The 143,794-nt window shown below is 46.9% G+C and overlaps 1 protein-coding gene and 1 long non-coding RNA gene across 3 annotated transcripts; both read left to right on the forward strand.

Moving 5' to 3' along the window:
- The first annotated feature begins 8,115 nt into the window (after window positions 1–8,115).
- LOC125127216 (uncharacterized) lies at window positions 8,116–73,623 on the forward strand. Its single transcript, XR_007134893.1, has 3 exons — window positions 8,116–8,423; window positions 12,053–12,104; window positions 73,368–73,623. It is a non-coding gene; the product is annotated as an uncharacterized LOC125127216 (long non-coding RNA).
- An 80-nt stretch (window positions 73,624–73,703) lies between these two features.
- On the forward strand, window positions 73,704–101,890 carry AUTS2 (activator of transcription and developmental regulator AUTS2). 2 transcript variants are annotated; one of them, XM_047779916.1, is made up of 13 exons: window positions 73,704–73,818; window positions 75,086–75,339; window positions 76,745–76,986; window positions 78,780–78,824; window positions 82,265–82,360; window positions 84,854–84,925; window positions 86,367–86,396; window positions 88,008–88,079; window positions 91,446–91,587; window positions 94,657–94,734; window positions 95,881–95,964; window positions 97,099–97,321; window positions 99,631–101,890. In XM_047779916.1, exons 2-13 carry the CDS (start codon window positions 75,246–75,248, stop codon window positions 100,889–100,891), a joined length of 2,439 nt encoding a protein of 812 aa, XP_047635872.1. In that variant the 5' UTR covers window positions 73,704–73,818; window positions 75,086–75,245; the 3' UTR covers window positions 100,892–101,890. The 2 variants fall into 2 exon arrangements, with proteins under 2 accessions (XP_047635872.1, XP_047635873.1); XM_047779917.1 differs by having other exon boundaries at window positions 76,745–76,965.
- Window positions 101,891–143,794: the final 41,904 nt, after the last annotated feature.

The following is a 143,794-nucleotide window of genomic DNA, read 5'->3' on the forward strand; positions in this document are numbered from 1 at the left end:
GCCAGGGACTGGAGATGCGAGCAGCTACCTAGGGCAGCGTGAGTACCTGTCCTCAGGTAGCATGGGCTCCATGGCGAATGCAGGGCTCTAGACCCCAAATCACAAACCCCCGTCTGTGCTGAATGGTCTGATGGAGGAGGGAAGAGAGCAAGGTGAACACCAGGAAAGCACAGCCCCATCGTCCTGCTCCTGTGTGCATCTGTGACAAAGAAGATGCCACTGGGCGCCACAGGCAGAGATTGAATGCGTGTTTCTTTCATTGCCTTTCTTTGTGGGATTGTCACCTTCTGAATATTAATACTTTAATGTAGATTTGGTGGTTAAGTAAGAGATGTTTTATGAAGGGTTTTTTTTTTTTATACTTCTTTTCCTCTTTGTAGTTTATAGTACACTGTGAAGTTTGAAAGTAAAATACTTTTTCTTGACTTCCACACTTGGAAAATATTTATTCCCCCCTGCGTCTCAATCGTATGCATCATAAACTAACCCAGTTCGGTTTATTTACTTCTCTCTTGTTGCAGCCCCGTGATCAATGGTAGCAACACAGGCATATAATGGTAGAGGCTTTTGCTTTACAGCAGTGAGAGCGTGAGCTATTGCAGTCTCCTTTCAGAGTCATAAGTAACAAGGCTGCCATTTAAAGATGGCCTGTTGAGGAGTTCCCGTTGTGGCTCAGCAGTAACGAACCCGACTAGTATCCATGAGGACACAGGTTCAGTCCCGGGCCTCGCTCGGTGAGTTAAGGATCCGGCGTTGCCATGAGCTGTGGTGTAGGTCACAGATGCAGCTTGGATCCCACGTTGCTGGGGCTGTGGCGTAGGCAGGCAGCTGCAGCTCCGATTAGACCCCTAGCCTGGGAACTGCCATATGCCGCAGGTGTGCTAAGAAAAAAAAAAAAAAAAGACAGACAAAATAGATGGCCTGTTGAGAAGGGTGCGGGGCGTGGAGCAGAGGGGTCAGAGGCCACCTGGAGTTGAGTAGCCCAGCGTCACTAGAGGAGATGACACTGCTAACTCAGAATGATCAGGCCTGCATGGGAGCAATCCCTGGGACCGCCAAAGAGTTTTCAGCTCCTGGGCTGGGCAGCATAGACGGTAGAAGCTCTGGAATTCACCGAAGGGGGAAGCAGGACAAGCTGGGTCGTGGGGGACTTTCCTGTTTGCTGGTGGCAAGCAGCATGTTGACTCCTTCTTCCCTGTGTAGCTCTTGGTCACCTGTCACAGGGAGAAAGCTGCAGGCAAAACAAACTGCAGGTCCTTTTGGGCTTCTCAAGAGCTGGCTTCTGCCCTGAGTCTCCCTGCACTTCGCCAGGTGCCCTCAGCCAGCCAGCCAGCCTCTCTCGTCATGCATCTTCTGGTAGGTCTCCTGGTGCTGTGCAGGGAACACAGAAACACGCTGCATGGTGTGTGAATTCTATCTGCAAGAAACCTGGTGGGGAGTTCCCGTTGTGGCTCAGCAGTAATGAACTCAACTGGTCTCCATGAGGATGCCGGTTCGATCCCTGGCCTCACTCAGTGGGTTAAGGACGTGGTGTTGCCATGAGCTGTGGTGTAGATCACAAATGTGGCTCGGATCCCGCATTGCTGTGGCTGCGGTGTAGGCCAGCAGCTGCAGCTCCGATTCGACCCCTAGCCTGGGAACCTCCATGTGCCTTGGGTCCTTCAAAAAGCAAATAAATAAATAAATAAATAAAAGAAGCCAGGTGGGTTCAGAAAAAAGGCCCAGCCCAGGGAACAGGCATTGCATTCTCACACAGAGATGAAAAGTGGGGGCCTCGTCTCCTTATATCATTGTTTCGACTGTCGCATGAATAGAGACTCAGGAGACAGTCCCTATACAGATGAATTAAAAATCAAATGGAGGCAGTGGGTATCCTCCAAGAAAAGGAACCAAAAAAAACCCAAACAGGCCCTGCACCCCTAAGAAGCCGTGTGTATGGTCACAGACAAAACTACAGGCCCATTTAAACCAGATATCGCAGTTGCACATGTCATAATGGCATAATCGGGTGCCTGCTACGTTATGTTTTAAGACATTCAAGGCTTCAACCATTGGGGGTGTGGATCAGGTCTTCAAAGCCCTGGGAACTCTGATCACATTTGCTTGTTTCACGATTGAACCATACGATCCACACCCTCCGACCCCTCCCACCTTCTTCGGTGGCCCAGGCTGTGCAGTATTCAGTGTCCAGGCTGGGACCTCGTCCAGAGGAGCTGCTGGCAGGGGACGCCTGTGTGAAGGCGGGGCTCGCTACGCTCTAGTGCAGATGGTGCAAACCACTGTCACCACTTCTGGGGATCCGTGTTGCTTTTGATGTTCCTGTGGTTATTCTCATCGTCCCCGCAGTGGGCTGCAGTGGAGCGAATTCTGTAGAAAGCCTGGCCATGGACATGGCAGCCCTTCCACAAGACACGCTTATTTTGTTGGGCTCCACAGGAATCAAAAATAAGAGTGTTGTCTTTAATCATTGTCCCCCTTACCAAGGGCTGGGAGCTGTGACTGACCACGGCCCTGTAACATACAGGCACTGTGGTCACCTCATTTTACAGACAGGGAGGCTGAGGCGGAAGAGAGAAGAGATTTCCCAAGGTCTCCTGGCTTGGAAGTGACAGGGCCGTGACGGCAACCAGATGCTGGCTCGTAACATCTCCCCAGAGAACAGATAGAAACTGGTATTTTCAAAGCTTGAAAAGCTTTAGCATGTGAGGGAGCTCCTGTCATGGCTCAGTGGTTAACGAACCCGACTAGTATCCATAAGGATGTGGGTTCGATCGCTGCCCCTGCTCAGTGGGTTAAGGATCCGGCGTTGCGGTGAGCTGTGGTGTAGGCCAGAGGCTACACTTTCAATTCGACCCCTAGCCTGGGAACCTCCATATGCTATGGGTGCGGACCTAAAAAGACAAAAGACAAAAAGAAAAAAAGTGAAGCTTTAGAATTTGAGAAGCTCAAGTCTCTGGGAGACACAGAAAAAAGTCAGGGCCAGGGGTGGGGGGATGGCAGTGATTTCTTTCCCAAAGCTAAACACACAGAACTCATGTGTTACTGCTCCCTTTTCCTGGTCTTTTCAAACTACATAACTTGACATAGGAAAACCGAAGTGGAGTTCCCGTCGTGGCACAGTGGTTAACGAATCTGACTAGGAACCATGAGGTTGCGGGTTCGGTCCCTGCCCTTGCTCAGTGGGTTAAGGATCCGGCGTTGCGGTGAGCTGTGGTGTAGGTTGCAGACGCGGCTCAGACCCTGCGTTGCTGTGGCTCTGGCGTAGGCCGGTGGCTACAGCTCCAATTCAACCCCTAGCCTGGGAACCTCCATTTGCCGAGGGAGCGGCCCAAGAAATAGCAAAAAAAAAAAAAACAAACCGCAGAATAGTTTTGTAAAAAAGCCTTCCTCTTCCTTTAAGCCACCCCAAGCATCACTCAGCACGTGTTGTTCTGTTAGGGAGTACCTGAAGTTGTACTCATGAGAGAGAACACCATGAAACCAAGGACCTTTTTTCTATCTAAGCTACTTGACAGAAGGCCAGAGATTTCAAGAGTATTTTACCAAAAAATATTTAGTCTCAGTCTGGTAATTTGTGGTATAAATTGAATTGCTCTCACGTTTTAAGCCTTAAAACTCTGCCGGTTAAGATTGATTTAGAAGAACTTCCATTAGTTTGTAAACCTAGGTTATGTTTATGTTTAGATGTTTTGAGAATTGAGAATTAAACATTTTAATTTAGCTTTTTTTTTTTTTTTGTCTTTTTAGGGCTGCTCCCGCAGCATATGGAGACTCCCAGGCTAGGGGTCCAATCGGAGTTACAGCTGCTGGCCTACGCCACAGCCACAGCAACACGGGATCCGAGCCGCGTCTGCAACCTACACCATAGCTCACGGCAACGCCGGATCCCCAATCCACTGAGCAAGGCCAGGGATCGAACCCAAAACCTCATGGTTCCTAGTTGGATTCATTAACCACTGAGCCACAGCAGGAGTTCCTAATTTAGCTTTTTAAAAAAATTTGGCTAATCGTTAACTTGCCTAAAGCCTTTGGTCATATATTAAAACTTGGTTTGGGGGAGTTCCTGTCGTGGCTCAGTGGTAAACAATCTAACTAGTATTCGTGAAGGTGAGGGTTCCATCCCTGGCCTTGTTCAGTGGGTTAAGGATCTGGCACTGCCATGAGCTGTGGTGTAGGTCGCAGACACGGCTCGGAACCTGCGTTGCTGTGGCTGTGGTGTGGGCCAGCGGCTACAGCTCTGATTAGACCCCTAGCCTGGGAGCCTCCGTATGCTGAGGGCGTGGCCTTAAGAAAAAAAAAAAACAAACTTGGTTTTGTTCCTGCAGTCATTGATCGAACACTGTAAGGACCATTGAATCCATAAGTTTACTACCTGCCTCCTATAAGGGCCTCCCTTTTCTAAGACTTGCCCTTCTTAGATCTGATTCAGACCATAGGTGACAATAGGAAGCCACTGGTTCCTAGTATGTCCACTCTTCTAAATATAACAGACATGACGGCTTCCAGCCTTTGACCTTGTAATCTTTAGAGTAAAATTCCAATACGTGGAAGCTAAGTTTCTCAAGGTGGGGGCGGGGGGAGGAGTTCCCTGGTGGTGTAGCAGTTAAGGATCTGCCGTTGTCCCTGCTGTGGCTGGGGTTCAGTCCTAGGCCTGGAAAGTTCTGATTGCCATAGGCACAGCCATAAAGAAAAAATAATAATTCTTGATTCCTGCAAGTCAGATCTCTGACCAGGATCCAGTTACCCAGTGTGTGGATGTTCCTTTTGTCTTGTCTTCCTTCTTTCAACTTCTGGTACTGGCTGTAGCTACTCCCTTCCAGTTTTGACATTGGTTCCCTCCCTTCCAGAAAGGAGAGGGAAGAGAGCAGCTTGGAACCCAATCAGAATGGACTCATTGGTGTGTCTGGTGAGAGGCTGAGGAATGAAGTGGCGATGCGACTGTGCCAGGGCAAGGGGCGCCGGTGGGGTGCAGGGGGCCTGCACATGGATGCTGGGGTGCAGAGGCCCCGTCTGTGGCTTCTCCAGAAGCTAAGCTCTTGGCGGTTCTGCATTCCTCTTGATTACAGATAATCAAGATACAGAGACGCATGCAGATCTGTCCCAGGCTTTCATCTGAGGTCTAATCCCTGATAATCAGAGATGACAATCAAATGTGCTGCATGGCAGGTGTCAGCAGTGCTGCCTGATGAAAGCCCTTGGAGGGCTAAGTGGTTGTTTGAGCTGGTCACCTAAGTTGATCACGCTTTTGTGCGTCTCAGTTTATCCTGTGGGGGACCTGGCAGGAGCTCTGGCAATTTCTTCCCTGTAATATTGATTTTATTAGCAAACAAGACAAGAAAACTGTCCCATTTTGATTGCTCGGAAACATTTTAATGTCTTTTCTTGAAAAGGTAATGTTTGCCTTTGAGCTATGTTGTTATTGTAGAAACAGCTACAGAATGAATGCCCCCTGGCTTCTTGAGGGCTTTGGCAGGTTTTTTGTGTGTGTTTGTTTTTGCTTTTTTAGGGTGGCACCTGTGGCATATGGAAGTGCCTAGGCTAGGGGTCAAATTGGAGCTGTAGCTGCCAGCCTATGCCACAGCCACAGCCACACAGGATCTGAGTCGCGTCTGTGACCTACACCACAGCTCACAGCCACGCTAGAGTCTTAATCCACTGAGCGAGGCCAGGGACTGAACCCGTGTCCTCATGGAAACTAGTTGGGTTCGTTACGGCTGAGCCATGACAAGAACTCTTTTTGGCTGGTTTTTGAGACAGCTCTTAAGCAACTGGAAAATCCAGTTCCAAATTCACACTTTCCAAGGCACCTTTTCTTTGGATTTCTTTGGGAGTCAGGGTAGAGAAAAATCTGTTACCTATCTTTAAAAAAAAAAAAAATTGGTAGAAACACCCCACAGTGCTACCATTTGGGTTGGGGGAGGTGTTGTGAAACTAGAGAGAGAGTGCCTCTTACTTCTGAAATTAATTGTATTTGGAAGTTGGAGAAGAATTATGCCATACGGCAGGCACCCACTTTTTTTTTTCCCTGGAGAGGTTTTCTCGAGAGGGCCGTGAAATCAAGCAGAGATGGATGTTCAACTTCAAAGCGGTGAGGAATGGACATTGCTGCTTGAAACCAGTCTCCATGTCATTTGTATGTGATGTACATCTCTCCCAGCCCTGTCCCTTTTTCCTCTTTCCCAGTAGCACTCCAGGTGACAGTGGCACTGAAGGGAAATCAGGAGCTCTCACCCACTGGCTCTACCCTAGAACCCTCCCAGTTACAACCTAGGTCTCTGCTGGCCTGTTTGGCCTGTGCTGAGAAAACCTCAGCAACCTTTCCTATGCACCAAGGAGAGACCCTGCCAAGCTGCAGGTGTGGAATGAAAACTCCAGATGTTTGCGGGGCGGGGGCGGGGGGGGGGGGGGGAGGTCTCCTTGGCCTGGTGCTCTTGCAGGGCCTCTGTGGTTGGGATAGTAGCGTAAGGAGGCCAGAATTCTGGCCAGGGGCCCACCAGACTGGACAGAAGGGAGCTTTGGCGCTCTGGTTGCCCGTGTGTTGCTCAGGGGCATCCACTAGGGGCCAAGTTTGTGGTCATTGAGCACCTCCGCCCTCCCCGCCACCCCTTTCGGGGCAGGCGCTACACAGGGCGCTAGAGAACACATGACGGTAAATGTTAGGATGATAGTAATTGTGCATTCAGTGAGGCTGTGGCTTTGCTTTAATCCTTTCCCTGCATCTGGCGGTCACAACCAGCTCCACATTTGTGGATGGAAGGTGTATAAATGACAGTGGATTTGAGGACTAAGGGGACGGGCACTTGTAACGGCCACTTCATGCGCTGGTATCCTTGAGACGCTGCGTTCAGCCTTTGACCAGGCGGGGGATAAGGTTGGATTAAGTACTTTCTTCGAATACTAGACTCTGGCTGCGCCACCCCACCCCCGCCTCCATTTTCAACAATGTACTTATTGAACACCTACTATGTGCCAGGTGGTTTCCATAACTTACTTTCTCATTACAACTACCCTGAGAGCTGGCTCTCTGCAGATGTGACTGGCCTAGTGGCAATACAGCCCCAGCCTGTGGGCCTAGTGGCCTTTCCCTGCCGCGGCGCAGTCGTGGAAGCCGCAGCTGCGGGGAGGACACGGCAGTGCCCGCCGCGCCCGCCCGCCGGGAAGGCGGCCGTGGGGACCTCGGGCCCGAGCCGCGGGGGCGGGGGGGGGGGGGAAGCGACAGCTGTCGAGGCCGAGCCCGGGGACTGCGCCCCCGCGGGGCCGACCCGGCGCCGGGGCCGAGAGGAGGGGCGGCGAGGGGCGGGGCGCGCGGGGCGGGACGGAGGAGGGGCGGCGGCACCGGCGGCTCGGGCTCGGCGCGCCGAGGAAGTCCCGCTCCGAGAGCTGCGAGCGTCTGGAGGAGGCGCGCTCGGCGCAGTCGGGGAGCGAAGTCCGGAGCGAGGGGCCCCTGTGCCGCCGCCGCCCCCTCCCGCCACCCGTCCAGCCAGGGAGCCCGCGGCGCCGGCGGCGGCCGCCGATGGAGTTTACTTGAGCGGCGAGCCGGCGGGAGAGGCAGGCGCCCGCGAGCGGAGCGCGGGCCGGAGCCGAGCCAGCCCTAGGCGCTGCCCGCCCGCCCGCGAGCTCCGGCCGGGAGGCGCCGCCGGCCCCGCGTAGCCCGCCCGGCGCCCCGGCCGCTGCAGCGCCGCCCGCGCCGCGCGCCAGTGAGATCGGCTCCGAATAAAGACTCCCAGAGCGTCTCCTCCAGCGCCGCGGCGGTGGCGGCGGGACCGGGACCGGGACTGGTCGGCCCGCGGTGCTGCTGGAGAGGCGGGAGCGGCAGTCGGGGAGCCCGAGGCGGCCGCCGGGGAGAAGCCGCCGCCGCCGCCGCCGCCGCCGCCGCGCGCCCTCCTCCTCCTCCTCCCTCTCCCTCCTCCCCTCCGCACATGGTCTCCTTTGTCCTGTCGCCGCCGCCGCCTCGCTCTTAGCTCCGCGCGCCGCGGCCGCGGCTCGGGCCGCTCCTCTCCGCCTCGCCCGCTCGCCGGCCCGCCCGGGACGCCCCTCCGGTCCCCGCCGTGCCCCGCGGCCCCGCGCGCCGCCGGAGCCGCCCGGAGGCAGCGGGCGAGCGCCGGCTGGGCGCTCCCTCCCGGCCGCCCGCCCGTCGCCCGCCGCCCGCTTGGCCTCGGCCGCGCTGGATGTGTGCAGGCGCTGGCGCTCGGCCGCCCCGGAGCTGCCGCCCGTACGGATTTGGTTGGCGTGCCTCCGCTTTCAGACTTTCACCTGGAAAGGAGAGACTCGCGCAGACGGAGCCCGGTCGGAGTTGGGCGTTTTCTCTTCGTGTGTTTGGCTGGCTTTCCCCCTGGTCTCTGACGATCCCCCATCGTGAGCCTTGCTCTGGAACCAAACCATGAACTTGGGGCTGACAGGACTGCTTAACCCTTTACGACCAGGTAATGCAGCCCCGGGGGCGCGGCTCCCTCGCTTGCCGCCGGTGGTCGGGAGGGAGCGGCGGGCCGGGGGTCTTTTGTTGCGGCGGCCGGGCCGGCGGGCAGGGGTGGCAGGGGCGAGCTCCTCGCGTCTGGCGCGCCCGAACCCCCCGCCGCCACCCCTCCTCCCTCCCGCCCGCCCTCCCTCCGCGGCCCGGTCGCCCGCCTTTGTACTTTCCTCCCCTGGCCCGCCGGGCTCCGGCGGGGAGCGGCGGCGCGGGCTGCCGGAGCTACGCGGTCGTGCCCGGGGACCGGAGCCGCCCCGAGGGGCTGCGCCTGCCTCCGGCCGGGGCCTGGCACCCGCTCGGGCTAGAGCTCTGGGCGCTGCGCTCGCTACCGGTGCCGGGGGTAGCGCTTCCCCGCGCCGAGGTCGGGATCCTGGCCCGCACGCGCGGTGCCCAGGGAAGCGAAAGGAGAGCTGGGCTGGGATCGCGGCCGCTGGGCAAAGAACTCGCACCCAAGTTTCGGGGAGGTTTCTCTTTTCTGGTTGCAAAGCCCCTCCTGGTGCGGGTGCGGGTGCGGAGGGCCGTCCACGGGGTCCGCGAGCGAAGGGAATGAAGGTGGACCTTGAACAGGAGAGGCTGCGTCCCACCCCTGTCTGCTCCTCCGAAGGCTTTTATTCGTTTTCCTCATTCTCCGTGTTCCTTCCTTCAATCTCTTTGACTTATTTAACTTTTCTTTAAACACCAACTACGGCGTCTAGCAATTTTTCAGTATTACCCCCCCCCCAATAAAAAACAGCGAAGAGGGAGCTTTTTGTTTTTCTATCTTTTCTAGATGCAGCCACTTCACGCCCTCACTCTCCGAAACCGAGCGAGGGGGATGAAACGAAATGGCGAGCAAAACCTGAAGTCGTTAGTATGTAGAGGTGCCCCCGTGGTAAAAAAATAAAGGAGAGGAGAGGGTCTGCTCGCCAGCTAAGTCTCGGCTGGGCACGTTTCCATTAGCCGTTGCTGATTATAAAAGAGGGGGGGGGGGCAGGAGAATGTTCCAGGTAATGTAAGGAATTGCAGACTTTTTCCTAAAAACAGTGAAAAAGAAAACATCCCAAAGATTAAGATCCAGAGAACCACAAAATTTGTTCAAATGCTTTCAAGCACAAGTAGAATCTGAAAGTTCAGGGAGAAAAAGCTGAGAATGTTCTCGTAGTTCCTGCTTCAGACTTGGGCTGAGAAGCTCTTTTCTGACTTTTCAGGACAGTGGTCCGCCATGGTTGGAACCACCTGGGCGGCAGAAAAGAAATGCTGCAGCTCATTTTATGATTAGCCTGAGCCCGCTGTCCTCGTTTGTTCTGGGTGTTTTTGCATGGAGGCCTTTTTGAGACCCCCTGCCTCCTTCCCAGTTGCAAGGCATGTATCAGAAAATTAAAGGGCTGGAAGAGCTTTTATTAGCATACTCCCAGGTCGCCGAAAATATTCTGTCAGATTTATTTCCTTAAAAATTTACTGGCTGGCATCATAATAATCATCTCTAGGTTTGCTTCAGACATAAGGATCACTTGACTGGCTACTTGAGAATATGGTGTGGAGGCCAAAGGAACTGACAAGGGTGGCAGCCCCAACCAAGGAGGTTGTGTAGGGGTGTGCAAGACAGCCAAAGGGCCTCTTCCTAGCCAGCTTCTGTCCTATTTCATCTGTCTCTCTTTCTCACACACATACCCCAAGTGCAAATAAAAGCTGAATGGGGAACCTTTTCCTCTGCTTCCCCGTGCTTTCTGTATTGTGGGTACAGTGCTTTGTTTCCACATTTCTTTGGGCCAGTTAGACTCATTTTAATAGGTAGTTCCCAAATCTGCAAGGGTTATTTCAGTTTGGTGTAGAATGATTTAACTAACAGCCTTTTTCCTTAAAAAAATAATCCACTGCCATTTAAGCTATGAATGTAACGTCGCCATTCCAATGTGAACAATTTGAAAAAGGACACTTTTTCACTGAAGAACAGTGAACTGCTCTTATCCCCAAGTTTTCAGCTGGGAAACTCGTGTTCCTAGAAATCTCACTATAACATTACAATATAGCAACACTATTCCTATAATTTTTGCTTTCACACCTACATATTCTCTATGTCTTTAAGGCATGTCTTGTTTCCCCCTTCCATGCAACAGTTTTTTTGGCCATTTGTTTTTATGAAAACATACTACCATATACAATTTATATCATCAGGTTTAAAATGTCATGAAGGCCCTCAGCGTATTTTATATTCATGCAAAATAAAAGGAAACATCTATCTAGGATTTCTTTTCTTTTATTTTAAACTGCTAATGTGTAAATGTATACAGTTCTACACTTGTTTTGCACATACATTCATTTTTTCTTGATCTATGTATTAGTCATTGGAACCACCCTTACAGTAGGAAGATGAGACTTGAAATAAAGGGGGACATAGTGGTAGTGACAGTATTGTATGTCGTTCTGTGTCACTTGCAGTGAGAACTGGAACTTGTTCCCTGGATAACACACAGGAACATCTCCTCTTTGTCACCATAACACGAAAAGACTAAATTGAATATCTTCTTTGTCCCCAAAAGCCAGCTCCAGGGTCAGAATATGTTGTAGTGCAGACTCCTCCCCTCCCCCTATTTCTTACATTTCTCCTGGATTTATTCAACACTCTGTGCTCTGCTTTGTCAAAACATGCATCTCTGTATAAAGTGTTAAAAATCAGTGATTTCTTAAAAAGGGTTGGATAGCAAAAATAGTGTAAATGTAACTTCCGTTATAACTATAAATGCGGATACATCATCAAATGACTATGTCATGGAGATGCTGAATTTTTAAGTAAATTTTTTTAATTCCTCAAGTTCTAGAAGTATTTAGTGCCTCTCAAATATTTTCCTCCCAACCGATGTCATGTTGGTTTTCCAGAACATGAGTGTGTAATTTAAACTGGCTTTACTCCTGATGCTTAAACAGGCTGATTTCACTTTCTTCAAGCCACTGTAATAATTAGCAGACGAGATTTCTGGAAAATGGAAAGGAAATAATGCTGATGGCGCGTATAGTGTGGGGCTGTTGGGCAGGTCGGCTTGTTTCCATTTCAACATCAACACCAAGGTCGTCGTCCTGGTTGCTACAGGGAACAGGGATCCCGGGGTCATCAGAGGAATCTTTAAAAGTGAATTTCAGGACATACTGGTTGACACTTTTTAATGAGGAAAAGCTTAGCATTAAATAATAGGCATTTCTGGCTTGTGAAAGAAGATTGAAAATAGGCATGTCTGCAAATATCGTGAAAAAAGTACCATTTCCAAAATAATGATACGTCAATGAAATTGACAAATCATTATGTGAATAAGCTGAATTGCTCTGCGTATCATCTCATAGAAATATGTTTTGCACAGATAATACGTCTAATAAGGACACTTTTTTTTTTTTTTTTTACAATCAGCTTTTTTTCCTCTCAGCAGATAACTGCACTGCAGGTCTGGCTCCTGCAGTCAACTAGCACCACCTTATGGAAGATGGGGGGAAATTGCTGCTTTCTTTTTCAGGCTTTTCTAAAATGTAGTACATTGACCTAAAATCATAGACATGATGGTGGTGACGATAATATTAAGGCCAATAATAATGCTTCCTCCCCTTCTTGTGTTTCAGGCCTCAGATGCCAGCTCTGAAAAACTCTTCAATACTGTTATTGTAAACAAAGGTAAGACTCCTTAAATCGGAGCCATAGCTTCTATGTAAAATGTGTGTCCTCATCCTGGCCTACGACAAACCCATAAAAGCCAGTGGTCATTCCATTTTCCTTCTGGAGCTACTGCTTATAAGTCGTATGTTTGCTTGAGACAGAATCTGTGTGCTTTTGTGATGGGTCAAAAAAACAAAACAAAAAAAGGTTATTTTAAAAGAATACCTTGAATCCTTTTTAGAATGGTTTTGACTAAGAAATTACTGCTGTCTGTGTGACTTTCATTTAACGGAAGAAGCTGTAATGGAGAAGAAGAGTTGGCAACATGTCTTAACTTTATTGTTACGTATCCACAACTCAGCAGTTGGAGAACTATAAATAGCTGATTTGGCCCGCAGAGGCTAATAACCAGAGCATGTGTAGCATTCACCGTATTATGGTCATAAACCAAGCCTCACTCTGCTGTGGGCTTTCTGTAAAGTTAATACTCGAGCAAGGGCAAAATTTAAGTACGTGCTATCCCATTAATTTCTTCCAAACTGCAATATAGAGTAAGAGAGGCTAATGATATAGCAGTACATTAAACGAAAACGTCTTAAATCACTGCCAATAGGTTTCTGGGCAGTTTGCATTTGTAGCAGTATTGTTGGAAATAAGGAAATTTGAGGGAGCTTCTAATCAGGGGCTTGCAAAGGAGTATAATTTGAAAGGTATAAATTGTACCAACCGTTTGCTCTCTTCCTCTCTGCTGTGGGCCCTGATGTAGGTGCTTGCATGATAACTGCTAAATACAGAAACGTGTGCTGTCTGTCGTGGTCTCTGTCCCTGTCACATGAAAGATGCTTGGGAGCTGGAACGGGGTTGGGCCTTCACGAAGGGAAACTTGAAACCACCTCGGCCTTCCCTAGCTGCCTTGGCTAGCATTTTTGCGAACTGGTTAGTGGGACACAGTTCCAAGTGCAGTTATTTTGAGCTCCCAGATTATTTTAGAATTTGAACCAACTGCAATTTCAAAGAGTACATTATGTTTAGCGTTCCCTTGAGGTGTACATGCTTATGTGATCGCTGTTACTCCCAGAATTATTGTCATATTGAATTTTATCTTTTTTATTGCATAATGGAGTATTCCGGTTTTATACTTCATCATATATTTTGATGGACTGAAAGTTTATGTAAATTGGTTGTCCATAACGCTAAAAGCCCAATAAAAGGAGATATGTGGCAGTTCATAGCGTACAGGGCTCCTATGGCAAAATGAGTGATTGTTGATTGCTCCTTTTGACAAAGGGGGAGGGTGGGTAGACAGTCGTGCCCCCCTGCAAGACTGGAGGAGGAGGAGCCTGGGGGCAGGACAGGTCCCCCAAGGGAGGTCCCAGGCGTTTCCGTGACACCCCGCCCCCTGCCCAGGACCCCCAGCCCCCGCATGGCTCTGCCTTTCCTTTGCCAGCCTGCAGTGTAAAGCTTCGGAATGCATTTCCCCACACTAGGCCCAGCCCCGACTGGAGAGCTGGCTCTGGGACCTGCGTCCAGGCCCGGCTGCCCTCCGGGGCGAAAGGCTCCCTTGGGGCGGAGGAGGAGAGATTGATGACGAGCCTCCTCCTCCTCCTCCTGCTTCTTCCTCCGGCTCCCCCCCTCCCCTCTCCCTTTTCCAATCAAACGTCTCCCACATTCTTATTTTTGTTTACTTACCGCGTGTGATTTGTGGCATCTATTTGGTTGTGAATAGTCATCCTTCTGACAGGGTGCCTTTCTTCTGAGCTGCTTTTCTGGGGGTGATTTAGTTGCCTTGAAAGGATTAAGGTTTCTTTGTGTACACTAAAATCAACACAGGCTTTTTCTAAGCTTTGCTTGGGAAACCATACACAAATAAGCATTTTAGTTGATGGCAGATTATTCCTTTGCCCCTTATTTCCATCAAAATGGCCTTTCTTTTCTTCTCCAGAGTTTCCCCTTAATGCCTTATGCTAATTCCTGTTGGTAACATGAATGACAAGAGCCGGAATCAATGCAAATCCAGGTGCTGCAAAGTAGACGAGACTGGTATCCAGCACCAGCCCTCCTGCCTGGAGAGAAGAGATTAGCGGGAGGGGGGCAGCCTGGGGACAGTTTTGTTAAGGGGATTAGTATTCGGGCTGCTAAATATCAGGAAAACAAGTTCAAAAAGAGAGTCATTGTCTGGTGGTAATGTCAATAATTGCTTCAGGACAGGTGCAGAGGGTCTGGCTAGGTGCTCGTGGGTTTGGGTCTCTTTGGACGCAGGGTAGTGGCCGTGTTTACTGGATGGATGGCTGACAAGGCCTTCAAGGAACTGTCAGCTTCGTGCACATCAAGTTCAAGGTCTCCTGCAAAGTGGCCTGCCTGCCTGCAAGTCAGGTCTCCCGACTCCGGGCCGGTATTCGTAGCCAAGAGCAATAAAAAGCAATGTTAAGAAAGGGCAAATTGACACCAGGTAACAAACACCACGGGGAAAATCTTCAAAGCCTCAACTTATTGAACCGTCTGACAAGAGTGCAGGGAAACTGGACGCAGCTATTCCTCCACCTCCAGATGTTTAGAGCCACAGACCACCTCTCCCTCTCCGGAGCCCCGCTGTGCTCTGGCCTTCCAGAAGCGTGGCTTTAAGCTGCTCGCGAGATTATGCCGTGGAGCAGGCAGATTTGGTCCATAAAATTTCACTGTGGGAGGGCAGTGCTAATCTCACAAGCTGATTGGTGGGTGAGGCCGCCCCCCCCCCCCCCCCCCCCCGCCCCCGCAGCTTTGATGGTGGGCCGGGTGGTCTGGGCTCTGGCTGAAGCCGCAGGGGCCGTGGCTCAAGTCCCATCAGTCTGTTTGGGAGCTGGAGGCAGTCATCTTGCCACTTTAGGTCCTGGGTGGAAGTGTCTCTCTGGGGGGGGGGATAAAACAATTAGGTGGGGGGGAGCAGAAGAGTAGGTACAGTAAGTATGTTTTAGATTCCTTCAGCCTACTTGATTTTATTTTGACCCTCTCTGTTGGGGAGTCTGTCTATTTAACAGGGACCAGGGAGTTTGGTGTTTAGGTGTTTTGAATCGTTGCTTCCTTCTGATGCCTTTTATTTCTCATTTTGGAACAAATGAATCAAGTGGTGTGTGCCCGCGTGTTCTGTGTCCGCACTGTGCCCGTTGAGCATTGAGCTTGTCAAAAGAGGTGGGGTGATGAACCTCTAAATTACGGGGCTTAGGGTTGGAGACATAAAAAAGTAGTTTAACTTTAATCAAGGTCATGGTTGCCTTATTTAATCTTTATGTGTTTAAATGTTTACAGGATGTTCATGTGAATTTTATGAATCCTTCTGTCTTTGTGACTCAACCATCTGCCAAAGAAAAAATTAATTTTCCCAGGGAGACAGAGACACAGAGAGAGAGAGAGACTGACAAATTTCTTGCCCGTATTTAGTTGGTTGAACCACCCTAGGGGCAGTAGGATGTGTACCCCCATTGTGGACTGTTTATCCTTAAAAGGAACTAACTTGTCGAATCACTCTGTCCAGCCATTATTTATGACGCTTTTTTATCTACTCTTGGTCCTGCTTTTCTGGGGCGGGCCCTGGGGCCGGGCCCTTTAATAGATGGGCAGAAATGCAGAAAATGAGTATTTGGTGCCTATGACCATCCTGCCATGACAGTTGGTCTTTCTTTAACTCTTAAGGTGCCCCAGGGCAGAGCTAGCTGAGGAGGAAGGGAAGGAAGGAAGGAAGGAGAACAGTACTCAGGGGTCTCTGGGGCCCTCTGTTGAGCTGGTGCTCACCCTGGTCCATGGCCTAGGTGAGAGGTAGAGAAAAGGCCCTGAATTGCCTCTTCGCCAGGGTCTGTCCTGCAGCCAAGGCACATGCCAGGTGAGGGGTGGCCAGGAGGTGTATTTCATCCCATTGCTTTCCTCACCTTTGTCTCATGGTAGCGTCGGGCCTTCCTGGGCAGAGTGGGCATCAATCACTCAGATGCTGGGATGGGGAATGATCTCAGTAGGATGAGGCGCCTGACTTGTGCTTCCCTCCTGCTCTGGGTACCCACTGTCTCCTGAGACGGAGACATCATGGGGGCAGCCACCCACCTTCTGGCAGGTCCTCACCCCACCTCCCCAGGTCCACCGCGGGGTTCTGATGGACACGCTGCACCATGCTGAGCACCAGACAGAGCAGTGGGGCCACCTTGAGCTCTCTCTGCCCAGGGCTGTTTGCTTTTCTCAAGCCCTACCAGACCTACACGTGGCCCACACTTGGCCTCTTCTTGGGGTCAGTTTTGTACTAAGGGTTTCCATGGGACAGAGATGAGGGTGGCGCCTTTAGAGGAGCAGGGCCTTTGGGTATTTTTGACAGTATGGTTTTATCAGCAGTGTAGACAGAAACCCTGGCTTAAAAAAAAAAATCGATGGAGATTTGAGATGAGGTGAAGAAAAAGTTCCAAGAGATTCTACTTGGTATGATTAGGTTTATTAACTGAGTACCTAATAAACTCTTTCATGGTGATGACCCACCTCATTCATCAGGTCTGGGCATGAAGGGAGAATTCCTTGCTTTGGTGACAAAGGTAAGAGTTAGGTAACCACTAAGCCTCCTCCCCTAAAATAATCCTGTGCTTTCTCTGTAAGCGTTCTTCTTTTTTTTTTTAAAGAATAGATTTGGAGTTTAAAATGCAATTAGAATCATCACATAGAGACCGTTTTCCCCTTCTCTGTAGTGTCTGGGGTTTAGTTGTAAGGAGAACAGGACGCAAAACTCTTCCTCCACGTGTAAGAGAGTAAACTGAGCCTGTTTCAGCCTCTGAATTGGTTGCGTTTTTATACTGTCTTAGATCTGATCTAAGGGAAAGTTGGACTGTCACTCATTCTTTAATTTTTCTTTTTCTGGACTTTTTTTTTGTAGTTTCAGAGCATTTTCTTGGGTCTTTAGATGACAGGGATGTCTGGGACGTGGCAAATTAAATACTATTGAAGGGTAATTGGTGCTTGATTGGAGACAAAGGCATTTTGAGTGGTTGGGTTTTCCCTCCTACCCCACCACGCGGAGAACGTGCAATCAGCCCCTCTTGTTATGGAAATTGACCTTCCTATAGGAGCCAGGCCCTTACGTACAGAATTTGTTGTATGGGCTTATTCCTTGAGACTTGTTGGCACCAGATGCCTCCTACTGTTAGTGTGAAACCATCAGTAAGGGGCTGCGAATATGCTGTGTTGGGAGAAAGGGTTTCCCTCCAGGTATTTTTCCATTAACCGCTCCCTCGTCTCTCCCTGACCTCGTGGGTGAGGAAGGTGGGAATCCTGGGTAGATGTCGAATCCCATTACTGTGATTGGAGGCAAGGGCTGGAAGAGGAGCCCTGGAATTGTTCTCGACGGTGTCTTTGGAGGAGAACTTTGACAGGGATGCCGCTTTTCCAGATGGAAGTGGGCCAGCGCCCCCGCCCCCTGGTGAGCTGGAGCGGATTACAGGGGACCATTCCTCTCTTTTAGGCAGATGAGCACACGCCACTGTGTTTACCTTTGAGCCCACTAAAAAGCGCTTCCCGTTATTGATTGATCTCGGCTGTTCTTGGAAAGACTTTTCTCCGTACTCCGGCCGTATGAGCAACGGAGCTTGACTGTTGACCAGCATCACTCTTCATCTCGTTCGGAGTCAGTGTTTTGCTTCGGGGCGGCGGCGGGGATGGCAGGGATGTCGCGTGTGCTAGTCTCAGAAAGTAATCCACACTCCTCCTAGACACTTGGCCTAAAAAACATCCCATCAGTTCTGGGGCATCTTTAATGAGCGCAGTTACATGACAAAGGGCCTCCTGGCTGGTAACCCTTTCAAGTGCGTGGGGGTCAGCCCCAGGCCTGCAGAGTTTCCTGCGTGGAGGAAGCCTGCGGCTATCCAGTGGCCTCTGGATTATTTCTGGTTTCTGACAACTGCAGAAAAAATGTTGTTTTCTCTGAAAATGTATGTTTATTTAACTAGGTTTCTTTTTGCTTCACAATCTGGATTCCATTCAGTCAGTTACCACTCCAATTAACTAACAATTATTTAACATTAACAGTAATTACAGACGCCAGTTAAGCGCCTACAGATGTCAACTGTTAGCTTTGTACCTAATCACTCAATGAAATGGAGAAAGTTCAACAAACATCAATTAGCCAAGCAATTAGTATGAGTTAGGAAAGAGCATGTTATCATGTGTGAGCTGATTCAATTTATTTTATTTTGGCAGTAAAACACACACAGGCGAGCGGCAATAAGTTCCTCAGATAAGATAAAATTCTATTGTTTTGCAGCTTACATAAGAATTCTTTCCTTTCCTGTGCTTAAGTCAAATATACGCTTGCCTTGAATGTATTCAGCAAACAAAATTTGTCTCCATTACTCAGAAAGCGCAGCAATATTCAGTCTCAGGAAGCAACTTCGGTGAATTGTGAATCCAGTGAATACGTCCTACAAGGAAATGTCAGAATTTCTAGTGGAGAAGTGATTGATTCCCACTCGAGTAATCTCTTCTGTGCCTTTTGGGTCTTTTCCCGGTTTATTCCTGAACCTACGGTGGAGCAGGCGCCACAGGGATTTTATTAATTTCATGGTGCCTGAACTTTTTGCTCTGTTGTCTTTGATTCAGCCTGGGGCAACCATCAACAGCTTTCACCTGCTTGCCCAGTCTGTGCTTTCAAAAATGTAGAAATGGCTCTCAAATCGAAGACCCACTTCGTGAATTCACCAATCTGATTCTGGGCCCAAATTCACTCCCCCGCCCCCTCACTCCCCACCGCATCCCTACCCTGTAGACAGTTCCCGGGTGCCTGCACTGGGAGAATGCATCTTCAGGCCTGCTTATTTATGTTAAGGTGGCTCAGACTTGGGTTTGGAGGGTTTGTTTTACCTCCAAGTGGGACGCTGACCCTAAGTTGGCTGTGCCTCTGGTTTCCCTCCTAGAAATGATCTCTCACCAGTTCCTGAAGCCTGTGGTTAGGAGGGAAAGGGGCCAGTCCTTAGTGGGGTGCATTGTCGGGTCACTGTGGGTGTTCTGTGCAGAATTCTCCCGATGAGCAAACCCCCTGAGTGTTAACTGAATCCAGGAGTTGATGAAATGATATTGTGTCACTGGAATAGCTGAGGGAGAAGAGCCACCCTTTTCCATGTGCTGGTGCCTTAAAAACCTTCTACCAGTGTCCGGCTGTGCAGCACCCAGTGCACTGACGTTGGCTCTTCCTGAGAGGTGTCCACCACTTAGGAGGCTCTCTGTGCGTCCCCTTTCACAGAGCTTCCAGCAGCAGAGGTCTCATATCAGGTGTTGGCTGCAGACCAGCTGCGGTCCCCCTGGTCTTTATTCTGGGACCCAGGCCGGAGGAGCAGCCCCCATCATGGCAGTTATCTTGAAAAGAGCAGAGACAGAATCTTAGAGAGCCTCTTCACGTTTCAGCATGGATGTGTTGTGTGGCATTTCCAGCCATCTCTCTGGCCAGAACGAGTCCCGAGGACCCTTTTGAGCGGGCCGTCCCAAGGTAGTCCTTGTTCCCTGGAGGGTGGTAGGAACTTGCCCTTGATAGCAGAGGGTCAGACCCAGGTCTTCCTGGCATCCAGGATGCCCACTGCTACCCGAGCCGGTGCGGCTGAAAGCCGCATTGCCACAGAGCCCAGCATCTCTAAGATAGAACGTTTCTCCATCTTTCTTCTCTCCATGCCCATTCCTGTGCCTTTAAGGAGACCCATCATTACTTTTCAGCCAGCTTTTATCAGAAGTGATTTAAGATTTTCCAGTAGGGGCATTTCCCTAGCAACGGATGACGTAAGCAGGAGGCCCAAATCTTTGCCGCGGCGGGAGGGGCGCCTGTTAATAAGGAGCCAAGTTCTGTGGGCGCGCGCGTAAATCTTCTCCGACCCTCGTAAACCTTGTCTCAGGGAGGAGGAGGCTGAGAGCACATCATTGCTTTTTCTAAGAGTCCTTTTGAAGAGGGAGAAGTCTCAAGTGTGGGTGTTAATAGACTGATGTGGGAGGCGGTTATATTTGGATGCCTTTAAAAGCCACTTGGAAAACATTTTCCCCCTCTTATCTATCACCTTTCACATCTCTCAGAAGAGTAACACTAAAACCTAATTTTAGTCAAGATGACATCATTTTCTCATTATCTGTTTACAGCCGGGAAAGGCTTTTCCCTAGGAGGGCGCCTCTCCCCGAAAGCCCAACCATGTCATTCCTTTGATTTGATAGCAGTTTTTTTGAGTTTTTTTCCCACGTGTGGCCTGTCCTTTGCTGCGTGTCTTGGGCTGATCTTTGAAGGCTTGTTTTTCCCTAGACGTGGGTTTTGCAGGGCGTCATCTCTGAAGCACATGACCTCTGTGTTCCTTCCGTCTCTTCCTGCGGTTGGCTGAACGGGGCCGCCAGATTGAAAGGAACCCTCTTTCTCTTTCGTTCAACAAGTGTTACTGAGCGCTGACTACACAACAGCCACAGGAGAAATAGCAGGGAGCAGATCACATTAAACCTAACGAACAGGAAGACGAAGAGTCTATTTTAAAACTCGAAGAGAGGTTTCCTAAATGGTGGAATGGGAAAGATGCCTTCGGACTTCCTTCAGAGGAAAAGCGGATCCAAAGTGAGCCCCAGTGAGCCCCACAGGGTCAGCAAACCAGGGACAGGCCAGCCCTCTGTAGACTGCAGACCATGTGGCCCTTGCAGAGAGGGCATTCGTGGGCAGTGCTGGGCCAGCTTAGGCTGTTAGAGGAAAAACTGGCCCTGAGAGTTTTCCATTTTCAAAACTGACACTCAGGGTTCTCTTGTGGTGCAGTGGGTTGAGGATCCGGTGTTGTCACTGCAGCGGCTCGTGTCCCTGCTGCGGCGCAGGTGTGATCCCTGACCTGGCAACTTCTGCGTGCAGCCAAAAGTTAATAAATAAAAGCTGATGCTCTTGTTAAATTGGTTAACGCAGCTGTTGAAAAGATTTGGGGGAGTCTTCATTGTAAAGTCTGCGTTATCATTTATCAACAGGGCCTCCTTTTTTTTTTTTTTTTTTTGTCATTTCTTTGGGCCGCTCCTGTGGCATATGGAGGTTCCCAGGCTAGGGGTCGAATCGGAGCTGTAGCCACCGGCCTACACCACAGCCACAGCAACGCCAGATCGTTAACCCACTGAGCAAGGGCAGGGACCGAACCCGCAACTTCATGGTTCCTAGTCGGATTCGTTAACCACTGCGCCATGACGGGAACTCCCCTCCTTTTTTTTAAAAATGTTTTTTATTTTTCATGTTTCTTCATTAGATTTTGTTGCTTAAATCTTTGCCCTGTCGGCAGACTCCTCAGAGGTTGTCACATGCACCGCAGCCAGCGCTGCTTTTCGTTATGGAAGGTCCAGGCTCAGGTCTGAGCTGGGCTGCTTGTAACCACGAGCAGATCGCTCTATCGAAGTAGATTTTCCTGTGGTTAACCTGAGTACGATGGGTGGGCTTCAAAGTCCCATCCTGGTCTAAAGGCCAGAGTTGGCTTTGGTGTGTTCTAGTCGTTCTAGAGCCTGAGGCGTGCGCAGAGGGCATACTTGCCCCCCGCAAGCTGTGTCTGAGGCTGTGGACACTTGCGTTTGGAAGGAGTGCTTGGGCCTCAGTCTTGAACCTGTGAGCAAGCATAGGGCTGCAGAAAGCTCTCTTCTCTCCTGGAGATTTCTCCTGCAAGGAGCAGCTGAGAGGCAGGAGGGGGGCAGGGCCTCTGGGGTGAAGGGGGAGGGGAGAGAGTGAGGCTCCACTGTTGAATTACCAGCTGTTTAGGTATGAACCTCCCTCCAGCATTAGAATAACAAGGCAGAGTCCCCCTCTGCCTGACTGCCACTGGAGTGGTGTTAACAGAGGTGTTTTATCTGCTTAGTAAATGTTTATAAAACCCTCTGGTAGAGAGAACCCAGATGCACTTGACTTCTCAAGTAGGATGACGAACCGGTTCCTGGGCAGGGACTGCTACGGGGTTAGAGGCACGGCCCTGCCTTGGAGGGCCCAGAGGCAAGCTGGCAGGAGGCATCTGGTTCTGTGGCATGACTCATTTTACCAACTGTGAACTGAAAGGAGGCTTGGGTGGACCATTCTGGATCATCAAGGGAATGTCGCCACCTCGCCATCTGCTCTTAGCTGTCTCCTGCATCAAGCAATTCATCAGAGCTCGGCTTCTTCAAAAGTTCATCTAGGCCTCCTTGGCTGAAGCAATCTGACTTCCTGCTCTTCCTTTGCTACGAGGTGGCGATAATAGTTCTCCCGGACGGCGCTTGCAGCGTGCAGGATTTGAGCTTTATTCACCGCTCCCTCTCAGCGGTTGGGGAAAGGTGAGTTTCGGGGTAAAGACACAGTACTCTTCAGTATCTTGGCCGTGGCCAAGAGGTGGCCCAGACTAAGATCGTGAGTGGCCTCCAGGAGGAGCGGGGTTCGTTTGGGGGGTACCAAATCCATCGCGCGTCGCTTGGGAGAGTTAGGATCGGCTGGACCGGCAGCCTTGCGGAGGCTGATGATGTAGAAGGGGAGGCAGGGCTGGGATGCTGAGAATCTGAGAAACTCCCGGATTAGAAGCAGGGGCACTGCCGCCGTGCGCTTTGGTCGGATGTCTAATCACAAACTCAGTGCGTGGGTTTGGGTTTTGCACGCGGCTGTAGGGCCCTCGTTGCCCTTTTGGTGGCCTTTCGCCGGGAGGTCAGACATGGCGTCGTGGTGGTTTCTTCGACTCCCCGGGGGAAGCGCAAAGCCCTGACTTGAGTAGGCAGCCTGAGGCTGACGGGTGAGAAGAGGGCTCTCCATTTCCACTCTGGCCTCACCTCCCAGGGTAACGGATACGTGCCCGAATGACCTATGGCCCCTGGTTGCCTGCGGCCTCACGCCGCCACCCCCACTCCCTCCCCCAAAGTGCACTTTGGGGTCAGGCTGGTGCCTGGTTTCAGCCTTTCCTTCCCGGGGCCTCCGGGTGGAAGAGACACCTCAGCGCTCCTGCCTCTTGCTTCTGTATTAGCTCCAGGACAAACTTGCAAACTGCCTACTCGGAGGGTTTTCTAGCATTTTTACAAGTGAAGGCTGACGTTCTGAGCCGGCTCAGCATCCTGCCAGGTGTCTTATCTTATTCAAATATCCTAATTGCTACTCAGGCTTCTCGGCCCGCACATCATCCTCCCATCTCACTGACAAAACAGCCCTTCACCTGAGGGCCTCATTATGCTCGCTGCCTGTGCATCGGGCCAAAAATACCTTCCCCATACCTGCGCGACATCCCGGGCTTCCAAGTGACAAACAAATAATTGGGTGAAACAAACCCTGGGCGCCGAGCAGCTGCCATCGGTGTCGGAGCAGAGAGGAGTCCTCGGCAATAACAGTCAGCGGCACTGCCTGGTTCGTGTCAGAGCAAATCTTTGAACAGTGGGCTGTGCTGACACCAGAGAATGACAGCTTGGGAAACGGCGTGCTAGTTACCGCTGCAAGTGAGGCTTCTCATGTAGACCGTGACAAGCAGCTGTCATTTCCATACAGGTGAACAGCTGACATCCTAGCGCGGGAAAGGCGGCAGGTACGGCAGGGAGAGAGGCGTCTCCAGGGCTGGGGCCCATCTGCACGTGTGGCAAAAGCTGCTGGCCTCGGAAAACGTGGGTGCACGCGGGCCTCCTCTGTTATTCTCTGTTACTCCTGTAGATCTCATTGGAGAGAGGGCTGCAGGAGGAGTGTCAGCCCTGTGAGGACAGGATCAAGGCCCTGCTGCCAGCCCAGAGCCCAGTCTAGCATCCTTAAAGAATGTTTGCAGTTCCGCTGCAGTGGTTCCAGTGGCTTCTGTGGCGAGGGTTTGATCCCTGGCCCAGAAACTTCCCTGGCCAAAAAAAAAAAAGGAATGTTTGCAGTTCAACTTTGCACCCTCCTCATCTTCTCAGTGTGTTGTGGGTTGGGTTTCTGAGCCCAATACTTAGTTTTCTGTGAGGGAGGCAAAGTCTCAGCTGATGAGTAACTAAGGCGCCATGACAAGGAATGGGTCAGATAAAATTCAGCTGCAGGATGGGGCCTCGGCGGCGGTTCTCAAAGGGTGGTCCCTGGACCAGCAGTATCAGCATTCCCCCAAGTAGTTGTTAGATGTGCCACACTGCCCTCCAGCCTCGGAAGCTCCCGGGCATGGCCCAGCCGTTTGGATCAAGCCTTCCAGGGGCCTCTGATGGGGATGACCATGGGGCTGAATCAAGGAAACACACTTGGCAGTGAGATTTCGCTAGATGCTCAGATGACCCACAGATCACTGAGCGAAATCCATCCTCCTGGTGACCAGGGAATAAGTCTGTTCAGTTGAGGGCAGGCTTTGTATTTATTTACTTTCAATATCGGATGCACTGGGTCTGTTGACAGGAACGCTCTGGCCCTGCTCTTGGACCCAGCTGTCCGCCTTGCCCCCGATTTCCACTCTCCCACTCCCTCTTCCCTGGGGGACAGGCCTCCTCTTGCACAGGGTGCTGTAGAGATGCTCGGCCTGTAGTTAGGGCTGTTAGGAAGGGAAGCTGTCTGATGCAAGTGGGCTTTGGAACCATGACCTTAGGCCAGTGTTGTGCCATAGCCAGCTGAGCTAACTTGCTCAACCACTTCTCAAAGACAGACTGTTCCAGCTAGTTCCTGGTTGGCAGATACTGCATTGCAAACACCCGCTGGCCACCTGTATGCAGGGTTATCACAACATCAAACACCCATGTCCTGAGCACATGTGCCATGATGACCAGTAACAATTTTGTAAACTAAACGCCCTGCAAATTCTTTTTTCGAATTTCAATAGCCAGGAATGTGAAATAATGGATAGCAGTGCTTTGAAATATTCTTTCCCTCGCGTGTAAAATATAATAATGTTTTAACGCCATAAGTTGGGTTTTCTCCAAAAATACACAACCTAAATATGAAAGCTTTCAAGAAGTTCCCGTTGTGGCTCCATGGGTTAAGAACCCAACTAGTATCCATGAGGATGTGGGTTCAATCCCTGGCCTCACTCAGTGGGTGAAGGATCTGGCATAGTCCCAAGCTGTGCTGTGTAGGTTGCAGAAGAGGCTCAGATCCCAAGTTGCTGTGGCTGTAGTGTAGGCTGGCAGCTGCAGGTCTAATTGGACTCCTGGCTTGGGAACTTCCATAGGTTGCAGGTGTGGCCCTAAAAAAAGAACAGAATAAGTAAATTAATAAAGCTTTCAAGAATAGGCATCTCCCAAGACTAGGTGTCTTGAAGTTGTGGTTCTCACACTGGAGCCTGCCTCAGAATTGCCTGGAGGGCTTTAGACACACCTCACTGGGGCCCCATACAGCTTCTGATTCAGTGGGTCTTGGATGAGGCTCAAGAACTCACTAAGAGTTCTTGCCTTTCTAATAACTAAACAGGCGATACCAAAGCTTCTGGTCCTGAGAGCCCAGTTAGGGATTCTTCTTTCCCATAGGAAAGGTTTTTTTTTTTTTTTTTTTAAAGGGCCACACCCATGACATATGGAGGTTTCCAGGCTAGGGCTTCAATCAGAGCTGTAGCTTCCAGCCTACACCATAGCCACAGCCACAGCAACACCAGATCTGAGCCGAGTCTGTGACCTACACCACAGCTCACGGCAGTGCTGGATCCTGAAGCCGCTGAGTGAGGCCAGGGATCAAACCTGCAACCTTGGATTCGTTTCTGCTGAGCCACGATGGGAACTCCTTCATAGAAAAGCTTTTTTAAAATGCCTCTTCCAGTAGTGAACATCTGACCAAGTATCAGTTCAAGGTCACATGTTCAAGGTCATCTGAAAGGTACATATGAAAGTGAATTCATGGATCCACATCATCAGCTTTTCAAAAAGTGAATATTGCCAAACTTATTTCAATGTAGAAAACATTAGAATGAAACCTGGTATGTACCCATGATCCAGATTCATATTTACCAGGAAATCACACATTCTCATTGTGGCTCAGTGTGTTAAGAACACAACTAGTATCCATGAGGATGCAGGCTTGATTCCTGGCCTAGTCGGGAGGTTAAGGATCCGGTGTCATGGTGATCTGTGGCATGGGTCACAGATGTGCCTTGGATCCCTGCATGGCTGTGGCTGTGGCTGTGCCCAGCAGCTGCAGCTCTGCTTTGACCTGCTAGCCCAGAAACTTCCATATGCGCAGGTGCAGCCCTAAAAACAAAGAAGAAGAAAAAAAAAAAAAAGAATTCACCATGATTGTTTTTAGGTGATCAGATAGATGGAGCAGTGTCTGTCCTTTTTTCTTTATTGCTGGAGTATTTTGAAACACATGTCAGGTGTCATGGTGAAATGTCACCCCTTCATACTTCAGTGCACATCTGTTTTTAAAAACCTTTTTTTTACAGAAACACTTCCTGTTATCACAATAGCAAAATAAACAATAATACCTCTATGTCATCCAGTGTCCGTCCATAATCCCATCTTCCTGGTTGTCTCACAAGCGTTGTCTTCCATGCTCTGTTCCATCCGGGTACAGACCAGGGTGTCGAGTGTCACTTGTCTGATTGAGAGCCCTCCATCCCCTCCCCAGCCTCCCATTCGCTTCAAGTCAGTGACTTGTTGCAGAAACCAGGTCAGCTCTTGGTTAACCATCCCACATGTTAGAAGCCCTTGTGGTGTCATTTAGTTTATCCCTCTGTCCCTCATCTTTTCTGTAAATGGAACTTGACCCTAGAGTGTGGAATCGATTCAGGTTAGACGTTTTGGCAAGAAAACTCCATAGGCACCTCAGGGAGCTCACCCCCAGGTACTCACGGTGTCTGGATGGTCGAGTGTTCATGATGCCAGGATCATTCAGGAAGCTGAGGTTGTGGCAGCCTGATGCCTGCCCAGTCACGTTCCCCAGGAGCCTCTCAAGTCATGATTGCATGCATGGCTAATCCTTGCCTGATGCAGCATTTCCCTAGAAGTCGTAAAAAGGGTGACTATTCTACCGTCCGCCACATTTATTGGTTAAAATTCTTCCGTGCAGTGAGCTTTCCCCTCCTCATTTAGACTTTTTTATCGTTATCTGCAAATATAATCAAGGGAAAAGCAATTCCTTCATTCTTCCCTTTTAGTTGCAAATTATCAGAGCAGGAAGTTGGTGTCCTACCAGGAGTTTCAGGAACAGGCCTGTAACCCTTCTCTGTTTGCGTTTTTCTTCCGAGATGGCTCTAACCTATGTTTTTAGTTCATTAAATTAAACTCTTATATGGTTTGTGCTTATCGGTGGAAGGGACAAAAATTAGAGTGCTACCTAAAAGTACATGTGTGTGAAAATTAAAGCCATCACCCATCCGTCACAGCTCTGCTCAAATGCCACATCCTCCAGGAAGCCCTCCACCTTCCCAGGGTTTGCACACTTGGCTCACCTTCCCTTTCTTTCTTTTTCTTTCTTTCTTTTTTTTTTTTTTTGGATTTTGTCTTTTTAGGGCCGCACCTGCAGCATATGGAGGTTCCCAGGCTAGGGGTCTAATCAGAGCTTCAGCTGCTGACCTACGCCACAGCAATGCCAGATCCGAGCCGTGTCTGTGATCTACACCATAGCTCACGGCAACGCTGGATCCTTAACCCGCTGAGCGAGGCCAGGGATTGAACCTGTGTCCTCATGGATCCTAGCCAGATTCATTTCCACTGTGCCACGATGGGAACTCCTTTTTTTTTTTTGTATTCACTTCGTCTTTCTTACAAGGATCCCAAATGCAGCTCCCTTCTCTTCTTTAGTGAACTCCCACCCCCTCCACGGTGATGGGCAGGGTGCTTTGTGTACAGTAGGGGCTGGATTTCTCATGGTTGTAGCAGAGCAAATTAAAATGCAACCTCCTAAAAATTACCTCCAGTCTTGGGATTTGGGATGTAAGCAGAGAGTCTGAGTTGATGAAAGAACATAAGGAAAAGTTTGATTCTTAACTTGATCCACTCCGCTTCCTTGGCTGTGTTCGGTGATGGACGAACCCAAGCAGGTAGTTTCCAGGAGAGGAGCAGGAGTGGCCCACTCACTGAGTGCAAGGGATTCCCATGTGCCGCTGTGTTTAGTTCATCCAGTCGCCCAGCCACAGGGGTCTTCTACCCATACGTAAACTGTCCTGTGACTGCTGGGTGACAGAGCCGGTTCTTGTGTCCCCCTCCTTCCCAATCTCCGGCTCTTCCCACGGTGCCAGCCTGGCCTCTGGTTTGGTAAATGCCTCTTGTTGACAACACAGTTTCTCAGCCTGAACTGATGGAGTATGTGTGGGAAAAATTACTGGTCCTGTGGTCCTAGCCTGGGAAAACCGGATCCGGGAGTTGTTGGACACAGCAGAGCAGGGAGCAGCCTTCCTTGCAGCTTGGGTCAAATCTGCTCGCCGCTTTATGTGGTGGAAGATTGGTTGGCATTGAACTTGGCCTCCCACAAAGCTCGACTGTATGTATTTATAGACGTGGGATTCAATCACAAATAGAAAAGGCCGTCGAGGAATTTCAAGTGATGGGACAGCACTTAGGACTGGAAATGTAGTAAAATAGTGGGACTGGTCTCTCTCTCTCTCTCTTTTTTTTTTGTCTTTTTGGGGCCACACCCTCAGCATATGGAGGTTCCCAGGCTAGAGGTCGAATTGGAGCTAAGCTGCTGGCCTACAGCACAGCCACAGCAACTTGGGATCCCAGCCACGTCTGCACCTTCCACCACAGCTCACAGCAATGCTGGATCCTTACACCACTGAGCAAGGCCAGGGGTCAAACCTGTGTCCTCGTGGATGCTAGTCAGATTTGTTTCTACTGAGCCACAACAGGAACTACCTCTTTTTTTTTTTTTTTTTTTTATTGACTGTCTAGAACCTGCCACTTTGTTTGGGAAAGCGCTCTTCGGGGTGGGGGTGGGGGTGCACGTGGCAGGCCAAGACCGTGGGTTTCCTCATGGGAAGGCATTCATCTCTCAGTAAGCCTTGCTGGCTGATTCCTTCTAAATCCAGCACCCAGTCTTAGTTTCTGGTGGCAGAGGTACAAGGAATCCCTGTTCTTCATCCATTTTCTGTGGACCTCCTTTCTGGAGGAGCCTCTAACCTTTCCTGGCCACTCATGTCTGGTGCTGGTCTTGGGCCCTGTGTGCCGGTCAGCCTCTCCCATAGTGATGCCTTTTGGGGTAGACTATCACTGTCAAGCCACTTTTATTCCTTTTTTTTTTTTGGAAAAATGCTATAGAGAGGTTCCCATTGTGGCTCAGCGGGTTAAGAACCCAACTAGCATCCGTGAGGACTTGGATTCCATCCCTGGCCTTGCTCAGTGGGTTAAGGATCCTGCATTGCCTCGAGCTGTGGTGTAGGTTGCAGATGTGGCTCAGATCCGGTATTACTGTGGCTGTGCTATAGACTGGTGGCTGCAGCTCCGATTTACCTCCTTGCCTGGGAACCTCCATATGCCACGGGTACGGCCCTAAAAAGACAAAAAAAAAAAAGGCTACAGATACCGCCCCCCCGCCACCAACCCCCGCTCCCCGGGTGACTGAGAGGGGCCGGGCTGGCCTCCCTGCCTCCGTAGTAGAACAAGTGTCCATCCCAGCTCTCCCCCGTCTCTGCCCCTCCGGCAGCCTTTCCTTTTCTAATGCCTACTTATTTCCTTCTGCTCCTTAAGGAGATCCTTAGTTTAAAAAACAAATTAAGAGTTCCCATCATGGCGCAGTGGTTGGCGAATCCGACTAGGAACCATGAGGTTGCAGGTTCGGTCCCTGGCCTTGCTCAGTGGGTTAACGATCCGGCGTTGCCGTGAGCTGTGGTATAGGTTGCAGACGCGGCTCGGATCCCGCGTTGCTGTGGCTCTGGCGTAGGCCGGTGGCTACAGCTCCGATTCGACCCCTAGCCTGGGAACCTCCATAGGCCGCGGGAGTGGCCCAAAGAAATAGCAAAAAGACAAAAAAATAAAAATAAAATACAAATTAGAACTGTAACAATAAAAATACAATCGACAGCTCCGTCCCTGCCGCTTTAGGACCTTAAAACAAATAGACCCCTTCTGGTCATCTTTCCCTGATCCCCTCTTCTTGGAAAATACCTTGCATTTGCATATCTTTTGAGTCACAGGTGTCCAGACCAGGACACACCAGGTGTCATGGTGAAATGTCACGATGAAAGGGAGACAAACTGCTGCTAATGACTTCGGGAGCTCCCCCCATGGCTCAGCAGGATCGTTGGCCTCTTGGGAGCCACTGGGACGTGGATTCTTTCCATGACCCTACACAGTGGGTTAGTTGCGTTGCCGCAGCTATGGCTTAAGTCTCGACTGCGGCTCTGATCTCTCGCCTAGGAGCTCCATATGTCATGGGGCAGCTGAAAATGACCAAAATAATAGTAACAATAATAATGATTTTGGGACAACTGGCCCGCGCCAACGAAGATTTGTGTTCCCCTGGTGACAGTTCAAGTTTGAGAGTTCGTGAACATGCCGGAAGGCCCTGGTTATGGTAGTTAATGTTGATTGAGTGCCTACTCTGTGTTCTAATCATGTCCCGTGGAGTGATCTCGGAGCCCTCACTCTTGCCCCTTTTCAAGGCAGACAGTGTCGTTCACACCATTTTGACTCTGGGGAAACTGAGGCACAAAGAGTCTGGCAAGTCACCCAGGGTCCTACACCCAGTTCAGTGCTTCATCCTCATTTCCGGCTACGTCAGCCCCCAGGCTGTCCTGTATCTTCTTCTGAGGTGTTTTCCAAATGTTTGTTGAATGAAAAGGGACGCACAGCGTAGACCAAAGTATCACCTTCTAGGATCCTGTGTTGCCATGAGCTGTGGTGTAGGTTGCAGTTGGGGCTCGGATCCCGAGTTGCTGTGGCTGTGGTGTAGGCCGGCACCTGCAGCTCTGATTGGACCCCTAACCTGGGAATTTCCATATGCCCTGGGTGCAGCCCTCAAAAGACAAAAAAGTATCACCTTCTGAGTATTTGCTTAGGGTTGCATAGCTCTGAAGGCCTCCTTAACAGGCAAGAAATTCTCAGTCCTCTTCTCCGATAGCAAATGGGGCCTGCATTGGAGCAGGCAGGGAACATCCTATCACTGTGAGTCTCTAAGACACAAATTTTAAAAACAAATGGAAAAGCCAGTTATACCCCACAAAGGTGAAGTTCTGTTTTTTGTTTGTTTTTCTGCTAGTTTTTCTCACTTCCCATTTTTCCCATCTCTGGAGGCAGTTTAGAATGGGTTCCTGAAGAGCTGGAGGTAGCTTGGGGACTAGATATTAAGCTGTAAATTTCTTCCTTTTTTTTTTTTTTTTTCCTTTTTAATGGCCACACCCGCAGTGCGTGGAAGTTCCGGGGCCAGGGATTGCAACTGCCATGTACACCACAGCTGTGGTACCACGGGGTCCTTTAACCCACTGCACCAGGCCAGGGATTGAAACCAAGCCTCTGCACCTCCTGAGCCACTGCAGTCAGATTCTTCTTCTTCTTTTTTTTTTTTTTTTTTTTGTCTTTTGACTTTTTAGGGCCATACCTCTGGTATACGGAGGTTCCCAGGCTAGGGGTCGAATCAGAGCTGTAGCTGCTGGCCTACACCACAGCCACAGCAATGCGGGATCTGAGCCATATCTGCGACTTACACCACAGCTCACAGGAGTCTGAAAGCCTTTCCTGCCAACATCGGAATCATTGCCCCATGGAGTGTATTATAGGCAGATCCACGGTTCACTGTGGAGCTTTTCCGTTTTATGCCATCAGGCTGCCAGGGGATTTAGTGAAACCTAAACTTACTTTGTTTGCTGTAATATTCACAGGACTCAAGAGTTTAAGGAAGTGGAGAGAGCTCGTGCTGCCTTAGGGATACTGTTGGGGTGTGAGCATCCATCATGCCTGCTGGTCTCAGAGTCACACGTCGGCAGGCTGGTCTGTTGGGATCATGTCTGGGGAGGGAGAGGTGGCCTTGAGGCGGCAGACAGCTGATCTCGAACTTTCCAGTGTTCTTCCCTGCAGGCATGTTTCTGCAAGGGGTTGAGGAGAAGGAAGTGGTTAGTGGAGATCTTTTTAAAAAAATTTATTTTTTATTACTCAATGAATTTTATTACATGTATAGCTGTACAACAGTCATCACAACCCAATTTTATATCATTTCCATCTCAAAGCCCTAATGGATCCCCCCACCCTCCAACCTCTCATTTCAGTTTTCTTATTGCTGGTGTTTTTTGTGTGCAGGGCACACACACACACACACACACGCACGTACGTAGACACATTCATGCCCCTTCGCTTGCCCTGCCTCTCTCTGGAAAGGTGCTGTTAGCCTCACCACCAGACTCTTCCACGGTGGTGTTTCTCACCAGCTCAAGCCTGTTAACCCCCTTAGAATTGCCTTTGGGCTTTTGGCAGCCGAGGACTTTGTTTTAAACCCCTTCAGGTAACAGCACATCTCTCTACACGGCTGAGAGAGAGGCTTGCTGTGAAAAGCTTTCTCATGCCAGGGGCATCCGTTCCCGCACACATGCCTCCCGGTTGGAAGGGGTGTCCCATGTCAGGTGACGGCGTAAAGAAATAGCTCGTGCCCCGTAAAGCACAAGAGTCTTTAACAAGAGGGACCAGCACAGGGGCAGTTTTGAGAGGACGTGAAAGTACAATGGAAACAGCCATTCTATACGTCTGGACGATTTCAGTGGAAAATCAAAACCCCTTCGACTTGTCAGTATCAAGGATTTTTTAAAAAGTATTGACTTATCTGATAGTAATAGTGGTAGTGCCTTCAGCTAAGTGCCAAGTACATGCCACCTGACACATTGCTGTGCCCCTGGTAAACATCTCTGTAATAGGTACAAGGGACCTGCAAGGCTGGTGTTGTCACTGCTTTGCCGCGGCTCAGACTCATGACCTGCTCCCATGACTGAGGTGTTTTGGAGCCAGAACTTCATTGGCGTACCCACCCATCCATTGATCAGATACTTGAGTGCCCCCTCGTGCCAGGACAGTGGACATTGAGATGGACATGGCTCTGTTCTTGGCAGCTCATAGTCCTGTGGGGTAGTCCGAGATTGACTCCAGGGCTATTGAACCATGACCTGTTTGTTTGTTTGTTTGTTTGTTTGTTTTTTCCTTCAGGAGATCCTGTCATGGCTCAGTAGTTAATGAATCCAACTAGGAACCATGAGGTTGCGGGTTCGATCCCTGGCCTCGCTCAGTGGGCTAAGGATCTGGCGCTGCCATGAGCTGTGGCGTAGGTTGCAGACGTGGCTCGGATCTGGTGTTGATGTGGCTGCGGTGCAGGCCAGCGGCTACAGCTCCTATTAGACCCCTAGCCTGGGAACCTCCATATGCCGCAGGTGCAACCCTAGAAGAGGCAAAAAGACACACACACACAAAGTTTTTCCTCCAGATTTTTTTCTTTTTTTTTTTTGGTGTTGTTTTAGAATTGCAACCCTACAGAAATGTTGAAAGACTACAACAAATGTCTATGTGCTCTTCATGTAGATCCACCAAATCTTAACATTTTGCCACACTTGGCTTTTAAATTTTTTTTTATTTCTTCTTCTTATTTTTTTTGCTAAATCGTTTTAAGTGAAAAGTATCAGAATACTTCCGTTCTCCTCCTGTATTTTTCTACGTAACATCAATACCATCATCACCTAAAAAAGTTTACTGCGGTTCTGGAATTTTGTCTAAAGGTCATGTTGAACTTACCTTGTTTGTTTCCAAAGTGTGTGGGTGCATTTTTTCTCTTTTGGATCCACAGTCCAATCAGGGTTATGCTTTTGGCACGTCTCTGTGGCCTCTTGAAATCAGTGTTGAATTTCATCCCCCATCCTTTCCCCCCACCACACCCTTTTCAAAGTGTGTTTTTAAGTGACATGGACTTTTGGAAGGGCCCAGCCTCGTTGTCTTATAGGATAAACCTCATTATGAATTTCCTCATAGTGGCAATTAACTTGGGACGCATTAACTGTTTAGTTATTTTAAAAAATAATCCCGTTTTCTGTCAGCTTCCACACCACTTTAAATGATGAGTCCAGTTTTCTTAGCCATTTTTCTTGGGTGTGTGTAAGTCGCTGCTTTGCATGTGCAGAAGAACTTAGGCATTTGTGTGCGGCGTGGTCGTTGTATTTTGTAGGCTGTAAATAATTACGATTCAGGCAGATGAGCCTTTGGAGCTCTGGATTCCAGTGGACTTTAAAGATTCGCCTCCCCACCCCCTAAATTTGCAGAGATTAGTTTAGTAGTTGCCAACAGCCCTGGAACTGGCAGAACGCTTAAGGCATAATCTTTTCATTAAAAAAGGATTTAACTAATTAGACTTGATTATCAAGCTGACAGGTTAATTGATAAGGGGAAGTGGGGCTCAGGCACTCTTAAGGTGGGAGTGAGCGTCCATTAAATTTAAATCATTAGTGCCCTCTGAAACATTCTTTTTTTTTTTTTTTTCTTTTGTCTTTTTAGGGCCACACTTGTGGCATATGGAGGTTCCCAGGCTAGGGGTCGAATCCAAGCTGTAGCTGCTGACCTGCACCACAGCCACAGCAACTCGGAACCCAAGTTGAATCTGCAACCTACACCACAGCTCACGTCAACGCCAGATCCTTAACCTACTGAGTGAGGCCAGGGATCGAACCCGCATCCTCGTGAATACAGGTCGGGTTTGTTAACCGCTGAGCCACGACACAGGAACTCCGGAACATTATTCTTTACGTTGAATTTTTTTAAAATTTTGTGTGTATGTCACCTTAATAAACCAGAAAACCACATCCCTTGCACATTCTTAAATGATCTGTAACGTGCTCATGTATTTTAGATCCAAACTGTTGTGAATTCTAGGGAGATTTAAAAACTGTCAGGTCCTGAAATACTGTCTTATAACTGTTTTTGAAGGCCTAGTGGGCATGGGCCTGTTTTATCACATAGCTTGGCTTTTACACCCAACCTTTTTAGTTCAGTTTAGTATTTAAATTTCATCTCTTCTAAAATAGAGCTGAGTGTTGGTTAAAACCAGTGATTTGGTAACATATCAGAATTAGAAGCTGTCTCCAGATGGGAGGTGCGGCTAGGAGTTTAGAACCCAAGGTTTCTTAGATCACTTGCGAGGGCAGGGCTGCGGGGGGGGTGCCTTATGAGGGCACATTTCCCTAAGCCCACCCTTAGTCATGTGAAAGAGATGTTCTTTTTGAAACTCTCGTCTGAAGTTGAAACACACGCCCCTCCAGATTGAACATTGGGGGAAAAAAAAGAACATTTCAGCACCTCTGGGTTCTCAGTTACATGGTTAAACTGGGAGACACTGAGTGCCCCCCCCCCCCAAGACCTTGACAATGGGAGGATTTACTAACCCAGTCGGAGTTCTCATGGGCACTTAGGGCTCAGAGAGGCCAAAGAAGCTAGAAGCTGCCCAGGGCCGGGGTGCTGGTACATGGTACACCTGGAGTTGGCAGAAGGACCCCAGAGCCACTCTGGTGAAGGAGCACGTCCCTTGAGTCAGACAGTCACCAAGTGTCCAGGGGGACACTGTATGTACAAAGTACTTTGGGACTTCCAGAGAAACCACGGACTTAAGGGTGTTTTAATTCCCCAAGAGAAACACTATTTTAATTTACCTTTCTGCGTTGTAGAGATAAATACTCACATAGCCCCAACTTTTAGTTGTATCGTCCATAAAGGAAATGTCTCTTGCACATGTGATGAGTTTCATGTTACAGGTTATTGGCTGCATATAAAATTGGTGTAGGAGCTATAACCTAGAACATAAAATTCAAAAATAAAAATCAGGTACCCCTGAAACGAACCTTTTGTTTATAGACCTTCCAAGTATATACCCAGACAACTCCTTTTAAAAAGAGGAAATACTGGAGTTCCCATTGTGGTTCAGTGGGTTAGGAACCCGACTAGTAACCATGAGGATGTGGGTTCAAACCCTGGCCCGCTCAGTGGGTTAAGGATCCAGTGTTGCCGTGAGCTGTGGTGTGGGTCACAGATGCAGCTCAGATCTGGCGTGGCTGTGGCCCTAAAAAGAAAAAAAAATAAAAGGGGGAAATGTACTCATTTTGGGGAGAGGCATGTACCTTTGGATGTTTTCCTATGTCCTTATCAGTGATTTGATTCCGTATTTGATTTATACCCTGTGGGTGTAGAAAGTGATATCAAAACTGGATTCTCTGTGTCTAGTATATTTAACAAAAAGCAAGGTATCACAAGAAGTAAAGCATCTCTGCTTTTGGAAGAAAGAAAAGTTTCATTTCCGTCCTGAAATTCTTTGTTAGGTTGTAAAGTGGCAGCTTACTGCAAAAACTGGATTCATAGGATTTCATCTACATGGGTCATTTTCTTTCTTTCTTTCTTTCTTTCTTTTTTTTTTTTTTTTTTTTGTCTTTTTAGGGCCGCACTCATAGCACATGGAGGCTTCCAGGCCAGGGGTCGAATTGGATCTGTAGCTGCCAGCCTACACCACAGCCCCAGCCCCAGCAACGCAGGTGCCGAGCTGCATCTATGACCTACACCACAGGTCACGGCAGTGTCGGATCCATAACCCACTGAGCAAGGCCAGGGATTGAACCCGAGTCCTCATGGATGCTAGTCAGATTCATTTCCACGGAGCCACGACAGGAACTCCACCTACCTGGATCCTTTTCAGTGATGCCGTGCATTAACCAACCTGTTGCCTCTGTTACCCAGTGTACCACTGACTTATTACTAGTCTTTCGGAGGGTAGGGGATGAGAAATACCACCAGGTTAAACTGCTGTGGTGACTGCAAGAAACGTCTGTATTTCAAAAACATTAAAATGGAAGGGGGGCCATGGGAGAATTATGTCTTAGACATGAAGAAATATGGCTGTATTATATGTCACATGCTATATCACGTGTTACAGTTTGTCTACCCAAACTGTGACTTATGGATCTTTGGAGAAAGAGAGCGAGGAGGTTGGGACGTTTAGTGAGACAGAGAAATGACCTTCCTTCCAAGACTTAGACCACGTTACACTGAATTTGCAAAGTGGGGTCACCCTTTTCCTCTATTGTACATCTTCTCGGGAATGAGTGCAGGCGGACCATGAGCAGAGGTCCGTTGTCAGCACCCCGAAAGCCTGTTTGAAATGTCATTTGCTTGGAACATTCCACCGGCAGTGACCATCATGTGCCATATTAAAAGGGTGTTTTGGGTGGAATGGAAATCATGATGCCAGGACCGCAATCCTTTTTCATCAGGGCAACTGTTGAAGAGAATTATGTCGTAAAAATGAATGAGATTTGGGAACAGCTTTGTGGTTCCCGTGTCCTGTGGTGGACTGTCAACACCGAATGCATTTTGCTTTGCCAAATGCCTGAGGATTTGCCGTTGAGCAAACGTACATGACGAATGATGAAGCAGTGACATTCCGTGATGAGTCCTAATCTGCCGCCGGCAGGGATCTATGTCTCTGATTTAAGAATGTGGATGGAGGTTTCCGCCAAGACTTGAGGTTAAGCTTCTTCGGTGTGTTTGGTACCAATCGGTACAGCTAGAGAAGATGAAAGCTCAGAAGTAGCCTCATTGCCCCCCACTAGCGATAAGGAGCCAAATAAACAGATACTGGACTGTCCTTAATCAGACTCACCTTTAAACAAAGCATCCGCGAGATGGAAGGACTATGGCCGGGTTGTTTTTCGTCGGAGTCAAGATGTAGTGTGTTCAATTTTAGGATGTGAATTTGGAAATTTTTCACATTTTAAGCAAAAGAGCAGGAAGATAATGGAAGATATTTTAACACCTGGAAGATTTTACACAGAGACAGTTGTGTTTGTTAGAAACCCTTATCTGTTTTCTTACAAGGGGAAGATTCCAAGGAATATTTTTGGTATCCCCGATGCATATATTTGAATGAAAAGTGGCATGTCTTTTAAAAAAAAAAAAAAAACAGTTACATCCTGGGTGCGTTTCTCATTGCTGGAATTAGTGAATGGCTCTATGAAAATAGACTTGCTTTTAAACCTTCGTCGCATATATTTATATAGTCAATTTCTCAGTATGTTGGCATTTCCAGCCAAAATGGTATCTGATATTGGCCCTTTTAAATTTCTGTGGCTTAAAATACGAAGAGTAGGAAGAAGATAAACAGAGACAAAAACACAAACTCATTGAGCGAAAATACCATGGTATAAAGGGAACCTGCTGTAACAGTCTGTCCCAGGAATTTTGAGAAGATGAAATCTTAAGCGTTAAGAAATCCAGAGGCCCTGTCCAGCTTATTGCTGTTGGAGTACCTCAGGGCCCTCTAATCCCCCAGTTTAGAGGATCATATTGTCAAATCAGAGAGGCTCAAATGCAATAGCATCTTCTGGAACCCGAGTGACCTGTATTGAGAGCGGATCTTGTGCTTTTGTTCTTTTGAGAAGCAGGTGTAAAGGATAACAGGCTGGACTATCTTATTTTAAAGCCTCTAAAAAGCCACTTCTCTCTTCCTCACTCCCCTTCCGCTCAGCTTTTTGAGTCTCTGATCAGGTAAATTCTAAGGGCAGGTGCTTGTGAAGCCTCAGTAGACTTCAGTTTTTGGTTCTCAAGACCAGCTTTCCCCTTCCTCATCCATTAGAACTAACGGCTGTGTAGCGTTAATGAAGCTGGGTATTGACTTTGTTGCCCGGGTGACTCGTCTCTGACTTGCATGGTGTCTACGGGGAGAAAAGTTATTTCCACCCCACCTTGTGGGAATACACAGAAGTCATTTTCCAGGTCTGAACGGATTAGACAGTTCCCTCCAGGCCAGCATGCAGGCACCTGCACGTTTATACCAAGGCCCTAGTCATTGTCCCCAAGTGTGTATTCAGGTGTCTGTCTTAGCAGGCAAAAGGGGCCACAGCCGCCCAAGCCTGCTTATCACAGGGTGTCTGTAGAACTTGAGTTTCAGAGATTAACAACCTGAAACGAGACAAAAGAGCTTTCTTGATCAGGTAACTTATCCTAAGATACGTGCTTTGATTTCCTAAGGCAAGTTAGCATTAAAGATCAGGCCTGACCTAACACGTTAACATCCAGCGCCTGGGCTTGTGCGGGCTCGAGAAGGCTGCCCAGCCGGAGGTACCGTGAACTTGAAGGAGGGCACAGCTGTGGGCTTTGGAGTGGTGACGAACATGGGAGTAGGTGGCATGATTCCAGTCACCGGTTTACACAATTTAAACTGTCAAGTGAATCTGTCATGTTGTCCACTGTTACTTAAGAAAGGCAGACTCTTAAAAGCAATCATTAGTTTGTTCTAGGGAGGCTTAGCGGCTGGGAGGAGCCCCTCCTGCTCTTCGTGAACTCAGGCCTAGAACAGGGATTTACAAAACGGGGTGAAAACGATGGCCACTCCTTCGTCTCTTTCTTTCTTCTTCTTCTTCTTCTTCTTCTTCTTCTTCTTCTTCTTCTTCTTCTTCTTTTTAATGATTTTTAATTTTTCCATTAGAGTTGATTCACAGGGTTCTCTCAATTTCTGCTGTCCAGCCAAGTGACCCAGTCAAGCATATATGTATACATATTCTTTTTCTCACATTATCCTCCATCCTGCTCCATCACAAGTGACTAGATAGAGTTAGTTCCCTGTGCTCTACAGCAGGATCTCATTGCGTGTCCACTCCAAATGCAATAGTTTGCATCTCTTAACCCCAGGTTCCCAGTCCATCCCACTCCCTCCCTCTCCCCCTTGGCACCCACAAGTCTCTTCTCCGAGACCATGAGTCTCTTTTCTGTGGAAAGGTGCATTTGTGCCGTCTATTAGATTCCCGATGTAAGTGATATCCTATGGTATTTGTCTTTCTCTTTTGAACTTGGGTCACTTAGGATGAGAGTCTCTAGGTTTCATCTCTTTCTCTCTCTCCCTGTGCCTGAGGAGCTAATATGGACCTCGGAGGTGGGTGTGGCGATCCTGTGCAGGTGGCTGTGGGGTCATCGGTTAATGTCCCCCAGTGGCTTCCTCCTCTGCCTCCACCTCTCCACCCCCACAGACCTCAGTTCTTGCTCAGCTCATGTCAGGGGCCCCATTTCTCCTTCCAGGAACCTGCTCTCCACACCTCGTGCTGCCTAAATCCCCCTGGGCAGCTTCCCTGCTCCATTAGAGACCTTAGCCTTCAACTGCAGTTTTTATCTTAAAACCTATTTTCCATGTATATGAATCCCCAGTTTCAGGCCCTGAGACGTGGCTGTCAGTTGGCGGTTGTTGACTTGTCAAATCATTACGTCCATGCGCTAGATATTGAAGCTGGGGACGTAACTTACTCTGTTTCTGAGACTCTGAAGACTTCAGAAATGTATAGAAGCCAGGCCTCAGGTGGCCTTCTCTCACGGAGGTTGGGATACATTGAAAAGCTGTTGCAACTGTTAGAGGAACAGGCTAAGACCGCTGCCGTGAGCTTTTTCTTACCCCTTACTCTAGAGCATATGACTCTAAGGTGCCTGTTACTAAGCAATTAGTAGGCACAGGACAACTAATTTTTTTTTTTTTTTTTGAGATAGAATTCATATACCATGAAATTCATTCTTTAAAGGGGAACCATTCGGTGGTTTTCAGTATATTCACAAAGTTATGCATCGATCACCACAGTGACTTTTCAAACCTTTTCATTAGAAAATGAAACCCCGCACACCTTAGATATCCGCCAGGCCCCCCACCCCACGCCCCTCAGACCTAGGCAACCACTCACCTGCTTTCTGTCTCTAGAGTTTTTCCTTTTCTGGACTTTATATGAGTGGAACCGTGTGATATCACCCTATCATTATAAGCATAGTACCATCTTCAGTAAAGGATCCTTTCGTCTCGTCCGTTTTCTATAGTATGTGATCTCTTGGGACCGATTTCTTTCCCTTAGCATGTTGTCGTCAGGCTTCGTTCATCTCGGAGCATGTATCCGTATTGCATTTTCTACTGCCAACTAATTTTCCATTGTACAGGTATGCCACTTTTGTTTTATTGATTCATCAGCTGGTGAACATTCGGGTTGTTTCTCTTCTCTGGCTGTTATGCATACGGCTGCTGTGGACATTCCTGCACACACGTTTTTGTGGATGTAAGTTTTCCCTTCTCTCGGATACGTACCTGGGACGGGTGTGCGGAGTGACCTGGTGGCCCTGCGTTTAGCCTTTTGAGGAACTGCCAGACTGTTTGCCGTAGCGACTGCACCGTTTCCTTCCCACCCTTGGCGCGTGAGAGTTCCAGTCTCTCCGTGTTCTTGTCAGCGCTTAGTTGTCTTGTCTTCCTGACTTAAGCCGTCCTGGTGGGTATGCCGGGGTGTCTCAATGTGGCTTTGACTAGCGTTTGCCTGCTGGCCAGGGATGCTGAGCATCGGTTCATTTGCATATCTTATTTGGAGGAAGGTCTATCACATCCTTTGCCCATTTTTAATTGGGTTATTTGTCTTTGTAGAATAGTCTCTTGCATATTCTGGATCCCAAGTCTTTATCGTATATGTATGATGAACAAATATTTTTCTCCCATTCTGTGGGTTGTCTTTTCACTGGCTTGATAATGTCTCTCCAAGCACTTTTTTGTTTTAGGCAACACTAACCAAAGACTGGTTACTCAGTTGCTCCCACCTTAGAGCTATTATTTATTCCGAGTGTCTATCAGGAAGGTGATACATTGTTTTTCTCCTTCCCCTCTCTCGCTCTTTTTAACTTTTTACTTGGAACTACTCTCAAGAAGAAAGATTGTAAGAATAAGAAAAGAACCAAACCTATATACTCTTTAACTGGATCCGTCTCTTCAGTTTTGCTCCATTTGGTTTCTCTTTTCTGTTTCTCTCTACATAAGTATCTACGTATGTACACACACAACACACACGAATAAAAGAATTTTATTCTGCACTGGTTGAGGATAAACCGCATAAGTCATGGCCCTTTAATGCAGCCTAATTGACTGACTGTTCCCTAAGAACAGGGATAGTCCTTTCTCTAACCACAGCATCATTACCCTCTTCAGTAAATTTAACACTGTTGGGATCCTTTTGTCTCATCCATGCTCCCTAATTTAATTTTGCCGCTTGACACATTGTTCTTAAGGGCGTTTCCCCCTGCAGCCTGGGGTCTAGTCTAAGACAAGTGTTGCATCTGAGTAAGAAGATTAACATCTGTAAGTGTATTTCCTGACACTTACCTATGCTAGTGCTTGCGACTCCCTGTACTTCATGCATCAGAACTGGTAGCTGAGGGTGTTCCCATTGTAGCTCAGCAGAAACAAATCTGACTAGCATCCAAGAGGACGCAGGTTCGATCCCTGGCCTCAGTCAGTGAGTTAAGGATCTGGTGTGGCTGTGACTGTGGTGTAGGCCAGCGGCTATAGCTCCCATTCATTCATGTGCCACAGGTGTGGCCCTAAAAAAAAAAAAAAAAAAGGTAGCTGATCTCATCCACCCCACCTGTCCCTTGGGATTCCCCCCCCCCCCCGCCCCCCGAGCAGGGCTTCCATTTCTTGTGCACTTGCCCAGAAAAAGAGGCAAGGAAGAGCTGGGGTGGATACGACTGCCCTTTGAGTGAGAGGCAGATCTCTGCATTGACCTCCGGACATCATGGACCATCACCAGGTCTGTCTCTCCCCGGCAGTGCTCTTTGTCCAGACCCCATCTTCCCATTGTGGGGCATCTGCTTCCAAAAAGTCTGCTCTCTCATGATAGAAATGTTGGGGGCAGCGGAGGTGGGGGTCAGCTTAAATTCTCTTTATCCAGTGACCTTTGACTCGTCCTATCCCCTCCCGCCTCCCATTTAATCCACTTAGTCTGTTTCCCAAGGAGGAGGCCCAGGCAGGCCTTCCTTGCCCCTGTGTCCTGTTGTATTTCTCCAGATTCCAAACTCAAAAATCTAGCGATTCTGCTTTTAGGATGTTACAGAACAAGCAGGCATGGTTTTCGAAAACAGGTGCAAAAACCATTCAAAGTAAATTAGTAATTCATATCAGAGTGGGTTATGCATTGCCGTTTTCAGAGCGCTTTCTCGTTTCTTTATGTCGTTACTCAACTTACTTGCCATCATCCATCCTCATCGCCAGCATGGAGGTGGGCTTGGCACCTGCCACCCCCTCTGTCCCCGAGGAAGCCACTCTCAGGCCGCTGCTCGCCCAGAACCAGGCTGCAGAAGAGCAGTGGAGACAGGGCTCACACCTGGCTTCTCTAAGTCCCCCATCTTATGCCATTTCCACCGGGCTGCACATCCTAATCACTTTGTTAATTAGAACTCGGTATCGCGGGTTTGGTAGGAATTGGTTTATGCACCATTCAAGAATAATAAACATTTACACTCTAGGTTTTTAGTGACCTGAGACAGCAGAGAAGTATATAAAAAGATTAGCCTCCTGAACGTTTAATTCTGCAGGGGCGGGCGCCGGAGAGAGGGAAATCTGTCTGCAGAGGTAAGAGCAGCTTAGAGGAATCTCAGATGGGATGTTTCCCAGGACTCTTGGAGACTTAGAGCGAGCGATGTGTAATAATCAGTTTACATCCTTCCAAGTCAGGGACTGTTTCTTTTGTGGAAATAGGACATTTCCACAGAACTGAGAAAACCCGGGAGTCGCAGGGCAAGTACTGAACAGGTCGGAAGATGCCAGCTGTCTGGATGATTTCCCCCCCGGGAATGTTGTATGAAGGTTTTCAAACCGACAGAAAAGTCGAGAGCCGGTGTAGTGACACCTGTTTCTCTTCACCAACATGCTGCCTCCCTGAGATTCTGCCATTGTTCCCATTTTCCTAAATCAGCTTGATCACATATATCCAGGCAATTTGGGATGCATCTTGTTAACACCGTCATTAAATATATATTTTATGTATATATATTTTGTTTGTTTTAGTTTTTTTTTTTTTTTTTTAGGGCCGCACCCATTGCATATGGAAGTTCCCAGGCTAGGGGTTGAGTCAGAGCAACAGCTGCCAGCCTATGCCACAGCCAGAGCAACGCAGGATCCGGGCAGTGTCTGAGACCTACACCACAGCATGTGGCAACGCTGGATCCTTTAACCCACTGAACAAGGCCAGGGATCGAACCTGCCTCCTCATGGATGCTAGTCAGGCTCATTACTGCTGAGCCACAATGGGAACTTCCATGTTTTATAATTTGGATGGAAAGAGTCTACAGTCTTCGTTTGGCTAAGATACCTTTTATTTCTTAGCGTCCTTTTGCACTTCGGGTTCATCAGGTTGCGCTGATACCAGAGGCCTTGGTTCCTGTGCTCATGTTCCTTAAAAGCCGACGGCATGTGCCAGGCTTCCCCTTACGCTCACCCATAGAGACCTGTGACAATCCTGGGAAGTGTCATATGGAAACAGAAACTTTCAAACACCTCCTCTGCCTCACCCTGCTCCCCTGCTTTTAAACATAAAAGAAAACTGTACCAGAATGCGGTTTGGTGGGGGATATTATGTATATTTTGGCGTTGGGGGAAGTGAGGGGCTGAGCTTAGTAAGGTGTGTTGAATATGCTCGGATGGTCATTTGCCATCTCTTCTGCTCCCTGGAAATAATACTTTTCTTGCAGGTCCACTCTGTGAATTAGTCAGAGTTTCCAGAAATAGAAAGTAAAGCCATAGAATAATTGCTGAAAGTCCCCAAGTTAAATGTTGAGCTGTCGTATAATATTTCCCAGAGCCGTCGTATTGCCTCTGCAAGATTCTTAAACTCTGTTCATCATTAGCACTGCGTCTTTTTAACATGAGGCAGTGACTTATTAAAGAGATGGTTATGAGACATCGAAGGGCTACTTTAATGCTTCCTCATTATCTAGACTTAAATTCAGTATAGCCCCGTAGAAGGCTAAAGAAGAAATGTTTGGTATTTTAAGGGAATAAGGGAGATAAGGATAAGCTTTCAACCCTAGGTCAAGATAATAAGTAAATCCAGAGGAGAGAGAAGTAAGCCTGGGGTGGAAGAACCCAGCTCATTGTGAGGGTAAATGGCCTTTCCAAGGCTCCAACCCTGCCCCAGGAGTGGTGGATAGGTCGCCCCTGGAGGCAGGCGCCTGAGAGGTACATCTGCTTCCTTTTTCCCCTTCACCTTAGCTAGATCTTTCTAAAAACCAGAAACAAACAAAATGAAACTGGCTTTCGGGAAGATGCAGGACATGTCAGGTGCAGTTGGTCTGTTCAGAAGTCTCCTCTGTCCTTCTGGTTTGGGCTGAAGGGTGACTGGAGATGTGCTTTGGGGCCAAGGTTGGGTTCCTGCCCTGACCTTCTGGGGCTGTCTTGGAGGTTTTATGGGGATGTTAAGAGGAACATCCATGGCCTTTACCACTGGGGCTCTAGTGGAGGGCTTACTTGTGAATCAGGTTGAGGCCAGAGAGGGCAGCTTCTCTTGGTTATGCCCTGTGTCGGGAAATGCATCTGTCTCCACTTACTTTCTCTAGAATTGAAGCACGCATTGGCTCTTCTGTGGTGCTTTTGTGTTTTCCTGAAATATCCCCATTTGAAAAACAGAGTGCATGGTGGTGGGCAAATAATAGGTCCTCAGAATGCCTATTGAGAAGGGAAAAGAAATAGAGCTGAACAGTCAGGCCACCGTCCTTGTGCTCTGAGGGTGACTTATGTGACCCACATGGAGAGAACAAGAAGCCTTGTAGAGACAAGAGAAGAGAAGGAGTTCTCGAATTAGGAGGCTAAACCTTAGTTTGTCCAAGTCAGTGTAGAAGTTTAGATCTGTTACAAACACAGTTCTTATTTGATTGACAGTGGGGAGGGGCACGTGGAGTTTGGATTTGAAAAATCTATAAAGAAGGAGGAAGTGACCACTTCTCTTTTACTTATTTATATATGTGTGTGTGTGTGTGTGTGCATATCTATGATAATTAGAATATGAAGGTATTGTTAAAAGACCATTAAGTTACAGGTTATCAAAGAACAAATTCTATTTTCCTACAAAATTTAGCTTAGGATAAAAGAGGCTTTTTAAATCAAAGGGACGGGGAGGGAAGATGACTCAACAACAGATGGTTAGATCCTCAGTTCACATCAGACTAAATTTTAAATGAACTGAAGAGTTAGAGATAGGCATTCCCGTTGTGGCTCAGCAGGTTAAGAACCCAGCTAGTACCCATGAAGTTGCAGGTTCGATCCCTGGCCTTGCTCAGTGGGTTGAGGATCTGGTGTTGCCACAAGCTGCAGCATAGATCGCAGGTGCGGTTCGGATCCAGCACTGCTGTGTCTGTGACATAAGCCGGCAGCTGCAGCTCCGATTCGACCCCTAGGCCGGGAGCCTCCATAGGCCACAGGTGTGGCCCTAAAAAGAAAAAAAAAGAGAGAGCTAGGTATGTGTTACCTAGGGAAAAAAACAAAAAAACAAAACAGCAATAAAAATCTGTAGATTGCGTATATCATTCACTTAGGGATGGTCATTATGATGAGTAGATGTTACACTCGAAGTTAATTATCAGATAATAGAGAATGTGAGTTGAAGGGAAAGATGAAATAATAGGCGTGCTTTATTGCTGATGGTTTTGGTGGTTTGGAAATAGGTATTTTTGTTTCCAATCTTCCAAAATTGGTGGCCTGGTTGGAGTATTGGTTTAAAAAAAAAAGTGATATATATATATATATATATATATATATATATGTTTTAAGTGAAGTTCATTTCTCTTTTTTTTAAATGCCAGTCAGTGCTTTTTATGTATCGTTCTGAACCTATCCAAATAAGAGTGATTTAAAGGGGGATTTCTGGTGACTGATGGAGTCATTTAGGTGAAAGACCTTGTCCACAGTGCTGTGAACAGCAGGTGGGAAAGGCTGGGCTGTGATGGGAATGAGAAATGCCCAGCTGTTCATCACATTCCTGAAGCCGGCTTATCGGAGTTGTATTTCCTGTTTCATAGACTCGGGGGGAGATTGTTTCCACAAAGTGCATCTCTGACTGTTGGAAAGATCTAGACATAACCTAAATGGATTGTGCAGTAGAGTCATAAATACACCCTTCTCTTCCCCAGAGCCTGACCTCCTCACCCCTTCATCCTCCTTATAAATCACGGGCATTCCCCGAGCACCCTCTTGGCAGCTGTATTAACAGAGGAGAGGGGTCTTAGCGCGCCATGCAGTTGGCCATTAGCCAAAAGTTTTACCTCCTCTGATGTTGCCCCTTCGAGGCACATCCATAGACGTATATTCTGCATAGCCCCTAGAACGACAGTGGAGTCAGAACTTCATGTTTCTGTTTTCAGGTCAAAAGGATTTATTTTTGAAACCCAGTTTGCTCTATTATTTGCAGTGTGAGATAGAACTATCCTGACCCCTTGTATCCGGTTCTCATTTGTGTATGATTTTTGGAGGAAGAAGGGTTAATTGCCCAATTGGGTTGACATGCATTTTTCTTTCCTGCTCTGCCATTGTATAGCTTCTTTATTACCAAGGGTACACAGGATGTTGAAATAACCTAAAATCCAGAGAGGAGTAGCCAGGAGGAGGGGAAGAAGCCCACCTCTGTTTCAGAGCCCTCGGGCTTCATAGTTAACCTTGAAGGTGGAGAAAGGTCATTGCCCATTTTATCGGTATTATGATTAGCAGTAAAATACTATAATGTAGACAGATTATTATACTGCAGCCAAGAGGCAATAAATAGAAGCATTTTAATATACAAATTTAATTAGATTTTAAAAATTAGTCTGTAGGAATTAAAGGCCTCTGTGAAAGGCTTCTATTGAAGACCTTCTCCGAGCAACTTTTGAAGAGATGAGGAGTTCCTGTTGTGGCTCAGCAGGAACGAACCCGACTAGCATCCATGAGGATGCGGGTTTGACCTCTGGCCTCGCTCAGTGGGTTAAGGATCCGGCGATGCTCTGGAGCTGTGGCGTAGGTTGCAGATGGAGCTCAGATCCCACATGGCTCTGGCTGTGGTGTAGGCCAGCAGCTGTAGCTCTGATCGGACCCCTAGCCTGGGAACTTCATATGCCGTGAGGCTGTTGGCCCTAAAAAGACAAAAACAAAACAAAACTTTTGATGAGAAGAAAAAAAGTGCAGAACTGGAAAGCGGTGTGGCGAAGCTGTCTGTGGATTCCCAAGTGCAGTTAGGAGACTTTGAGACTTGACGGGCCTTTCTGCAGACTTACCCAAGATCCAGGAAATGAAGTCTTCCCAGGGGTGCAGGCCCAGAGGGAAGTTCCAGTTGTTCCGCATCTCAAGTTGTAAATGTGCCAACTTGAACTTGCTGTTACTGCCGGTTCTCTGCTTCAAACGCGGGGAGACAGGGAGGGAGGGAAATAAATAACCACGCTCACTGCTTTTTTTCCTCCTACGGCTGAAACCTGGAACTGTGCGACTGTCTTCTCTGACGGGTCACAGCACCAGGTGTTGCTGTTGGAGCAGGTGACAGGCTCCATAGAGAAGCTCTTGGGGCACACAGCATCTTTTTTCCTTTTGGCGTCTACTAAATTGTTCTTGTTGTTTTCCTGAACTTTTTCAGGAAAACATACATATGACATACACTTGCGTTTCTTTTCTTTTCTTTTACTGTGTAGTTGACTTACAGTGTTGCATGAGTTTCTGCTGTACAGCAAAGTGATTTAGTGTATACTGTACATGTGTATATTCTTTCTCATATTCTTTTGGATTATGGTTTCTCACAGGATATTGAATAGGGTCCCTTGGCTCTGCTGTAGGACCTTGTTTATCCATCCTCTGTGTAATAGTTTGCATCTGCTCATCCCAAACTCCTGATCTATCTCTCCCTTGGCAACCACAAGTCTGTCCTCTATATCTGTGAGTCTGTTTCTGTTTCTGGAAACAGAAAATTTATTTATATCATATTTTAGATTCTATGTATAAGTGATACCATGTGATATTTTTCTTCTTCTGACTTATTTCACTTAGTGTGATCATCTCTGTGTCCTTCCATGTTGCTGCAAATGGCACTATTTCATCCTTTTTATAGCTGAGTAGTATTCCATCACACACACACACGCACACATCTGTATGGGGCTTGATCCATTCCTCTGTTGACGGACATTTAGGTTGTTTCCGTGTCTTGGCTATTGTAAATAGTGCTTTTATGAACATAGGCGTGCACATATCTTTTTGATTTAGAGTTTTGTCTGGGTCTGTGTCCAAGAGTGGGATTGCTGGATCATATGGCAATTCTAATTTTGGTTTTTGGAGGAACCTCTATACTGTTTTCCATAGTGGCTGCACCAGTTTACATTCCCACGTACAATGTAGGAGGGTTCCCTTTCCTCCACACCCTCTCCAGCACTTACTGTTTGTAGACTTTTTGATTTACATTTCTCTAATAACTGAACTAGTGCTGACAAGCATCTTTTCATGTGCCTATTGGCCATCTGGACATACATATGTCTTTAAAGCTGGCGTTGGGCCTGAGAAGCTGGTGGATGAAGTCAGTCTTTTGAAAATTGCTTGTTCCCTGGGGGATACTTGGCTGGCCCATGGAGAAGCAGTGTGTATCCCTCTGCCGAGGCCCAGGGTGAACTGCGAGAGAGGACACGGGCATGCTGGGATCTCTGCTGCACGACGCAGGGTTCCAGGGCTCAGTCCCCAGGGCAGTGGGGACAGTCCAGGGAGGAAAGGTGGCCTCGTGTGCCCTGCAAGTTTTTCTATCACATCTCTCGCTACTGGAAAGGGAAGACATTGGAACTTTGTGTGGTTTTTCTAGTCACTTGAGTCCTTCATAGACTGGAATGTCCTTATTCAAATAGAAGGACGTTCATCTGGTTTAAAACATCTTTTCCACATTTTTATGGTGCGTGGAGTGTGCAGGGTTTTCACAGTAGGGCCTCTGTGGAGGCCACACCCCCAGGAAAGTTTGAATCTGCTTCTGTCACTCTGGTGATCTTGACAAGGTTCGGAGGCCTTTCCTGTTCTGTCTTGGGTATCCGGTTGTAGAGAAATTTCCAAGCGGCATGTCACCTGGAAGGATCGTGCGTTCTCTGGTGCCACCGGAACAAGGGATCATTCATGTGTCTTTTTTCTGTCTTTCACACCAGCCCTGCATCGCCCAGAAGGAAGGGTTGGGTGCTCACACCAGAAAGTTTCAACCAGAGATGAACTTAGATCTACTTGGCTCACGCTGAGTCCGAATGAGTTTTCCTCTAGGGTTCCTCAGTCTCCAAAGGAGAGCCTCCAGGGCTCTGCCAGAGCAGTGGCTTCAGGCCAGAGGAGTATGGGGGTTCCACAAGGCTCTCCCTTCCAAAGGCCCTACGGCCCTCACAGAGGTGTCTGTTGCAAGAATCGGGGGGCCGGCGGGATGGGGGAATGGAGAGAAGGTCTTTTCTTGGTGGGCGCATCATATACGGTATTAGCATCATGGACTGGGGACTTCTTTCTTTCTTTCTTTCTTTCTTTTTTTGGTCTTTTTGCCATATTCTAGGGCCGTTCCTGTGGCATATGGAGGTTCCCAGGCTAGGGGTCTAATCGGAGCTGTAGCCACCGGCCTACGCCAGAGCCACAGAAACGCGGGATCCGAGCCGTGTCTGCAACCTACACCACAGCTCATGGCCAGCGCCAGATCCTTAACCCACTGAGCAAGGCCAGGGATCGAACCCGCAACCTCATGGTTCCTAGTCGGATTCGTTAACCACTGAGCCACGACGGGAGCTCCTGGGTACTTCTTTCTTATGCTTTTTGATTTTCCGGTTTCATAGATTCTTTATCTGGTTAAAGAAAAAAAAAAAGAGGGTGTTTGTCAGTAGCACGACTGTAGTGATGTGTCTGGCTTTCTAGTTAGGAGATGGAGAAGAATCGTTAACTTGCCCACGGTCACAAAGCTCATTTTTAACAACCTGGATCGGAGCGCCTTTGGGCGGGAGGAAGATGTCTGATGTGCACATCTTGTGTCCGTGGCTCCCCTGCCAGACTGGCACAAAGCCTGTGCCTGGACACCCCCTGATGCCTTTTCTGGGAGCTGTTCTATCTTTGGGCAGATGTCACTGTTAAGTTCTCCTTTATGTTGAGCTAAAGCCTGTTCCCCCATGTAGCTCTTCCCCTCAGGGCCATGTCAGACAAGTGCACTTCCTCTTCCAAAAGCCAGCCCTTCACATGCTGGAAGACGGCGAGCCTGTTCCCTGCCCTCCACCCTCCCCTTCCTGCGGCGCCCCCCCCCCCCCCCCCCCCCCCCCCCCCCCCCCCCCAGGACTCTGAATGTGCTCCAGCCTCCAGCAGCCCCCAGAGGAAGGTTCTCTTGACGTGGCCTAATCCGAGCTCCCATCCCCCACTCTCAGGTAGACCTTTGTGTGAAGAGGCCAAAACTTGCATTAGAATCGCTTTGGACGGACTGGAGCTTATTGCAAAGTGAGTGCAAATACCAACCATTTTCAAAGAAAAGAAAGGAGAGGCATGGCTTAGCCACAGCAGCTTTTTAAAAGTCCCAGAGGTTTTAGGTATACACTTAATTGGTGCTATTGTAGTTCCTTTTTTTTTGTTTTGTTTTGTTTTTCTTTTAACCCATCATTTCAGCTCGTTAAGCTTTGGGGATTCATATTTCTGTCATTAAGAGTTAGTCCTTCCTTCCTTTGCAATTTCAGAGGACTCAGTGATGCCTTTATTAGCGCTTTCCCTACGTCGCATTATAGCTTTTTGTCTTTCCTCCACTCAGGTGTGAGTTCCGCTACGATGGTCACCTTGCTGTTTTTCTCTTCTCTCTCCAGCCCTTACCTCGTGGTTAAGTGCTTAATACATTTTTGTTGAGCACATGAGTCAAACATATTTGCTCTCTCCAATTCTCATCTTCATAAAAACGTTAATTGGGAACTTGAAGAGGACAGCCCCTGAAAGCGATTTCTGCAGACCACCAGAAACTCTCCCCTGAATTGGCTGTTGACCTGTTCTTTGATGTTCTTTGTAAGCCGAGGTTCACTCTGTCATGAATTGGTGTTGCTGTAATGTTACATACATGCTCCTAAAAAAATCACTGCGCCGTGCACCACAGAACAAACTAGAGGGCTTATGGGGAAAATGGGTGAGAAACACAAAAATTGCATCACTGACAGGTTGTTTTTTTCTTGAAGGTAGGAAACTTACAAAAATAGTAACTTGGTTTTGCACATATTAAATGGTTAAGAAGTAATATACATGCTCCAGTAGATGTGGCATTTACCTTGAAAAGAGCTTGAAGTTGGCTTGTGGACTTGGACTTTGGAAGGGTTACTTATACCTGTGAGTTACGGCGAAGGAGTGGGTGGCAGGTTATCTGAAACTGGAGAGAAAATCTTGGCACCAGGTGTGGGCAGGTGTGACTCACAGTGTCCAGGGGGAGCAGAGATCACCGGCCAGTGTTTGAAGTGTGTGTGTGTGTGTGTGTGCAGTGTGTTCCCGTGGACTTGGCTCAGCGGGGGGCAGGTTTCTGCAGTCACCGAGGGTTTCCTGCAGACAGAATTGCACATGAACAAACATCCTTCACGTTGGCAGGCATTTGGCTTTCAAAACCAGGGTTATTGCAGCCCCTGTTTCTTCATTCTGGTGGTCTCTTGATCAGCAAAACATCATCTGTGTCCCTAAAGTATTCTAGGCACTGGGAATATAAAGATGCAGACGTTGTAATATCTGCTCACTCCCAAGAAGCTCATAGTCGTAACCACTAATTTACTTTTACCAGGAGGAATGACAGTAAATGTTAAAGAGACAGACTTGACTAATCCAGCCATTTTCCAAGGTCCCCTCCAGCCAGAAGAGTATATTCTAAACCTCATCCCTTGATCCATTTAGCAGTTTTCTCTAAAATATGAAAGCTAGAGTTTGAATGGCTCTTGCTTTTCAGTCAGTGTCTACCTAGGAGATGGTTTCTTTAGGGTCAGTAAAGAGCACAGACCTGGATTGTGCCCATCCAGTGTGGGGTTTAAAAATAAAATGTCACCCTCATATTTACATGTGTAAACTGAAGATTGACCAAGGGGCCGTACACTCACAGACCCTTGGAACAAGAAAGAACCCTAGAAATCTGGGGAGTCAGATTTGATTCAGATGAGGCAGCCAAGCCTCTGAGAGGTGAAGTGATTGACTCAGAGTCACTTGGCTGGTTAGTGGCAAAGCCAAAACTTGAGTCCAATTCGTTTTTGTTTTTGTTTTGTTTTTTTTTTGAAATATGTTTTTTATTTTTTCTTACATTATATTACTACTTAAGAATGCCTTATAATTCAATAATCACGTAAGCCATTACAATTTTAAAACTTGTTTTTAGGATTAATTTTGTTAAAGGAATACTTGTAGCTTCTTGAATTGGTGTTATACAATTAAATATTTTGTTAAAATTAAAAATGCGTCTTGCTATAATATCCCCAAATGAATATTTGTACTGATTCAGGAAAGAGTATCTTTTATATCTTTGAAACAAAATGTTGAAATTGATCATTGAGAAATTGAATTTCTGTCCTTTGGCTCTTGGAGTCCAGTTCGTTTTTAAACTATAATATATTGCCTCTCAAGATTATGACGAAAGGGGGATATCAGTTCTATTAATTTAGGAAGAAGTCTAAACTGAACTTACATCCTTTCTCCTATTCCATCTATTGAGTGTCACCAACCCAGTTACTAAGAGGCTTCCCCTTGTTTTATTATTGTTCTTTATAAAATCTGGTACGATGCAAACTCACCAAGGTTCATCTTCTTCAGACCGTGTGCTCTATAATTACTTGCCTTTGTTGGAGCAGACAGAAAATTGTGTTCCTTTGTGCCTACAAGAGATTTAAGCATTTGCCGTGAATTGATCTGGGGTTTTGAGGGGAAAACATCCCCCGGTTATGTTTGTGGAATTTGTGGTGCATTCCAGAGGATTATAGTGTCATTGCCTCTGGTCAAGACATGCTTTCTTTCCCAGTTGATGGGTTTTATTTTGTTTATCTATCTGTCCCCCTCATCCCAACCCCCACCACTATTTTGAAATTTTTATCTGAGGTATACCTTTATGCCAGGTCCTCCGTTTTGACTGGGGCCCCCATGACTCACTGGCTTTGGCCACTTTTACTGGCAGCAATAGTCATTTCTAGCATACAGGAATTTTAAACAAAGAATTTGGGCAACCCCTCAAGAGAACAGGAAGAGAGGGTTAAACTCGTGAGAGTAAATGATCGTTTCCCCTCCTCCCTTTTCTTTGTCAGAGAAGAAATGAGTGTATTTGCACCTTTAGTGTTTGCACGGCATTTTCAAATTGTTCTCACTTTCTGGAAGTCCCTGGGAGACAGACTGTTCCCCCCGCCCCCTCAGGGGATATGTGAATTCTGGGCCCAATGCTTTGAAAACACCAATTCAAATTGGAATCGTGGGTCCTAAGCATGGCTGTGGGGAGAAAGTAATTTATCGATCTAAGTAACTCAATATCTAAAGAAACATCACCAGTGTTAGTAATTAAACATAAATTCTCCAGGGGTGACTGCCTTGTCGCCATTTGTCTGTGGTGAGGTGGACATGCTTCTCTGTGCACTGGCCTCTGAAGCCACCGAGGTTACTGGCCAGCACATTTCCAGTTTGGGGACATTAGATAAATGCTCACTGTTTTATCTTGCTGTTTCTATGCTGCTCTAAGGTCAGAACTTCAGAATGGTTCTGCTTTAGGATCGAAAGCTTTCCTGAGCACCTGAACAAAGAGGAAATTTAAGGCATAGGCACATTTAAATTCAGGAGTCACTCAGTTCTGTGAAGAAAAGCAGGTGGAGGGAGTTCCCGTCGTGGTGCAGCGGAAACAAATCTCACTAGGAACCATGCGGTTGGGGGTTCGATCCCTGGCCTCAATCAGTGGGTTAAAGATCTAGCCTTGCCATGAGCTGTGGTATAGGTTACAGACATGGCTCGGATCCCGCGTTGCTGTGGCTGTGGGGTAGGCCGGTGGCAGCTACAGCTCCGATTAGACCCCTAGCCTGGGAACCTCCATATGCCATGAGTGCAGCCCTGAAAAGACAAATAAAAAGGGCTGATGGAGCAAGTGGACTACTATTGGGTCCCAGCACCGTGGCTCCTCGGGCCGTTGTTGGGACCCACAAGTGGTTGGGTCCAGTGTTGAGCTGAAGACGATGACACTGCAAACAGCAGCAAGGACGCTAAGGCTGTCTTGAGGCTCTGGCCATCTCTTTGGGTCTTGGCTGGTTGACATGCCTGACTTCATGTGGGAATCATCATTTGGCGGTGGTCTTTGGGCCTGTAGACTTTCTTTCCAAAGGAGCAGCTTTGCCTCTGATGGAATCAAGACCTCAGATTTCTGCGGTGCATGTGGTCAGGTGACCGAGCAGAGACCGAAGAGCTAATTCCAGGGTTCTCTGTCCAAGTGTCGGTTCTTGGGTGGATGCGGCAGATCCTGTTTTGCTATGTATCTTTTCCTCATCCTCTAAGTTCCACTTCAGTGAGGCATTTCCTCAGGGAAATTGTGATTTGACTACTAAACTTTCGATTTGTACATTTTTTTTTTTTGCAGCTTTAAAAATTTAGCTTTTTTTCTGTGTTCTATTGGAGTAGTCCTTATTTTATAAATGTCTATTTCCTGATATCCCAGTTGGATTTATGGTGTGTGTGTGTGTGTGTGTGTGTGTGTGTGCATTTCCTAGTTGTATTTGGCGGTTGTAGAGATTTTTATTTATCAGGACAAAACCCTCTTCCAATGCGTGTACTTTGGACTCTGCCATTGTTTGGATACCTTTCTTTGTAGTTTTCATTGAACCTTGGTGTTTTATTGCTATGTAATTTTTCTCTATGAAGTTTACAGCCGTTTTCTTTGGCTAATTAAAAAAAATTTTTTGTTTACTTGGGTTTTCTCGCAATGCATGTATCTGAAGCCTGATTGCACAGTGACTTGACTTCCGTATCATGTTTCTGGATTTAAAGCCAATATTCTATTGAAAATGCACATGCTGTAGAAGGTGAAAAATGAAACTCCTCCAACACTTCCCCATAACTGTCCCCCAGGCGACCCACTGTTTGCATTGTCTTGTTTATTTTTTTTTAATACACATAAAAGAAGACTTGTACTCACAAAGTCTGTAGACTTTATTTTCTAAACGTTATTTTCTTGAAGGACAGTTGATTTGCAGGGTGTTAATTTCTGCCATACAGCAGAGTGATTTAATTATACATGTATATACATTCTTTTTCATATCTTTGCTATTTTGGTTTATCACAGGATATTAAATATGGTTCCCTGTGCTCTGCAGTCGGACCTTGTTGTTTATTCATTCTCTGTGTAATAGTTAGCCTCTCCTCATCCCAAACTCCCAATCCATCCCTCCCTTCCCCCTCCTCCCCCCTGGCAGGTCTGTTCTCTGTGTATGTGAGGTCTGTAGACTACTTTATTTTGTTTTGTTCTGTTTTTTGTTTTTTGGGGCTGCACCTGCAGCATATGGATGTTCCCAGGGTAGGAGTTGAATCAGAGCTTGTAGCCGCTGGGCTACACCATAGCCACAGCAACGTGGGATCCAGGCTGCATCTATGACCTACACCACAGCTCACAGCAATGCCAGGTCCGTAACCTACTGAGCAAGGCCAGGATCTAACCTGCTTCCTCAGAGATGCTAGTCAGATTCTTTTCTGCTGAGCCGAGACAGGAATTCCTTTAGACTCCTGTAGACTGCTTTAGATCTGGCACAGAGACCATAGCCATACACCTAAGGAATGTTTACCTACCTCTGATTGTGTGTGTGTGTGTGTGTGTGTGTGTGTGTGTCCTTTAACACCTGTATGCTTTTGATTGCCCTGCTTTTTAGTTATGCAAAAAGACCTCCAAAACTAGGGAGTTCCCGTCGTGGCACAGTGGTTAACGAATCCTACTAGGAACCATGAGGTTGCGGGTTCGGTCCCTGCCCTTGCTCAGTGGGTTAATGATCTGGTGTTGCCGTGAGCTGAGCTGTGGTGTAGGTCGCAGGTGCCGCTCAGATCCCATGTTGCTGTGGCTCTGGTGTAGGCCGGTGGCTACAGCTCTGATTAGACCCCTATCCTGGAACCTCCATATGCCGCGGGAAGCAGCCCTAGAAAAGACAAAAAAAAAACCCTCCATCTTTTATGATTCAAAAGACCATTAGTTTTATTATATATTGAAAACGGATCCTTAAACTTCTAATGCCTTCCGATTATTTTACATTTGCTTGTGTTATATACTATTATTTTATTGCAGGATAATGTTCAATTATGGAAACGACGCCAAAGAGGCGTGATTTTTCTGGCTTACTGTGTAATTGTTTATTGAGTATTTTTCTCATTAGAGTGATTTTTTTTTTCCTTTTGAATTGCAGAGATAAAGAAGCTTGCTTAGATCTTGTAAATTGATTATTACGTGGCTAAAGAAATCAGATCATTTTCAAGTGCTTCCTCTATGGAAGGCATTGCATTCAGGATTGAAGAGAGGGAAATATTTTGAGATTCTTCCTTTTCCTCTCAAAAAACTAGTTGTATGTATTCAAATATCAATAACAGAGCTCTGGGCGTGGTGCAGCGGAAACAGATCCGACTAGGAACCATGGGGTTGCAGGTTCCATCCCTGGTCTTGCTCCGTGGGTTAAGGATCCAGTGTTGCCGTGAGCTGTGGTGTAGCTTGCAGACACGGCTCGAATCCCCAGTTGCTGTGGCTGTGGCGTAGGCTGGCAGTAACAGCTCTGATGCGATCCCTAGCCTGGGAACCTCCATATGCCACAGGTGCAGCCCTAAAAAAAGACAAAAGACAAAAAAAATAAAATGCCAATAACAAAAACAGCAAATACCTGAGAAGTCCCACAGGTGTTGACTTAGAAGTCAACAGAAGGTCTATGATCTCAAAGTTCGTAGAGGGTCCAGTTGGTTGCCAGGGCCTGTGGTGACTGAGATGGATTCGCGGGGTGGTGTGTCAGAAACAGAACTTTGGCAGGTGGGATTCAGAAGCCCTTGTCTGTGTGAAAATGGAAAGCAGAGGACAGAGCTTTTGGATGCTGGTCAGGAGCAGAGGAAGAGTGCAGCAGGGGCCATGGTGAGGAGGTGTAGGAGTCTATTTAAGCTCAGAGGCCATTGGGGAGTTTGAAACAGGGGCTTGTCAGAAGGATCTGATTGATATGTTCAGAGTTCACTCAGGCCACTGAGGAACAGCAGATTCTGTAACCGTTGTTTTATTTGTATTCAATGGTATTATGTAAGCAATATTCACACTGGGCCACGGAGCCGTGTTAAGGGGAAATGAAAACAGGTTGATCTGTGATTCTGAGCTTCCGTGATGGGTATGGGGGATCCGGAGTTGGAGTGGGAAAGGATGGGCTTGGTTTCAGTCATGTTGGGCTGGGGATGGAGGCATAAGCCAGCTGGCCATAGTGGTCCTTGGCAGTCGAGGAAGAAACAAAGGCCGAGGTGCTCCAAGAGAAAGATGTTTTTGTTTGGGTGCTTTTTTAAAATTATTTCTTTCAATTTTATTTAATTTTTATTTTATATTAGAGTACACTGGATTTGCAATGTTGTGTTAGTTTCAAGTGTATGGCAAAGCGATTCAATTATACATACGCATATATCCATGCTCTTTTAGATTCTTTTCCCGTGTTGGTTATTACAGACTATGGAGTAGAGTTCCCTATGCTATATAGTAGGTCCTTGTTGATTATCTATTTTATATATAGTAGTATGTATATGTTAATCCCAATCCCCTAATTTATTCCTCCCCTCCACCTTTACCCTTTGGTAACCATAAATTTGTTTAAGTGAGTCTATTTCTGTTTTGTACATAGGTTCATTTGTATCATTCTTTTTTAGATTCCACATATAAATGAAGTCATATGGTATCTGTTTTTCTCTGACTTATGTAGCGTGATAATCTCTGGGTCCATCCATTTTGATGGAGATGGCATCGTTTCATCCTTTTTTATGGCTGAGTAATACTCCATTATATCTATGTACCACATCTTTATCCATTCCTCTGTTAATGGACACTTAGGTTGTTTCCATGTCCTGGCTATTGTGAATAGTCCTGCAGTGAACATTGGGGTGCAGGTATCTTTTTGAATTTATGGTTTTCTCTAGATAGATGCCTAGGAGTGGGATTGCTGGATCATATGGTAGTTCTATATTTAGTTTTCTGAGGTACCTCCATACTATTTTCCATAGTGGTTGTACCAATTGACAGTCCCACCAACACTGTAGGAGGGCTCCCTTTTCTCCACATCCTCTCCAGCATTTATTGTTTGTAGACTTTCTGATGATGGCCATTTCGACTGATGTGGGGTGACAGCTCATTGTAGTTTGGGTTTGCATTTCCCTAATAATTAGTAATGTTGAACATCTCTTTGTGTGCTTTTTAGCCATCTGAATGTCTTCTTTGAAGAAATATCTACTTAGATCTGTCCATTTTTTGATTGGGCTGTTTGGTTTTTTGATACTGAGCTATATGAGTTGTTTGTTTTGGAAATTAATCACTTGGTCACTTTATTTGCAACTATTTTCTTCCATTCTGTGGGTTATCTTTTTTGTTCTATTTATGGTTTCTTTTGCTATGCAAAAGCTTTTAAGTTTAATTAGGTCCCATTTGTTTATTTCTATTTTTATTTTCATTACTCTAGCTGGTGGATCCAAAAGATATTGCTGTGATTTTTTTGTCTAAGAGTATTCTGCCTATGTTTTTTTCAAAGAGTTTTATAGTATCTGTTCTTACATTTAAATCTTTAAACCATTTTGAGTTTATTTTGTATATGGTGTTAAAGAGTGTTCTAATTTCATTCTTTTACATGTAACTATCCAGTTTTCCCAGCACTGCTTATTGAAGGGACTGTCTTTTCTCCATTATATATTCTTGCCTTCTTTGTCAGAGGTTAGTTGTCCATCGGTGCTTGGGTTTATTTCTGGGCTTTCTCTCTTGTTCCATTGATCTGTATTTCTGTTTTTGTGCATTAATATACTATTTTGATGACTGTAGCTTTGTAGTATAGTCTGAAGCCAGGGAACCTAATTCCTCCAGTGCTGTTTTTCTTTCTCAGGATTGCTTTGGCTATTGGGGTCTTTCGTGTTTCCATAAAAATTACAAAAAAATTTTTTTGTTTAGTTCTGTGAAATATGCCACTGATAATTTGATGGAGATTGCTTTGAATCTGTAGATTACTTTGAGTAGTACAGTCATTTTGATAATATTGATGCTTCCAATCCAGGAACATGATCTATCTTTCCATCTGTTTGTGTCATCTTTGATTTCTTTTGTCAGTGTCTTCTAGTTTTCAGAGTATAGGTCTTTTGTCTCTTTAGGTAGGTTTATTCCTAGGTATTTTATTCTTTTTGATGTGATGGTAAATGGGATTGTTGCCCTAATTTCTCTTTCTGATCTTTCATGGATAATATATCGAAATGCAGTTGTTACTGTGTATTACTTTTATATCCTGCAACTTTACCGAACTCATTCATGAGCTCTAGTAGTTTCCTGGTAGCATCTTTGGGATTTTCTATGTATAGTATTATGCTTCTGCAAACAGTGACAGTTTTATTTTTCCTTTTCCAATTTGGAATCCTTGTATTTCTTTTTCTTCTCTGATTGCTGTGGCTAGCACTATTATCTTTTACCTTCTGTTTTGAAAACATTTCTGAACATAAAAGTTCAGCTCTCTGCAAGAGGATTTAAGCTATTGTGACAGTGCATATCCCAAGCCTCAGCTTGATTGTCTGACAGCATTTCCCTTCCAGGATTATAGTTGAGAGGTGACACTACTGTTTTGGAGATTTACTCCAGCCTCATCTTGCTCCAAGGTCAGTTATGATTTCCTGCTGTGTATTTCTAAAGAATGATTTTAAGCATTTCAAAACGGAAAGGTAGGAGTCCCCGTCGTGGCGCAGTGGTTAATGAATCCGACTAGGAATCATGAGGTTGCGGGTTTTATCCCTGGCCTCGCTCAGTGGGTTGAGGATCCAGCGTTGCTGTGAGCTGTGGTGTAGGTCGCAGATGCCGCTCGGATCCCTTGTGACTGTGGCTGTGGCTGTGGCGTAGGCCTTGGATACAGCTTGGATTCAACCCCTAGCCTTGGAACCTCCATGCTGTGAATGCAGCCCTAGAAAATACAAAAAAAAAGGAAAGGTAACTCAAGTAGAAAGGCAGTTTCAGAGCCCAGAAGCTAACCCCACTGGATACGTAGTTTCTATTCTATCCATCGCTGTCTTCACTGCTTTCCTGAACCTTATAGACAAGTAGCTTCAAGTTTTATATTTGGACATATTTCTTTTTTCTATGATAGATTGAGGATAATGAAATAATGACAAGTGATGAAATAATGGCAAGAGTTTTTTTTCTTACCAATTATTTGTTACATAGATGGTTTATAGAAAATCAGTTTAAGGATTGGTTGACTTATGCTTTGAAAAAGAAAATATTTGAATATAGGGAATAGCACAACACTCCCCCTCACTCCATTTTTAAAAAATCTCTTTCAGAGTTCCCTCGTGGCTCAGTGGGTTAAGGATCCAGCATTGTCACTGCTGGGGCTCTGTTTCCTGCTGTGGCATGGGTTCAATCCCTAGTCCAGAAACTTCCATGTGCGTTGGGTGTGGCCAAAAAAAAAAAAAACCTACTGCATCTCTTTTAATTTTAGAAGAATCACAGATGGAAATGAGCAGATTTATTTCTTTTGTTCCTAAGGAAAATTGTATCTGTAGTCATCTATTGTAGGGATCCTTAGGTTATAACTATTTAAGATGTGGCATTGATGAGAATGTGTGCAAATCAAGGAGATGGTGTTTATTCACCCACAGGTGAGATATTTTAGAAGAGCAAGTTCTGGGAAGGTCAGAAAATAACGGAATGGTGTTCTTCCGAGGAGTGTACTGACAGTACTTTTTGGGGAGCTCGTGGGATCCCAGAGATATCTAGTCCAGGCCCCTTCCCATTTACATGACAAACGCCTCAAGACTCTGGCCGTGGTCATTCAGTGGCCTCGTGGACCCTCCGGTGAAGAGCAAGGGAGGACACTGGCTTGGTCCCCAGTGCAGCAGCCCTGACTGTTTCAGGTTGAAAGTTTCTGCTACAATTATATGTCCTTTGTTCTGGTTCTTCCTGTGGTGCTAGTCATTTAAAAAAAAAAACAAACCTAGTTCCTCTTCTGTGTGACAACCATCGGGTGCTTCAAGGTGGCTCGTGGTCGTTCTTTGGTCCAAGACTCTTACTCTCTGTTCTTCGCGGTGAGTGGGATTGTGCAGGGATTCTGCACAGAGCCAAGACGGGAAATATCACCGCGAGCGAGAGTTCAGTGTTGCTGGTTTTCATGACTGTGCTCACGATGGAGCCGCCTCCTCGTGTCGCCACCCCAGCCCTGCAGCAGCTCAGGGGCAGGTAGAGAACCCACCCCAGGAAGGAGTGAAGTTATTTCCAGGCATGGTTCTCACGAGATGGACACGTGGAAGGATTGGCAACCTCATGAATGGGACCCCTCAACTCAGGGGTGTCCCGAGGCTCTGTAACCCTCCCAGGAGTGCTTGGCAAACTTGAATGTGCAATGGGTGGGGTCTGGGACTATAACTTCCCAACAAGACCCTCGGTGATGCTAGTTTTGCTGGTCTGTGGACCATGCTTGGAATAGCGAGGCTGGGAAATGCATCAGAATCACAGTATGAAGTGGAGGACAGTTTGGGATCAGAAAGGCCAGGGCTGTCAATGTCCTCTTTGCTCTGCTCGCCTCCTTAACCTGAAGAATCCGAGGCTCCATGACAGCAGAAAAATAGCAGCCTTCGTGGTTCATTCCAGCAGGATCTGTGGAGCCCACATACGAGCCAGTCAGACACCCAGTCCCATGGGTCATAGCAGGTTGGTTGAACCAGACCCGGGGGTGGGGTGGGGGTGGGGGTTGTCATCTCTCCTCAGGAGTCCAGAAAGGCAGGGCCGAGTGCTGGCAGGGCCTCCATTGTGCAAGGATCGGAGACACTTCCAGGGCAAAGCCTGCTTCCTCCAGTGACCACAACAAGAGTGGTTCTTGGCATTTTCCAGCAATGCTCTGAGAAGCGTTGCTTTTAGGATATTTGCAGATGCCTTCCTACTCCCCAAGGGACAGCTGTGTGAACTCGTAGAAGAATGGCAGAGGTCGCTGATGTTGTTCCTGGGAGCTCAGCCCCCCTCAGCTCTGTTGGCCCAGGAAGAGCCAGGGCAGAGCGGCCCACGTGCCTCGGGGTCTGGGACGCCTTCTTCCCTCCCCTCCCGAGCAGAAGGACTTGGTTCCCGCCGTGAGGAGGCGCGAAGGTTTGCTTCACTCCTTCTGCAAGAATAACTTGAGCCCTGCCTTTTGCCACCTGGACTCTGCGGGGAGAGTGGCTTTGAGGAAGTCGGGCCAGGGAGGCCACATGGTGCAGGTGACTCATTCGAGACGCAGGCTCAGCAGCCGCGAGAAAGTTAGCCCGTGTTGAGTGACCCTGGGGCCCCCTGAGCTGGGCTGGCACCACTGCCCAGCGTGCAGAGGGTTAGGAAGGAACTGGGGGCTGGGAAGGCTTTGTGGGCCGGGCCTGGGAGCTGAGGAAGCGCCCAGCCAGGACAGAACTAGGTGCAAATTCCTACCTGCCAGGTCGCAGACCCCACCCGGCCTCTTTACCAAGCGGGTCTCGGTGATTGTCTCACCTGTGTATGAAATCAGACGACAGGGTGTGCAGAGCAGGAGGCGACTGGGCAGATCGTGTTTCGGTCGGTCTTTGGTGCTGGCGGGGCTTTCCCCTTTGTCCTTGAGAAAAGAACCTCTGGGAAAATTTGAAACCTTGAGCCCGTCACCTGCCAACTTTAATGGGCGCAACTAAGCTTTAAAAGTGCGACCCGTGTGCTAGATGGCTCAATCCATAGCCCCCAAACATCATAAACATAGCCACACAACAGACAGGTACAGACCAAAGACAAATGGCTTGGTCCCTTAAGAGACAAAATAACAAGGGCACGTGCACCAAAGCGTGGCGGGCTCCATAAGGGGACCCTCGGGGTTCTTGGCCCTTACGGCTGTGGACGTGAAACCCTTAGGTGATGACATTGAGTGGACAGCGGGACAGCGAGAAAGGTGGCCGATCTATAAGCAGATCCGTGAGGGTCCTCGAGCCTGACAGCTCTTGAGCCCTCGCCTGCACTGAGTCGCGAATATCCTGGAAGGGGAGCTGCCTCGAGACAGATGACATCCTTGTCGTCTCCCTCCTCCCCTCACTGAATGGTTCTTAATGTGAAAGGCAGGATGATTAGCTCCTAGGAAGACTTTTTTTAAAAAACCAAACATCTAAAGGTATAATTCATTGTCAGCGCCTTGGTCCCCCCTCTTGGAATATTTCCAGAATTAGCCAAGGGTCTGTCTCCTTGTCTCTGTGTCTAAGGAATGTGTCCTGCCGCTCCTGCACCCGCATCCGCCTCTTCCTTAGATTTGCTCCTCCGTCTGCGCCGCATGAATACGCGCATGTTCACTTGAACATCCTTTGAGAGCCTCTCCTTGTCCCCTGGGACGAGGGCCCCCTGGGCTGATGTACAGAAACAGTCTGTCAGTGTTGGTGCGTCCTGGTGTGCAGGGTGGTCGTGCTTGGTTAACACCACAGCAGGCTGACGAGGACGGGCCGGGAAGCTAAGAGCTGCAGAAGAGGGTGGGGGGCAGAAGCAGATGGTGATGGAAACCGGGCGGAAGTGACCTTGGCCAGAGAGGCCTGCAGGGGAGTACTGAGGCTGGTAGGAGGACGCAAGCAAAAGTCACGGGAGTGTGGCTTTTCTTTGTTTCTTTGCTTTTCAGGGCCACACCCACAGCATATGGAAGTTCCCAGGCTAGGGGTCAAATCAGAGCTGCAGCGGCCGGCCTACACCACAGCTCAGAGCCACGGCGGATCCTTAACCCATGGACTGAGGCCAGGGATTGAACCCGCATCTTCATGGATGCTCGTAGGGATCGTTACCGCTGAGGCACAATGGAAACTCTGGGAGTGTATCTTTGAGGCCAAAACTGGAAAGCTTGGACTTTCTCCGAAACTGGTGTTTGGAGTTTTTCCAGTATTCGTGCAAGTGATTGGAGACTTCCCTCTTTCATCCCTTATTTCTCTGGTCAGGGCTCTACACATCCCAGAACACAATTCGATTGACTTGGGTCTAAGCCTGATCCTTGGAGCCAGGGCAGCAGGAATGTGGTCCAGACAAAAGTGGTTGGGTAACTGTGGATCAGTAAAGTAACGGTAGATATCTTACTACCTGTGGTTATAGACACTTAACTCTAAACCCAGATTGCAGTTGAAGGCCGCAGGCTTCCTGACTGCCTGCTCAGATTTTTTCTCTGTGTTCTGTATCCTCAGCTGCCAGCTCCTGAAAGGCAGGGGCTAATTCTTATCTTTTTATATTTGGCCGCGCCCTTGGCATGCAGAGGCCAGGGATGGAACCCACGTCACAGCAGTGACAGTGCTGGGCCCTTACCCCACTGTGCCACCAGGAAACTCCTTTATTCATCTTTGTATCCTCGGGACCTAGCACAGCCCTAGGCATGAGAAGGGTCACTCATTCGTTTGCCCTTGTATGAGGTGGAAACATGGGGAGGATTACATATGACCTTGACCTTGACCCTCCTGGGTTTTTTTTATAAAGACTTTTTTAATGCCCCTATCTCCACCCCAGTAGATCCCAGCCTCTTTTTCTCATTCTAATTTTGGTCCTGCATCAGCATGGTCCTTCATTGCTCTTGCTTGCCAGAGACCCCCCAAAAAAAAGAAAGAAAGAGAGGAAGGAAGGCAGACAGACAGACAGAAAGAAGAAAATAAATAAATGTCCGTAGGCCCCTGTTGACCTGCAGGGGTGCCTTGTCCTGTAGGCAGAAGCCATTCTGATGGGCTCTGGTCTGAACAGCCAAGCCAGATTCCCTCCTCAAAGGCAGATTTTTGGTCTTAAGGCATCAGGCACGTAGGCATCCCCCTAAAGGATGGACGCTTTTTGGTGTGAGATTTACGAGGAGCAAACTTGAATCAGGTTGAAGTAGGCTCAACTGCAGTCTCTTGACTTTTCTTTAACCCCTGTCAGATTAACCCCTATCCTCGGTTAATCTGGTAACTAGATGCTATCCAAACGAGCCTCTGTAATAACAGCAGCCTCTAATCTGCTGGGCTCCACACAGCTTTCCCCGTAGGCTGCTGGTGTTTTGGCAGATGCGATGGCTATTTTTTCCTTTTTAGGATTCCGCTTTTACTAGGAACCCCGGAGGCCCTCAGAGATTTGCGAGACAGACTTCAGCCCAGAGCTTAGCCTCCCAGATGGTAATTAATGTTTACACAAAATGACAAGCACAAAATGGAATCTCTTTGAGCCCTGCCAAGCACCCATCATTCCCCTGATCTCCCACTCTTGCAGTGTTTGAAAATTAATTTGCCTTGAACAAACAGTGGGCTTTCCTCTATTTATTTGTACAGTTTCAGTGACCGAGAAGAAGAGCTGTAAGGCTGAATGTCATCCCTCCATTCGTTCGAGTAATTGAATCTGCTAATGGAACAAACCGGTCTCTGTTTAACGATTTGAAGAAAAGAGAGGAGGAAAATAAAGAGAAGTGTGTTAGAGAAGGGAGATTATTTTCGGTGAAACACCTTTGGTGTGTAGTTTAGAGATAGTACCTAAAACATGGGGGTGTCCAAAGTATTGGCAAGTGAATTCAGGAGTGCTGCTTCCATTTTAATAAGTATATACAGGGAGTTCCCATTGTGGCTCAGTGGGTTAAGAACCTGTCCTAGTGTCTGTGAGGATGCAGGTTCGATTCCTGGCCTCGCTCAGTGGGTTAAGGATCTGGTGTTGCTGCAAGCTGCAGTGTAGGTCACAGATGCGACTCAGATCCATTGTTGCTGTGGCTGTGGTGTAGGCTGGCAGCTGCAGCTCCGATGGGACCCCTAGCCTGGGAACCTCCGTATGCCACGGGCATGCCCCATTCTAGATGATGAGGACCAAACATTTAGAAAGATATAGATGGGTGGGTGGGTGGCCAATGCCCCACATGTTTTTTTGGGGGTCTTTAAGGCTCATTCATATTTGCTACAAGAACGACCTTGTAGTAAGTAAGCCTATTAGGGGCTGTCTAATCACGTATAAAGACCAAAAGCAGAAATATGTCTTGGGGGGGGGTTTCTTCGCCTCCCCACCTCCTCCTCCGTCTTCTCCATCATCTATCCTCACCCTTTCCTTTCTGTTCTGATAGACCAGTTAGGACCAGTTAGAACCCTTGAGAAGCTGATGAAAGGTTAATGCGTACAGTCCTGTCTTCGTGTCTGAGAGAGAAATACTTATCTGTCTTTCGGGTAGAGAACTTTTTAAAAGATTCTATCCAGTAGGTAAAGTAGTTTAAAGAGACTTGAACAGTCACTTTCCCAATTGACTTCTTTCTGTGGTAGCTGTGTATTGTCCATGAAGGAACTCTTAAAAATATAATCCTTTTCTTTTCTTTTGCAACAGTAATACCTATTCACTACAGAAAATTTGGAAAGTTTTTTTTAAAAGCACAAATTTAAAAATCCCAGTCACTGGTTACTTCTGATTGAGGGGATTACAGTTAAGTTTGATGCATCTTTCTAAACTCTTTTGGTGCATGTATGTAGCATTTACACAAATAATTTATAAAGTATTGAAACCATATTGATAATAGTGCTTTATTTTTCTTAGTAGTAATTTTGTCGTGATATATTTTCCATGAAATTAAATCTTCTTCTATAATAGTTTTGGGAATATTGATCATATTACTTATTTTGTGCTATACATTGTGGAAAGCACTTAACATAATTCCCACAACCACCTTTTGAGGTAGTTGCCATGTTTTTGCAATAAGGTTTGGGACTTCTAGAAACATAGCACCCCATCACAGGAACATAATGTATCAAATCTCGGAGTTCCCGTCGTGACACAGCAGAAACCAATCTGATTAGGAACCATGAGGGTTGTGAGTTTGATCCCTGGCCTTGCTCAGTGGGTTAAGGATCTGACATTGCCGTGAGCCGTGGTGTAGGTCACAGATGTGGCTCGGATTCTGCGTTGCTGTGGCTCTGGCATGGGCCAGTGGCTACAGCTCCGATTTGACCCCTAGCCTGGGAACCTGCATTATGTGGTGGGTGTGGCCCTAGAAAAGACAAAAAAAAAAAGAAAAGAAAAACCATGCAAAAAATTATTTTGTGTTTCTATGCAAAAGCAGTTAGCTTCAAGGTGTTTCAGCTGCACAGATGATCAGCGGGACTTTAGAAAGTGAACCGAGACACTGTGCGGGGTTTACCTTCTTATCACAGCGCATCCAGTCTCCCAGAGAGCCACCAATACCCTCCAGTCATGGTGACAGCCAAGTTTCACATTTTGAAAACTCTCCCAAGGAGAGTGGTCTCCGCTTTTGTAGCTTAACCTTTAACTAGCGCTCTGTCTCTCTCTACTTATTTATTTATTGTTTCATCAAACCCTTGAACACAGATTCTCAAAGCATTTGGAGGGATATGTTTCTGAAAGTTTATTATAGGCCCTATAATTTTCTTGTTGGGCTCGTTCCCAGGTGTTAGATGATTTTGGTTATTATAAAGGGAATTCTTTTTTATTTCTTATTCACTATTGCTGGTGTGTAGAACAGGGCAGAGTGTTTGTGGGTTTTCTTGGATATCTTACTGAGCTGCCTTATTACTTCTAATATTTTTTCAGCTGGTTGTCTGTGTTTTCCAGCTAAATGATTATGTTTTTTGTAAACAGCAGTTTTGCCTCTTACTTTTGTTGTATGTTTGTGGTTGGTTTTCCATTTAAATGACGGGAATCACTTGCTCCTTACAGGTTTAGTCCACATTATCTAAAACACTAAATGGAACTAGTACCTTTTCTGGGTTGATATTGAGTCATTTTTCAGTTCATGATGAGGTTTGTTTGCTTTTAAGTCAGTTTTAGGGACATATTTTTTCTCAAAATCCACTTATTTTATTTTATTTTATTTATTTATTTTGCTTTTTAGTGCTGTACCCATGCGGCATATGAAGCTTCCCAGGCTAGGGGTCAAATCAGAGCTACAGCTGCCGGTCTATACCATAGCCACAGCAACTCAGGATCCAAGCCGCAACTGCAGCCTACACCACAGTTCATGGCAACTCCATATCCTTCCCTGATTGAGGCCAGGAATTGAACCTGCATCCTCATGGATCCTAGTGAGGTTTGTTAACCGCTGAGCCACAGCAGGAACTCCTATTTTAAAAGTTATAAACATGAGCATTCTATTTTCTTATTTTACACATGCCTATTCCTCATAACACTTATTCAAATTCTCAGTTTTGTTTGCTTTGCTTTTTTTCCCTTGCTCAGACTGTTTTTAAACATAAGACAAATTTCGCAAATCCTAACAGGTAACATGATCACATAATTCCCAAATTTAAATACACATGCAGGTAGGCAGTAAATATCTCCCTCTCTCCCAGTCACCTGTCTCCCGATCTCCCTCCTCCCCAAGCCCTGGAACAGGTAACCCCCTGCTGTTAGTTTCTTGGGTGTTCTTCCAGAGCTTCTTTATATATAAGGTAAAATGAATACATATAATTTTTCTTCCATTTGTCATAAAAGCTTTTGTATGCTCTAGTTGCACACACAGAGACCTCATTACCTGTGCAGCTGCAGTCTCTTCCACTGTCTAGGTGTATCGAATTTATGTGGAACCGGTCCCCTCATGATTACATTTGAGTTGTTTCTAAACAAGCCATTCAAACCAGGATGTTGTGTCACTGTGTCTATAGACCAAATTCTTAAGCACCAGGTCAAGGGATCTTCACTAGTCTTTTGGCTAAATGTTGACACATTGTCCTCCACCAAGGTTATCGGGTTTAATTCAGCCAGTAAAGTGAAAGAGGGAACTTGGATCCACTTTATATCAAAATCAAGCCCATGTGTTGTTAATCTTCCCTTAAATTTTTCACACACTTATTGTGTTTGAGTCAGGTGTGTTGAGATATAATTTACAGGCAGTACATTCAGCCTTTTTTACCGTACAGGGTAATTTGAATTTGCATATCTTTTATTACAAGCATGATGTTATTTTTACAAACACAAAAGAGAAATTTTAAAACCCCAAATGTAATGAATAAAACTTCTAAATAAGACGAGTCAGTGTACATGTTCATATTTCTTCTAGCCTCAGCACGTTTCATCCTTTGGCACATTCAGAGCTCACTGAGCAATACTAAAAAAAAAACTTTTTTTTTTTTTTAATGTGTTCTTGCCAATTTTGGAAAAGCACAGTAAGACAAATGGACTGTCAGGATGGAAAAGCTTAACTGGGAAGATGCATTTGTTGAATAATTGAAAGGAAGAGGAAATGCATTACCGATTAGCCACAAAAATGCATGACGCCTAATCCGTGCCTCAGGAGCCTGAGAGGCCCGTGTAAACGGGGTTAAAACTGTGTCAGCCCCAGAGTTCTTACCCACCTTCAGATCTGTCGCTGCCTTGCTCATAAGTTGCAGCACCTGCATTGATGGGTGGACGAGAGCTTTCAGATTTAGCTGCAGGGCCATGTTCCAGCAACTCTTTGTCACTCTCCTAACCCTTTGCACTGTCTGGCCTTCCTCAAATATTTTAACCCAGTCCTGGGTTTATCATGACCTGCTTTGTTTGGGGGTTTTTGCTTCTCAGGGGGCAACACTGTGTAAATGAGAGAACTGAGTGGTTGGAGAGTTAGGACAAGAACTGTGCATCTGGCGCGGTAAACAGCAAGCAAGCTCTTCACTGGCTTGAGTAACACCCTTGCTGATCCTACCTGGGAAATTTTCGGCAAGGTTGACTCTGGAGCCCCACTCACCCCCAGAGCTCCTGAACCTGAATCTGCATATTAATCGGACTTGCAGGGGGTTCCCAGGTTAAAGTTTGGGAAGCGCCGGGATGCTGTCCCAGGTTCTGGTCTTCTTCCAGCCTTCTGTTCCCTCAGCCATTCATCACCACCAATAGCACTGTCCAAAGTTGAAGGGTTCCCTAGCGAGGTTTTCACTTGCCTGTGTACCTCGTTGATGGCCACTGATGGCCACAAGTCCAGAGTCTTGGCATCACTCCTCTGAGTCTAGCTGGGTTTGGGGTGGTCCTGAGACAATGGGGTAACATAATAAGCACCAACTTCATTTGCCTTTAGGGAGCCTTGGGAAACAAGCCCCAGCCTGCACCGTGGCTTCTGCAGACTTGGCTGTGTTGCCCAAATTCTAGAGGCTTATCACATAAAGGACAAGGAGATAAATACAGTTGCGCTAGATAGACAGGAGTACATTTAACTGATAACCTCTGGCTGGTGTCCCTTGGGAAGGAAACTGTCTTTTGTATCAGAGAGAAACTTTGGATGTGATTTTTTTTATTTTTTTTATTTTTTTTGGCGGCCGGGGGGGGGGGAGTCATGAATATAAATTTAAACAACCAAATAGAAAATATTTATGTATTTATTCCTCACCGTCCCTGTCCAGAGAGGACAAAGCAGTGCAAAAGAATAGGAATGTATTCCATTTTGTATGTGTGCCATATTTGTAAATGCATAATAATCCTCAGTCAGCTGTCAGAGAGGAAAAGCCTGCTTTTGCACGAGGAAGTTCTTTTTTATTTTGTGCCGTTAGGATTTCCGGGGTGTTAGTGCTTTCTGCCCCAGACCTAACTAACCATCCTGCTTTGTAGGAAGCCTGTGGTTTTCAGTGAGCTTGTATAATTGCTTGCTATGGAAAAATCATATGCAAATGAAAGAAGCAGCAGTGAGGAAGAAGCAGAGCCTGCATCCCTAGAGCTGGGTGTCTGCAGATAAAGGGTCTTTCTTTTGTGACGTCGGAGTTCTTGTGGCCCAAGTGGGGATGTGTCCACATCATGAATCCCGATGCAGTCTCTCAGCCCTAAGGTTTTGGGAATTCATAAAATGTCAGTTTATCCTAAGTAAAGATCTTCCTAGGAAGGTTCTGAAAACAACACTGGAGAGAAACAGGGCGGGGGTGGGGGACGTCCGAAGTCCAGAATTACTTTTCACCAGAGTTATCGGATGCTTTAATCCTTTCGTACATGAACCGTGGGAATTGGGGGCTTTCTTGGCATCCTGTGGGTGTGATTGTTCCAGACTGGCCTTTGGGATGTGAGGATAGCCAAGGTCATAGGAGCCACAAATGTGCTTTATCTCTACACCCCCTGTTTATGTCTGCTTTGGTGCATGTTACAGGTTGAATCTGCTTTACCAGAACAACATTGAAAATAATGGATGGCTTTGATGCACCTTGCAGGGAAGAAAAAAATGACAAGTATCCTCAGAGGACAGCAACAGAAATTAATAGGACCAGTGAGACTATAGTGTATTTTTCACACCTGTTAACAGTGAGAAGAGAAAGCTCAAGCCCAAAGTAGTTAATTTAGGAATCTCTGAAACCTATCCTCTTATCACAGCGGATGGCACCCTATTCTCTTCCTCGTGCTAAGCTGTCTGTAAATAATGAGAAAAGGATGGATTTAGTTTTAGCACAAAAATGTGAGAAAGGTAATTTTCCCCCCACATGTATGCAAAAGTACTGTTGGGGACATGTGACCTCAGCTGGGATCCTCTTTACTCCTGCTGAAGGGCGCAAGTGCTCAAAAAGTGCTGGTGTAGAAGGAAGTCCCCCCCATTAGTCCCTAAGGCAGGTGGTACATCTGTCCCTTTCCCATTGGTCAGGTCAGGGCGCACATTCTTCTCCGTTGGCTCATTTGGAACAAACTGTTGCTGGGAGAAGAGGGAAAAGGAAAGCGGAGGAGGGTTTCTCAGAAGCAGGAGGAACAAAATGGAGTAACCAAGGCTACCTTTGATAGAAAGGATGTATGTTAATTCTCATAGTACTTACTCCTAAATCGAGTCACCTCTTTATAGGTAATTCCGTGTTTGTCTTTCATTATTCTGTTAGAGGATTTTATGGAGTTTGATTTATAAGGTAATCAAGTAACCCCTATACTAGATGGGGCATGGATCTTTTGACCTTCGGAGGGAAGCATCTTTTTAAAATTCATCTAGGAGCATCTGTGGTCTCTATTTTTTTAGTGACTGTATATTTTACTTACATTTCACATCTCATCCTAGTCCCAAGGTCCAGGGTCACCCCTCTTACCCTCACTTGACTAAATACTCCTCCAGTGGTCCAGGGGCAGTCCTTTAAAAACTGTGTAATTGACAGGAAACGGATCCAAACACTGGTATCATCAGTGAGCTAGTAGGAGGCCTGCCCTTTGACCACAAGTTTAGCATTGCTCAACAGAAAATTATTTCTCCGAATGTCAGGCTTGCTTCATCAGTGAGATTGGCCTGCGGGGAGGAGGCCAGGCAGAGAAGAAACGTTTGCTTCTGTGGGCTACTGAGAACTTCCCCTGTATGGTCAAGAACTGTATTTGTTTTAAAAGGGGGAATCAACTTGTCCGCTCTTGTTCCTGAATTGTCATATAAAAAGGCTTTGCGGAGATGAAGAGAGGCATTCATTTTCCAGCTCTGGTGGCCTCAGCTGCTTTCTGGAAAGCAGGCTCCTCTGGCCGGTTGGCCTGTCCCCTCCCCCTCCCCCCAGGGGCACAGCAGCGCCCTGGGACCAGGCGGTGTCCTGTCGTGGGGCGCTGATGACCTGGGTCTGGGGGTGGCTTCCACTCACGTGTCTGCCTGTGCTTTTCTCTGCTCCCGCCCACACAGATCCGGAGCTCGGTGTCGGCGCGCTACCCGAACACGACGGCCACGATGCAGGGCCCATTGTCCCCAAGATATCGGGTCTAGAGAGGAGCCAGGAGAAGAGCCAGGACTGCGGCAAAGAGCCCATCTTTGAGCCCGTGGTGCTGAAAGACCCCCGTCCTCAGGTCCCGCCGCCGCCGCCCCAGCCCCAGGCGGAGCCCCCGCCCCGAGCGCCTTCTCCGGACCCCGCCTCGGGGCCGCGCGCTGAGCCCCCGCCGCCGCCCCCGCGCCCCGGCGCCCAGCCGCCCGCGCCCCCGGAGGCCCCGCCGCAGCCCGCGCCGCCCCCGCCGGCGCCCCGGCCGCCCCGGCCTCAGTCCCCCGGGCCGCTGCCGCCTGTGCAGGCCCACCCCTCCCAGGGCCTCCCCCAGCCTCTGTCCGCCTACAACAGCAGCAGCCTGAGCCTCAACAGCCTCAGGTGAGCCACCCTGGTCGCCTTCTGGGACGGGCGGTGGGTGCGGAATCCCACCAGGGCTGGAATTAGTTCCCTTGCTGGACACGTGGTTACTGGGTCCTCACTGAGGCAGGGGCACAGGACAGGGAGGGGCCCGCGAGGCGGGTGAGCCAGGGTCTCTTGGGACAAAGGTCGCATTGGGGTGGGCTGGGCTGGGTGGGGAAGTGAGGACACTGTTGGGAACCAAAATATCTGCAGAGGCTCCTGAGCAGGTGAAGGCAGGATGGAGAAGGCCCCAGGGAGGGGGAGTTGAGGGTGCCTTGCTGGGAGCCCCTGGTCCCTGGGGAGAGGCGGGGACTGGAAGCTCCCAGGGACATGGCCCGATATTCAGAGAGTCTTAGGAGGGAAGCTGTGTGCCTCTTGGTCACGTCTCCCTGCCACTCCAGGGGCAGGAAGATTGGACCAAGGAGTGCTCTGGTTTGAGGAGTTTGTATTGCGATTTACTTCCTCCTGGTGGGTCCCAGAGGCAGAGAAGAAGTGCAGAGTTCGGGGAAAGAGAAGTTCCTCTGTAGAGATCCAGGCCCTCTTCTGTCTTGTCTTTGCCTAATTACAAAGGAAAGTTGTAAAAATAGCACAAGGACACCCGTGGCACGGGGCCCATCCCTGCTTGTCCCAAGGGTTGTCATTCTAAGCTGTCACACGTGGCATCTTTGGCACTGTTTTCCCTGCGACAGCCTGGTGACTGTGGCGGTCCAGGGCTATGCTTTCTCCTGTCTGTGACAGGGGAAGGAAACTGCCTTCTCAGGGGCCAGGACCATCCTCTGCTCCTGAGGCCACTTTTGTGGCCCCCAGACCATAGAGGTGACAGGGCCCCTGAGCTCCGTGGCCCAGCTTCCCTGGAGCATGCAAGGTGCGCCCAGGTCACTGTGCTAACTCCTGTCTATTGATGCTGTTGCTTTGCAGGAAACAGGGCTGGTGCAGGATGGGAGGGCGCAGGACTGGGTAGGGACAGAGGGGAATGGAGCTAAGTTTTCGGCAGAATTAGCTGTCTGGATAGGACGCTGGGCGGCAGCTCTGGAGCGGCAGTTCCTGTCCTGCTGTGCCTACAGTCGGGGGGGCAACTTTAGAGGAGCTGCGACTTCAGCAGAGACTCTGTGTGCACAGGAGAGGGTCTGGAAGAGGGTGGAGCAAGAAAAAAAAGTGTCCTGTTGAAAGGCTTTTTGGGCAAGGAGATAGGCTTTTTTTTTTTTTAATAAATTGCATACTTTTTTTTTTTTTAATATTCCAACAGCAGTAGCAGAAGCAGCACTCCAGCAAAGACTCAACCCGCACCCCCTCACATCTCCCACCACCCCTCGGCCTCCCCATTCCCCCTGTCACTGCCCAACCACAGCCCCCTGCACAGCTTCACGCCCACCCTCCAGCCCCCCGCACACTCACATCACCCCAATATGTTTGCCCCTCCCACTGCTCTGCCTCCTCCACCACCTCTGACATCAGGGAGTCTGCAGGTGCCTGGACACCCGGCCGGGAGCACGTACTCAGGTAGGATGGAGGAGCAGCCTTGCTTCCCGGGGTTCCCTCTCTCCCCGGCCAGAGGCCTCCCCAGCTGTCTGTGTTGTCCCTGGTTGCTAGGTTTTAGCCATCCACGGTTTTCTGTGTTATTGTGTGTATTCTTGTAATCTTCCTCTAATCCTGTGTGGGCTGAGATGCAGCAGAAATATGTATCAACACCCTTCCCAGCCTAGCACAATCGGGGGAACTGGACGCTGCCAGAGAGAACCGGTCTTTGAAGTCAAGAGGCTTTTCCAGCCAGGTCCACCCGTGGAGCAGTGCCGCACAGACTGTGCCCTGTTATGTGGTCTCTCTGTAGAGTGGCAGAAGCTCTCCAAGGCCCATGTCTGTTTCAGGCCGGCATCCTACATCACATCCTCCTTTACAGGATCTGTTTTAGTTGAATCCCTTGGGTGGGGAAGGTGCACTTTCTGAGGCAGTATATCCCAAATTTTTAAGGACACACCTGGTGTTAGACACTGGGTCTTCTCCTCCTCCCCTGGGTTAATCAGGCCAGGTGTCCCAACTTTGGGTCCATCGTGGCCAAGTCTGCCCACTGACACAGCTGTAGAGCAGAGGTTTACCCTGGAAGAGGGCATGAGCGCTCTGCCATGTCAACAGCTCACCTTCATTAGTAAACCCGTCACTGTTTTCTCTCTGTCTCTCTGTCTCTCTCTCTCTGTGTCTCTCTGTCTCTCTCTCTCTGTCTCTCTCTCTTTTTTTTTTTTTTTGTCTTTTTAGGACCACACCTGCGGCCTATGGAGGTTCCCAGGCTAGGGGTGGAATTGGAGCTGCAGCTGCCGGCCTGTACCACAGCCACAGCAGTGTGGGATCTAAGCTGCATCTGCAACAGCTCACGGCAACGCCGGATCCTTCACCCACTGAGTGAGGCCAGGGATGGAACCTGCGTCCTCGTGGATACTAGTCAGGTTCCTTACCATGGAGCCACCATGGGAACTCCTCAGTTACTGTTCTTAAGCACTTAAATAGCTTCATTTCTTTAACCCTCAAAACAAACCCACAGTCCAGGCAATATTATGGCCCCCACATGAGAGATGTAGAAACTAAGACACAGATGGGTGGCTCACCACGCCCAGGGTCACTCCCCTGGTAGTAGCTAAGCTGAAACTTGACCTCTGGCTGTCCGTGCACCACACCAATGGACCACCTGTCCCCAAAGCCGAGAGGCTGGACGGGGAACAGAGTTAGTCTGTAACTAGTACCCTCCCCCTGGTGGGCATCCCTTCCCACAAAGGGCCCGGCCGCTCCCCGGAGAGCCTGGCACCCGTGCCCTCGGGCCCGGTGCCCTCTGTCCGCAGCTGCCGGGATGTCCCGTTCTGAAGGACATGACCGCCCCGAGGAAAGATGTCACCCTCTCCCTCTTCTTCTCTTCCAGAGCAAGACATCTTGCGACAGGAACTGAACACGCGTTTCTTGGCCTCTCAGAGTGCTGACCGCGGGGCCTCCCTGGGCCCTCCGCCCTACCTGCGGACCGAGTTCCACCAGCACCAGCACCAGCACCAGCACACGCACCAGCACACGCACCAGCACACCTTCACGCCCTTCCCGCACGCCCTCCCGCCCACTGCCATCATGCCGACGCCAGCACCTCCCATGGTGCGTACCCCAGGCAGAAATGTGAGGATAAGTAGAGCCCGACTCTCTTTTTACGCAGCACGGGGAGGGGGGTGGCACGGATGGGGCGTGACAGCCACGTGGGGGCCCCCTTGGCCTGGCCCGTCTTTGCTGGAGAGGCAGGGAGGCACCCCACTCAAGGTAGCCTGGACCCGGGGCCTAAAGGGGGCGCTCTTTTCTAGACCATGTTTCCCAGCTCTGTGGGCGGACTTTATTCTCGATGCCCCGAGCACGGTCGCATCCAGCATCGGCACATAACCTTCTCGGGGAGTTTTGTTTTCTTGAGCATCCTGGGGGCACCCACACGCATCTGTCCGTGTTTTGCACTGGCAGATAAATGCTCACAGCATCCTGGGGAGCCCAGAGAGGGCCAAGGAGGGGAGGGGGCTGGCGGGACCCTGGGATGGACGGCATTGGGTCCCCCGCTTCTCTTTCGGGTGGTTTCCCAAACACACTTGGTCGGAGGAGCTGTATTTCTGGTACTTCCTAAGACAGCGCCCGCGGTGCGGTGTTGCGCCCTGTCAGCACGTGGTCAGGGAACGAAGTGCCCTCCAGGGTCCCACCTTGGCCTTTGTGGTAAGAGGGGCCCTGGCAGTGGCCTGGTCTTGGCCTTGACTAGGGACTGGCAGGTGCCAGGAAGGCCAAGTTAGGATTGTTTGTTTTAACTTGGGAACTGGAAGGAATAGTAGCATTGTTAGGATGCTGACTTTTCGGAGATGGAGTCGTGTCCACAACAGTGACCCTTAGAGTGTTTTGCCTATTTAATTATAATATTCCAGGACATAGCTGAGTTTAAGGCAACTCCTAGAGGCCTTGTGAGAGGAGATTGGAATTCCAGGGTTCACCGAACTTGGCATCCTCTCCCCACCTCCCCCATTTTGTTCAACTAAGTTGTTTTTTAATACGTATTTTTTAGTTTATTTTATCAATTTTTATTTAGTAGATTATTAGAGCTAAGGCCTTGGGACCAAAATTTTTTCCTGTGATGAATCCTGTATCTTTTTTTCTGGATTTAGTGTGTACTTCTCAACAGTTAGATTTTTGTCTTTATTTTTGGCCACAGCATATAGCGGCTTGATGTGGGATCGAACCCCAGCCAGAGTGGTCAACGCAGTGAGTCCTAACCCCTGGGCCACTGGGGCGCTCCCTCAACAGTTATATTTTTAAGGGCCTGTTATTTGGAGGAAAGAGTTTTATACCAGCCTGAGCAAGCTATTTCACAAATCACTGAGATCCGAGGGAGGTTACAGTACCAGGATATGACCTTCCTGAGAAGAAACAATGGTGCAGACTCTTTTCTGCTGGAAAGAAAAGTTCTAGGCCTTCGCCCACAACCCTGCTTTGTCCTGGGGGGTAAGACATGAAGAAAACATAAGACATAAGAAAACAGCTGGATGTACAGTTCTGCCAGAGTGGAGTGGACACGAAAACCGAGGGAACTCTCTGGATGAATCAGGCCCGAGGCTCACTGCCCTCTGATTTATCCCAACACTTGCCTCTCTTCTCCAGTTTAGATGTTTGGTTCGTGCCAACCGCTGACTAGAGCCTGGAGAGAAAGGCGCTCTAGTGTGGCCACAACCTAAATGCACTGAATGGGTTTTCGCTTCGGTTTTCCACTTCTGTTGATTTCTTGTCAGTGACTCAGGGGCTCCGAATGGCCTCCATGTGCCGTGCGGTTCTGGAGTCTGAGGCCAGCAAGACCCTCAGAGACGCCTGCTTAGGGCTTCCGCCCCTGAAGCCGTGAACAGAAATGTAGATTCTTTAAGTAACTAGCTTTTGCTTTGATCCCTTTACAGTTTGACAAATACCCTACAAAAGTTGACCCATTCTACCGGCACAGTGTGAGTCTGATTACCGTGCTACCCGTGTAATGTAACCGCTGTTCCATTGTTGTGTTCTTGCCACAGATCCGTAAATGCCTAGCAGCCTTCCTTAATCATCTTTGCAAGAATTCCCATTGCTTCTCGTCACTCTGGATGCTTGCTTTTGTGACGTTTGCTTTGGGTAAAGATGCAGTATCATCTTCTGAATCAAAAGATCATAGGCACTCCTAAGACTTTAAAGCCAAGGTGATGAAGCCAAGGCAGCCAGGCATCCGTCCTGCACAGCAGGGCATCCGCGAGGAAATCATTATAGTTTCGGGGGCCTCTGAAATCGTAGATTTTAGTCCTCGGTTGAAATAGGAATACGGAGTTCCTAGAGCTCAACTTGACTCATTTCCTCCCAAGAAAGTACCTTACCGTTTGGACTCGTGTCTCTTCAAATAGCCGCTGTTCATTTCATCTAGACCAACAGTAGAAACCACTCCCTCGTGGCTGGTATTGTTCTCCTGAGCCTGTTACAACTGCACTAAAAATATTATTTGAATAGAAGGTGGTCTAAAACTGAAAGGCATGATTGTTTTTTTCCTCTTTAAACTCCTTTATTTAAAAAAAAAAACAAACTTGTTTCATGGAATTTTAAGAGTACATTCTGGAACTGAAATTGGTACCACCTAAGTTATATGATCAGTGACTTAACACAATGAAGGCTTCTTTTTATAACAAAAACCTTGAATATTCTACCGTGATATTTTGATTAGGGAGTGAATACTGCATCATTTTTACCTGAAATTTTGCAAGTTTCTTTGCTCAATGGTGTATATTTTTCAATGAAACCATAAAGAAAGAAGTTTAATAACTGCTTGTAACCATGTTGCTTCACCATACCGAACAATTCTTGCTTTGATTTTTGGATAGTGTTAACTTAGCGTTCAAAAAGAAGTGCGACTTAATAAATAGGTCGGCCGAGCCTGTGCATTCATTCATACTTTGAACCAAAGAATCAGATACTGTGTTAGTTCTGAACTGACAAGTGAGCTGGGAAGTCAAGACGTGTTACTTAATGCAGTGGAGTTCCCTTGTGGCTCAGCGGGTTAAGGATCCAGCACTGCCACTGCTGTGGCTCAGGTCACTGCTGTGGCACAGGTTCAATCCCTGGCCCAGGAACTTCCTTCCATATGCCATGAGTTACTCCCTCCCCCCCCCCCCGCCCCCGAAAAAAAGAGTTACTTATTCAAGAGACATTCAGAACTGGCCCTGAGGAGAGCCTCCCCAGGAGGAGATAAAGCAAGTGTGTCTCAGTGCCTGGAGCCCCCAGGTGCTCAGCACTAGTCTGCTCAGAACTGAGACAGAAAAGCATTTTTTCTTTTTTTTTTAGGGCTGCAAGTGCAGCGTATGGAGGGTCCCAGGCCAGGGGAAGCAGTGGCCGGCCTACACCACAGCCCACATCAGATCCCAGCCACATCTGCCACCTCTACCACAGCTCACGGCAATGCTGGATCCTTAACCCACTGAGCAAGGCCAGGGATCGAACCCACATCTTCATGGATACCAGTCGGCTTTGTTCCCGCTGAGCCACAATGGACACTTCCACAAAAGCATTTAGAAGTGGACAGACAGAATCCAGTAGAGCTGTGGGTTTTCTCTTTGGGTCTGTGCCATGAATGGTGCCAGCCTTAATAATCGCCAGAATTCTACCCTTTGTCTATACTTGCTAAGGTGAATGAAGACCAAGCAAACAAAATCATCCTTAGAGAAAGTTGGGCTCCTCTACAGGTAGCCTCGTTGAAGTCCTCGGACCCAGTGCAGTGTCCTTAGAGGCAGAGTCCCCAGAGAGCCCTAGAGAATGAGCCTGGAGGTCTGAACTTGGGGAAGGTTCCCTTTTGATGACTTCGGGCCTTCAGATTTTTTAGTCAAGGGGTGGAATAGTCCGGTATATTCGAAGAGGGTCAGTAATGGAGTGTAGAGCACAAGGACAACGGTGAGAACATTCAGTTCTGTATTGAAAATATTAAAGGAAAAATAGCCACCTGGAGGCAGAGTACTGGAAATTGGAGTGTGTGTTTTGGTGTGATGTATTTAATGACTCCGCTCCGTATAGTGTGCTGGGGAGAGCGACTGCATGTTCTCAGTTATGACGGATAATGTATGAAGTACTTCGTCTCCCCTGCTTTGGCGATGAGGCTGTTATACGGGGAATTAAGGCACAATGCACTCAAGTATCTGAAACACAATTTCAGACTTAAAAGTCGTTTTAAATGAGGGCACTTGGTTTGCCATCACTGTTTAAATGGATTTAGTTCAATCTCAATTAGTCTGGAAAAACTTTGCTGCATCACTGAAGGGAGCAAAATGAAATAAAAGACCAGCAGAAAAAGTACGTGCCCTGAAAACAGACAGGACGGTGACAGGTGGATTTCAGCCGTTGCCTCGAACTAGTGCACAGAAGTGCCTTATTCGGAAAAGCTTGAGTTGTTATTTTTATGCTGTGCAACCAGAAGGGTGGGATGGTACTTAAATATCTGTATGGTGGAGTTTGGTTTTTTTTTTTTTTTTTTAAGTAAATGGAACCAGAACAGTAGACTCTCAGAAACAGTACGTTCTCAGGAAGGCAAGGTTGTGTGTGCATTGTCTTCAGTTCTGCCATATATTTCTTCCCTCTGTCAATTATTAATTCAAGAAAATTTGTATTTTTAATTCAGAATCATTCTTCCCCCTCCACTGAGTGGTCAGACCGACAGGGCAAGGGCTGGGCTGGAATAGCCTCCAGGGAGCTTCGTCCGTCTTACAGAAAAACGGGTGGTTCCATCCGAAGCGTACAGAGTAGTTGTAGTCCACCTTCCACAAATATTTGTCATCATTTTAGGCAATTAAATTGTCCTCTGGAACTGCCACTTAGCCGAACAACCTAATGAAGCAAGGATTGTGAATATTTTCTCATTTCCTCAAAACTATTAAAAATCTAAAAGTACTAATTGAGTTTTAATGGTATAAAATCCTGGAACCCATAAAGACTTGCTTCTTTTTCTTCCTCTCCCCACCGCCACCCCTTTTTCTTTCCTTTTTTTTTTCTTTTTCTAATTAACTCGTAATTTTCTGAGCATCATCTTTGGCTCAGCACCCCTCATGTTTTTGATATGCATTAAAAGCTCCCACCATTTAGGACCTCTCTCCGATTTAACAATTAATAATTAGAAAAGCTCCCTTTCTAATGACGTCCTCATCTGGGACATCATTTGTCGGCTGATTGATTCTGAACCACTGTTAACTTTTTTAAGTTAAGTATTCATGGCACATCTGTGTGGTCATTTCATTGTGGCTTCTTGACTAATAGCATCACACCGAGGTGACTCGGCTTGCTCATGTTGATGTCTTTCTCTGGGAAGAGTTGCAGTGGATCATTTGCCTCCTACTAAAATCTTTTTTTTTTTTTTTCTCCCCCTCCCCGTCTTTGGCCGCAGCTCTTCCACTCTTACCCTCCTGCTGTATCCGCCATCCCCCCTATGATTCCGCCCACTGGCCCTTTCGGTTCACTCCAAGGAGCATTTCAGCCGAAGGTAAGAAACCTTACCGTGAAAACCCAGGGGCCTGCTTGTGTGTGGAGCCTCAGGCTAAACGGGCCGGCCGCTGCGGCATCCTCTCGCCGCCAGGACTCCTTTTTCCCCTCCAGATTGACCTCTGAGATCAGTTGCCCCTCGTTCATCCGGTTCTGAGCCTCAGCCGGAGTTTAATTGTCCATGGGTACCACGCATGCAGTCTCGGGCGAGCTAGGCTTCCCTGTGCTCTGAGACACGCCGAAGATAGAACTGTCTTGCCACCGAGGTTGTGGACCTAAAAGCTTCTGGGGAGGAAGTCCATGAAATGCCAGATTTCTGTGCCCCAGGTTATCCTTGAGATAAAGATGATGAGCAGTGTAGATGAAGTAGATCAAAGTGGGGCCTTTGTTGATTTGGAAAGAAGGGAGGGACAAGGCTCCCAACTCATACTGTATCCTGTGCATGGGGCTCACTCTCCCCCATTTCATCCCTGAGCCCAGCTGCCTGCAGAGAGTCTGCCTCCAGGTGGACGGCGGCGGCGGCTGTCGCTGTCGTCGGTGGCACTGTCCTCTCCCTTTCTTCCTTCCTCAGGCCCCCCGCCGCCGCACTGCCACGGTCAAGACTGCCACCACAGTGTGACATAAATTAGCCTGCCGCCCTTTTTAATGAGTCACTTCTTTTCTCTCTAGCCAGCCATGGCCTCCTCCAGGTGGCCTGGAGTTCTTTCCAGGGGGCCCATATCGAGGTGCCAATTCTCAGAACCCTCTGCCTTTTGGGAACTTTAAATCGATCATAGCCCCTACTTGATTTTCATACCAAAAGAGCGAACTGTGTATCTCAACGTTAGTAACCCATTCTCAGATTGCAAAGTAGGAAATTTTGCTGTGTGTGACTTTGGTTTTTTGGTTTGGTTTGGGCTGCACCTGTGGCACGCGCAAGTTCCCTGGCCAGGGATCGAACCCACCGCTCCAGCAGTGACGACACCAGATCCTTGATCTTTAGGCTCCCAGGGTCCTGCTGCCTCCCACCCCCACCTTTTTTTTTTCTTCCCCCATCTCATTTTGAAGGGAGAACAGGAATTGTGGGCCAGTGTTTCTCAGAATGAGCACATGCTACACTCACAAAGGCATATGCTGTCCGAAAACTGGAAAAAAAAAAAAAAAAGACATTCCAAAGCATTCAGGGTAGGAGGGCTGCCCCTTAGAAATCGCAGGGACCAGCACGGAATTGCAGCTCCTGTGCCAGGTCAGCTCCACGCAGGCTTTCCAGGCTCCACACCTCCCATCTCGGGATATAATGATAATTTTTAAACTTCCTTTCTTTCCCCCATCAGCCCTTGACCACCCTCCCAGACCCTGGTCTGTCCCCTCTAGGTTGCCAGAAATCTCTAGTGCCTCCCCGACCAGACTGGTAGGTCACTTAATAAATTAGACTGTTCCCCTCGCTCACAATTATCCAATCACACAGAAAACTACATCTGGGCAAGAAAGTGTCTCTCCCGGTGTTGAAATAGGCCTTTCCAGGCCATCGTACTGATTGAATATGTAGATTGCAGTTCATTAGTGGAGTTCTTCATATGTATGCAAATCAGGCTGTTAACAACTCCGGCTTAATTGTTAGTCTACAGCAGCTGATTGCTTTTCTTTCTTCCATTCTTGCCCCCACCTCCTTCTCCTTGTAGGCACGCTTGGTGCCTAAACCCGGGCTTTTTTGCCACAGGAGTTAAACTTCCTGGTGTGAGGGGACTCAGAGACGTTGTGGTTTCTGAAATCAAAGACCTGGTGAAACATAGGCTGACTCCTTGACCCACCTGCACCTAGAGACTGCATGTGCCAGCAGCAGGCTTTTGGTTGTGCTTAAGTCAAAGGACAGAAGCACTGCTGTTCAGGGGTGGTGCTGGGACTGGGAACCACGAAGCAGAATTACTTGGGAAATCACTGAACAGTGGAGCTCTTTGGTCCCCAAATTAGGTTGTCTTGTCCCATCCCCACCACTGCTAATGAGTAATTACTGAGTATAATTCCTCCTTATCATCTGCCAGTTAAACGTCGAGCGTATTTTAATGTCTGTGAAACACGTTCGGTTGCTCTGATGAGACGCACCTGATCCAGCACATTGGAATGATGTCCCCTTTAGCATTTCTTGGGATGTTTGGTGATAAAGCAAAAAACCACAATGACAGGGCTGTCGGGGGCCCGGAAGGCAATGGATTTGGGGGCCTCTCCCTTCCCGTCCCCGGGCTTCGATGGCCGTGAGATGTGGCTCGGTCCCCTCTGCCTGTAGATGTCATTGCTGCCAAGGGCAGGCTCTGGCCAGGGTCCCCAGGGGAGATGGCGCACGCAGCATCTTCACAGCTAGCGTGTGTGGTCACAGAGGAACATGGGCCCGTGAGCTCTTGGGTGCCCGAATGAAACAGAAAAGGGACGTCTGAACTCTAATTTAGAAGGAAGGGAAGATGTTGCTTGCCTGTCACAGCTTGTGTGCTTCCTAAGTGGTGGTCTGGTTACTTTGTAGACATCCAACCCCATCGATGTTGCTGCCCGACCTGGGACGGTCCCACACACGCTCCTCCAAAAGGACCCGAGGGTGAGTACGAGGTCCACTCCGTCTTAGGTACCAGGCACCAGGTGTGTTTCCGCGCTGCGCGCACACCTGCCTGGGCCCAGAGTGGCCTTAGCTCGTCCTTCTCATCGATGGCAGACGCTCTCCCGAACTCTTGGAAAACCACACCTCTCTCACTCTCCTGCGGCCGTAAGGTACCAGGGGAGGAGGGAGGGGCGGCTTGTGGTCTGAACCCAGGAGTCCGACCCCAGGAGCTCTCGTCGTTCCCCTGGACAGGCCTCCTCTGTCTCCGTCTCCTGAAAATCTCTCCCACACAAAAGCGCGCGCTGTGAAATGTTTTGAATGGGAGCCGCTCACTCAGTGCTCTCTTTCCTGGAGGTCTGTGTAGCACAGTCCTTCCGGCCGCGCTGCTTTTCATGTGGGAAGGAGCCTTTTGAGCTCTGGAGCTAAAGAAAACATCCATTATACTTGGGTTATTTATTCATAACGCTGACCAGCGCTCCAAAAGAATTGAAAGTGACACCATAGATAGACTCTTACTGATGGCACGTCATCCTCGTAGCACATGTGGGGCCAAAAAGGATGCTCTTACAAAACTGTCTTTGTCCTGGGTAAGGGCAGTCAGCCGGAGGGCCGGGGTTAGGTAGATGCTTCAAGGGACTCCACCGTGTAAGTATGTGTATGCTGTTCAGTGAGCGTCTTTAAAAGGTCGACCACCTGGAGTTCCCATCGTGGGTGGATCAGTGGTTAACGAATCCGTCTAGGAACCATGAGATTGCGGGTTCAATCCCTGGCCTCGCTCGGTGGGTTAAGGCTCTGGCGTTGCCATGACCTGTGGTGTAGGTTGCAGACGTGGCTCGGATTTGGCCTTGCTGTGGCTGGGGTGTAGGCCGGCGGCAATAGCTCTGATTGGACCCCTAGCCTGGGAACCTCCATCTGCCGCAGGTGCAGCCCTAGGAAAGACAAAAAAAAAAAAAAAAAAAGTCAACCACTTGTACATAAGGTGCAGCCAGCGGTTTCAGGGTAGTGACGAGAGCGAGCCTATTTCTACCGCATGCGTGGAAAGGACGCGTCTTCCCTGACACCCACGGGGACCCAGCCTTTCGGGACCAAGACCATCTCCCTCACCCCCGTTCGTGAGGTTTGGACGGGCTGCTGGAGGCCCTGGACCTTCTCAGATGTGTCATGCGAGCAAATCGCGTTGCCCGAGGGCAAATCGCTGTTGATGAAACTCGTCCGGGGGGGCTTGTCAGCATAGATGTTCCGAGGCTCGTGAGCTGGGGGAGGGGACACTTGGCACTTGTGATAGTGTGAAAATGGGTTAATTATTCTCTAAAAGGGCTTCATTTAAAAGTAAAATTCTAACATTTTAATTTCCCCTCCTAATGAAGCACTACAAATTTGTTAATTAGAGCAATTGTTTGAGTGACAGGCATGTAACCAAGTTGTCATTTTCTCTTCACAGTTGACAGATCCTTTCAGACCTATGTTAAGGGTAAGAAAGCTTCTTCTAGAACTGTTTTGCAACCCCTGTTTGACTCCCCGAGGGTTAAAAATACAACTCCATTCCAGAGAAACAAGCCATAGAAACGTTAGCGGAAGCTGTTGGGAAGGGCAGTGGTTGGGTTTTGCAGAAAATGGCCTGAATTGTTGGGAGTGTTGGAGGAAGCTGGGCCGCCGGGTGCAACGAACAGATAAAATGCAAGCGAGTTGGATTCTCTTGTTCGTTCTGGCAAAAGGTTCGACAGGTGGAAACGTCAGGGAAAGGCTTAAGCTGGAGGTGGAAATCAGAATTCCACGGAGTCCTTCTGGCCCTCTTGTACCTGGAAGGTACCTAGCTGAGTCTGTGGATTGGGGCTGGCAGCTGCCTCTTGCTGCACTAAGTGAGGTCGGCTTTGTCGCAGCCATTCGACCTTTCCCTGTGGTGCAGAAAAGGGCTGCTAGACGCAGTGGTTTGTTGATATCTTGAGGGGTCTGGAGAGTGGCCAGCAGATGCCTCTGAATAAATGCTGACCTACTCGGGGTCTGTGGGGGCTGGGGTGGGGGTCGGGGGTGGACGGATTTCCTGCTCCACTTCACCCCTTTCTGGTGCATATAATCAGATAATTCAGTCTCTCCCAAGGGGAAAAAGAGGATTGTGCCATCTCGTTGGTGATTTCAAACCACCCTAAATTGCGTTACACGAGAAGAGAACTTGACCCCAAGCTTGGGTTTCAGGATCTCTTTCAGAAACATCTTCTTAACATAGAAACCGGAAGCTGGCCTTTGCCAGCATAGCAATGGGGCAGTTTCTTTTCATCCACCCCATGTCACTGAGCGCCTCTTGGGAGCTTATGGGTGGATCACGTAGCAGGACTACAGATGAAGTGGGAAGAGGTGGACCCTTCCCTCCAGGTGCTCAGAGAGAACTCACGCCTTCCCCCTGCCTTAGAAGACAAGATGGGAACTCATTTGATGCCCTCCCAGAGGTGGGCAGGCACTTGCTGCCTGCAGAGGCCTCAGGAGGAGGAGGAAGTGAGGTCTCTCTTTTCTTTTTTCACGTAGAAATGACCAGTGCCCCCCAACACGAATGGGCAGTTGACTCTTAGTGCTTTGGGAACTGGGCTTCGATTAAAAAAAAGTGGATTTGTTTGGCTTTGGGAGGGTCCCAAAAAACCCCAGTGTTGGGGATGGTTCTGTCTCTTCTCTTGTTTTTGAACTGGTTCACATTCACTAATGAGCTCTTCTGAACAGCCGATTTGCATTCTAGCCTGGCCACATTTGTTCAGTGGGGCTTCACTCCACCAGGCCTGCCAGCTGGCGCCAGAAAAGAGCGCGCCAGGCACAAAGTGGGGCTCGGGCTTGGCCGCGTTAGCCCCATCGGGTCTGGTTTTCTGAGGCGTAGCCGCCAGCTCAGGCTCCCAGGGAGGAGGGGCGCAGCTCACTGTGGCACCTTCCGGCCAGGGTCCCCACTGCTGCTGAGAGAAGGCACTTGAAGGGGACGAAGCATTCGCCTTTTTATGAAAAAAGCCCCTGCAGCCGAAACCTGCCGGACGCTTTGGGCAAAGGGAAGGGGGTTTTCTCTGAGAGTCTTCCTTCTGACCACACTTGCTCCTTCTTGTTCCAGAAACCAGGGAAGTGGTGTGCTATGCATGTTCACATTGCCTGGCAGATCTACCACCACCAACAGAAGGTCAAGGTCAGTCTCCCCTTCCTGTCTTTGGCGGGGACAGGGGCAGGGAGGGGGGGGCCTGCGGGTATATGAGCTCCCCATTAAGGAAGCATTTACACTGATTCAAAGACCCACAGGCAGGCAAGGTCAAGTCTCTTAGAAAAGCTATGCGGAAATCTTACTATTAATTAGGGAAACCACCAGCAAAATGACAAAAAACAGAAACAAACTGATAACATCCTGATCCCCCCCCCCCCCCCCCGCTTCTCCTTCAATGATTTTTGTCATCTTATTGATCTGAAGAGCTTCAATTGAGATTAAACCCTAAAATAAAGGTTTGGGGAATCTAATTATAGCGACCAAGTTTTAGTATAGGAAATACTTAGTACCTCGAAAGAGCTCTGAAAGTTTTCTGGTACATTCATTTCTTTTTAAGGCTTTGGGGAAAAAAATAACTTGATGATGCCCTGTATGGTGTTACCGGTTTATGGCCTCTGTGATGCCTCCGCTAGCAACTTGTATTGTTAAAAGTTCCTCTTCTAGAAGTGGCAGTTGGTCTGCAGTGGCCTACCCACACTCTCCTCGTCCCCCTGCTGACTACTGCCAGAGGTCAGACGACAGCCAGTACCTGTCAGACCCACCACCGTCTGGCCAGTTCCCTTGTCCACAAGCGATTTTTCTACATCCTGTGCTTTGCTGGGCCTCAGGCAGTAGGAGAGATGAATTTGAAAGAAACGTCTGCAGATGAGCAACTGTAGCAGCACTGGTGGACTTGGGGACCAAAGTGAGTAGGAGTCCAGATTTTAGCGTCTGGGTGTTGAGAGGCTGTATAATCCTCCTAGGAAAATTGGGAGAATAACCAGTCACGTAATTCCGGTAAGCTTCAGGTAATCCAGTTTTTTCATGAGCAAGCTTTTGGTCCTAACTGCATTTAGGAGCCATGATGAGAACAAATAAAAGCAGCCAATAAACAGGGAGGGAGAGCTTGTCATCCCAGAATTTTAATGGTTAAACAATTTTTAACCCTCATTAAACATTAAAAAGCCCAGCTCAGTGAGTGAGGTCACGGTCACTAAGGTAGCTTGCCTTGGTGTCAAATACTTGCGCTTTCTCAGCAGAGCCCCCCGGTGGGTCTTGGCTCACGTTTTCTTCCGTGTTAGGCGAGGCCGCATTAAACCCTAAGGTTTAGCTCCGTTAGCAAACGCCTGCGCGCGCCAGAGCTCATTCGATGTTGATGCGTAGTTGAGTCTCGCTGGGTTCGGGATGACGCGGTTGGCGGAACGGTGGGTAAAACACGTCCTCCTCGCTACTCCCTTGGTTAGAAGCGCTGAAGGATACGGTAGGTGCCACTTTAGCGACTTCTTCTCCGTGAGCGCGTCCCCGGCGACTCGGACTCTCATTATCCCAGTTCGCTTAGGGAGACCTCTCGCCCAGGAGACGGCTGTTGGTCTTCCCTTTCCAGCAGATTCTTGACATTCCCCAAGCCCCGGTTCGCTCCGTGGACCCAAGTCGCGGTTAATGAAACTGTGCTGTGCGCCGTGTGGGATCAGCACGAAATAACTTGGCAAACAACTTAAAGGAGGCGCTCAAAAGATTTTCACACATCCCTAGCGGGTTCGCAGCTTCATGGGGGACATGGCTATTCCTCGGTAGTGGGACTTTGGAGGGAATTCCCTGTCCCTGTGAGCAGAAACTGCATGGTCCCCTTTCTCCGTCAGGTTCATTTGTTCGCTCTCTTCGTCACTCACAAGTGCGAGCCCACCGCCCCGGTGCAGGCTCAGAGTGCGCTCTGGCCCCGTGTCTGATTGCTCAGGGCTCTGCAGTGAGAGGCAGGGTGCGAGGGGGAGCTTCCAGGTTGTCGCTGCCCGCCCGAGGGGTTCAGGTGGGTTTCCTTGTAGGATGGTAGGCCGCTCTGGTCCCTGATCCTTGCACAAGGGTCAGATGTCCTTGTGGATGTTACTGTTCCACGGGACAAGGACTGATTCATGGCAGAATGTGGAGTTGGAGACAGCACAGGGCCAAGCGGGCAGAGCATCCGGTGAGTCTGAGAGGTGGGAAGGGTGACGGTCAGGAAGCAAGAACAGGCTGTGAAGGAGCAGGGGTCTGGCAAGCTTGTGAGGAGATGGCAGGCGGAGGGGGACTCAGGCCCCAGGCCTGTGGGGCATTCGTGCTTGCTAGGGGAGGGCTCACGCTCGCTGGGGGAGGGCTGAGGCTGGTGCAGGGGAGGCTGCTGAGAATCAGGAAGGCAGGCAACATGGAAAGAGTCCTCTGGGAGGGAACCACAGGCCCCCAGAATGAGGCCGGCTTAGGAAGCCAGTTTCTGCAGCCTTAGAGAAAGGTGAGGCCATCACATAAGCTCAAGAGTGGATACGTAAATAAGAGGAAGAAATTGGAGTTCCCGTCGTGGCTCAGCAGAAATGTATCTGACTCAGATCCATGAGGATGCAGGTTCGATCCCTGGCCTCACTCAGTGGGTTAAGGATCTGGCGTTGCCATGAGCTGTTGGGTGTAGGTCGCAGACATGGCTTGGATCTGGCATTGCTGTGGCTGTGGTGTAGGCCGGCAGCTACAGCTCCAGTTTGACCCCCAGCCTGGGAACCTGCATAGGCCGCAGGTGTGGCCCTAAAAAGACAAAAAAATAATAATAAATAAGAGGAAGAAATAGAGTGACTGTAGTTGGTGGCAAGGACTTCGCAGCAAGAAGTGCTGGATGTTTTCCTGGTCTAGCCCGATCTCTTCCCTCAGGTAACTGGGGGTCACAGGCACAGTAAAAGCCCCTGTTGGTTAAATTAATATCCCTACTTGGTTTCTGTTTGTTTCTTTAAAAATATGTAACAAAAGATTGTTTGAAAATTAGCTTCTAGGCATGCAGATATTTCTTCATAACTTTCAGCTACTAATGTACTGTGATCTATTAGAGGACGAAGAGTCATTAAACAATTAATTTACACGGCAGATTATGCATGCGGAATTCCTAATAAAACAAGCTTTAAAATACCGTCATTTAAAAACTTGCTAAAATGAACCCTCGCCACCATGAATCACAAATTGCTCGGGAATGGTAGTGCGTTGAACCACGGGGATAGGGTTGTTCCTCACAGCCCGCACCTGCAAAGACCGAACGTGAGTTTTGCCCCAAGACGTGTCTGGGATGAGGAGCAGGCCCTGCTGGCCCCTCTTTAGTGGACCAGCTGTTTTGGCACCTGAGGGTGAGAAGGCTTCTGGGTTGCTGTGTTCTGTGCTGTACTTGCAAACTTGAACCTGCCTGGGGCTCGGAGCCTGAGGGCACCCTTCACAGAATTTACTCTCTCGGGCTCAGGCGCCTCATTCATCTTTCTTCCCTGCTGTTTCTCTTGGGTTCCACCCTTTCCTTCCCCGCCTTGGCTGCTGCAGAAACAGATGCAGTCAGACCCACACAAGCTGGACTTTGGCCTGAAGCCCGAGTTCCTGAGCCGTCCCCCGGGTCCCAGCCTCTTTGGAGCCATCCACCACCCCCACGACCTGGCACGGCCTTCGACTTTGTTCTCTGCCGCTGGTGAGTTCACAGGGGCGCGGGAGAGCTGAGCAACGTAGTTCCCAGGTATCCCAGCGAGTTAGGTCGGTGCTCCGGGCCCCGCTCCATCACTCCCCAAATGCTAACGTCTCTGCCGTCCACAAGGCAGCATCCCGGCACCTCCTGGAGACGGACCGTCTCCGCAGATGCGCCTCCTTCGTGAGAGGAGGAGGAAAGACCATCTCTCCCTTTTGGGACTCGCAGTGCCTTGGCTCATGCTCTGCATCTGTATTAAGCCGCTGTCACTCACAAGCATGTCGAATGCCATTGAAAAAGATCAGAAAGCTTGCAAGGGCGAACGGGAAGGAAACAAGGTCAGGAGTGTCAGGTGCGGCTGCCCACTGCCCGCCACACGCTCCGTGGGGTCGCATCACACTGTGTGCACTGGGGGGGGAGGGGGTCTGAGGATAAAGAAATGCAATTACAGGAAGGGTGCACCGGCTCACTGCTGGTTTCCTCTGCTACAGAACTGAATGTTGTAGCCTGCGTGGTTGTAATGATGCAGGAAACTGGGGGGGGGGGGAGACGGTGTGTCGAACCCCCAAGAGATCTGTTCATTAACCTCTGAGAATTAACCAAGTGCCTGTTTGCGGGGCCCTGAGGAAGATGACAGCAGAAAACCATCCCCTTCACCTCCGGGGACGTACAGACAAAGGCAGAGGCCGTCCAGAGCGTGAGGCAGATGGGAGTGGCCCTCCTGGGACCAAGGTTCCTTACCCCCTTCAGTCTTTTCTAAAACCACCTTCAGCGCACGGTGCCTGCACAAGGCTCCACGGAGTAACAGCATCAACGACACCGCTGAGCTCATGCTCGAGACCAGCTCCGCGACCCCCTCCACCCCCCCCCCCATGCAAAGTAGAACTCACTCTTCCGGATGTACCTGTTCAAAGCCCCCCCCCCCGCTCTGGTCCTTGGTGAACACGTTTCACATCTCTCTGGCCTGCTGCCTTCCCAGGCTCTTATCCAAGACTCATTTTGGGTGGCCTGAGGGCTCTTCCATTCAGGAAGAAGGACCCCTCACCGCAAGAAATCCCCCTTCTAATGGACCTTGTGGCCAAAGCACCTGAATCCCCCTTGAGGGTGGATGGAATTTGCTAAGGTCTCAGGTTTTTCTCCGTCCGTTCCATCTAGGGACATAGTTGAAGGCTTCGTTACCATGGCACCTCGGCCCTGAGATGGGGCTACACCTTCAGAGCAATTTTTGGAGGGAAATAGGGAAATTTCTCCCTGGCTTCCATTGGAGCCAAGCGGATGAAATGGCTTCTTATGCTTCAATAATCCTGGAACTGTGAGGCACCCCTGGGGGCCCTGGGCTGAGCGAAGCTCCGATCTTCATCGAAGCATTAATTAGCTTGTACTACACAGAGTGTGTGCAGCCAGATTCTTATTTAGCTGGCAAGACTGTTAATGCCTAATGAATATGCTGGGGTGTATTCGCTAGGGGTCGGGGGTGGGGGGGAGTACTATTTTTGCACCTTCTGAGCAGGGACTACGTCACCCGTCTAGGGCTGAGCAGGTAACTCCCCAGGTGCCCTCTGGCACTGAGCTTCTGTGGCTCGGATGGATGTCCTCCTGGGCCATGGGGCCTCCCCCACACCCAGGCCCACGGGGCCCTGACAGGCTGGGGAATAAAAACCCAAAACATAAATTGAGTTAATAGGGTGTTGGAGGGACAATCCTCTCCCACTTAGTCTGTGTTCCTGAAGGAATTTATACATGTTTATAGAAACTTTGTCAAAACACAGGCGATTCTTGGAGTTCTCTTGTGGCACAGCAGGTTAAAGACCCAGCATTGTCACTGCGAAGGCTCGGGTTCCATCCCTGGCCCGGGAGTTTCCACATGCCATGAGTGCGGCCAAAAGCAGAGCCAAAGGGAATCTTGGAAAAGTTATTAATAAATCCAGTCAGGCCTTGTTTACAGTTCCATTCTAGAGGTAATTTTTCTAGTGTAAGCAATATTGAATTTTTCCCCAAATGGTTATTTAGTGAAACTTTTAACTGGTAAGTATAATTTACACGTACTTGTTAAATTCAGCCCCATTCATCCTGCCCCTGGGCACTAGTGCCTGAAATAAGCCAAGGGGTCTTCTTCAGATGACCTTGGCCTAGCTCTTGCCTAGAGCCCAGCCTCCCAGAGAAATTGCCTCCTCAGCTCTCAGCTGCATGTCCACAAGCAGGTTAGATGCCCTAATAAGCTTTTAAAAATACCATCCTTCTCTAATTTATACGTGCACACCCTCTCTCTCTCTTCCAGGAAAGGATTTGAGGCATCCTAAGGAAATATATATTGTTCAAGTTCCAAGCAAAATATAAAATAGAGGAGGAAGTGTGGGTAAAGGGAAAAAACCAAAGGAAAGAAGAGCACTAAGACCCGAGTTCCCTGGTGGGCAAAGTAAAAACAGTCAATTCTAGGACCATGGGCATGCAAAAGCAAGTGAATAAGCCTGGCACTGGGGATTGAGAGATGTTGGAGGACCTCGTCTCCCGCAGCCTGAGGGAACTCGGAGGGAGTTTCACAGAGCCAGGCTTCATCAGTGTCCTTCAGTGTGGGGCCATGACACATTCTGAGAAATAGAGATTCTGCAAAGGCCCAAGCTGTGTAGCCCAGATCCGCAGCTTCCCAAAAACGGCCCCTCTGCCCCGACCAAGTGTTTCTCAGCGTCAGGACCTGAAGAAGGGATCTCGGGGCCAGTTGTCCCTCTCAGAGAATGAGGGAACATAGTCCCGACTCCACGTCCTCGGGAAGGAACCTTGGGTGATGTTTTTAACCCGGCATTTCTCCAGACCTTCCTGGTGATAGAGCCCCCTGCCCCACTGGTAGTTTTTAAAAAGAAATCTCTCTGGGGGTGGCCAGCTGGGCAGGAGGGGAGCGGGGCCAGGGGATGTATTTCCTGCCTCCTGATAAAGCATGTTTCTCTTTCTCCGGGTTTTGCTGCTTGGACATTAGTCGTGTTCTTACTTGAACATTTTCACTCCTGGTGACCAGGAGCCGGTGGCGTTGTGGAAGCTGGTTTTCCGTGAAATCTGATTTCAGTGTATGTGACCCAACAGGTGCTGCACACCCAACGGGGACCCCTTTTGGGCCGCCTCCTCATCACAGCAACTTCCTCAACCCTGCTGCTCACCTAGGTAAGCTGCCCGTCAGCCACGGGCACCGACATGTGGGTCACAAAAACCTTTGCTGGCTGCGTTCCCGCCCTGCTTCCTGGCAAGTGGACTAAGGTCCCAGGCACCCCACTCACCACTTCAGGAGATGGGGCCGGTGGCCGGGGGGGGCTCCCCCTGTGGAAGTTTGGATCCGTGTCAGCCTGTCAGCCGTCTCCCGGAGGGAGGGCAGCACCTCCTGCGCCACATTCTTCAAGCAGATCCGTGTGCAGCAGTGGTTCTGGGTGGGGTTGCTGGGAGTGCAGCCTATTCCTGCCCATCAGAGAAGGCGGCAAACCCTTGCCCACAGGAGGGCACCCCTGGAGGTGGAAAGAGAGGCAAGATGATGTTATGGAGAGATCGCATCCTTATGTCATCACTTCACATTTATGTCTTTCCTTAGTATAAAGGTGCCTTATTTGTGGCCTTTGATTTCTTGCAACTCACGGGCAGGTGCAGGCAAGGCATACCCAGCGACAGGGCATGTGACACAGGTGCCCTCAGAACTTTATTAAGAGCTCAGTTTAAGGGAGTTCCCATTGTGGCTCAGCGGTCACAACCCAGCTGGTATCCATGAGGACATGAGTTCAATCCCTGGCCTTGCTCCATGGGTTCAGGATCCGGCGTTGCCGAGAGCTGTGGCTACAGGTCACAGATGCAGCTCGGATCCTGCATTGCTGTGGCTGTGGTGTAGGCCACAGCTGCAGCTCTGATTCGACCCCTAGCCTGGGAACCTCCATATGCTGCAGGTGTAGCCCTTAAAAAAACGAGAGAGAGAGATCTCTTGGAAGCTGGCCTCTTCCCTGCTGTTTGGTGAGAGCCTGCAGGGCACGTTCTAAGAAGAGGGGAGCCAGGAGGGCCTCTGAGCACACTGTGGCTTGAGCAGTGTTCCCCACCTGGCAAAAGAGAAATGGGCCGAAACGCAGAGTTCTGGAAACGCTCTCATTGATATTTTGCTAACCCAATGCCCCAATCCAAGTGTGCTGCAAACCCTTTGCCTAATCAGGTAGGAGAAGTCAGGCCGGGCAGCAGATTCCCCCATCACCCCCCCCCCCAGCTCCCAGGAAGCTCTTACCTTCCTCGCTGGACAGAGCCCTGCAGCCGCCTCCTCCTCCCCCATCTTGTTTGCAGAGCCTTTTAACCGGCCGTCCACGTTCACGGGCCTGGCAGCAGTCGGTGGCAATGCCTTCGGGGGACTTGGCAATCCTTCCGTTAGTGAGTACCTCTACCTTTTTAACATCTGCCTTTAACCGTTTGTCTCCTCTGATTTGTCTGTGGCTCACGACCTTTCTAGATAAAAGGAAACTATGCTCTTGGGAAAAGAATGTAAGTTACATCGTTGCAAAAGCAGGCCTCACCCGTGGAGCTGGGTCTAAACCAACATTTTCAGGCTAGCCCACTGTGAGTCTGTGCTCCCGGGTCAGGGAAGGCAGTACAGTCGATGGCACTCCTAAGGGTTTGCTGAAGCTCACAGTTTCATCCCCGTTCCAGCTCTGCTATCCCAGACTTTAGCCGCAGCTCCCATGACTGGAAGACAACAGTTAAAATGTCACCTGCATTTGGTGGGATTGACAAGACGCCCTGAAAAATAAGAAAATACCAGGCTCAGGACCATCAAGAGTTGGCAACACTTTGTGCTGCGTAATTCAGCAAAACCATGTAGTTTTCCGCCACTACGATCATCTGTCTAAAGTAGGAGGAGTCTCGACTCCGGGTCCTATTCTCAACATCCTTTAGTTACTGAGCCTCAGCTTGTTGTGCTTGGGGCCATCCCTACGCCATGCCCTCCAGCTACTCCTGTAAGACTTAAAATGTAGCTGGAAGCCACCAGCACAGTCCCATTGAGCGGTGGAGCCCCCATGAGTCTGTGAGATCAGGGCGTTGTCTGGCCTCTGCTGACACTTTGGTTGCTAAGGTTGTGGCCAGGGCAGCAGACATCATGGGCAGGGGACAACCACAAATGCTACTCTGAACTGAGCGTTGTTAACCTAAGTCACGGCATCCAGATATACCCTCCTGCATGCTTGGGCCTTCTGCATGCCCCAGATAGGTGTGCTTAGGAATTTTGACACCTGTTGGGTCCCTTTCCCTTTTCATCTCCCCTCCCTCTGGCCCCTTTGCCTTTGGTTAACAAAGAAAAAAGAAAGAAAGAAAAGCTGTGAGCTTACCTTTCCAGTGTAGGACGAGTTCCTCTAATGAATTTGTTAATCTCCTTTCCTTTTCCAGCTCCCAATAATATGTATTCATTTTAACTCTGAGTGCTGTTAAAAGTTTTTTGGTAAGTACCTTCATTACAGCAGATTATATAATTTCTCTTAAACCTTTTTGTTCTCCACTTCACCATTTCAGCACCCAACTCAATGTTCGGCCACAAGGATGGCCCCAGTGTGCAGAACTTTAGCAATCCTCACGAGCCCTGGAACCGGCTGCACCGAACGCCACCGTCGTTCCCGACCCCTCCGCCCTGGCTGAAGCCAGGGGAGCTGGAGCGTAGCGCGCCCGCTGCAGCTCTTGACAGAGATAGAGATGTAGATAAACGAGACTCATCTGTTAGTAAAGATGACAAAGAAAGGTACGCAAAGAACCCGCTCTCGAGTCCCAATGGGGGAGCCCGCCCCGCGCCGAGGACCGGCCACCCACCCTCCCCGCCAGCCTCCGGCTTCCTTGGTAGCCTCGCCCCGCCCCCCGCAGCCGGGGCCACGCCCCAGGCTCCGCCCCCGCCCGCCTCCCCAGCGCCCGCCCTGCCCCGCAGTGCCTCGTGACCACAGGGCCGGCCCGCAGCTCGCTGTGCAATCCAGAGCAAGCGGATCCTGACTCAGAAGCAGCTCCACACTCAGAACCCCCCGTGTCCCCGTGAGTGGTAGTGTCTCCCAGCATAGACCTCTCTCCCGAGCAGGCAGGGAGTTGGAGCCCGGACCAGACACACACAGCATGAATCAACCCCATCTTTGCTTTCAAGTTTGTGCAGTCCATTGACTCATCCATAGGTTTTTCCGCTCTCTTTCCTTTTTGTTTTCTTTTAGAAAGCCATGTTTGCATTGTCTCATCATATTTTTCTCAAATTTTGTTCAAACTCCAATCCTGGGCTCACAGAGGACTGATAAAAATTTTGCTAACCCAGATTTAGAGAAGCGTCTGTCACCAAGCAGTTTGGGGTTGGGTTCCATTTTGCCAGTGGATAGTTAAGTTTACTGACCATTTTTTAATCTCTGTATGTGGTAACCCCATGACTAAAAAAGAAGTAGCCTTCAAGAGGAAAACGTCTTAGGTTTTTCTGAATAATGGCATAAGCATTCCTGACAAAGTGTATCCCCCCTTTTTCCCCCTTTCTTTAGGCAATTTTCATTTTGAATAAACTAGCCAAGGAATACACAAGCTCTGCTTGGCAGGAAATACCTAATAACACTTTCCTCTTGATACTCAAGTCTCACTATGACCCACATCTTAATGTTTGTTTACTGCATGTGTTGTGTGTGTATTTGTGTCTATGTAAGTGTGTCTCAGTGATTTAAAACAAATCAACTTTGCAGGCTGTAAATGCAGCAGATGAATAAATATCCATCATAGGCCATCGTGCTGACGTCTTTCTAAGAAAAAGACATATTTTTCCTTTAGGACAGTATGTGTGTAAAACATCTCTTTGCTGTGGGAGGACCATTTATGACACGCAGCTCTGAACCGCAGAGTACCAGGGTGAGGTGTGTCCGGAGTTGGGCGGGTCCCCTTGTCCAGGAGCTCTTAGAGGACGGCCCATCAGTGAAGAGAAGACAGGATATGGCATCGCACCTGTCCCCGTTTTTCTTGATGGAGTCAAAGTGGCCTTTTGGATGCACCTCAGGAAACTTCATAGAAGACACTCTTGTTTATTCTTACCTTTTAAAGATGCTCTTCTTCGTCTTGGCAAGTTGGCTAGAAATAAAACCGGTAGGGAAAACCTCCTTAATTCTCTCCCTAGGTCCCCCCACCTTCTGAGCCACCGAGCCCTGCTTCCCTCCTCACCTCGGCCAAGCCTCTTGGGTGGTCCCTAAGACCCGCCTGGTTCCTGGTCTCACCTCTTCTTTTCCCTTATTGTCCTCCGTTCCTTTGCATTTTGGGCTCCGTACTCTTAAGTCCCCACCAAAGACCGGCTTCTCAAATGCTTCTTCCATTTCCCTTCACAGATGAAACTTGTTCTCTTTGCCCCATGAGGCTTGTGTCTCTGGACCCACCTTGCCTGCTGGCTTTCCTGTATCCTTTCAGCAGATTCTGGTTTTTTTATCTTTCCTCATGCAGAGGTGCTTTTCTCCACCCCAACGTCTTGAAACTCTCCTTTCCCTTCAGCCCCCCTCGGTGCTGCATCTTGGAGGTTGCCCTGTACCTGCCGTCTTTACTCCAAAACCAGCCCTCTGTCCCAAAGTCAGGAAAGAAATGCTCCCATAATATCCTTATGACACCTCCTCCCGCCGGCTCCGCAATGTTAGAAGAAGGTTTGGGGCTCTTAAAACTTTATTCTTGGCACTAAATGATCCTGAGAACCTAGACAGACGGGCTGTGTTGCCCCATTGCTGATGTCTTGACCACGTAGGTGGTTTCAGGTTTCTGCAAGCTCTTGCTCCTTGGTCTTGATTCAGGCACAGCGCCTCTTAGGTGCAGAGAGCGAGTTACTCCGCTGGGGCTCTCCCACCCCCTCATCCCTAGCCCTTCACCCCGTCGAGCAAAGCGTCCTGGGAGATCTAGGTGAGTCAGGTCAGGGTGGCTGGTCGGCCGCAAGGGCATGCCCGGCTGCCTGGTGACCGAGGGAGCCAGGGCCCAGCCCCACCTCTTCACGCCATCTCATCGGCAGCCCCTGGCCAGGCCGGCAGCCCTCTCACTTGCTTCCTTGTGTCCCCGTCTCCCCCCCAGGGAAAGCGTCGAGAAGAGACACCCCAGCCACCCTTCACCAGCACCTGTCCTCCCGGTGAGCACCCTGGGGCACAGCCGCAGCTCCACCGAACAGATCAGGGGCCATCTGAACACCGAGGCTCGAGAGAAAGACAAATCCAAAGACAGGGAGCGCGACCACTCGGAATCCCGCAAGGACCTGGGCGCCGACGAGCACAAGGCGAAGGAGGGCCCCCTGCCCGAGAAGGACGGCCACGGCCACGGCCACGAGGGCCGCTCGGCGGGCGAGGAGGCCAAGCAGCTGGCCCGGGTGCCGTCGCCCTACGCTCGGGCGCCCGCCGCCGACAGCGCCCGGCCGGGCAGCGCCGCCAGCCGCGAGGCCGAGGCGCGCAAGGGCGAGCCGGCCTACGAGAACCCCAAGAAGGGCGCCGAGGTCAAGGTGAAGGAGGAGCGCAAGGAAGACCACGACCTGCCCCCCGAGGCCCCGCAGACCCACCGGTCCTCGGAGCCGCCGCCGCCGCCGCCCAGCTCCTCGGCCAGCGTGCACCCGGGGCCCTTGGCCTCCATGCCCATGACCGTGGGCGTCACGGGGATCCACCCCATGAACAGCATCAGCAGCCTGGACAGGACTCGCATGATGACGCCCTTCATGGGCATCAGCCCCATCCCGGGCGGAGAGCGCTTCCCGTACCCTTCTTTCCACTGGGACCCCATCCGGGACCCCTTGAGGGATCCCTACCGGGAACTTGACATTCACCGGAGAGACCCGCTGGGCAGGGACTTCCTGCTGAGGAACGACCCTCTGCACCGTCTCTCGACCCCCCGGCTCTACGAGGCCGACCGCTCCTTCAGGGACCGGGAGCCCCACGACTACAACCACCACCACCACCACCACCACCACCCTCTGTCCGTGGACCCGCGGCGGGAGCACGAGCGCGGGGCCCACCTGGAGGAGCGCGAGCGCCTGCACATGCTCCGGGAGGACTACGAGCACCCGCGGCTCCACCCCGTGCACCCCGCCTCCCTGGACGGACACCTGCCCCACCCCGGCCTCATCACGCCGGGGCTGCCCAGCATGCACTACCCCCGGATCAGCCCCACGGCGGGCCACCAGAACGGACTGCTCAACAAGACGCCCCCCACGGCGGCGCTGAGCGCGCCTCCCCCGCTCATCTCCACGCTGGGGGGCCGCCCCGTGTCCCCCAGAAGGACTACGCCTCTGTCGGCAGAGATCAGGGAGCGGCCTCCCTCCCACACGCTGAAGGACATCGAAGCCCGGTAAGGAGCAAGCAGGACACGGCGATGAAGGACCCCCGCGGCCACCCAGCGCCGGACTCTCGAAAGCGCAAGAGCAGCCCCGCGTCTCCAACTCAGACTCTGGCGGGAGCCCCCAGCCCGTCCCCTTGTAAAAATTGTATAGACTCAGTGCAGATTTTGAAATGTTTTGTATATTCTATGTTGAAATTTTTCCGATCTTTTAGCCGAGTCCTATGTTCTCATGTCTCCCCACTTTTTTGGTTTCTGGTATAAAACTTTTTGACTTGAACCAAAACAGCAGAGAGGACAACACACACCAATGTGGTGATAACGGGGGGTAAAAATCAGACAGCAGTCCACAGTCCACCGTGCAAAGCTCTTTCCGATGAGAAGGGAAGGCCCTGTACATAGTTATGTTTAGAAAAAAAAAAGAAAAAAAAAGATTGCTTCATGAGCTAATGGTTCATATATGCAAAAGGGTAAGATGAAAGCTTTACTTTGTACAGATGTAAATAGATAAAGATTAAGTAACATAATACATTAATACTTCTTAAAATGTGCTATTTGCAGACTTAATATCAGTGAGCACAGTCGGCGACGGCTGTGTTCCCGTGTATTGTTCTAGACAGCTAAACCCTTCAACTATGCAATGAATGTTAGGGCTTTTCACAAAAGCCCGCCTAACTCAAAGGAGCCTTTTCAAGTCCATTTACAACATACTTAAGGTCATATTTTCCCTGAACAAGCACTTACGTGATATGACTCTGTTTTCCTTGCTTGTTTTTTTTCAAATGGAGAAACACCCGATTTTGCAAATTGGACCCCAGGCTGCAACTTTGCACCTGAAGTTGCTGCTTGTGGGCCTTGGGGGAGGAGAGAGAGTGCAGCTCTGAAACGGTAACGGAGGACGTGAGCAGCCAGTGTCAGGGAGGACGGGAGTTGTCAGATGCCAAAATCAGGGGACACAAACAGGTCGCCAGCATCTCCTCACCATCCGTCACGTGATTTCACACACACCCCATGTGGCAACCATGTGTTTTTTCAGTGTCTCCCCTCGCTGTACACACCTCCTCGTTTTGTTAACAGGCTTCCGTGACACCCAAACAGATCCTGAAAGAAAGCTTCGCGTTTTCTCAGATGATGGATGTGTTTTCACCGTATTCGATAACTGATGAAGTCAGGGGCACGTTTCCTAGTGTGACTCATCATATCCCCGTAGGTAATCGAGTCTGGGAGGAGCCAAAAACAGGTCAACCTGGTTGGGGCCAGGAGGGTTCCAGAGGGTGAAAGGTGGCAGAGACAGTCTTGTGTGCGCGTGTGTTTTTTGAGTTTGCATCGACCTTAAATGTCTCTTCATGATACTTTTATAATACATTCAGCCTCTTGTCTACATATTTGGAGAGAATATGACTTTACTAGCAGAGAAATACAATATATCTTGTCTACTGGACTGTAAAATATATGTATGAAATAAAATTAGTTCCATTTGGTCTTCTAGTATATTAAAGTGCTATCTGACGTTGTTATCCTGTTTTTGCAAAAAAAAAAACAAAAAAAAGTTAACTACAGACCATTGTTTCTAATAAGCAGAGAGATCTATTTTAGTAGTCAACGAAGGTTTAGTTGTGAGCTTCAGATTTTGTGAATTCCAGATGTTGTGCAGTGTTTTTTTTTGTTTGTTTGTTTTTGTTTTGTTTTTTTAAGACAACAACTAAAAAGAAAACGAAAAAAAATCCAAGGAATATGTACACTGGAACCGTAGTGGTAGCTTTCAGTATTGTAAAGAGATTGTTCTATACAGACCTTTTTGCTGTTTCTCCTGTATGTAATAAAGTCCTTTCTAGATCCTATGTGAAAAGAAACGTGAAAGCGACTGAGTCTTCAGCATGTTCTCATCGGCGGAGCCTTCTTGTGTTATGTAAACTGTGCCATGTTATTAAAAAATGTGAACCAAGCTTCCAGCTGCTTGTTTGTGTGGGATGGCCACCCTTACCTTAGGGAAGAAGCCACGCTTGAAGGACAGGCCGGGCTCTGGAAGAGCTACACCTTGAACCCCGGCCACCCTCCCTACCCACTCACCAGTTTCTGTCCGCATTTGAGCTCTGCACCATCAGGTGTGGGGGGGTTTTTTGTTTGCTTCTTTCTTTCCTTTTGTATGTTCTAAGCAAAGCCCTGTAAGCTGTGGGAAGGGACTTCTGGATTCTGCAGGTGGTGTTACGTGCAGGCCAAGCCGGCCAGTGCCCTGTGGGTCTCGGGCCTCCTTCAAAACTCGGCACGTGCTTCCCCTGTGTTGATGACAGTTCGGGTCGAGGGCCTCAGCCGATGGCCCGATGGCCTTCGCTGGCCTGTTCTTCGCTTTGCGCACTGTAGACTCTGCCCGTTGTGTGTTCCTTCTGGCCTTCCAGGTCTTTCGTTCCTGCCTCTCCTCGAGGTATGTGGCGTAACCCTCATCAGCTTGCCGACCTCTCCCTTGTCCTCTAAAGTCGGTTTTGTCGAGATACAGAAATTGTCCAGTTTTCTGGTGTCAACATGACACTGCCTTTTGGATGGGCGTTTGTGTCTTGACGGGGAGACACAGACGCAGCCTAGCTTAGCAGGATCTGGGTGGTTGCCGCTGGAGAGTTAGAGATGGAAGCGGGGGCTCATGTGTCTGTGCGGAGGACACAGGCAGCTCCTCGGGGGTGTCAGGACACGGGGTGCTCCTGGCTCGAAGGCTTTGGAAGCTGATGCCGGGCTTGGAACAGAAGCCCACTTCAGTCAGCCCTGTTTTTATGCTCATACCTTGACTCCCAGACTGGAGAAAACGATTTGGAGGAAAGCTAGTAGGTTGGGAAACATGCTGAACGCTGTGATTTTCCAAACCAGGCAATTCTTAGGACCTTGCAAACACTCACCATCAGCAAGCAGCGCTTTGATGGGCTGCTTCTGGCGGCCGGCCGGCCAGCCAGCTTTCTCGCACACCTCGTTCCAGGCTGCCATCTGCAACGTGAGCCGGGGATGGAACTCTCAAATCAGTCACGGTGTTTAATCCCCGGGGCTTTATTCCTCTCAACCTTTGCATATTTTCCCTCTAATTACGCTCTGCTCCCAGCATTGATGGGTACCAGCACCAATTTGATTTCCTGCTAACCTATAGATGCTCTAATTATCTTCACGATCTTTGACTGACAATGATCTTGTTACCTTCTAATGGTACATGACAAGTAAAAGAGCGAATATAATGATGCAATAATTACCATTTCGGATGGATATTCACAACGGCGGTTGCTGTTGATCTTTTTTCTGCCTCAATCAAGGTGGATGAGGGGAAACAAGATGTGATTGTTGAGGTTATATGCGAACGTAGCATAAAAAAGGCCCTGCCATTAGCCCTGCAGCTGTGGGATGTGCCCACGGGGGTTGTGTGTAGCCATCCTGAAGCGCAAACTCGCAGACTCGGCCTGGGTACCACTCCATCACTTGAAGGAAAGAGGAGGACAAAAGTGACGTGGGCTTATTCCCGTATTATTTTTAAAACTTTGCCATCTTGGGGTTTTTTTTGCTTTGTTTTCCCCTTTTGCCCTACAAGTTTCCAGGCAATTTCTTAGACATGGAAAGTTCACTTTCAAGAGCAGATTATTCTTTTTATTTTTGTCTTTTTAGGGCCACACCTGCAGCCTATGGAAGTTCCCAGGCTAGGGGTCAAATGAGAGCTGCAGCTGCCAGCCTACACCACAGCCACAGCCCCTGGGGATCTGAGCCGAGTCTGCGACCTGCACCACAGCTCATGGCAACACCAGATCCCTAACCTGCTGTACCACGCAGGAACTTCGCATGACTTTTTGACTGTAAACCACAACCCATGCACACACCTGAAACAGGTTTGTTGAAGCAATGCCCCTGTTTGGGGCAAAGAGCTCTAATTTTTAACAATTCTGTTCTCTTTTTATTCATTCTTTTAAATGCTGGTCACACCCAGCGCGTCATCTCATGCCGTTAGAAGTGTAGGTCTCAACCCCTGGTTTAAAACTAGCATCAAGGAAGAAATCTTCCAGATTCTAAAGGCAGGCAAGGTTCACCTGGGCAGAGGGACCAGGCTGTTTTTGCCGTCCCATGACAGCGACCCTGTCCTCTTGCCTGGAATGTCCCTAAACGCCCTCCACGCTGCTGCCAGTTCTGTTCACGTATCTCCCAGGTACCAAATCATCTCTTACTTAGAGAAGATGCCAGAGGGCAGCCTGATTCTCACCTGGTCCTCAAAGTTCCACCCCTTTAGTGGCTGGGGACCTGTCAGCATCTTCTCTGCAGGTCTTTCCCAGCACACACCAGCCACCCCACCTCTGCGTCTCTGTTGCTTCTGCTCTCTCTTCTCCATCTGACAAATGAGGCTCACCTACCTCAAAGAACTTCGCCTCCAGGAAGCCTCCCCTGACTGACCCTTGTACCCCATCACAGTTCACTGCTTAGACTAGCAGCCCTCCAAGTGTGGTCCCCAGGCCAGCATCAGCACCAGGGAGCTGGTTGGGAGTACAGATACTCAGCCCACCCTCTCCAACCTCCCGAATCTGAAACAGAGTGGGGGCTGCGGGCCTGTGTTTGCACAAGGCCTCCAGGGCATCCATCCTCAGCCACAATCAAGTTTGAGAACCACTGGCTCCGACGGTATAAACAGGTCCAGGGAAAGTGCTGGCCAAAAGCTAGAGGAAGCAGCCCTGGGTGACAGAAAATGATGCTGCAGGCAAAGCTGTGTTCTCTTTTTAACGTTTCCGCCTGATCCCCCATCCTGCTGGAGCATAAAGAGGTTGTAACCTTGTTGGAGCCTGAAAGGCATTTACTGCTTCCCAATCTATCCTGATTCTCTCGCGTGCTCATCACAAACTCATACATCGCCAACAGCGCAACGTGGCAGAGAGGCCCGCCTCTCCTCAGTGGCAGGGCCGGTGGCCGGTGTCAGCGGAGGCTCTTTGTGGGCCCTGCTGTGCCTTCCACACGCACTGTGTCGCCCTTAGTGTTAGCAGCAGCCTGGCCACGTATAATCCCGATTGGACAGTGAGATCGGGGAGGCCCAGAGAGGTGAAGTAACTTGCTCATGTTCAAGCACGTGACCCACATACACACCCGGGCAGCCCCCCACCCCTGAGCCTGCAGTATAGCCTTGGCCCCCCCCATGTCACCACCGAGAAAAGACTGGCTGAGTTAGTCCCATAAACAGTGACTGCAGGGACGCTGTTTACCCACTTCACACACACTTGTAAGCAGTGCCAGGTGTATTCCGGTGGCTGTAAACTGGTAGCCTGGAATGAGTGAGTGAGTGAATGAATGAATGAATGAATGAGTATGATACATGCCTCAGTGATGAAAATATGCTGTGAATCAAGGATTATGATTAATTCCAGTCTGTACATCGAAGGTGTTTGTTTTTATCAGTGGCTTGTGTGGTCCAAAGCAGCCTGCAAGAAAACATAATTGGGAGTTCCCGTTGTGGCTCAGTGGAAAAGCATCTGACTGGTATCCATGAGGACGTAGGTTCGATCCCTGGCCTTGCTCAGTGGGTTAAGGATCCGGCGTTGCAGTGAGCTGTAGTGTAGGTTGCAGATGCAGCTCGGATCCCACAGTTGCTGTGGCTGTGGCGTAGGCCAGCACTACAGCTCTGATTTGACCCCTAGCCTGGGAACCTCCATATGCCATCAGTGCAGCCCTAAAAAGACACACCAAAAAACGGGTAAGATATTTGGTCCAGAATGATCTTAGAATACAGACATTTTATGTTAACAAAACCAGAAGTTGGGACTTCAGTGAGCCTGCATTCCCGACGGGGCCACGTGCCCTGAGCTGCCTGTAGCCACATCCTGCCAGCATCCCACAGGCCGCCTTCACAGTTTCCAGCCCTGTTAGGCGGATGCTGATGGGCAGTTTGTGGATGTGTTGCAAATGCTTAATACAAGAGTTCTTGAAAACAAAGGAGTCTCATATCTAATTATTAAAGTGGAACTCGAGTTCTGGGCCACAAACTGACAGGGCTTGGAAGTAGTAAACCAGTATTCCTGTGTAACTTGGAATTTTCATCCATTCAGATGGATCTTCAGCCCCGTGGGTCTGTAATAATGCAGACCCATCTGCTGTGGTTCACACGCCCTTCACAGCAGCAAAGTCTCCCACATCTGTTTGTGGCTGTGGAGTAAATGGACATCCACCTATTTGACAAACAAGGAGAGTGTCCTGTTGGCCAGGCTCCTGCTCAGAGCTGGGGCTCGGCCTGAGGAAGGGCAAGGCTTCTCCCCTCCGGTGGGCTTATATCCAGGGGAGCCCATCAAGTGACAAGTTAGTCAAGACAACCACAAGAGGAAAATGAAGGGGGTGATGGGAGAGCCTCTGAGAGGCCGAGGCTCAGGAAGGCATTTTCAAGAAGGTTGTTGAGAAATGGAATGAAGCCTTCTGATTCAGCCACGTTTGCCTGCAGCCCTGCTGGCCCTCACTGCGGGTTCCCCAAATGCCCTTCGGCTCTGGAAATCTCTACCTGATTCCTGAGCCACTGGGAAGGGTCTCTGCTCATCTCCCCTGCAGTCCTGCTAATGGCCAGGTGATGGCGCCCCTGAGCCCCTTCTGGATGGTGCCTGAGGGCAGAGGAGCGAACTGGGAGCCGCTGATTCCAGCTGGGTCAGTCACTGCTTCTCCATGGGCCTCAGTTTCCTCACCTCGAAAGTAGGAAGAAGGCAGGCGTCTGGACCTTACCAGCTAATCTCTAATCTCCCTATTAGTTCAAATAGGTTATGTTTATGTGGCTGGGTAGGTTTCTATTTGCTAATATTTGAGAAAGAAAGGCCATGATGTGATGCGGGCAAGAAAGGAGGTCACAGGAAGGAGCCCTAAAAGCCAGATTCTGAAAGGCCTTTCGGTGCCTGGGACTGAGGGTCTTGCTTGCTAGGACTGCAAAATTCATCCTATGAGCAGCTGGGGACCACTAATGTTTCTATATGTCAAGTTTCAGAGAGATTACTGTGGTGCTGCGAGGGCGGGTTCTACTAATAAATGACGCTCTCAAGGACTCCACGGCCCAACCCGAATTCCTCTCGCTTTCCGTTGAGCATTTCTCTCCAGCTCCAGCATCACTGATGCCTCCTGGAGCTTGAGATGGAGCAGCACCTGCCCTTCAGCCTCCGATGCACTCTCCAGAGGGCAGGGGATTCCCACCAGCCTCCCCAGCATCTGGGCGCATCTGCGGGGGGGGGGGCCCTTCTGCAAGGCTTCCATCGCTCAGGGACACCCACTTGTCTTGCCCTGTTCCAGCCCCTCGCCTACACCTGCAGGGGCCAGGAGGCAGCCCCAAACTCTGCACCCCAATCACCTCTCCCACCCTCACTCAGCCCACCGAGCACCCTCTGCCCCATCCACTGTGTTAATTCCACCTTCCTCTGGTGCTGTATCTCCCTTCTGGCCCTCAGCATCCCCTTCACACCCCCTCCTATCCTCACGTTCTAGAAACCTCCCTGGCCCTCAGGCTCATTGTCAGCACAGCCCCCCTTTGCCGTCTCTCTTCTCCTGACCTCTTTTCCCCCTCCGGTTCCCCCGGAGGACCCGCCCCCAGGACACACCCCCTGAGGACACGCCCCCACTGCCCCCTCAAACTGGGAGTGTTTGATCTCTAGCATCGTCCTCACTATGGCCTCGCTGCTCTCATGCCCTCCCTGCCCGCTGCCTAAATCCCCAACTCCTGGCTGCAATCGACTGCCCACCACTCCCCACTCGGGCCTTGGAGATGTCTCCCTGCTCACTGCCTTCCCTCCACCAACTCCTTGATTGCGAGACCGTGATTCTCACTCCCACGTGACACCCGTGCTCTGGCGTCATCAACCTGTCACACCCCTGACCCCACGACCCGCTGTTCGCCTCCTCCAGAACCGCATCCCCCATCCCTGGTCGCAGCCTCTGCACACCGTCCCCACCCCCATTTCCTCGTTTCTCATGTCCCTCCTTACCCCGCTGGGGGATGCAAACGCCCCAGCGCCCTGCTCTCCACTGCTTCTTGGAGCCGCACACCACACCCCGCCCCAGCCTTGCTTGAATGCAGCGCAGGCCACCCCGCACCTGCCGCCTCGCCAGATTCAAGGAGAGAGAATCACAAGACTGCGCTGCCAGGTCCATGACTTCACACGAGCCCCTAACACTCCCCGGAAGTGGTGTTTCTCTTCCTCTCCCCACGGGCTGTCATGCCTGACAGGTCAGCCTGAAGGTGTCCAGGACCGATTCCCCTCAGACTGATGGCCCAGAAAAGGAGTCAGCCTCCCTTAAAGCTCCTTGGACACCAGCTGGGGCCGGCAGGGCTGAAAGCATCCGTCTGGAACCAGCCAGGCATGGACCCCCCGCCCCCATCGCTCCCAGGCATGACAGCTCGGCTGGCAGAAAAGGGCTGGAGCCACAGCCGGCTGCCACATCCTACGGCCGTTACAGCCTGGCCCCTGTTGATTCCACGGAAGGAGCCAGGGCCTACAAAATGGTGCAATTTCAAAGCCCCAGGGCCAAGGTCAGGGTCTCTCTCCTGGACTCTGACCCTGTCTGTGTCATCACCAGACTCAGCGAGAAGGGCCATTGACCTGGACACATACACACACTGGCCCCCCTCTGTCTCAGTGTCACAGCCCCTCACACCACCTCTTCTGCCTCACACCACCTGGGCCCCAGGGCCCCGCTTTTCCTCATCTTTCCCTTTTCCTAAAGATAAAAAGCATTGCTTCTGAGGCCATAAGGTTGTAGGGTGCCTGAGCGTGGGAGACAGACCCCACCTTGGATGGACCTGAGTGCTGGGAACGTCAGGCAAAAAGAATAAAATATTTAATGAGCCCAGTAACGACCCCCTCCCAGATACTGTTGATACAATAGATTCTTATATAACGCGGTCCGGTTTCCCAGTGTCGCCTGTCCCGTTTCTCACTCTTCTCCCTGTGCTCATGAATTAGTGAAGTTTTCACAATGTTTTGTGTGTGGCAACAGAGGGACCCGTTTTGATAACAAACAGTATCACTCTTCAGTTTCTATATACGTAAGACCAGATGTAACAGAGATGAGGCCCAAGGCCGATTCTTTATACTGACAACAAACACGGAAAGTGCTAATCATCATATTTCTTTACAAAATATTTAACATTGCTAAATTCTATTATTGACTAAAATAGCATCGTTGCAATAAATTTAGATGACTTTGACATTAATTATAATTTATATTTTGACCCAATTTCAAGAGATGATTTTGAATGTTTACAAGTGTTAAAAGTATACAACATAAATTATAGTGTTTAAATGTTTAATTTACTCTTGTGCTGGAAACATTCAAATTGTGTATGTTTGGAATAAAACTGCCTTTTATTTTTTAATCTTTTAGACCAGGGGTCAGCGTGCTTTTTTCTGGAAGGAGCCAGAGAGTAAATATTTTAGGCTTTACAGGTCATAGGGTCTTTGTTCCAACTTCTCAGCTCAGCTCTTATACTCTGAAAGCAGCCATGGCCTATCTGTAAACAAATGAACTGAGTTACATCAAACTTTTACAAAAGCAAATGCTGGGCCACCTACGGCCTGTGGGCCAGAGTGGGCTAATCCCTGCCTGAGACCACTGAGAATGAATTCAAATCAACAGCATGATACAAATAGAAAATGCAGAAGTAGACCTTATGAAAGAAAAATAAATAAATAAATAAAAAACACTGAAGGAAGAAAAACAGAAAGAAAAACATTCAAATGTTTGGCTTAATTTTTAAAAACTGGGAAAGTATGAAAGCAGAATTCTATCAAGCTTGACACCTTTACAATTTGCAAAGCAGACACTGCATATTATTTACACCGCATATTATTTACTGAGATCACTGCAGTTTAGATGTGGTTGTAAGAAAGCATTTAGAGCCATCGTCCCATACATACGCTGCCCAGTTTCCATCCTTGGTAACATTCCGAAAAACTGTAGCACAATTCCACAGTCAGGAGACTGACGCTGGACACCATTCACCAAGCGTACTCACATTTCCCCATTGTAGTTACTCCCATTTAAGTGTGTGTGTTTTAAGTTCTTTACAATGTTATCCCTGGTAGAGATTCGTGTACCCGCCACCAAAGTTAAGATGACGACGGTTCCAACACGACAATCATCCCTCCTGTGGCCTTCTCTCCAGTCCTAACCCCCCCGCAACCACTATTCTGTCTCCCATTTCTAAAATGCTGGGCTCCAGAGAGTAACATCCCCAGAGGCCTTGTTTCCTGTAGGGAGTGTACCTAGGCCCAGATGGACATTAGTCTCGAACCCACTGTGACTCAGTTTATGGGAAGAAAAGGGCAAACAAACCATGAGACTTATGGGGCATTTCCACCCCTAAGACCCCTATTGGACAAGGACTGATACAGGTAACTGGGCAAGGCCAATGGGAGAAAAACCGCATCTTTCTGGACCTCACGTTGGTAACCCCCATCCTGAAGGGATAAAAACCTCTATAGGACAATGGGGTTGGGGGGAACCTTGTCTTCCCCCTCCCAGCTGTCCTGGGAGCTGTTTGCTTTCCTGTAGGAAAGACTGTGCTCGCTTGCAAAAAAAAAGTTATATAGATTCAGAGACAAGATGGTGGAGGAGAAGGACTCAAGCTCCTCTCCTCTCCTGAAAACACCCAAATTACAACTAACCACTGAACAAACATCAACAAAATAGACTGGAAACTACCAAAAAGGATAGCCTACAGCCAAAACCAAAAAAGAGCCACATCAAGATGGCAGGATGGTGGCTTTCATGATAAAAGCAATCCCATACCCACCCAGTGGGCAACCCACAGTCTGAAAAATAACTACATCACAGAGGCTCTCCCACAGGAGTGAGAGTTCTAAACCCCACATCAGTTTCCCCAGCCTGGGGGTCTGGCATCGGGGGAAGGAGCCCCTGGAACATTTGACATTGAAGGCCAGCAGGGCTTGTGTGCAGGAGCGCCACAGGACTGGGGACAGCAGACTCCACTCTTGGAGGGTGCATACAGGGTTTCATGTGCACTGGTCCCAGGGCAAAGCAGGGACTCCATAAGAATCTGGGTAAGACCTACCTGCAGGTCTTGGAGGCTCTCCTGGAAAAGCAGGAGGCAACTGTGGCTCACTGTAGGGACAGGACATTGGAGGCAGAGGTCTTAGGAGTTTTCATCAGCGTGAGCTCCCCTGGAGGCTGCCATTTTGGAAAAATCTGGCTCCACTCATCAGGGCTGAGAAGCCGTACCAAACAAAACACAGGGTGGGAACACAGCTTCACCTATCAGCAAACAGGCTGACAAAAGTCCTCCTTTGGCACAGAGCTGCCCCTAATCAAACCCAGAGACAAGTTCACCCACAAGAGGGCAGACACCAGAAGCAAGAGAGGCTATAGCCCTGTAGCCTGCAAAAAGGAGACCACAGAAAAAGCTATTCAAAATGAAAAGGCAGAGAAATATGAGCTAGATGAAGGAACAAGACAAAATCCCAGCAAAGCAGCTCAGAGAACTGGAGATAAGCAACCTCCATGAAAAAGACTTTAGCGTAATGATAGTAAAGATGATACTAGATCTCAGGGGAAAAAAAAAGCAAAAACAACTGGAGGAAAAGGTCAATAAATGACAAGAGATATTTAACAAAGGAATAGAAGATTTAAAGTTTAAAAAAGCAGAGATAAAAATAAAATAATTAAAATTTAAAAATTCACTAGAAGGAATGCATAGTGGAATATAGGAGGCAGAAGAAGGAATAAGTGAGGTAGAAGACAGACTGGTGGAAATCACTGATATGGAACAGAATAAAGAAAAAAGAATGTGAGTTCCCACTGTGGCTCAGTGGTTAACAAACCCAACTAGTATCCATGAGGACATGGGTTCAATCCCTGGCCTCTCTCAGTGAGTTAAGGATCCAGCACTGCTGTGAACTGTAGTGTAGGTTGCAGGTGTGGCTTGGCTCCTCCATTGCTGTGGCTGTGACATAGGTCAGCAGCTACAGCTCCAATTTGACTCCTAGACTGGGAACTTCCATATGTCATGGGTGTGGCCATAAAGAGACAAAAAAGAAAGAAAAGAGGACAATCTAAGAGAACTTTGGAACAACTTTAAAAGCACCAACATTCACATTATAGAGGTACCAGAAGGAGAAGAGAGAAAGGGCTGGAGAAAACATTTGAAGAGATAATGGCCAAAACCTTCCCTAATAAGGGAATCACTCACTCAAATCCAGGAAGCATATAGAATAAACGTAAGGAGGAACACCTTGAGACATATTAATCAAGCTGACTAAAATTAAAGACAAAGAGAAAATATTGAAAGCAGCTAGAAAAAGGCAACAAATAATGTACAAGGGAATCCCAATAAGGTTATGAGCTGATTTTTCAGCAGAAAGTGCACGCCAGCAGGGAGTGGCATGATATACTTAAAGTGATGAAAGGGAAATGCCTACAACCAAGAACACTCTACCCAGCAAAGCTCTCAGTTAGATTTGAAGGAAAAATCAAAAACTATAGACAAGCAAAAGCTAAGAGAATTTGGCACCACCAAATTAGCTTTCCAGCAAATACTAAAGGAACTTCTTGAGGAGGAAAGAAAAAAAAAAAAAAGGCTGCAACTAGAAACAAGACAATTACAAATGAGAAGGCTCACCAGTAAAGGCAAATAGAGAGTAAAGGTAGGAAGCCATCCACACACAGATATGATACCAAAACTAGCAATTGTGAGCAGAGGAGGGTACAAATGCAGATATTGGAGATGCATTTGCAATGAAGAGACTGGCAACTTAAGACACTCTTGTATATACATAGACTTCTATATCAAAATCTCATGCAATAGACAAATAAGAAAAAGCAACATAGGAGTTCCCATCGTGGCTCAGCAGAAATGAATCTGACTACAATCTATGAGGACACAGGTTCACCCCCTGGCCTTGCTCAGTGGGCTAAAGATCTTGTGTTTATGTGGGCTGTGGTGTAGGTTGCAGATGCAGCTCAGATCTGGTGTTGTTTTGGCTGTGGTGTAGGCCAGCAGCTACAGCTCTGATTCAACCCCTAGCCTGGGAACCTCCATAGGCCATGGGTGCAGACCTAAAAAGACAGGGGAAAAAAAAATCTAAACAGAATGCTAAAGATAATCATCAAACCATAAGAGAACAGGAGAAGATGGGAAGAAAAAAGACCAACCAAACCAAATCCAAAACAATTAACAAAATGGCAATAAGAACATACATATCAATAATTACCTTAAATATAAATGGACTAAATACTCCAACCAGAAGACATAGACTGGCTGAATGGATACAAAAACAAGACCCATATATATGCTGTTGACAAAAGACCTACTTCAGTTCTAGGGACACACACAAACTGAGTGTGAGGATGGAAGAAGACATTCCATGCAAATGGAAATCAAAAGAAAGCTGGAGTAGCAATCCTCACATGAGACAAAATAGACTATAAAATAAAGATGTTTACAAGAGAAAAAAAGGACATTATATAATGATCAAAGGATCAATCCAAGAAGAATATTCAATAATTGTAAATATACATGCACCCAACATAGGAACCCTTCGATATATAAGGAACTGCTAACAGTCATAAAAGGAGAAATCAACAATAACACAATAGTAGTGGGGGATTTTAACACCCCCACTGACAGCAATGGACCGATAATCTAGACAGAAAATCAACAAGGAAACACAGGCCTTAAATGATGCATTAGACCAGATGGACTTAATAGATATTTATAGACTGTTGCATCCAAAAGCACCAGAATACACATTCTTCTCAAGCACACATAGAACATTCACTAGGCTAGATCAAATTCTGGGCCAAAAATCAAGCCTCAGTAAACTTAAAAAAATTGATCATATCAAGCATCTTCCAATGACAACACGGTGACTAGAAATCAACAACAAGAAAAAAAAAGCCTCAAAAAACACAAACATGTGGAGACTAAACAATCCGCTAGTAAACAACCAATGGATCACTGAAGAAATCAAAGAGGAAATCAAGAAATACCTAGAGACAAATGACAACAGAGACGTAATGATTCAAAACCTATAGGATGCAGCAAGAGCAGTTCTTTTTCTTTTTTTTTTTTTAACTTTCTAGGGCTTATTTTTTAAATTTTTTTCTTCTTTTATTGCTTTTTAGGACCACACCCTCAGCATATGGAGGTTCCCAGGCTAGGGGTCAAATTGGAGCTACTACTGCTGGCCTATGCCACAGCCACAGCAATGCAGGATGTGAGCCATGTCTGTGACCTACACCACAGCTCACAGCAACGCCAGATGCTTAACTCACTGAGAAAGGCCAGGGATCAAAACCAAAACCTCATGGTTACTAGTTGGATTCGTTCCCACTGAGCAACAATAGGAATTCCTATTTTTATTTTTTTTTAATGATTTTTATTTTTTCCATTATGGTTGGTTTACAGCGTTATGTCAATTTCTACTGTAAAGTGACCCAGTCACACACATATATACATTTTCTCACATTATCCTCCATCATTCTCCATCATAAGTGACTAGATAGAGTTCTCAGTGCTGTACAGCAGGATCTCATTGCTTATCCATTCCAGAGGCAATAGCTTGCATCAATTAACCCCAGACTCCCAATCCATCCCACTTCCTCCCTCTCCCCCTTGGCAACCACAAGTCTGTTCTCCAAGTCCATGAGTTTCTTTTCTGTGGAAAAGTTCATTGTTGGGTATATTAGATTCAAGACATAAGTGATATCATATGGTATTTGTCTCTTTCTGACTTATTTCACTCAGGATGAGAGTCTCTAGTTCCATCCATGTTGCTGAAAATGGCATTATTTTTCTTTATATGGATGAGTAGTATTCCATTGTGTATATATACCACATCTTATTAATCCACTCATCTGTCAGTGGACATTTAAATTGTTTCCATGTCTTGGCTATTGTGAGTAGTGCTGCGATGAACATAGGGGTGCATGTATCTTTTTCAAGGAAAGTTGTTTCTGGATATATGCCCAAGAGTGGGATTGGTGGGTCATACAGTAGTTCTGTATTTAGTTTTCTGAGGCACCTCCATACTGTTTTCCATAGTGGTGGTACCAATTTACATTCCCACCAACAGTGTAGGAGGGTTCTCTTTTTAGCAAGATCAGTTCTAAGAGGAAAGTTTATAGCAATACAAGCCTACGTAGGAGGGTTCTCTTTTTAGCAAGATCAGTTCTAAGAGGAAAGTTTATAGCAATACAAGCCTACCTCAGGAAACAAGGAAAATCTCAAATAAACAATCTAAATGTACACCTTGGGCAACTAGAGAAAGAGCAAACAAAACCCAAAGTATGTAGAAGGAAAGAAATCATCAATATCAGAGCAGAAATAAATAGAGACAAAGAAAATAACGGAAAAGAGCAATGAAACTAAAAGCTGATTCTTTGAAAAGATCAACAAAGTTGATAAACCCTTAGCCAGACTCATCAACAAAAAAAGGGGAGGGGGGGTTCCAAATCAACAGAATTAGAAATAAAAGGAGAAGTTACAACAGATCTCACAGAAATACAAAGGTCATAAGAGACGACTACAAGCAGCTATATGCCAATAAAATGGACAACCTAGAAGAAATGGACAAATTCTTAGCAAGGTACAATCTTAAAAGAATGAACCAGGAGGAAATAAAGATGAAGGGACCAATCATAAGCATTGAAATTGAAACTGTGAATTTAAAACTTCCAGCAAACCAAAGTCCAAGACCAGATGACTTCACAGGCAAATTCTATCAAACATTCAGAGACGAGATAACACCTAAACTCCTGAAACACTTCTAAAAAATTACAAAGGAAGGAACACTCCCAAATTCATTCTATGAAGCCACCATCACCCTGATACCAAACCAGACAAAGATACGACACAATTCCAAGCCAAAATCACTAATCAACATAGATGCAAAAATTCTCCACAAAATACTAGTAAACCAAATCCAGCAATTTTTAAAAGGATCATACACCATGATCAAGTATGATTTATCCCAGGATTTATGCAAAGATTTTTCAATATCTGCAATCCAAACAATGTTATACACCATGGTAAAAAATTAAAGAATAGAAACCATATGATCATATCAATAGATGCAGGAAAAGCTTTCTGACAAAATCCAACACCCATTTCTGATGAAAACTCTCCAGAAAGAGGGCATGGAGGGCATCTACCTCACTCATCATAATAAAGGCCATATATGAGAAAAACCCAAACTAATATCATTCTTTTTTTTTTTTTCTTTTTTAGGGCCACACCTGTGGCCAATATCATTCTCAATGGTGAAAAGCTCAAATTCCCACTATGATCAAGAACAGGACAAGGATGGCTGCTTTTGCCACTTTTATTCAACATAGTTTTGGAACTCCTAGTCATAGCAATCAGAGATGAAAAAGAAACAAAAGTAATCCAAATTTGAAAAGAAGAAGTAAAACTACCAGGAGTTCCCTTTGTGGCTCAGTGGTTAGTGAACCCGACTAGGAACCCTGAGGATGTGGGTTCGATCCCTGGCCTCACTCAGTGGGTTAAGGATCTGGCATTGCCATGGGCTGTGGTATAGATTGCAGACACAGCTCAGATCCCACATGGCTGTGGCTGTGGTGTAGGCTGGCAGCTGTAGCTCCAATTTGACCCCTAGCCTGGGAACCTCCATATGCCACCTGTGTGGCCCTAAAAAGCAAAAAAAAAAAAAAAAATAGGACAACTATCCAGCTATCACTGTTTGCAGATTACATGACACCATACACAGGAAATCCTAAAGATGCTCCCAGAAAACTGTTATTGCTCATCAATAATTTCCATAAAGTTGCATGATACAAAATACACAGAGATTGATTGCATTCTATATACTTCTAAAGAAAGATCATAAAGAGAAATTAGGAAACAATCCCATTTACCATTACAATAAAAAGACTGAAATACCTAGGAATAAACCTACCTAAAGAGACAAAAGACCTGTACTCTGAAAACTATAAGACATTTATGAAAGAAATCAAAGATGACACAAATAGATGGAAAAATATGCCTTGCTCTTGGATTGGAAGAATCAATACTGTCAAAATGGCTATATTACCTAAGGCAATCTACAGATTCAATGCAATCCCTATCAAATTACCAATGACATTTTTCACAGAACTAGAACAAAATATTTAGAAAGCCCAGAAATAAACCCATGCACTTATGGACAATTAATCATGACAAAGGAGGCAAGAATATACAGTGGAGAAAAGACAGTCTCTTCAATAAGTGGTGCTGGGAAAACTGGACAGCTATATGTAAGAGAATAAAATTAGAACATTCTCTAACACCATACACAAAAATAAACTCAAAATGGATTACAGACCTAAATGCAAGACCAGATACTATACAACACTTAGAGGAAAACATAGGCAGAATTCTCTCTGACATAAACTGCAGCAGTATCTTCTTAGATCCACCTCCTAGAGTAGTGAAAATAAAAACAAAAATAAACAAATTGGATAAACTTAAAAGCTTTTACACAGCAAAGGAAACCATAAACAAAATGAAGAGACAACCCATAGAATGGGAGAAGATATTTCAAATGAAGTGACTGACAAGGGACTGATTTAAAAAATATGCAAACACCTCCTATAGCTCAATATCAAAAAAAACAAACCACCCCATCAAAAATGGGCAGAAGAGCTAAACAGACATTTCTCCAAAGAAGACATACAGATGGTCAAAAAAATACATGAAAAGATGCTCGATATCGCTAATTATTAGAGAAATGGAAATCAAAAATACAATGAGATACCCTATACCAGTCAAAATGGCCATCATCAAAAGGTCTACAAACAATAAAAGCTGAAGAGTGTGTGAAGAAATGGGAACCTTCTAACAGTGTTGGTAGGAATGTAAATTGTGCATTTACATTGAAAAACAATATGGTGATTCCTCAAAAAAAAACTACAAATAGAACTACCATGTGATCCAGCAACTCCACTCCTGGGCATCCATCTGGTGAAAACCATAACTCAAAAAGATACATGTGGAGTTCCCGTCGTGGCGCAGTGGTTAACGAATCCGACTAGGAACCATGAGGTTGCGGGTTCAGTCCCTGCCCTTGCTCAGTGGGTTAAGGATCTGGCGTTGCCATGAGCTGTGGTGTAGGTTGCAGACGTGGCTCAGATCCCGAGTTGCTGTGGCTCTGGTGTAGGCCGGTGGCTACGGCTCCAATTCCACCCCTAGCCTGGGAACCTCCATATGCCGCGGCAGCGGCCCAAAGAAATAGCAAAAAGACAAAAAAAAAACCAAAAAACAAAAAACATGCATCCCAATGTTTACTGTAGCACTATTTACAATAGCCAAGATATGGAAACCACCTAAATGTCCATCAATGGAGGAGTGGCTAAAGAAGATGTGATACATACATATAATGGAATATTACTCACTCATGAATACAATAACCGCATGTAGTAATCTGGATGGATCTAGAGATTACCATACTAAGGGAAATTAAGACAGTGAAAGACAAACATTGTATGTCACCACTTACATGTGGAACCTAAAAAGGATACAAATGAACTTATTTACAGAACAGAAAGGGACTCACAGACTTTGAAAATGAACTTATGGTTACTAAAGGGGACAGGTGGTGGGGAGAGGGATGGACTGGGGGTTTGGGATTGGCATGTGCACACTGTGCTATCTGGAATGACTGGCCAACGGGGACCTGCTGTACAGCACCAAGAACTCTGCCCAGTGTTCTGTGATCATCTACATGCGGAAAGAATCTGAGAGAGAATGGATGTGTGTACATGTGTAACTCAATCACTTTGTTGTACAGGGGAGATTATCACAAACTTGTCAGTCAACTATTTTATTTATGTATTTATTATTTATTATTTATTTATTTATCTTTTTTGCCATTTCTTGGGCCACTGCTGTGGCATATGGAGGTTCCCAGGCTAGGGGTTGAATCGGAACTCTAGCCGGCAGCCTACACCAGAGCCACAGCAACTTGGGATCTGAGCCGTGTCTGCAACCTACACCACAGCTCACGGCAACGCCGGATCCTTAACCCACTGAGCAAGGCCAGGGATCGGACCCGCAACCTTATGGTTCCTAAATCAACTATTGTAATAAAACTTTCAAAAATGAAAAAAACTACATTAACAATGGTAATGGCATTATAGAAAAATTTCTTCTTTGTACTTTTCTGATTATCTAAAGTATTTGCAATAAAAAAAATAGCATAAAACGTCATTTTAAAAAATATCACAAGTGGAGTTCCCTATACATTTAAATAACCTCTGGGTTGGGAGATTGGTAGAAGAGAAAGACCCTGAACTCACATCTTCTCTCTGGCACACCCCAAAATTATGGCCATTTGCATAATAACCATAGTAAAAAAAAAAAAGTATCTGCCAGAAAAGATCTTCTCCAACTAAAGATATAATAAGGACCTACAGTGAGATGGGTAGGAGGGGCAGAATTTGATACAGTCAGTTCCCACAACCCTGGGTGGGCAACCCACAGACGGGAGGATAATTGCATTGCAGACATCCTCCCAAAGGAGTGAGGGGTCCTTTGGAACCCATGTCGGGCTCCCAAGCCCAGGGGGTCCTGCACTAAGATGAACCTGCAGGACACTGGGCTGTGAAGGTCAGTGAGTCTTACTTTTAGGAGACCCAGAGGGCTGGGAAAAACAGACTTCACGCCTAAAGGCTGCACACAAAAATCTGCCAGCCTCTGCGATCAGGGAAGGAGCCGTAATTTGAAAGAAGCCGGAATCAGACCCACCTGCTGATCTTGGAGAGTCTCCCAGAGACGCAGGAAGCAGCAGCATCTCACCCTGGAGAAAGACACTGGTAGCATCCATTTCTGGAGCCCCTTTTACCATGTGGACACTGGTGGTGGCAAAAGCTATTCTGAAATCTTCCCTCTAGCTTAGCCCAAGCACCCAGCCCTCCCCACCCCCCCACCCCAGGCCCAACCACCTGTCGGTGCCAGGGCTGGGACATCTCAGGCCAAGCAAATAACTGGAAGTGGACACAGCCCCACCCACCAGCAGACAGGCTGCCTTAAGACCCCACTGAGCCCACTGTCACCCCTGGACACGGCCCTGCTCCTCAGACAGCCCATGTGACCTGACCCTGCCAACCAGTGGCCAGCGGCCTCCACACAAGACAGGTCCTGGCATCTAACTGGAAGTGGTGGGGGGACATCCAGCCTACAGGACCATCCACAGTAGTTAACCTGCCACAAGAGAAGGACCCAGGCAGGCCACACAGGGGGCAACCCCAGAGGGGGAGTGGGTTGCTGGAACACATAAGATGTCCCCTACAAAAGGCCACTTCCCCCAAGGTCAGGAACTGTAACCAACCTAACACTAAAACAGCAAGTTAGGCAAAATGAGGCAATAGAGGAACACATTCCAAACAAAGAACAAGATAAAACCCCAGAAGAAAAAAATACATGAAGGGGAGATACGTAGTCTACCTGAGAAAGAGGTCAGAGCTGCGACTGTAATGATGAGCAAAGAACTGGGGAGAAGAATGGATACACAGGGAGAGAAGTTAGATTTTTTTTTTTTTTTTTTTTTTTTAGTGGCCACTCCTGAGGCATATGGAAGTTCCCTGGGCCGGAGAGTGAATCCAAGCCACAGAGACATAGCTGTAGCAATGTGCCCCCTGTGCTGGGCTGGTGATCAAATCCACAGCTTTACCGTGGCCCAGGCTGTTGCAATGGCATTCTTAACACACTGCACCACAACGGGAACTCCGGAAATTTTTAACAAAGCATTAGGAAATAAGAGGAAGAACTGGGAGTTCCTGTCGTGGCGCAGTGGAAATGAATCCGACTGGGAACCATGAGGTTGTGGGTTCGATCCCTGGCCTCGCTCAGTGGGTTAAGGATTCAGCATTGCCTCGAGCTGTGGTGTAAGTTGCAGATGCGGCTCAGATCTGGCATTGCTGTGGCTCTGGCGAAGGCCAGCAGCTGCAGCTCTGATTGGACCCCTAGCCTGGGAACCTCCATATACCATGGGTGTGACCCTCAAAAGACAAAAGAAAAAAAAAAGAAAAGAAAAAGAAGAACAACAACAACTGGAGTTCCCATTGTGGCTCAGTAGTAATGAACCCAACTAGTATCCATGCAGATTCAGGTTTGATCCCTGGCCCTGCTCAGTGGGCTAAGGATCCAGCATTGCCATGAGCTGTGGTGTAGGTCACAGACTGGCTCAGATCTGGTGTTGTTGTGATTGTGGTGTAGGCTGGCAGTTGCAGCTCCAATTTGATCCCTCGCCTGGGAACTCCCCTATGCTGCAGGTGCAGCCCTAAAAATACTCTATCTATCTACCTACCTATCTATCTATGGAAGAACCAAACAGAGGTGAAGAATACAATGGCTTAAATGAAAAATATACTAGAAGGAATCAACAGTAAAATGATACAGAGGAACAGATGAGTGAGCTGGAAGAAAAAGTAGTGGTAATCATTGCCACTCAACAGAAAAAAGGAATAAAAAGAAATGAGGACAGTTTAAGAGACCTCTGGGACAACATCAAATGTATAAATATTTGCATTATAAGTGTTCCAGAAGAAGTAAGAGTGAGAGAAAAGGGCCAAGAACATATGTGAAGACATAATAGCTAAAACTTCCCTAACCTGGAGGCGTTCCCACGGTGGCACAGTGGGTTCAGAATCCAACTGCAGTGGCTCAGGTTGCTGGGAGCTGCGGGTTTGACGCCCAGCCTGGCATGGTTGGTTAAAGGAGCTGTTGCTGCCACAGCTGTGGTGTAGGCTGCACCTGCAGCTTGGATTCAGTCCCTGGCCTGGGAACTTCCATAAGCCACAGGGGCAGCCAAACAAAACCCACAAACAAAAAAAACCTCCCTAACCTGGGAAAGGAGACGGACATCCAAGTCAAGGAACTACAAGTCCAAAACGCCATCAACTTCAAGAGGACTGAGCCACTACACATGGCAAAAATTAGCGTTTAGGTGAGAATGTTAAAAGCAGAAAGGGGGTCTTGGAGGAGTAGGAAGTGGAGCTCACCTTTTCCCACAAAGAATCAAAAAATGCTTCTACATACATGTGGAATAATTCTCACTGAACATCATCTGAACTCTGGCAGACAACCTGAGGCTTCCAAAAGGTCAAGAAAATCTCCACATAACTGGGTAGGATGAAAGAAATTTTTTGAGAGAGAAAGGAACCAGGATGGGGCCAGCACCCCTGGGAGGGAGCTAAAGAGGAAAGGTTTCCACTTGCTGGGAAGGCCCCTCCCTGGTGGGGAGACCAGCTGGGACAGACGGGGAGCTTTGGAGCCTTGGATGAGACTGGTTTGTGGAGGGCAAAGTGGAGAAAGACCTGCACAGATGGTACCACCCAGTGTGCCCCAGCATGAGATGCTCACCCATTGGGGCAGGCAGGGGCTGGGTGCTGAGACTTGGGCTTTGAAGTCAGACCTGGGAAGAGGACTGGGGTTGGCTGCATGAAGGTAATCTGAGGGGGCTAATGTGGGGTGCAACACAACCAAGGGAGTTTGGGAAGAAGCCTGGGCCTGCCAGAGAGGCAGGGTGCCATTGTTGGGGGACATAAGAAGGGGGTGGTGAGACCATCGTAGGAGCTTCATTCTCCATGCACAAGCTCTCAGGGTACCACCTGCATGAGCTTTGGGGGTGGGCACTAGCCACCACTGCCATCTCAGACTCCAGAGGCCTTCTTGGGAGCATGTGCAGTCTGCTGCTGCTGCTGCTGTCCCCAAAGGCCCCCTGACCAGGCACCAACCACTTCCCCTGCCTTGTCAGCAATGTGTGTGGCCCTCTGCCACTGCCTCCAAGGGTCCTGTGACTGGGCACTGTTCTCTACCTCTGTCTCCCGGGGAGCTCACATGGCTCACCGCCAAGGGCCCTGCCTCTCTTGGAGTGCGCATAGCCCACCACTGCCACCATTGATGGGCCCATGACTGGGTGCCAACCACTGCCTCTGCCTTTCCAGGGCACATGTTGTCTTCCATCACCAGTGCCACCAAGTGTTGGGTCCTGTGACCAGGCACCAGCACTCCTCCCGATCCCTTCCCAGGAGTGTGTGCAGGTCCACCACCTGCATACCCCCCATCAAGGAGATAATGGCCAGGATATGCTGAGGAAAGAGATGGCAAGCAATGAAACCAAAAGCAGCCCTCAGCACCTCCCCCCCAAAAAATTAAACCTCACAAGCTATACAGGGACACACCCATATATAAATAACACTCCAAGACTACAAAAAATAACTGTTTCTCCAAAATTCAGAGTAAGAGAAATACAAGCAAAATGAAGAAGCAGAGGAATCACTCCCAGTTAAAAGACCAAGAGAACTGTCCCAAAAGTACACACAGTGAAACAGACCTTGTCAGCATAATAGATATTGACCATTCCATTATATTATATTGCCAATACAATTCCATTATATTATAATTCCATTCAGTATCTGAATTCAAAAAGGAGGCTATCGACAGAAATTAAATTTATGTACAAAGGAGCTGGAAACTATAAGAGCCAAGAAAAATTAGAAAATTCATCTGCTGAGATAAAAGCTGAGATGAAGCCATTAAATAGCAGGATAAATGATGCAGAAGGAAGAGTAGATGATCTGGAAGATAAAATAATGGGAATTACCCAATTGAAACAGCAGACAGAAAACCAAGTAAAAAAATCAAAATAGAAGAGATCTATGGGATAATCTGAAGCATGCCAATCTATTCATAATAGGGATTCCAGAAGAATAAAGAGAAAAGGGGTTTGAAAATGTATCTGAAGAAATTATGGCCAAAAACTTCCCAAACCTAAAGAAAGAAACAGATATCTAAATACAGGAAACACAGAGATTTCCAAACAAGATGAACCCAAACAGACCTGCACCAAGACATATTATAGTAAAACTGACAAAATTAAAGAGAGGAGTCTAAAAGTAGCAAGAGAATAACAGAGTTAATTATAAGGGAACCCCCATAAGCCTATCAGCTGATTTCTCTGCAGAAACACAACAGGTCAGACAGGAATGGCAAAGTATATCCAAAGTTTTGAAAGGGAAAAATCTGCAAGCTAGAATACTCTACCTAGCAAGATTATCATTTAGAATAGAAGGAGATACAAAGAATTTCTCATACAAGCAGAAACTAAAAGAGTAGAGCAATACTAAACCTATCCTGAAAGAAATATTGAAAGTTCTTCTCTAAATAGAAAAAAAAGAGAAGATATAGGATGGAAGAAATTACAATTGGAAAGTAGTCACTTAAAACTTTCCCTGAAAAAGACACATGCACCTGCATGTTCATTGCAGCACTATTCACAATAGCCAAGACATGGAAACAACCTAAATGTCCATCGACAGATGAATGGATTAAGAGCTATGTGGTATATATACACAATGGAATACTACTCAGCCATAAAAAAGAACACAATAAACAACAGCAACATGGATGGAACTAGAGATTCTCATACTAAGTGAAGTTAAGTCAGAAAGAGAAGACAAATACCATATGATATCACTTATATCTGGAATCTAATATATGGAACAAATGAACCTTTCCACAGGAAAGAAGCTCATGGACTTGGAGAACAGACTTGTGGTTGCCAAGGGGGAAGGGGAGGGAGTGGGATGGACTGGGAACCTGGGGTTAATAGATATGAACTATTGCCTTTGGAATGGAAAAGCAATGATAACCTGCTGTGTAGCACTGGGAACTATATCTAGTCACTTATGATGGAGCATGATAATGTGAGAAAAAAGAATGTATGTATGTGTGTGTGACTGGGTACAGTAGAAACTGACAGAACAATGTAAACCAGCTATAATGGAAAAATATATAAATCATTAAAAATAAAAATGAAAGTAATCACTTAAATAAGCCAGTATATAGATTTAAAAAAAATCTGGAGTTCCCGTCATGGCTCAGTGGTTAACAAATCTGACTAGGAACCATGAGGTTGCGGGTTCGATCCCTGACCTCGCTCACTGGGTTGGGGATCCAGCGTTGCCGTGAGCTGTGGTGTAGGTCACAGACGTGGCTTGGACCCTGCATTGCTGTGGCTCTGGTGTAGGCTGGCGGCTACAACTCCGATTCAACTCCTAGCCTGGGAACCTCCACATGCTGCAGAAGTAGCCCAAGAAATGGCAAAAAGACAAAAAAAAAAAAAAAAAACCCAACAACAACAAAAATCTACTTGTGAGACAGAATATAAACACAAGGAACAGCAAAAGAATAAACATGAAGATGTAAGAAAGGACATTAACATAATAAAAAGTGGGGAAGGAGAGTAAGAAAATGCAGATTTAAAAAAAAATGAGTTTGAGCCTATATGACTATTAGTCTAAATCAAGCAGATATAGGAAGGGTCGACCTATTTGAAAACTGGGGCAACCACAAACAGAAAATATACATTAGATTCACTAAAACAAAAAAGAAGAGAATGCAAACACAAAATAAAAGGAAATCATCAAACCACAAAAAGAAAAAGAAACAAGAAACAGAATCAACTGGAAAACAAAGTTAAAATGGCAATAAATACATATGTATTGATAATTCTTTAAATGTCAGTGGACTGACTGCTCTAATCAAGACACAGACTGGTTATGTCCAGATAAAAGAAACAAGAGCTACAATTTGCTGCCTGTAAGAGACCCAACTTAGGACAAAGGACACACACAAATTGAAGGTGAGGGGATGGAGAAATATATTTCATGCAAATGGAATTGATAAGGAAGTGGGAGTTGCATAAAGCTAACCTCAACAAATTTAAGACTATATAAGTTATTCCAAGCATCTTCTATGACCACAACTGTATGAAACTAGAAATCAACCACAGAAAAAGAAATGAAGGCAACATTCTGCATCTATTTACCCCAAGCTCCCAGTCCCTCCCACTCCCTCCCCTTCCCCCTTAGCAACCACAAGTCTATTCTCCAAGTCCATGAGTTTCTTTCCTGTGGAAAGGTTCCTTTGTGCCATATATTAGATTCTAGATATAAGTGATATCATATTGTATTTGTCTTTCTCTTTCTGACTGACTTCACTCAGGATGAGAATCTCTAGTTCCATCCATGTTGCTGCAAATGGCATTATGTCATTCTTTTTTATGGCTGAGTAGTATTCCATTGTGTATATATACCACATAGCTCTTAATCCATTCATCTGTTGATGGACATTTAGGTTGTTTCCATGTCTTGGCTATTGTGAATAGTGCTGCAATGAACATGCAGGTACATGTGTCTTTTTAAAGGAGAGTTTTGTCTGGATATATGCCCAAGAGTGGGATTGCTGGGTAGTTCTATGCATAGTTTTCTAAGATACCTCCATACTGTTCTCCATAGTGGTTGTATCAGCTTACATTCCCACCAACAGTGCAGGAGGGTTCCCTTTTCTCCACACCCTCTCCAGCATTTGTTATTTGTGGACTTTTTTTTTTTTTTGCTATTTCTTGGGCCACTCCAGCGGCATATGGAGGTTCCCAGGCTAGGGGTCCAGTCGGAGCCATAGCCACCAGCCTATGCAAGGGCCACAGCAACACGGGATCCGAGCCGCATCTGCAACCTACACCACAGCTCACGGCAACTTCGTTAACCCACTGAGCAAGGGCAGGGATCGAACCCGCAACCTCATGGCTCCTAGTTGGATTCGTTAACCACTGCGCCACGACGGGAACTCCTTTGTGGACTTATTAATGATGGCCATTCTGACTTGTGTGAGGTGGTATCTCATGGTAGTTTTGATTCGCATTATGATGGAACATGTAATGTGAGAAAAGGCAAAGTATACATGTAAGTGTAACTGGGTCACCATGCTGTTCAGTAGAAAAAAATATATATACATACACACACACATATATACATATATATATATGATAAAAAAAAGAAATGAGAAAAAAAATGACTACATGAAGACTAAACAACATGCTACTGAAAAACCAATGGTTCAATGAGGAAATCAAAAAGGAAATTAAAAACTACTTTGAGACAAACAAAAATGAAAACATGACCATACGAAATTTATGGAATGTATCAAAAGCAGTTCTCAGAGCAAAGCTCATAGTAATACAGGCCTTCCTCAAAAAACAAACAAAAAATCTCAAATGAGGAATCACCTAAAAGAATTATAAAAACCTTAAAAAAGAAACTTAAAGTTAGTAGAAGGAAAGAAATAAAAGATCATAAAGAAAATAAATAAAATAGAGATTATAAAATAATTGGAAAAGAATCAATAAAACCAAGAGCTGGTTCTTTGAAAGGATAAAATAATGACAAACCTCTGTCTAGGTTGACCAAGAAAAAATGAAAGAGAACCAAAGTAAGTGAAATAAGAAATGAAAAAGGAGAGCTCTCAATTGATACTTCAGAAATACAAAAAAACCTATGACAACACTATGAACAATTATATGTCAACAAATTTGACAACCTAGAAGAAATGGACAACTTTCTAAAAACACATAGCTTACCAAAATTGAATCAAGAAGAAAAAGATAATTTGAATAGACCAGTCACTAGAATCTGTAATAATAATAATAATAACCCTCCCTACAAACAAGAGCCCAAGGCCATATGGCTTCACAGGAAAATTCTATCAAACATACACACAAAAACTTATACCAGTCCTTCTTAAACTCTTCCAAAAGATTGAATAAGTGGGAATAAACCCAAAGATATCCTATGAGGCCTCCATCACCCTGATACCAAAACCAGGCAAAAATACTACCAAAAAAGAAAATTATGGCAATATGTTTGATGAACATAGATGCAAAATTTCTTTTTTTGCTTTTTAGGGCTGCACCCATTGTATATGGAGGTTCCCAGGCTAGTGCTTGAATCAGAGACACAGTTGCTAGCCACAGCCACATGGGATCCAAGCTGCATCTGCAACTACAGCACAGCTCATGGCAACACCAGATCCCTGACCCACTAAACAAGGCCAGGTATCTAACCTGCATCTTCATAGATACCAGTCAGATTTTTTTCCACTGTGCTATGATGGGAACTCTATTTTTTCCCCCCAAATTCTTAACAAAATATTAGCAAACTGAATCCAACAACACATGAAAAAGATTATCACACAACAACCAAGTGGGACTTATCTCAAGAATGGTTCAAATGTATGCAAATTAATCTATGTAATACATCACATTAACAAAAGAAAATTTAAAACAACCACATGGATTTCCCATGGTGGTACAGAGGAAATGAATCCAACTAAGAACCATGAGGTGGCGGATTCGATCCCTGGCCTCGCTCAGTGGGTTAAAGATCTGGCATTGCCATGAGTAGTGGTGTAGGTCACAGATGTGGCTTGGATCTGATGTTGCTGTGGTATAGGCTGGTAGCTGTAGCTCTGATTTGACCCCTAGCCTGGGAAACTCCATATGCCACAGGTGTGGCCCTACAAAGCAAAAAAAAAAAAAAGATAATAATAAAAATTTAAAAAAACCCCATGATCATCTCAATAGAGGCAGAAAAAGCATTTGACAAAATTCAACATTCGTCCACGATAAAAAGTCCTACCAAAGTGGGTATAGCAGGAACATATCTCAACATAAAAAAGACCATATATGATAAACCAAAGACAATATATTACTCAACAGTGAAAACCTGAAAGCATTCCCTTTAAAATCTGGAACAAGATACAAGACAAGAATGACCACTCTCACTTTTTTTTCTTTTTGCCACACCCATGGCATATGGAAGTTCCATGGCCAGGGATCAAATCTGAACAGCAGCTGGGACTTATGCCGTAGCTGCAGCCATGCCAGATTCTTAACCACTGTGCCAGGCCAGGTATTGAACTTGCACCATTGTAGAAACAATTCCAGATCCTTAACCCACTTTGCCGCAGCAGAAACGCCCTACTCTCACCACTTGTATATTGTATTGGAAGTCCTAGCCACACCAATCATACATGTAAAAGAAATACAAGGTATTCAAATTGGAAGGGAAGAGGTAAACTCACTATATGCATATGACATGATAGTATATATTGAAAATCCTAAAGATTTCATACGAAAACTATGAGGTCTGATAAATGAATTCAGCAAAGTATTAGAATACAAGATTAACACTCAGAAATAAGTTGCATTTTTCCACACTAACAATGAAATATCAGAAAGGGAATATTAAAGAAAATACCTTTTAAAATTATACCAAAGAAAAAAAATACCTAAGAATAAACCTGACCAAGGAGGCGAAAAACTTATACACTGAGAAATAGAAAACATTAATAAAGAAAATTAAAGAGGATGTAAAGACATGAAAAGCTATCCCATGCTCTTGGATTGGAAGAATATTATTAAAATGGCCATACTACACAAAACAATCTACAGATTTAATGCAATCCCTATCAAATAACTGAGGATGTTTATCACAGAATTAGAATATTAAAAAATTATATGGAGCCATAAATGACCCAGAATTGCCAAAGAATCCTGAGGTGGGTGGGGAAGCAGGAGGCATAACTCTTCCAGACTTCAGACAAACTACAAAGCCACAGTAATCAAATTAGCATGGTATTGGTGCAAAAATAGACATATGGATCGACTGAACAGAACAGAGTTAAAAAATAAATCCACACAATTATGGTCAATTAATCTTCAACAAAGGAGGCAAATGGTGCTGGGAAAACTGGACAGTTGCATGTAAATCAATGAAGTAGAACACACGCTCACACCATGCACAAAAATTAAGTCAAAATGGCTTAAAGACTTAAGCATAAGACATGATAACATAAAACTCCTAGAAGAGAGCACAGGGAAAACATTCTCTGACATAAATTGTACAAATGTTTTCTCAGGTCAGTATCCCAAGGCAATAGAAATAAAAATAGAAATAAACAAATAGGACTTAATCAAACTTACAAGATTTACACAGCAAAAGAAAATTTTAAAAAAAGACAACGTATGGAATGGGAAAAAATATTTGCAAATGATGTGACTGACAAGGGCTTAATCTCCAAAATATACTAACAGCTCATGCAATTCAACAACAAAACAACTGAAAAATGGGAAGACTAAATAGACATTTCTCCAAAGAAAACAGGCAGATGGCCATTAGGAACATGAAAAGATGATCAATATCACTAATTATTTGAGAAATGCAAATCAAAACTACAATGAGGTACCAGCTTACAATGGTCAGAATGTCCATCATGAAAAAGTCTATAATAAATGTTGGAGAGGGTGTGGAAAAAGGGAACTCTGCCACACTATTGCTTGGAAATGTAAGTTAGTGAAACCACTATGGAAAACAGTATGGAGGTTCCTCAGAAAACTAAAAATAGATTACCATATGATAAATAAACCTCACTCCTGGGTATATATCCAGAAAAACTATAATTCAAAAAGATACATAAACCTGCACATTCATAACAGGATTATTCACAATAGCCATGATTCAGAAATAAGCTAAATGTCCATAAATAGATGAACGGATTAAGAAGATGTGGTACATATATACAATGGAATACTACTCAGCCTTAAAAAAGGATAAAATAATGCCATTTGCAGCAACACAGATTCAAATAGACATAATTGTGCTAAGTGAAGTAAGAAAGAAAGAAAAAGACAAATAACATAATATCGCTTACATGTGCGATCTAAATTGTGGCACAAATGAATCTATCTACAAAATAGAAAGAGACCCATGAACAAGGAGAATGGACTTGTGGTTGCCAAGGGGGAGCAGAAAGGGAGAGGGATGGACTGGGAGTTTGGAGGTAGAAGATGCAAACTATTACATCTAGAATGGGTAAGCAAAAAGGTCCTACTGTATAGCACAGGGAACTATATCCAATCTCTTGGGATAAAGCATAATGGAAAGGAATTTTTTAAAAAAGAATGTATATATGTGTATAACTAAGTCACTTTGTTGTACAAGAGAAATTAGCACAATATTGTAAATCAACTATACCTCAACTTAAAAAGGCAGAAAGCTAAAAGCAACAAGTTACATACAAGAGAACTCCTGTAAATCTATTGGCTGACTTTTCAACAGAAACTCTGCAGGTCAGAAGGGAGTGACACAATATATTTTAAATTATGAAAGGGAAAAGTCTATTACCAAGAATACCCAACACAGAGAAGCTTTCAATCAAATTTGACACGGAGAGATCAAAAGTTTTATAAGTAAAAGCTTAAAAAGTTCAGCATCACCAAACAGCTTTACAAGAAAGATTAAAGGCATATTTCTAAGTGAGAAAGAAAAGTTCACAACTACAGACATATAAGCTACAAAAGGAAAAAGCTCAGATGTAAAGGCAAATATACAGTAAAGGTAGCAAATCATCCACATATAAAGTCAGTATGTAGGTTAAAAGACAAAAGTGAAATCATTTATATCTGTAATAAGCAGTTAAGTGATCACAAAACAGATGTACATATATGTAAAATATGGTGTCAAAAACATTTATCACAAAGGAAGGAGAGTAAAAATGCAGAATTGTTAAAATGCATTTGAAATTAACAGCAACTTAAAATAATCATAAATATATACATACAACTATATAAAACATGTGGTAACCACAAACCAAAAATCTATAATTGATACAAAAAAGAAAGAAATCCAAACATGAAACTAGAGAGGTTTATCAAATTATAAGGGAAGAGAACAAAAGAAGAAAGGAACAAAAATGAATTACAAAAAAAGAAGACCTACAGAAACAACCCCAAAACAATTAACAAAATGGCAATAACAACATACATATCAATAATTACCTTAAATGTAACTAGACTAAATGCTCCAATTATAAGATTCAGAATGGCTTAACAGATATAAAAACAAGGCCCATATATATGCTGTCTACAAGAAACTCACTTCAGATCTAGGACATGCAGAGACTGAAAGTGAAGGGATGAGAAAAGATATTCCATGCAAAATGGAAATAAAAAGAAAGTCAATGTAGCAATACTTATATCTTTTTTTGCCTTTTTGCCTCTTCTAAAGCCACACCCGTGGCATGTGGAGGTTCCCAGGCTAGGGGTCTAATCAGATCTGTAGCCAAAGGCCTTCACCACAGCAATGCGGGATCCAAGCCGCGCCTGTGACCCACACCACAGCTCGTGGCAACACCAGATCCTTTACCCACTGAGCAAGGCCAGGGATCAAACCCGAAACCTCATGGTTCCTAGTTGCATTTGTTAGCCCCTGAGCAATAAACTTTAAAATAAAGACTGTTACAAGAGACAAAGAAGGACACTACATAATGATCAAGGAATCAAGGAATCAATCCAAGAAGAAGATATTAATTGTAAATATATGTGCACCCAACACAGGTACACCTAAATACATAAAGCAAATACTGGCAGGCATAAAGGGAGAAATTGGCAGTAACACAATAAATAGGAGGGAAATTTAACACCCCACTTACATCAATGGACAGATCACCCAGAATGAAAATCAGTAAGGAAACCACTGGCTTTAAATGACATATTAGATCAGATCAATTTAATTGATATATCAAGAGACTATTCCATGTAAAAGCAGCAGAATATGCATTCTTTTCAAGTGCACATGGAGCATTCTTTAGGATAGATCACATGTTAGGTCACAAACCAACTCCAGTAAATTCAAGAAAATTGAAATTATGTTAAAGCATCTTTTCTGACCACACTGCTATGAGACTAGAAATTAACTATAAGAACTACAAAAAATACAAACACCTGGAAGCTAAACAATATCCTACTAACCAATGAATGGACAACTGGGGAAATCAAAGAAGAAATGAAAAAATATCTGGAGACAAATGAAAACAAAAATGCAATGATCCAGAATCTATGGGACATAACAAAAGCAGTTCTAAAGGGAAGTTTATAGTGACATAAGCTCACCTCAGGAAACAAGAAAAATATCAAATAAACAACCTAATCTTACACCTATATGACCTAGGAAAAGAAGAAAAATCAAAACCTAAAGTTAGTAGAAAGAAAGGAAACATAAATATCAGAGCATAAATAAATCAAATAGAGACTAAAAACCACAGAAAAGATCAATAAAACTAAGAGCTGGTTCTTTGAAAATATAAACAAAATTAATAAATCTTTGGCCAGGCCTATTAAGGGAAAAAAAAGAGGAGGCCCAAATCAATATAATTAGGAATGAAAAAGGAGAAGTTATAACAAACACCACAGAAATATAAAGGATCATACGAAGTTACTACAAACAACTATATACTAATAAAATGGACACATTCCTAGAAATATGCTATTTCCCACAACTAAGCCAGGAAGAAAAAGACAATATAAACAAGCCAATTACCAGTAATGAAATTGAATCAGTAATAAGGAAAACTCCCAAAAAACCAAAAGTCCAGGAACAGATAGTTTCACAGGTGAATTCTACTAAAGACTTAAAGAAAAGTTAACACCTATCTTTTTAACACTCTTCAAAAAAAAAAAAAAAAAAAAAAAAAAAACACAGAGGAAGGAACACTTCAGGACTATGAGGCCTTAATCACCCTGATACCAAAACTATTCAGAGATTATCACAAAAAAAGAAAATGAGACATCAATATCATTGATAAATAGACACAGAGAAAAACTTTTGACACAAATTCAATATCCATTTATGATTAAAAAAAAATCCACAAAGGGGTTATAGAAGGAACAGACCTCAATAGAATAAATATATGACAAACCCACAGCTAATGGGTTTTATCACAGTCAATAGTGATCAGAAATAAGACAAGGATGCCCACTATTACCACTTTTATTCAACATGTTATTAGAAGTCCTAGTCACATCGACAAAATAAGACAAATAAAATAAAAAATCCAAATTGGAAAGGAAGAAGTAAAACTGTCTTTGTTTGCAGAAGGCATTATACTCTACATAGAAAAAAACAAACAAACTAGATGCCATCAAAAAATACCACAGCTTATCAATGAACTTGGTAAAGTTTCAGGACACAAAATTAATACACAGAAATCTGTTGCATTTCTATTCACTAACAACAAACTATCAGAAAGAGAAATTAAGGAAACAGTCTCGTTCACATTCACATTGAAAGAGGATAAAATGCTTAGGGAAGAGATATGACTAAGGAGGTAAAAGACCAGTACTCAGAAAACTCTAAGACACTGATGAAGAAATTGAAAACAACACACATAGATGCAAAGATACACTGTGTTCATGAACTAGAAGAATTAATATTCCTAAAATGACCATATTACCCAAGCCAACCTACAGATTCAATGGGATCCCCTATCAAAATACTCAGGGCATTTTTCATAGAACTAGAACAAACAATTCAGAACACAAAAGACCCTGAAAAACTGTCTTGAGAAAGAAGATCATAAACTAAAGGTATCACACTTCCTGACTTCAGACTACACTACAAAGTTACATTAATCAAAACAGTAGGTCCTGGCACAAACATGGACTCATATGTCAATGGAATAGAACAGAGAGTCCAGGAACCAACCCATGCACTTATGGTCAATTAATCATGACAAAGGAGGCAAGAATATACAATGGAGAAGAGACAGTCTCTCCAATAAGTGGTGCTGGGAAAACTGGACAGTTATGTGTAAAAGAATGCAATTAAAACATTTTCTAACACCGTATACAAAAATAAACACAAAATAGATGAAGGACCTAAAATTAAGACATGATGCCATAAAATTCCTAGAAGAAAATGTAGATGGAACACTCTTTAACATAAATTGTAGCAAAATATTTTTGGATCCACTTTCTAAAGTAAAGGAAAAAGCAAAAATAAACAAACGTGATCTAATTAAACCTAAAACCTGGGTGTCTATTACAACTCAGTCACTTTGTTTTATAGCTGACACTATCACAACACTGCCAACCTACTAGACTTCAATAAAACTTTACAAATTGAAAAAAATGAAAACCCTTCATAGTGCAAAGGAAAACGTCAACAAAACAAAGACAAACTTCTGAGTGGGAGAAAATATTTGCAAATAATATGATTGACAAAATATATAAACATCTCATTAAGCACAATATTAAATAAACAAAGAACCCAATCAAAAACGTGAAGACTTGGAGTTCCCGTCATGGAGCAGTGGTTAACGAATCCACCTAGGAACCATGAGGTTGCGGGTTCGGTCCCTGCCTTTGCTCAGTGGGTTAAGGATCCGGCGTTGCCGTGAGCTGTGGTGTAGGTGGCAGACGCGGCTCGGATCCCGCGTTGCTGTGGCTCTGGCGTAGGCCGGTGGCTGCAGCTCCGATCGGACCCCTAGCCTGGGAACCTCCATATGCCGTGGGAGCGGCCCAAGAAATGGCAAAAAAAAAAAAGACAAACAAACAAACAAACAAAAAACCGTGAAGACTTGACATTTTTCCAAAGACAACATACTGATGACCACAAGCACATGAAAAGATGCCACATGGCTAATTATTAGGGAAATGCAAATCGACCATGTTATATCACTTCACATTTGTCAGAGAGCTATCATCAAAAAGTCTACGTAACGGGAGTTCTCTTCTGGTGCAGCAGGTTAAGGATCTGGTGTTGCCACGGCTTGGGTTGCTGTTGTGGCATGGGTTCAATCCCTGGCCTGGGAGCTTCCAGTGCTACGGGCACAGCCAAAAAAAAAAAAAAAGTCTATATAACAAATGATGGTGAATAGGTGGATAAAAGGGAACACTTGTACACTGTTGGTGGGAATGTAAATTTGTGTAGCCACTATGGAAAACAATATGGAGATTCCTCAAAAATCTAAAACTAGAACCATCACATGATCCAGCAATTCCAACCTGGGTATATATCCAGAAAAAAACCAAAACACTGAAACTAAAAGATACAGGCACCCCTATGTTCATAGCAGCATATCATGTACAAAGTGTGATTGTATACACACACACACACACACACACAATGGAATAGTAGCCGTAAAAAAGAATGAACTTTTGCCATCTGCAGCCACATGAATCTAGAGATTATTACGTTCAGTAAAATAAGAGAAAAACAAATATTGTATGATATCACTTATATGTGGAATATAAAGAAACGGTGGTGGGAAAATTGGATATTCACATGCAAAAGATGAACCTCTGTCTTATATCAGTCACAAAAATTAACGTGAAATGGATTAAAGGCCCAATGGTAAGACCTGAAACCGTGAAACTCCTAATAGAAAACATAGGGAAAATTTTGCCAGCAAGAGTGGCACGGACGCTCAGTTATGAGTCATTTTTGAAGAGGAAAGAAATGGTGGCTTAAGGGTAGGTGTGCCCCAGTTCCCCGCCCTACTCTACAGCGGTCTGTAGACTGCCTTCTCCTGACATGAGTCAAGCTCTTTAATGCCATGGAATCCATCCTGTGGGGCTTTCTCCATTCAGGCTAAGTGATTGAATTCAGTTCCACTGATTTAGTGCCTCGTTTGTCACTTTGACAAGGAGAGGTGTTTGGAGCCGTCTAGTTGAGAAACTGTGGCTGGGTGGGAAACTGGGGCACACCTACCCTTAAGCCACCATTTCTTTCCTCTTCCAAAATGACTCATAATCAGCCTACAAGCAGCAGGAAGATAACAGAGGGTGACCAACTGCACTTAGAAGCACAAGGATTCAGTTGTCTCAAGGATTTACGATGAGAGTCTCAGCATCAAGACGCTGATGCTTGAGAGAGCTCTGAACTGGGCCTGTCAGCCTCTACGTTTCATCTTGATTTTATTTTGTGCATTCTGTAGCAATATGTGTCCCAAGGCATCTGCTTCTTCACTTTACATCATTTCAGCTCACCAAAGGTTTCATTGAAACATTCTCCTTTTGGAGAGCAGGGGAAATCTGTATTACTTAGGGAACCAGTTGTAATAAAAAAGGAACGAATTACCAATCCACAAAAATATCAATGATTCTCAAATGCATTATACAAAGCGAAGGAAGAGAAGCCAGACTCAAAAGCTTACAGACTCTGTGTGTTCATTTGCTTGCACCTCGGAAAAGGCAAAGGTGTAAGAATAGAAAACAAATCAGCAGTCGCCTGGGTGGGAGAACAGCTGACTGTAAAGCAGAAGGAAGAGGGTGTTTGGGAGCCTATTCTGGGTTTTGAACGTGGTGATGGTTACATGAAGATCTATCAGATGCATCTATCCAAATTCATGCAATTGTTCACCAGAAAAAGGTGAGTTTCACCAGAAAAAAATTAAAAATCAATTTCTGTTAATCAAATGACTCCCTACTACAATGACAAGCCAAGCCACAAAGCGGGACAAGATATTTACCCACATAGAACCAACGAAAGACAACTATCTAGAAGATGTCAACGTTTTTAACCAAGGAACGGAAGAGGGAAATGGGTAGAAACCTGGCCAAATAGTCCCCAAAGAGGAAATACAAATATTTCCGTTAAATGGGAAACGGTGCCTCATTAGCCTGCAGGAAAAGGCAAATTCAAACGCTGATGTGCTAAAGCCACACACCTACCCCAATGACCAACATCAAAACGTCTGACAGTGCCAACTTGTTGAGGCTCAAAACAATTGTGGGCGTGGGACTAGTTGAAGCTGTTCTGGATATCAGCTTGGTTCTGTCTACAATGAAGACGCCCCATAGCAGCCATCAACCCCAATCCCAGGTTCGTGACCTGGGGCCGGACAGGCAGGTCACAAAGGTTTACAGCAGCATTTTCAGTAAGAGCCCTTAACGGGAAGCAATCCAGGTGTCCAACGACAGCAGAGCTTTGAGTGATTTTCTTTTGTTTTTTCCTTTTTTGCTTTTTAGGGCTACACCTGTGGCACATGGAGGTTCCCAGGCTAAGGGTTGCATCAGAGCTGTAGCTGCCAGCCTACGCCACAGCCACAGCCACATCAGAGCAAAGCCATGTCTGTGACCTACACCACAGCTCCTGGCAACGCCGGATCCTTAACCACTGAGCGGGGCCAGGGATCGAACCTGCGTCCTCATGGATGCTAGTCAGATTTGTTTCTGCTGAGCCACCATGGGAACTCCCTAAGAGATTTTTCAACACTGGGATATTATACAATGAAAATGAATGAATATTACTATGGGCAACTACAGTTTAATTTTAGAAAAATAATGTGTAGCCATGAAAAGTTAGAGAGTTAGGCAAAGTGCAGATAAAAAAGAATGAAGTAATGCTACTGGCAGCAACACGGATGGGCCTAGAGGTGATCATACTAAGTGAAGTCAGAGAAAGATGAATATCATGGGATACCGCTCATATGTGATCTAAAAAAATGGATACGGAGTTCCCGTTGTGGTGCAGTGGAAATGAATAAGAACCATGAGGTTTTGGGTTTGATCCCTGGCCTTGCTCAGTAGGTTAAGGATCCGGCATTGCCGTGAGCTGGGGTGTAGGTCAAAGATGTGGCTTGGATCTGGCGTAGCTGTGGCTGTGGTGTAGGCCGGCAGCTGCAGCTCAGATTAGACGCGTAGCCTGGGAACCTCCATATGCTGCGGGTGTGGCCCTAAAAAGCAAAAACACCCCCAAAGCCCAAATCGCTCTGCTGTACACCTAGAACTAACACAACATTGTAAACCAATGGTACTTCAATTTTTAGAAAGTTCAGGTCGTATGATTTCCTTTATAAAAAATTCAAAAAGAGGCCACATAAGAACCATACTATTCCAGGGATGAGCACATAGGTCCTAAAGTATAAAGGAAGCAGGTGTTTAAAAAGCATGCAGTGTGGAGCTCTGGGGGGCTTATGACTGGTAAGACGGCATAGTGGGGGCTGCCGAGGGCTGGACCCTGGTCTGTTTCTGAACATTGTGGTCATGTGAGTGTCGGCTGGATCGCTATAGATTACGGTCTTGTGTTTTATTCCCACCGTAAAAAATAGCCCTTGAGGCTCCCATCTCAGGCAGAAGGAAAAGCCACCAGGCTCTGCTGATCTGCTCTTCCCCTCCCCCACTTTTCTCACGCTGATCCAGCCTCCAGCCATGCGCCTGCCTCAGGACCTTTGCACGTGCTGTTCCCACTGCCTGGACATCCCTCCCTCAGATATACGTTCATGGTTCTCTGTCCATCTCCTTCAGATCTTCGATAATCATGTCGTCTCCTTTGTGAAGACTTTCTTAGCCTCCTCCCCACACCCAGCACATACCGACTGCCCCCCCCGACACATCACAACTTAATCTACGACAATATTTTGTCTGACATATTTTGTCTTGTTCCCTGACTTCCCTCTCTGCATGTAACATCTACAAAGACAGAAAGGTTTTGCTTCCCCTTCCCTGACCCACATTACCAGGTTCTCAAGACCCCAAATAGCACCTGGCACATAGTAGGTGTTCAGAAAAAAATTGTCAACTAATAATCTTAAGGAAGATTGTGAAATTCTTGAAAGTTCTGAAGAGCTAGTGAGCCCCTTCTTTCAATCTCTTTAAACAAGACTTCACAAGAAGATGAAACTTACATAAAGCAACCCTGACAAGCGTGCCATCCGGTGGCGCTTAGAACACTCAGTGTTTTGCTCCCACCACCTCCATATAATGACAGAATCTTTTCATCACCCTAGAAGGAAGCCTTGTTCCCTCTAAGCAGCCCCTCCAATCCCCTCATTTCCCCTAGACTCTGGCACAACTCATCAGCTATGGATTTCCCTATTCCGGACATTTCTTGTAAATGAAGTCACACTGAATGTGACTGTTGGTATCTGGCTTCTTTGATGGCACATGTTCTCTAGGTTTATCTATGTTGGAGCATGTGTCAGTGCCTCACTCCTGTTTGGGCTGAATAACAGTGCCTTGTGTGGATGCACCAGATTGTGTTTATGCATCTAGCAGCTGATGGACATTTAAGTGGCTTCTACCTTTTGGCGTCTGTGAATGATGCTGCTGTGGACATCTGGGTTCAAGTCTTTCTCTGAATACCTATTTTCAATTCTTTTGGGAAACTGCTTCTTAATATCGGTGTCATGAACGTACACCAGCTGTTGAACAAACATTTATTAAGAGTTAGCATGATTTAGGTTAGCAACTGGGAGAGAGTAAGTTTGGGCTCAGATTACAGCTCACTGGTAACTTGTTCTGTGAACCTCGGTTTCTTCATGTGTACAGTGAAAATATAAACACTGTAATGATTAAGGTTCCTGCACATAAATTGTCAGTACCCCTGGCCCTTACTGCATTCTTCGTTCTGGGATTATAATTTGAAGGACATAATCTAATAAAAATATCCCCTGACCTAGTAACTAGTGATGTACCCTGGGCAAGACTCCTGACTCGAACTCGGAAAGCAAATCTCAGCTCTAAATACCCATCTCATGGCAGTTGGGAATGGAGAAATCTCTGAAAAACGCAGCGGTCCTGTGTGCGGAAGGGTTAGTGTAGCCTGGGCACCACCAGGCAGAGGTGATGGTCAGTCAGTCTGCCCATGAGTTGCAGAAGAGCCGCCCAGGCTCCCTGTTATTGCATATTCTGGACACTAGAGGGCGCCAGGAGAACACATATCTCAGCAGAGCAGACCAGTGGCTGCTCCAAGACAAAAACCTGTTTGTATGGGGCTCTGCCTCCAGAAAATTAGCGGGGAAATAGCTGCCTCTGTTTCGAGGTGCGCCCCTCAGAGCCGGGAAAAGGCAAGCTCTGAAGGTGACGGTGCATGGGGAACTAGCTTGCATTTTTCTTCCAGTAGAGTCAATGTGAAATGTGCCTCAAAACACCGCGAGTTTCCTATTAGTATCCACATCAAAACCGATTTGCACTCCGACAGCGGAGATACTCTTAGCAGGATCTCGCAGTACAACTCATCTGATGCGCATTTGCAGAATGGGAGCGACCTTGCTAAGAAGCGCATGCGTAGTCTGGTCTGTTCAAGTTGGCAGCAGGGAGGGAGGCCGGGGGTGGGGGGCGGGGGCAGGGCAGCAAGCCTCTCTTTCTTTCCAGCGTGGTAATGGAGGGTTGGCCCCTGGTCTCAGAATCTACATGGGACCCTGGTTCTAACTCTTGAGATTCTAGATGGTACCAGGCAGGCCTGTCTAGCAGACCCTGCCTGACCTGGTCAAGTACTTGATCGGCTCCTGTGGATTCTCACAGCAGCTGTTCCCCAATTCTGCTTCCTTTGCTTCACAGAGAAGGTCAAAGCCACAAAGCCTTTATCATTTACACCCGTTATATCTGTGTCCTACTCACTGAATTTTGGGAAGGGGGGGGCGGTGGTACGTGTGGGCAGAAATTATTTTGCGTAGGATATGCAAAAAATGAATTTTTCCCTGTCCTTTGCCTTCCTCCCCCTTTTAAAAAAGGTTTATTGACGTGCAGTTGATTTACAATGTTTCAGTAATTCCTGCTGTACAATAAAGCGATTCAGTTGTACATGGACACACATCCATTCTTTTTCACATTCTTTTCTCATATAGATGATCACAGAATATTGGGTAGAGTTCCCTGTGCGATACAACAAGTTGGTCAATCATCCACGTATCACAGTAAACATAGGCCAGTCCCAAACCTCCAATCCGCCCCTCCCCCACTTTTGTTTTTTTAACCTTTATCCTGTACTTTTAAGTGACGGACCCACTGCCTTGACTATATATTGGCCTTTACCAGGGAGATTTTTTTTCCTCTCATGTATATTATTTCTAGTTATGATCTTTTCTATTTAAAGAAGACCCTGAAACATTTCTTGTAGGGCCAGTTTAGTGGTGATGAATTCCTTTAATTTTTGCTTGTCTGGGAAACTCCATCTCTTTCAATTTTTTTTTGTCTTTTTGCCATTTCTTGGGCCGCTCCCGCGGCATATGGAGATTCCCAGGCTAGGGGTCTAATCGGAGCTGCAGCCACCAGCCTACCCCAGAGCCACAGCAACGCGGGATCCGAGCCGCGTCTGCAACCTACACCACAGCTCACGGCAACGCCGGATCCTTCACCCACTGAGCAAGGCCAGGGATCAAACCCGCAATCTCATGGTTCCTAGTCGGATTCGTTAACCACTGCGCCACGACGGGAACTCCTCTTTCAATTTTAAATGATAATCTTGCCAGGTAGAAAATTCTTGGTTGTATACAACTCCAAATGTAATAAAATTAAGTAAAAATAACCAATTAATTAAAAAAAAAAGAAAATTCTTGGTTGTAAATTCTTTCCTTTCAGCACTTTAAATGTATTATGCTGCTTTCTTCTGGCCCTACAAAGATTCTGCTGAAAAAATCAGCCAATAGCCTTATGGGGGTTCCCTTGTAGGTGACTATTGTTTTTCTCTTACAGTCTTTAAAATCCTCTATTTTTAACTTTTGCCATTTTAATTGTGAGGTCTTGGTGTGGATATCTTTGGATTTATCTTCTTTGGGACTCTCCATGCTCCCTGGACCTGGATGTGTGTTTCCTTCCACAGGTTAAGGAATCATGATTTTTCAGTCATTATGCCTTCAAATAGGTTTTCTGCCCGTGTCTCTCCCATCTTCTGCTGGGACTCTATATTACAAACGTTAGTATGCTTGATGTCTCAGTGGTCCCTTAAATTACTCTCATTTAAAAAAATTCTTTGGTTCTTTCTTACCTTTGATAACTCTTTGTTGAAATTCCTACTGTGCTCTTTCATTTTTCTCCTGAGTCTGGTGAGCATCTCTACAACCATTGCTTAGAACACTTTATCAAGCAGGTAAATTACTTATCTCCGTGTTACCCACATGCTGCACTGGGGTCCCCTTGGGGACATGGCTGGCACTGATCAAGCAGCTGGACACTCAGAGGTGCTGTCTTTTGAGAAAGTGGTTGGGGAGCTTATAAAACTTCCTTCTGGCCCCTGTGTTGAGATAGAGGCATAGCCCTTCCTCCTTCAAGCTAGTTGGGAAGGGTGACACTTAAAGGTGAACAAGAATTGATGCGTCCTTACAACAGGAGACCCGGTGTACAGATGCCTATTTCACTATTGATTCAACTGTATGAATTTTTCTAATTATTTCATTGTTAAGTACTAGAGCAATATTATTCTGGTTTTTGTTGTTGTTGCTGAGATGGAACTCACGTACTATAAAATTCATCCTTTTAAAGTATGCAGTTCAAGGGTTTTAGTATATTTACAAAGATGTTTAACCACTACCACTATCTTATGCCAA

Source organism: Phacochoerus africanus, chromosome 5 (assembly GCF_016906955.1).
Source record: "Phacochoerus africanus isolate WHEZ1 chromosome 5, ROS_Pafr_v1, whole genome shotgun sequence".
NCBI classification, from domain to species: Eukaryota; Metazoa; Chordata; class Mammalia; order Artiodactyla; family Suidae; genus Phacochoerus; species Phacochoerus africanus.

Bases quoted from the DNA above. Each gene is read 5' to 3' on its own strand.
- AUTS2 (XM_047779916.1), top strand. From the start codon at position 75,246: ATGTTTGCCCCTCCCACTGCTCTGCCTCCTCCACCACCTCTGACATCA. The intron at 76,987-78,779 runs GTGAGGATAAGT...ATCCCTTTACAG, and splicing joins TGCGTACCCCAGGCAGAAAT to TTTGACAAATACCCTACAAA. The intron at 95,965-97,098 runs GTGAGTACCTCT...TCACCATTTCAG, and splicing joins ACTTGGCAATCCTTCCGTTA to CACCCAACTCAATGTTCGGC.